Genomic DNA, 107,782 nt, shown 5'->3' on the forward strand with positions numbered 1-107,782 from the left:
ACAAGCTCTTGGTTTATACCATACTTTTTATTATATTTTCCCATAGGTCAAACACCATTCCAAATGTTTTAATTATGAAAACATGGATATAAAAATCTTAGAAATACTATACACTACAATTTAGAAATATTGAATTTAATCAAATCAAGAACATACCAAATAATTCTTTCTAGAGTTTTAAACAGCCCCTTTGGCCTTCCTCAACATTAAAATGGCAAAAAATACCAACACAATTCCTAAATTTTTTGAAGAAGGAAGCAATGTCATACAAAAAAAAGTACAATGTTCTTGCTTTCAACTTCAAATGACATATAGCAAAATTTGGGATGAAAGAATTTCGTTTGGTCATTGGATTAAAATGGAACAAAGTTTCAGAGTTAAATCTAGAAGAAAGAGAAAAATGGTTTGAAAAATGCTCCTTTTCGTGACGATGACTTATAACTAGGAGAGATATAAAGAAAACTTTCAAAGCATTACACAATGAAAAGACTCATTAAAAGGAAAATTAGTTAATCTCTATATCTTACAATCCTTTCTAATTTCCAATCAATAACATAATCACATCAATCTCCAACATCAAGACATATTTAATCATAAAACTACTAATGGAGAAGACTATCCTACATCCTAACGTATCAATTCTTCAAGAAAGCTTCATACAATGACTATGATGTTGTATACCTTCAAGGATTTCTCCTAGGTTTAGTTTATTGGGCTTTTGAGACAATGGAAACTGAATTTGCAATTTCAATCCAAGAATCATTTATGAATTTGGAGTCAATAGTTAAAGTTAACGGTTTCCATTTGTCCTGAATTTTTCGTTTTGTGAGTGAAAATCCACATTTTTTTTCTTTCAATAGAAAAAGCAAAGTTTTCGGTTTTTAGTTTTAGATATTGTGTGTTGTAAGATACTATCTATCTAAGAGAGAGCCAATCCAATATTTTGTATCATTTTGGCGGCATGGCCGAGCAGTAAGGCGGGGGACTGCAAATCCCTTTTCCCCAGTTCAAATTTCTGTTTTGCTGATATTGCTATAACTTTATCATTTTTTTTAGTAGAAGAAAAGCCAGTTCAAAGTTCTAAGCATTGTTGGGGTTCTCTAAAACGTTATAAATCCTTGCGTATAGGTTTTGTTTCCAGAACTTAGTAGAGTAATGAAAAATAATTGTTAAATCTTGAGATGATAGCCCTTAATTAAGTAAAGACTTCTACTTTCTTCTTTATCTTGCTTTTCAATCTAAAAGAAAAAGGATTCCAAAGTCTGAAATAAGAGAGCTGGAGGCGCGCTTTCGTCAGTCTCATCCGACCTTTGATCTCTTTGTATTTGCAATACATGAAATTCGAAGACATTAACTAAAACTTTCCAATTTAAATGTTGGGTTTGGAAGAAAGCTAGGAATTTAAAAGCGAACAATCATGATATGGGAGTGTTTGGAGTCAAGTGACTAGAGGACTCTATAGATAGACAATGATAGAAAATGTTGCAATTAAATTTACTTACATCATCATATGACAATGATAGAAAGAGTGGTGTAAATTTATTTGCATCTTCATATTAAAAAAATGTTTAACAATAGAAATCTATCATTGTCTATCAATATTATTGCTACTTTTTTACTAATTATCTAACATCATTTTAATTGTAGTTTTGTATGACACACTAAATTTAACAGAAAAATAATCTCACACAATTTAATTTTGAAATAATTTCAAAGAGATTGAGGCGCATTAGAAAAAAAAAGAACAGATAGAGATACAAAAAAGAAAAAAGAGAAAGAAATGGAAACAAACGTAGTAATAATACAAACAAACAAAATCTTGAATAAAAGAAGTGAAATAAGAAAAGTAAGAAAAAATAGAAGCAGAGCAAATTTTGTTACGACGAGGCCTAAAAGAAATAAAAATAATGTTAAAAGGCCACGGAGAAATAAAAAAATGTTTACATTGGTTATGAGAAGCTTGAATGTTAGGCTACCATAAAAGGATCTTCCACAAGAAAGAAAAAGACTATTGACGAGTTGTGGAAAAATATAAACCACCTACTTGTAGCCTTAGACTTCTTGAAGAAGATGAAGAAGTTCATACAATGGTCGCCTATGCAACAACATATTGCTCTATGGTTAGTGTCTAATTCATTATCGATTGCTTTATTTTTTTAAAATTGTTTAAGTTCAAAATAAACAACAATTATGTTTTTTTGTGTGTAGAGAATTGTGGTCCACAATAAACCTATAGGATAGACAAAGATAGTCTACTATACTTGTATATGTAAGATGCATAATCCTAGACAACTATATGATGCTTTTTTTTAAAAAAAAAATCTTACTTTATATGCTTGCAGATAGATGAAGACAAACAAGACGATATCCGAATTACAGATTTAAAGACACCAAAAACATAAGTGTTGACCCAGGTTTGATTTCTTTTGTACATAATTGGTTGCACGATCGTTTACATATTTTGCACGATTTTTTATATTTTCTTACACGTTCGTTTAGACATTGCGTTACATTATCGTTTACATTTTGTTACATGATCATTTGTGCAACATTTTTTTAGTTCTTATTTTCAGATAGATGAATATCAAACTGATAAGAAGAAGATAATGAAACATCAAATGAAAGTGTTGAATTGGAAGATATGAGAATAGAAAACAAATCAAAGCCAAAAGCGATATGTAAATATTGTAATAGTTCACTATCTTTGTCTATCGTCTGAGAAAAAATAAACAACTATCATTGTCTATTGTTCATTGTTCTTCTTATTAATTCCAATATTTTATTGCAGCAAAACCATTGAAGAAAACAAAATAGAAAAAGATGATGAGAAGGTGAAAGGGAAGAAAAATCAAGAAGACATAGGTAGTGAGAGTGAAGAAATTCTATTTACAATAAAAGAAGACAAAAGGGAAAACTAGTTGTTGATAATGATGAAACAGAAGAAAATATTGAGAGTGATAGTGAAGAAGATGTAGAAGAAGAAAAAGAAACAAAAGGAAACAAAATAAAACTAAAAGGAAAGCAAAAGGAAAAAAAAAAAGGAAAAACTAAAGGTTTCTGACCTAGGAGACGACAGAGCAGAAAACAAGAAGTAACCAACAAGAAGGAACAAAGGGGAATTTCAACTCAAGAATTCTTTAACTCTGTTCCATTCTTTAACTTACACATTTCTCAATGGTTGTAGAATTAATTTATACTATTTGTAAAGCTTCAGTTTGTAAATTTTAACTTTTGAACATTTCTTTGGTTTAAACTTTAGTAATTTGTAAGTTTCTTTCTACTCTAGTGTGAGACCCATATCCGAAAAAGGGAGTCATGTTAAAAAGAAGCATTGAAGAAAGGAATGATCCTTCTAAATGGAAAGGAATGATCATTCTAACAATAAATTTTAAGGTGAAGAAGCTTGTGTTTTAAGGAAAGACGACGCGAGGAAAAGTATCTACGTCTAAGAGTTATTGTGATGAAGCAGACATTTTGATTGAGGAAGTCAGGTGTTTTGCATAGCAGCAGGGGATGAAGGTTAGCAAGAAGAAGTGACTGTTTGTTGTTTATCGCAAAGAGAAGACAGACGAGAAAGAGTTGAGCATTCCAAGAAGATAAGTTTAGAGTTCCAAGGAAGGAGTCTAATCCCGAGTTTAGCATTCCAAGAAAGATAAGTTTCAAGTTCTAAGGAAAGTAATTAATCTTGAATTGACTATTGGTGATGTGTCAATTTTAATTGGTTGCATGACTCGACAACAAGTGAGTTGATGTGAAACCCTAAAATTTCTTAAAACTTTGGAATTTGTTAACCTTAGTCAAGAACAAGAGAAAATGAAATTTATAGAAAAAAGAAGGTGAAAATACTTGAAATTTAGGTTTACATTTGAGAAAAAGAGGAAAGTTAGAAAATTTGGCCAAGTGTAAAAAAGTTTTGGTATTGGGTGTTTAGAGGTTATGTAGATGGCAAAGGAAAACCAAAAAACCTCTAAAAGAGTGTCATTGGGCGGCAAAGTGAGGCTTGAGAACCTCTAAAGCTTAGGAGTTTGGTCATGCTTTAGCGTTTGGTGCAAGGGCTATGCGACCAAGTAGAGAAGATAACCTCCAAAGACAAGGCTAGGCATGAAGATTGCTAGGCGAGATGACATTCAAAGAGGTTATCTATGCGTTTGGAGAAAGAGCTTGGTGACAAGAATAAAGGTAAGTGTGGCAAAGGAAGCCTTAGGTGTTGGTGCTAGGCAAGAAAGGTGGTTACGCGAGGAAGTCTTGACTAGGTGTTGATAGGTTAGTTGGCCGGCCAAGCTATGGGAGATGACCAAGGAAGGTTAGCTATGCGATTAAGACAACATGTGACATGTTCTAAACAAAAGATTCAAGGATAATCCAGGTGTCTTAGCATGCTAACATACATTTTTATAGTCAAGAAGGACGTGGAGGGGTTGATGAGGTGTAAATAAAAGCTTAAGAAGTGAGTCTAATCAAAGATTAAGTGCCACCTTAATCCCATGCAAGGAACTCTATAAATAATCAAACTTCAGCAAGGAGTTTCTCACAACTCACTCTTGCAAAATCACTCAAATTAGTCTTAAAAATTCAAAAATTGTATCTAGTTTGTAAGTGAGGGCTGCTGTTCAATCTAGATTCAAGAAGGTTTATGTTTTGATCAAGATTAGGCGAGAAGGTCATTTTGGAAGGAAAACTGAGCAAGATTCATTCCAAGAGGGCTACAAAACTTGTCTTTTGAAGTTTTACTCTAAAATTTTGAGGTAAAAAGTTAAAATATTTTTAAGCAACATTCTAGAAAGAAGTTTTGTCAAAAGAGTTATTAATGTTATGTTATGAATTTTTAAAGTCAGGTCATGTATTCTGGACGAAAAATGTTGTTCTAGGTTGTAAGTCAACGTCATGTATTGTAGGCGAGATGGGCTTGGTGTTTTGATCATAGAGGTTATTATGTGTTGTTGAGAGATTTGCGGCAAGGTCAGCACAACTGAGCTGCAAGGCATGTGCTCAGGTTGTGCACATGACCTTGCTTTAGAGGTTAGCACTACACGCATGATTTACGAGGAGAACAAAGTGTGCAAGGCATGCAGCCTACAGCCCACCTCAATGAGGTTAACACGCAGCAAGGCCCCAGGCCATGCGCGCGCGGCCAATAACATCCACCATGTTATTAGGTATGATGGGCTGTTTTCGAGTTGTTTTTTGTTGTTTTAACATTTTCTAGGGAAATTTAAGGGACATTTTGGATATTTTCATGTTCAAGGGATTAATTAAGGATTAAATATGAATTTTTCAGATCAAGAAAGCTTGAGAGGAATTTCACGACCAAGGCTCTATTCAAATGTAGTAAGTAATAAAATGTTTTAAATGTTATTTAGTACTAAATATGATTTCAAGCTCTACAAGCAATAGCTTGCAAGTAACACCATGATTTCTGAAGTATTTATTAAACATGCTTTCAAACTCTACAAGCAATGACTTGTGGAAAAATTTACAAACATGATTCCAAGCTATTATTCAAAGTTATGATTTACGATAAATGTCTACTAAAATGATACTTCAAGCTACGTTATGATTTCATGATCAAGGAAATAGTTCAAAACTTTCAAGAAAATATTTCAATGTTTTCAAATGTTTTTATCCATTTCCGAATATTTCATGAGACCTATTGTATATATGTGGTTAACTCCATATTGATGGTAGGGTTGACGAACCTATAGTTTATGTGCCATCATGAAGGGTATATTGTTTTGCCTTAAAGGGGGAATGTTAGCTACCCAATGACTATTCCATCTTCAGACGAAGGGGTAAATACTGGTCGTGACTATGAAGGACTTGTCTTCGAAAAACTATGCAAATGTTTTAAGATTTATGTTATGAATTGATTGTTTACTGATAAATGAATTTAAGCTTCAGTTTTGTACTAAAATGTTTATGAAAACCTATTTTATAAAATCGTTGCTCGCTAAGTCTTTCGACTTACCCTTTCAAAAATGTTTCCCTCTTTCCAAGTATAGATTATAGATCTTCGTATGCTGAACTTACTGTTGTCAGGCCAACTTGGTTTTTGTTATGTAAGGACATTGTTTTGTTTAAAGTAGTTTTGTGATTGTTTAAATGCTTATATCTTCATGTTTGTTCATTTTCCATGATACCTTTTAAAAAGATTTCATATGGGTTGCACTATGGATTTCAAGTATAATTTAAATGTTTATTTATTGAAAAACTTCCGCTATTTAAAAGTTTTGCAAGTGTTCATGTCATGTGCTAGTTGAAGTAATTTTGAAGGTGAACGACTTCAGCTGGTATCATGCAACGTCTCCGATGCAAGCAAGAAGTTGTCTGGGACAGGGTCTGATAGTTGACGTGTGTAAAAGTTATAATTTGGAACTGGTAGGTAAATAGAGGAACCAATTAAAAGAATTATTATATATAGGATTGAAGGCATCAAGAGGGATGTTGTTACTCATAAAAGTTGTCAAGAAAGTGTTAAGAGCTAAGTTGTTGCGGAAAAAGCTAGGTGAGAAGAGAAGAGAGCTAGGTGCCTTGGAAAGAAGAAAAGTAAAATGAATATTTCATGAGTGATTTTATAAATATTTGTGAATGATTTTCTTAAAGAAATGAATTTGAGTGTGTTCCATCTGATTTATGATTATTTATAACACGTTATGTATATCTACTTAAGTATTGTTGTGCTGATATGGATGTTGCTATTTGAGAAGAGAAAACTGTTGATTTATATGTGATGATTATGATGCTTGTGTATGAGCAAACAATTAATCTTATTCCTATTAAGTGAGCAGTTGTTATGTGGTGTGCACATAATGTGTAAATACGTCATGTGGATGACCTGTGTAACGAGAAAGAGGAATTGAAAAAATTCCCAAATGTTGTGGATGGAGTGAACATCACAGTAGTCTACACATGCATGATGCTGGTGAGAGTGAATTGTAATAGTCTTGACATGATGAACAATTTGTGTTCTCGGTAGAAAGAAATAAGAAGTTAATGTGTGATTTATGTGATTTGTGAAAAGAGGCACAGTGAGCCTGTATTTATGAAAGAAAAGTGGATTTATGTGTTTGTATTGGGTTCCCAAGAGGTTTTCTAAAAGCTTCACCCACTAAGTATTTGACTTATGTGTTGAGTTTCCTCTTCCCCAGGAGTTCAGGCTTGAAGCCAAGTAAAGGTGGTTAAGATGAGTCATTACAAGGGGAAGCTAATCAAGTTATCCATTTTTGGATATTTCCAAGTTATTATATTTAAAGAAGGCTGCATCCCATTTTTGTGTGAGGGATAAGCCTCCGTCCTAATTAAGATAGGTTTAAGGTAGTAATTGTACTCCTAAACACCTTGAGCGCGGAGGATAGCATCCCAGTTTGGTGAGAGTCAGGCGAGGCGTTCAAAGCCTAAGATTTACCTTTGTATTACGTGAGGAAGGAAAATGTAATTGTAAAGCATTTAGTTGAGAAATAAAAGTGAAGTTGTATTTTCTATTTCACTGTGTTGTGTTGTGTTGTGCTTATCGCTTAGAAGCTTCAGAAGTTATTTTTTCGCTGCGTTGTGTTGAGAAAGAAGTTGTTTCGCTCATTAGGCGTTTAGCGTTTGTCACGTAGTGTGATACACGTTGGATGTCTAGGTGGCATGCCTCCACTGATCACTTGGTCACAATGAGTGAGTAAGTTGGGGCAAGGCATGACATCAAGTTTGTATGACAAAGATAAAGATACTATCTTTCCATTTGACATCTAGTTTACAGACTATTTCCTATTTCAATTTTAGGCTCTCAAATAGATAGAAATAGGATACTATCTTTGTCTATTCTAGATAGATAGTTATAGCACACTATTACTATCAATCTGAAATAGACAATGATAGATCATACTGATTTTTAAGTTTAAAGTCTCAAATAGACAAAAATAGAATACTATCATTATCTATCCTTTAATATCCTACACGATTATGTAGAATGTATAACAAGATCGTTTAGATTTAATAACACGATCGTTTAGATTTAGTTAGAAGATCATTTAGATTTAGTTAGAAGATCGTTAAGATGTAATTGCAAGATCGTTTTGACTTAATTACACAGTTCACTCGAATGTAATAACACGATCGTTTAAATATATTAACATGATCATTTAGATGTTATTAGAAGAGCGTTTAGATGTAATTTTTATTTAACTACACGATTTTTTATGATATAATACAAGATCGTTTAGATCTAACAATACGATAATTTAGATTTACTTGGAAGACCATTTATATGTTATTAAAAGATCATTGAGATATAATTACATGATTGTTTTTACTTAACTACATGACCGTTTAATATATATTACAAGATCGTGTACATTATTATATGATCGTTTAGGATATTACAAGATCGTTTAGTTCTATCATTTACAAAAATGTGTTGACAGGTTAAAAAGGAGTGATTTGACAAGTTAAAAACATGTGAATTGGCCGTTTTTCCTCTTTGGTATAAATGACCTCTATCATTTATAAAAATGATAGATGAGGATTTGAACCCAAGACATCTTGTCCACGAAAACATACAGATGTCAGTTGAGCTAAGCTCATGTTGGCAATTCATACTTTCTTTACACTTTTCCTCTCAAATTTTTCGTATTTTCCTTAAACCATTCTTTTATTCTTCTACCATTTGTCTTCAATATCAAAGGTTTCTTTGTGCAACACTGATTTTTTTGTTGATTATTTATGTTTTGCCTGATTCTTTTAATATATTTATGCTTTGTTTTCATTATACTTCATGCTTTTAATATCAAAGGTTTCATTATTTATGTTTTCATTCTTTTAAAATACCTTTTTTCGTTGATTTTTATCTGCGCATGTATGCTTAATATATTTTTCATATGTGTTTACTTTATAGATTAAACAATATGTTATGACACGTAAATGATATGATAACCTAGACTAAGCCATTGTTTAGAGTTGTCTAAGTGACCATGCACATAAATGAAATGTTCTATGATAAATGATTTTAGGATGGCCGTTATTGACGAGAAATAATTTTCTGCCACCGTTTCGTGTCAAGTCCATAAGATTGACTTTATTGTTAATGAGAAACTGACCAAGGAATAGTTGGAAATATTCAACAAAACAAATTTTTGGTCTATTATTCAGTGTGGACATGGTCTTTAATGGTCAATTCATCAATCATTTCTTACTTAGGGAGATACCTAAAAGAGGGCCACATGAAATGTCCTTTTCTATTATGAGGAAGAAAGTTAATTCCACCCAAGAACAATTCAACTTCGTAACCGCTTTGTAGCCAACCAGTGTAAAAGTTGATCAAGATTATAACGGTGTGGGGCTGTGGGAGCTCATATTTGGACTAATGGTTCAGAAGGAGAAGGAAAGCATGTTAAGGAAGCCTTGAAACAACTTGATTTTACAAATGGTGAAGATGATGTGAAGGTTATCTTGGCCCTCTTTATCGAAACTGTGATGATGGGGAAGGACAAAAAATAGAGTTCGATATCAATGTTTTTGGGAGAGTTGGCGACAAAGGATTTTAAGATTATGATTGGATGCTCTTTTTCTACACTCGTATGGTCCAAAGTTTAAAAACGGTTATACGAGAAAAGAAGAATTCATACGAGTTAAAGAGAGAAAATAATCCCAAAGTAGTCCAATTTTATAACATCAAGGGCTATGTACTTGCTTTTTAGGTGATTTTTGTTTATTTATATATTTTAGATAAATGCAGACTAAACATTAAATATTAACATATTCATTTATATGTTGTAGGTGTGAGCTTATGAATTACTCTCAACTACAGGTAAGTGTACCTAACCACAAAATCAAGAAAGGAAGCAATTCCTAGGATATTGGGGTGGAGTTGTACACAAGCTCTTTCCAATCGAAAGTTGAATAACAAATTGGGCCAAAACAATAAAGTAAGTAATTATAGTTTAAAAATAATTGAGCGATCGTGTATCAATTCTACACGATCGTGCATAACGATACACAATTGTGTACAAGTAATGCATGATCGTGTATCCCTTATGCACGATCGTGTATCATGTGGTAAACGATCGTGTATCTTTTTTTTTTTTTTTATTTTTTTTTTAGTTTTAGTTTAAGCTTAAGTTTGATAAATAATGTATTAACAACTAGTTGATTATATCATTGCATATTGTCGTTGTATCTAAATTGAAGCTATCACCCAAAGAAAAATATTTTAAGGAGACCCAAATTTAAAGGGATGATAACATGGTTTGATGAGGATGAGTTAAGAGCAGATTGTAACAGCAGCGGCGTGAATAATCCTGCTAAACAATGAATGAGTCATCTGATCATGATGACTTGAATCATGTGCCATCATCCTCAGTTCTAATGCAATCTTCTTCACTTTCACCACTCTAGTCCAATCTAAATATGATTGGGGTCATTCTTCTATGCCAAAAACAATAGAAGAACAAACAATGGTTGACTAGCATGTCTTCATACCAACCACCAATAAGAGGGGTTCCAACAAGAACCAAACGGATGAGAATAAACGTGCCAAGTCCGAACACAGTTATTTGAAATTTTACAGATAACTAAAGGATAGGGTTAAGGAAGTTCGTAAGGATGTGTCAACATTAACTTCCATAGTTTGTAAGATGGACACTATCAATAAGCAGACATTGAAGCTATCCCAAATCAAGCAAATGCTTAATAGTTTAGTTCAGGTGGAGTCTGTTTTAAAGAATGTTTGTTTATTAATTATTTATAAAAATGATCGTGTATGTTAGGTAAAAATATCGTGTATGTGAGATAAGAGATTGTGTGACTTAGACTACATGATTCTTATCCCATCTAGATGATCGTTTACTTGGTATACTAGATTGTTTACTTGTATACATGAACGTTTACTAAATATTTGTTTTTTCCTTTTTCTTTGTTTATCAAAACCAGATGCAAGGAAATGATGATATCCATCATCATGATGATTCTGATGATGACAAGTTGGACAAGGATGATGACCATGACACAGACGAAGATTATCCAACCCAAACTCAAGAAGAACATGTGATAATAATTGATAATGGTCAATCTGTTCAAGGGTCACATCCTGAAGCACTTATACTTGTAGAAATACAAGCTATTACGACCTTTTAGGTAGAACAATGGAATCAAACGCACAATAATATGTCAAAATGTGTGGCTTCTATCGCAAATTCATATAGATTAAAGAATGCAACTTGCATAAGTCTCTCATGCCTGTTTACCCTATTTTTCAGTGTCTTATCACAAAATTATAAAGAAAAGAGAAAGAAAGTGAATCATAGAGGAGCGCGTGCTACACGATTAGAAGCTTGCCTAGCAACTAAATATCTCTAAGTGAGAAACCACATCAGCACGTGAGAAAGATTCACTAGCAAACCAAGATGGTAGTTGGAATCGATGTGACTTGACAAGACTTCCAGTGGCGTTGACAATAAACATCGACTAAATCAGACTAATGATGATAAAACTATAGTAGGAGCTAACATATACATAAAGAATAGATGTTTCATGCTACAAGTAGCTATATAAACTCTTCTTCTACATCAAGAAAAAGAGAGAGGTGTGGAAGCCTAATGTTTGAATGGATCAGCCCACACCCGATTTGACTGGGTCAAAACCTAGAGAGCTCCATCGGAGCCGATGGAAAAGACGCCTTCTCTAAAAGCTTATACCTTTCTCTTCGATCAATCTTGTAAGCAAAAAATTAAAGGGAGGTTAGAGAAAGAATCCACCCTTTTTGTCCCTCTAACTTGTAATATCCCTCATTATCTTTACTTCTCACTTTGGTATTTCATTGTAGTATGTTACATTCATATTGAATAGCCAGAGGCCTACATTCTTTAATACATTGCATATTTATTCGCTTTTCAATCTATCATTTTGTTATTGGTCATTCACCAAAATGTTATAAGTAGTTTGGGCTTGTGATGAGTTATTGATAAGAAGCCTAACTTATAAGGTTTATCGTATTAGTTGAGTTATACTCCATTGCTTGGCCAATGTTTGTCGACAACTACTCGGAGAGCAAGTAACAAAGATGTAGCTAATACGCACGGGAGGGAGTTTGGAGAGAAACCCCACCTCGATGATTAAACCTTCATCATTTGTGTCCTAAAAGGAGAACAAGTGTGGGTGATATGATTCTGAGAGGTTGCGACCCTTGAAAGAGAGGTAATATGAGGCTTATAAGCAACCACTTCTAGATAGTAATTGCTTGACGAAACTTTATCATTTGCATCCCAAGAGGGAAGCAAGTGTGGCGTTTCAGGCAATTAGAGGTGCTCGCCTTAATTAGAAGTTAGTCAATTGATTTCTATCGCATCTAGGCCTCTGCATGTCTTAATTACCCATTAACACGGAGACGTTCCTTTGCTTTTCCTTAAAAACAAGTTAGCTCACACACCCATCTTATCTCCCTTCTTACCATCTTTTACAGAATCTCTAGTGAGGATATTAGGTTAGTTTAAACACACATTTAGCTTCATTGACAGCTTTATACTGCCTAAACGAAGGAGTAAGCTTTATAACTAAGATTTGATATGGTTTTTCTATGTTTGACCTTGGCTTACCCATGAAACCTATCGTTTCGCTTACACTTGAACAAGCGACAGGAAAACTTTTACTCAACAAGGATTTTGTGCTTATACGAATATTAGATATACAATTAGGATTAAACAACCAATTTTTGTTTATGTTGTTGCAAGAATTTCTTCCACAAGCATCACATGCAATGCACAATTAGGATTATACCTTTGATCGTACGAACCTCAACAAGCAAGCACTAAAAGAAACATTGCATCCACATAAGGAGAAGTCGAGGGAGATTGAAGTGGATGACATTGATACGGAGTTGCTCTTAAATATAAGTGAAATGGTTGGTAAGAAGATGGTTGGTACTAAAAGTGTAGATGAACCTGTAGCTATTGTTGAAGTCTTTCATTGATCTACCAGCCACTTCCTCTTTATGAGAAACATCAAGCAAGTATCGTTAAAGATCTCACTTAGGTTAGCCATCAATTTTCATTATGTGAGGAACAACCTTCGACACTTCAGAGTAGTAACCCCCTTACTCTAGATGAAGAACCTCAACCGATATGTATATTTGAAAATTGTGTGGTTCTTTTTTATTATATGTTTGTTATATAAGATTATGTACTGTAGGAAAGCTCCAAACAACCAACACTCTTCAAGAGGAAGAGACTACAGAAATTGTCCACCATTGAGGAGAAGAAACAAAATAGAGTTAATGTTGGTGAGATATCAGTTGAGGTTAAACCAATTCATGAAGTAATGCATGTTCTAGAGGTTAAACCACTCAGACCACCTACTGGGATTGTATCAATGCCAATAGTGCCTATCTCGAAGGTCAAATTAAGAAAGGTAGATTGATATGTTCCCATATGGCCAATGGATGAAAATTTGTGGAAGACATACTTAGCATGGAGGAAAAATACAAAGACAAAGAAACGAAGAGAGGACTGTAGTTTGCTCATTCAGAAAGAAGGAATTTTTCCAAACGCTTGAAAAAAATACATGGGTCGTGAAGACGTAAGTACACTTTTCATTTCAATTTATATTGACAACTAAACTACATGATCGTGTACAATAGTTTTAATATATAATTAAACGATCGCGTACTTTAGGTTGATCTTCCAACTAAATCCAATCGACCCTGTTATCAAATTTGAACGACTGTGTTATCAAAATCTAAACTATCTCATAATATATCCTAAACGTTCGTGTAGCTAAGTCAAAACGATCTTGTAAGTACATTTAAACGATCTTCAAACTAAATTTAAACAATCATGTTATTAAATCTAAATGATCGTGTTATTAAAGTAAATGAATCTTGTAATATATCCTACACTATCATGTAGTTAAGTAAAAACGATCTTGTAAGTACATTTAAACGATCTTCAAACTAAATTTAAACGATCATGTTATTAAATCTAAATGATCGTGTTATTAAATGTAAATGAATCTTGTAATATATCCTACACTATCATGTAGTTAAGTAAAAACGATCTTGTAATTAAAACTAAATGATCTTCTAACTAAATCTAAACAATCCGGTTCTTAAATTTAAATGTTCGTGTTATTAAATCTAAACGATCTTATAATGTATCCTAAATGATTGTGTAGTTAACTCTACACGATCTCCTAACTAAATCTAAAGGATCCTGTTAGTAAATCTGAATGATCTTGTATTCATTTACTAACTCTAATGTTAAACATTTGTACATATATGTATTATAATGCAAAACAAATATCACAACTTTTGATTAATTGTTCACACTTTGCTTGCAATTAGAACATCTTGATGAACTATTAAATTCGCCTCTAAATGGAATTCTTTGTTTTCTAGGTCTTCAAGCTTGACACTTAACAATATAAGAGGTAGTGTTTTCATGACTTCATCTTCAACTCTCCAATCCAAATTAGATCCAATAGGTTGAGCACAACCATTGTATGTTGTTGATAATGTTTCTCTATAATAAAGCTCAGATACATAAGAATAGATATCTAACTTAAGCATTCATAGTATAGCAAGTGCATGTGCATATGAAAATTTTTCAACATCCTATACTCGACAACAACAAGATCCCAAGTTTAACTTCATTATAAACTGTTGATTGCCATCAATTACTTTGTATTTAGTGATTGTAATGGAATCAACCTAATATATAAGACAGGTAGAGAATTAAATTATAGAGAAAATAGGCTAAAAAAGGTATAGATAGGCATAGACATAGATTTATATGTCTGTCTTTCTCGGATAGACACATATAGCCATCTATCTGTATCTATTTGAGACAAGCATAGATATATTTTTATTTTTGTTTATCTTGGATAGATACATAGCAATCTATCTATGTATTTGAGACTGACATAGATAGATTTCTATTTCATTCTATCACGAATAAACAAAGATAGATTTCTATTTCTTTCTATCGTTCATAAAACCACTTTTGTAATACATCTCTAATTGAAGCATGGTAGCCACATGTAATTCTCTAAGATCTTTAAACACTAAGTTTACACTTTCTACAAATTTAATGTCATCATTTTGTGTTATCGTCTTCATGAATATGTCTGAGACCACTTCTCAAATCCAATTATTTTATATGATGTAAATATTTTCAGATTTTATGCTATTTTTGGGAAAAGAAAAACCCTTTCCAATAACAAGTCTTGTTTGACGATTATTTGAATTTAGATTTTTTTAAAATGCAATTAATAATCATTAATCACGTGTACGCTTCTTTTGTTTTGTTGTTCAGATCCAATTTTAAAAACTAAAAAAATAGTGATTTGAAAACCCTAATGACATGGGCAACCTTTTTAGAATAAGAATTCATAATTCTCAAGTACTAATCCTCCCAATTGGCTTTAAAAAAAAAAATCCAAATTGGTATAATAAAATTGCAATTACTAGAAAAAATGATCAATCAAATGTTCTTAGCATTCAACTTAATACAAGAATTGCAAACTTTATGAATCTCTTCAAACTAAATTTAAGAGAAATATAAAGATAGACATGACAAAGTTGTAGTTAGTCATAATCTCCCAATGAAAACTGCAATGTCACATCCTTAATATATATGATATGAAGGATTAAATGGAAAAGGTTTAAAATGGAAAAAGTTATCTATGTCACTGTTATCTATAACTTCGACGTCAATATATTGTCATTATCAATGCCCTTACATTGTTACTTTAAAGGATCATGAGATTTATTTATATTTGTTGTAATTTGAATTTTTCAAATTTACTTTGGAAATTAGTGTAATGTAAGGTGATGCATTGTAACATAAAGTTCATATTTTAATCCAACTTTATTAAATTTAATTTTGGATATGATTTTAAATTAATTTATGAGAGATAAAATATTTGAATGAATTCAAATATTAAATTAATGTAAATCGAATTCATATTAAAATTATTGGTTAGGAGAGAAATTTATATTTAAATATGATTCAAATTTTATTTAAATTAAATATAAGATATTTAATTTCGATATTAATTAATCGAAGAATTCATTAATATTTTTATTTTATTTTATTAATTTAAAATTATAAGATATTGGAGAGATATTAATTAAATATGATTTAATTAATTATTAGTTCATTAATTAGTTGATTTGAAATTTTTATTAATTTGATATTGTTTAAATTAATAGAATTTATGATTCTCTCCTACTCCCTCACGGAAAAGGAGTTATAAATATGTACAACAAAAACAGTTTTTCTTAATCAACTAAGTCGATGCTTATGTCCTCTACAAAAATAGTTTCTCTCTAAACTTTTGCTCATCCCAATTGGTTTCCACAAATCAATCTCATCCTAGATGATAGAAAGGACTCCCATTAGTGGTGTTTCAATTTGGAGTTTTTTTTTTTTTTTTTTTTTGTAGATTCAGAGACGTCAAACTACGTGAGTTTTTCATTTTTTGTATCTTTTAATTTAAAAGCATGCTTAGCCTTTTAGAATTTTGTTTCGAAATATTGTCAATATATTGGTATTTGGGGATTCCAAATTAAATTGATGAATGGTTTTGTAAAATCTTCCACTATCAAGGGCTTTATACTAAAAAATAGCATCAAAACTTAGTTTGTTGGATTTAAGATTATAGTAGTCAAAGTCACTAATAATTTTTCAATAATTACTTTATATGATATGATTACAAAGTACGAGTTTTAGAACATAAATTCAACAAGGATGAGTAGCAATTTGATTTTGAAACTCATAGTGAAAGTTTGAAATGTGCGAGATGCATGCGAGATTAAACATAAGAGCCTAATAAACTTACTAAACATGCGTAGATCACTCTGAATGGCTTAGGAGGGATAGCAATTTGATTTTGAAACTCATAGTGAACATTTGAAATGTGCGAGATGAATGCGAGATAAAACATAAGTACATAAGAGGCATACTAAACCGAAGCACTTGTACTCCTAATCATATTTGTAACACCTTGAACGTTTCCTAGTCATATATAAACGTTACATTTTTCTTTAAAGAATCTTTTAGAAATCAATGAGAGTAAAAAAAGAAAAAAAGTGGACTCCATTTTATTACTTTTAGAGTTGTATTGACACATGAGGCTCGCATCCAAATCAATAAAGCAATCTGATTGAGAGTTGAGGGTGCACAGTTCAATTACGTCTGAGAATTATGTCTTATCGTTACTGTTACGATATAGTTATCATTACAACTATCACTATTGTTACTATTACAGCTGAAATTTTCTAAATTTTGACATCTTTACTGTTATCATTACCAATAATGACACTGTTTGACGCTCGAAGGGCAGAGACGACTTTTAGAGGTAAAGGTAACAATAATAATATAGTAAAATTTACAAAAATCATAATTTTATATATATGCAATAAAAAGCAATTCAATTATGTTTGTGATACAAGCTCATTACCATTGATCCATCTATGAAATTTCATTGCGATTGTATCAATTTTCACTTACGTTTGGAAAACATGACCTAAGTCCATGATTCTCCTTCCCCATCACACATAAAAAATGGTAATAATTCTTTGAAAATCAACATCCACGTAATGATTTTTAATTAGATACATATACAGCAGATGCAACAAAAAAGAAAATTTAAACAACAAAACCAATCCAATGGTTTAGTTTGGTCCTTTTATATAAAATTGGACATCTTAGTTTACATTTGAAGAAACCCAAAAAAATATTGGTTCGGATTGGTTTTTTTATTAAAGAAACCAATCAAAACGGAATCAAACTAATGGTATATATATACCTTGAAAATAAACCCTCCATTAGATATCTTCTAGTACTTCGATAATTATCATGGTTCGTGTCTTTTTATTGTTTAAACAAACAACTAGTTATCATCGAGCATACATATTTGTTATTTAGAAAAGCAAAAAAAAAAAAAACGACTAGTTAGATTTACTTCTTAGCCTACTCAAAAACCAATAAAAGTAAACCGACTAAGTTGTGGATCCTAAGTTTTATCTAAATCTAAACCTATCAAACATCATTCAACTTGAAAAAGTATATGCTCCATAATAGAAACGTGAGTTTTTTAAAACAAACAAAGTTGGAGTTTTCACTTAACAAAACTTCCCTCAAATAGAGGAAGAACAAAACCGAAAACTAATCAAATCAAAAAGGAGAATTTCAAGTGGACAAAAAAAGAACAACATATTGTTCAAATCAGAAGCTTTTCTTTCTTCTCTCAGAATCTCAGAATCAATGGCCACAAAGATCGACGGAATCGAAGATGAAGAAATTTCAAAGCTTGAAGAAGGCATTGTCGTTTCCGCCGTTGCTCGTTTCTGTCCCTCCAATTTAGTCGTCATCATCCAAAAGGTACCACTCTTCAACTTCAATCCTCTCTGTTCTTCTGCTCTTCTGCTCATCAATCACTCGAGTGTATGAAATGCTTTTGGAGAATGCGGACATTAATTAATCAATCGACTGTGTAAAAGATTGTTTGTTTCTCTGTAAAATCTTGTAAATGAATCAATCGACATTCAATAACTTGTTTGGTACTGTATAATCTGCTTCATGAATCAATCAATCAACTCTGTATAAAACGTTTGTTTCTCTGGAAAATCTGGCTAATGTACGAATCCACTGTGTAGGATTTGCTTGTTTCTCATGAAAATCAGGCTTATGTATCAGTCGACTGGATAGAAATTGATTGTTTCCCTGGAAATTTTGGCTTATGTATCAATCGATTGTATAGAACTTGTTTGTTTACGTGGAAATTGAGAGGCATGAATATGATGAATGGAGTGTATAACATGTGTTTGGTTGTGGGGAAATTTTGTGGCAGGTAATCGCGGAGTTGATCGGGACGTACTTCGTGATCTTCGGGGGATGTGGGGCGGTGGTGGTGAACAAAATATACGGATCAGTGACATTTCCGGGAATCTGTGTGGTTTGGGGATTGATTGTAATGGTAATGGTGTATTCGGTGGGACATGTCTCTGGAGCGCATTTCAACCCTGCTGTTACTCTCACATTCGCCCTTTTTCGTCGCTTCCCCTTCTGGCAGGTCTCTCTCTTCTTCACACTTCACACTTCTTTTTCACTTTCTTTCTATTGCAAACCGATAGTGAGAACTCGAACCTCTAGGATCCATCTTTGAGAGGTACACACCATGGTTTTTAAGTTATATCACTGAGTCCGAGTAAAGAGTGGGGTTGTGAAGAAGTTAACAAAAATTAATGTTGTTTTTTAGCCTCAAGGTCTAAGAATTCCTTTATCAGAGTGGAGTCTTCTAATACACTTCTTATATGGTTACTTCCAAGAGAATTTTATTGGCAAGAGATTGGGGGTATCTTAGTTTTACCGATTTACGAATAGTTATAAACTTTGAGGAAAGAATAACTCGGGAAAAAAGGATTATGATAATCTCAGTCTTGTGATAATATGTGTTTGGGGTTAGAGTTATTATTGTTAGTGTTATGATAATGTGTTTGGGATAAGGAATATGAATTATAGTGTTATGATAATATGTGTTTGAAAGAATAATTATTATTGTAGTATTATGATAATATTAGTTTGAGGGAAGGGTTATAATTATAATTGTAGTGTTATTATAAATTGTGTTAGGAGGAAGAGTTATGAGTGTAATATTATGATAAGATGAAGTAGGAAAACTTTTAGAGTTATTTGAGTATGAAGTAGGAAAATTTGTATTGTTATTTAACCTTAATCCCAAAAATACAAACCCTTACACCCAAACAATGGTTGGGTCATAACTCCTTTCCTAATCCCCTAAATCCCCACCCCAAACACACCTCTTGAAGTTAAAATGCTATTATATTGATGTTTTTAGTGGTCTGACCCATAAACTATTTAGACCAAACAAGGATTGGAAGCCAAGAATCATACGGCTAAGTAGCTCATTATACTACACAATATACCAAAATTCTAGATATCTTCTAGTCGTTTGATATTTTGATATTAACCCCCAAACTAAAGCTTTTGTTAAACTCACGTCCTTCCTCCACTCTCAAATTAGGTAATACAAACCTTAGTACTAAAAATATAAAAGTAACTTAAGTTAACGCACTCAAAACTTAGAGTGTTTCTTACTAAGATTATTTGAAACCAAAGTCAAATTTCTTTTACAGTGCTTCAAGTTCATCACTTCCTTCGACTCTCATGATGTAGGACAATCACTCTTATAATATTTTGTTATTTAAGGATCTCAAATTGAAAAAGTCGAAAGAATTCATAATGTTTACGATGTTTACATGATATAGAAGTTAGCATGATGATTTTGTGATTGGAATCCAATTCTTAAATATGGTATTAGAATTTCAAGCCTAATTGAGCATTCCGTACAAAATAAATACATCTTTGTTTACGGTCAATCAATTTTATAATAAAATATCATAATTATCTAGTCCAGACGGTTTGGTTGTTCATTGATTCAAGTGGAACATTAATTGTTTTGAACATGTAGACAGTTGGGTTCCCATTGTATATGTTTAACCCCTATTGAATGGACTAAGAAACAGACTAGTCGGAGCACAAAACAAAAACATGGTCTCCTACAATATTTCAGTAGAATTGGTAACCTAACAGAATGATAATGAGATATATGTGTAATGAAATGGTTTGCGTAGGTACCAATATACACAGGAGCTCAACTAATGGGGTCCCTTCTCGCAAGCTGCACATTGGATCTAATGTTTGAAGTGACCCCAGAAGCCTTCTTTGGGACAGTGCCCGTTGGATCCAATGTTCAATCTTTGGTTATTGAAATTATCATCACATTTCTCTTGATGTTTGTCATCTCTGGCGTCTCCACTGATAACAGAGCCGTATGTCATCTAAACGCCACTTAAGATTTTTTTTTTTTGTGTTTATCTAAACTTTTAAATGATTGGGCATGCTGTGAAAATAGTGAGCAACTCCTAAAAAAACTCCCCATGTACATGTCATCTTGATAATTGATACACTGAAACACGCTTGATACAATTGATCTTTCCTACACTAAAAACTGTTCAAAATATATATGAATACGTATTACATATTTTAAATATCTTAATTCTTAAATTGTCATCCACATTTACCATATAAACAGTAGTAAACATCTTTTTTTATTTTAACAGGTAGGAGAATTAGGTGGAGTTATGGTTGGAATGACCATTCTCTTGAATGTTTTCGTCGCCGGGTAACTCTACATTACATTTTACCAATTTTAGTTTATGTCTTTTGAGAAATATAAATAACTAAAAAAGAAATTATCATAAATAGCAAAAAGAAAAAAAAAAATGAAACTCTTTATAAAATATAGTAAAAGAATACTCAAATACAATTTAATGGATTTGCTGTTGTAGGTAAATAGTTTCAATTTACTTGCTATATTTCAAATTTTTTCAAAATTAAAATACAAAAAAAATTTAAAAATTAATCTTAAATTATAATTCAATTTAGGACAATAATACATATTTTCATGTAGCCTAGGTCGAAAAAAAAAAAAAACTTGCCATCTGGATATAAATTAAGATGTTATTTTTAAAAAAACTAAAATTAAAATATTATTTTAACGTTTTTTTGGAACATTTTAAAATATAGTAAAATAAATTATGAATGATACAAAATCTCTATATATTGTAAATATTTGGTGAAATATGTTATTTATTATAATTTTTCTAATATTTTTTAAAGTTGATTCAATTTTAAAAAGAAAATAAAAACAAATATTTATAGAAATGGAAATTAGATTGGGTAAAAGTTAAGAGTACATAAACAGAAACGAAAGTAGAGGTAATCAAAATGTAGGATATGCATAGACCAAAATGATAGTTAAACATAATTTGAAATAATTAATGGTAGGCCGATTTCGGGAGCTTCTATGAATCCAGCTAGGAGCCTTGGACCAGCAATAGTGAAACGGCAGTTTAAAGGATTATGGGTTTACATGTTAGGACCCTTGATCGGAGCGGTCGCCGGCGGATTTGTCTATAACCTCATGAGATACACAGACAAGTCGTTACGGGAGATCACCAGAAGCACCTCATTCCTCACCGGCACCCACAAATCATAACCGCCCGCCCGATATTTAAAAAAGCTTGTGAACCAGTAGTATTCTTTAATCATTCATTTATGTATATAATTTGTTCTCTCCATCAATTGTCTTTCTTTTAGAATTTTTTTACCATTTACCCAAACCGTTAATTATTTGATCATATGATGCTTATTTACTGACTTTTTTTTTTTTTTTGTCGTTAAATTATTGGATTCTTTCTGATCGATTAATCTAATACATGTTCATCTTCACCGCTGGAGCCATTGAAAAAAAATAAGTCATGATTAGTTACTTAACGATTTAAGTTAATGCTCAAGCTAATAACGACTGAAGAAACAACATACGAAAAGACTAGTACTTTAGTAACCCAGTTCTATGTAATCACCTAAACTTAACTCGATTGAAAATATCATTTATAAAGATTAAAGATGATCACAAGTAGATAACTTATCAATAATCAATTATCTTGAATTATATGACTTTTACAAGATAAACGTTTAGGCTTTCTCTAAACCGCTTGATGTGTGAACAAGGGAATTCGATCTAGGCTCCCCTAGATCATATGCTTCATGTTTCACCCTTACATCACAATGTCTCGGCTCCTTTTGTGAGAGACTTCTCAGAATAATCTTCAATGTTAGGCTCCCCTAACTTACACAAATCTTCTCAAACAAGTACTTCACTATTACAGTAATAGGATATTCAACATAACACACCACACGAACAGAGTACTTCGTAAAAAGCTTTCTCAATACATAATTTGTTACACTCACACTTTTCTCCTCCACAAACAAAAATATACCACATGAGACACACAAATCCTTAAGTATTAGGTCAAAACAACCAAATCAACTTCTTGTATTTATTAATAAATATTAACTATAAATTTATTAATAAATATTAATTATATATTTATTAATAAATATTAATTATATATTTATTAATAAATATTAACCAACTTGAAAGAATATATATATATAGTAACAACCACAACCAACCGTATATCTTATCTAAATAAATATTAACACTAAAGAATTTATGTTTCAATTTTGCCTTTAATAAAATAAGTCAACCAAAATATGTAACAATTTTTTCCTTTGGCTATTTTTTTAAGGCAAAACAAACAAATCGTTGAGAACCCAGATTAACACAAACCATACAACAATCCAATGGGCTTTGACAATTTTTACGACGAGAACAACCCGAATAAGCAAGAGCAACCTGATAGCCATAACCACATTTATCTCATTCATTCTTCTCCTTTGGTTTGTCTTACAAAAATAGCCAAAATCATCAACAAACAAAACCAGAATCAATGAGCCAATGTCAAGCCAACCAAAAGACAAATCAACTCAAAATCACCAATCACAGTTCAACCAAAGACTCTCCCTTACTTCCTAACAAATAAAGCTACAAAGGAGGTACAGAAGACCAAACTTAAGGAGATGCAATAAATATTTGAAGATCATGCAGTACGGAATCAACAATAGAATGTCGATTGGGCAAACCATGAATAACATTATTCAATGCCTGAATAGAAACACTGAGAGGGCGTGATTCCTCAGCAAGAACCTGCGTGATCGAGGACACCAAAACAGAGGGCAACAAGGCAATGGCACAATTGAAGCAGAATACTGAGAGCCACCCTAAGAATGATGAAAATTAGATGACAAATCAAGAACATGAGAGCCTTGAAATAGAAGGTAGCTCAACGATATAATTTTAGGCTTCGAACCAGCAATATCAGCAACATTAAAAATAGAGGATAATTGGGACAACATAAAACCACACAACAACTAAGGAAAACAAATCATAATATTATTGTCAAAGGAATCAACATGACGTAAAACATGTTTAAACACAAAGTCAGCCACATCAACCACAAAGCCAATACCAACCAAGTAAATCAATTGAGCAAGGGTAGTAGAAATGGTAGAGGCAAGAGTAGATGAGTACTAATTAGCAATGTCAATCTTATGCAAAATGGCATACTTTACACTCAAAGATGGAGAAGATAATTGAGCATCAGGAGGCCAAGAGTGCACACTCCCCTTGACAGTTCTAAGGCCAGTTGCTTAGAAGAAGGAGAAACAAGAGTAAAATCATTTGGCAAAGTAACACCCAAAAAACGATTAATGAGAAGAGGTTGAAATGTTAAAGCAAACACCACACACGTGAACTTTTTGGAACTCGTCAGCACTAGGATCATTCTCTTCAACAGGAAGATTCACAGTAAATTCTCTAATTAAATGGGGCAGAAAGGGCCAACCTCAGTAACAGTCTTCAACAGCTCAACTTTTGTGAATAAGCTTAATAACAAGAGTGCGAGAATGATGTTTGTCTGAGATGAAGCTCATTAACGTCTCAATTACTCCAAAATCAGAAGGCTTACCCGTAAAATCAACATTAGCCAAACAATCAATAAAAGCAACATTAACAATAATGTCATCACACATTACATGAAGCTCGTCAAATATCTTGTTTGTAAAAGAAAGCTTGACCCATTGTGGTTTTCCTAGATAAAGAAAAATTTAGTTGCTATAAGGCATTTTTGCATTTTTTAAAAGAGGGCACAAACTCATACTACTTAAAGATTTTGCAACCAAGTTTAAAAACATAGGAGTCCATAAGTAACAATTGTCATAAGATCGTGCATCTGTCATAATGAGAGTCTTATAACTATCAGTCACTAGACATCTGCCTTTTAAGAAATTAACATTAAAACCTTGATCACACGATTGATTGATGCTAATCAAATTTGCTGATAATCCCTTTACAAGTCTGACGTCTTTTAGAATTGGTAAGCCTGATTGACTTATGTTTTCTTTGCCAAGAACTTCTCCTTTAAATCCATCGCCAAAAGTAACATGACCAACGTTACATTCCTTGAAACACCCACTATCAAAATATCAGTCTTTTAAGCTCGAAGCATATACAGTGGTAAATGCCATATTACATGTGTCGAGATTTTCTCTTCTTTTCACGCTCCACTCTATCTTAGAATATGTACAATAAAATTTTTTCCTATTGATATTTTCATAATATTTTCTATTAGAATAATCATGCAATTAATAACAAAATGGTTGTAAATGACCAGACCTTCAGCAAAAATTACATATCCATCTTCTTGAAGGCTTTTGAGTAGTCCTGTGATGAAAAGAATTAACTCTTGAGAAAGCTTCTTTTTCTTCACTTTTGTCTTTGCTATCTGAAGCACGAACAAACACAGTTAAAGATTTGTCGAAACTAGAACCCCAAATCATTTTTATCACTTCTAGGCTTTCCATCATTTAATAAATTATCCAGACTTTTAGTCTCGGAGATGAGCATTTTGACAGATTTTAGAAGGAACTCAAATTCCGGACGAACATCCTTCAATTCCATTTTAAGCATAGAAATCATGGTCATAAGACGATAGTTTTCATCAATTAGAACCTGAGTCCTCTTTTTCTGTTGTTTCAAAACATCTTGATTTTCTTTCCATTTCAATAATAATAGATCATAATAACTGGGCCTAACAAGATTAGTCCTTCCATCATCTTCAACACAATTTACAAACACTTGTGAATGACTAACTTATTGTTATTGGTCTGTATTCATGGACACAAAAATATATCTACAATAAGAAAAGTTCAATTGAAAGTCTTGGAGTGTACACAGTTAACTAATATTCATTAATGTGGTTAATGGGTTTAGTCAAATAATCTAATAGTTTATGATCTATAGGTCCATTAGGCCTCATTCCTAGTTAATAAAGAGTATAATGAGATTTATATATATTGGTTACAATTTGAAATGTTTAAATTTACTTTAAGAATTAATATAATGTATGGTAATACACTGTTATAAAGTTTATATTTTAATTAAACTCTATTATATAAATTTAATTGTGTATATACTTCAAAACTAATTTATGAGAATAAAATATTTGAATGAATTTAAATATTAATTTTATGTGAATTAGATTCATATTAAAACCATATGTTAAATTTTAATGTGTATATATACACATTAAAACTATAAGTTATGAAAAAAATTATATTTAAATATGATTCAAATTTCAATTAAATTAAGTATAAAATATTTAAGGCTAATTTTCATAAATAAAATAAAGTGGCAAAATATTTACAGGCATAGAACAATTTAAGAAAAGTCCATTTAGTCTGATTATTTTTTCAGAATTCCATATTTGTCCTGACTGGTTTATAACAATTTTTTAATTTTTATTCTTCCTGTTCTTCGTGAATTTTCATTGTCTTTCTTATCCTCTTATGCACTTATTTTTCTTCTTTATATCGTCGTTTTCTTTTCTTTTGCAATTTTTCTTTTATTTTCTTTTCAAATCATTATTTGGTTCAAGATCGTATACCAAATATACAATATTTTTTTTAAAAAAAATGAAATTGTTATTTGGTTGTTTAGATCGTGTGACAAAATATAAAAGATCGTGAAAAAAAATCGTAGGGATATTAGATAGTAAAATCTAAATGATCGTGTATAGCCAAATTTAAACACCAAAGATTCTTACAAAAAAATCGTTTAGATTTGGCTTTCCAAATTTAAACTACAAAAATAACCAAATTTAAAACATCATATATCAAAAAATCTTTTTTAAAAGAATCATTTAACTATTCAAATTTATTAAATAAATAAAATGTTTATATAATATATACAAATATAAACTACAAAACCACCAAATGTAGCATCAACCCCAACATCTTCTTCCTCCAACGTTCCTTTATTCATTAGCTATTGTCAACAAGTATTATTGCTACACCTCCAAAATCAATTCTGACAACCACTTTCACATGCCCAACTTTAACAACTACTTTCAAATCAATTACTAGGTATCATTATGATTTAGTTCACAATAAAAGTGTATTTTCCCTCCCTCACAATGCAATTAAATTTGGTCATTTATTAACTTATGCTATTTGCCATTTTTGAGGTAGCATCAATTAATTAAAATGAAGTTATTTATTATATCTCAAATAAAATTGGAACAAGAACACGTGACCCAATTTAAAATTTGAATTGTTTGAGTGAGATTTGTTTTTGAAAGATATAGAGAAAAAGACCTAAACTATCCATCATCTTTTACAAATGCCATAATTTTTCAATTATTATCTAAATTAGAAAATCGTGTTATTTTTAGACAATTTTAACATTAATTTAATTATTTAAAAATAAATTATATCTGTAAATTTTAAATATTTTTTAAATATTTTCAAAAATCTTAAAGAATTTTTTCTTTAATTATAAACCACCTAATTTATTCCATTGTAACTTCCTTCATTATTATATCACATATATATTTATATACTTGTTTATCATTTAGATATGGTATAAATTATATCTTTATAGACAGTTATATGGTAATAATTATTTTCAATTTAAATCATAAACCAAAATCATTTTTTCATTTCATCATCAACAAATTGCTCCCTTTTTTTTTTCGATTCCTATAGAAAAATAAATTTGTTCTTTCTTCTTCGGTTCTGATTTGGTGATTTTGAATTTGTTAGTATTCTTTTTTTCAGTCATTCTTCATTTCATGTAATGTTAATTCCGTTTTCTAGCATATAGTTTTTTTCTGAATAAATTTGTTATTTCTACTTCAATTCATCTTCTTGTCATGTTCGGTATACACATATTATAGGATATGTGTTCTATATTTATTTTTTTTACACATATGGTACTGTATCTTATGAAGTAAATTTTTGTGTTCTATAACATATATACTCATGTATATATTGGATAATACGTTCACTGTTTTTTGTAGTTCAATAATTTTTAATACTTAATTTATATACCTTTGCATACACATACTATGTAACGGTTTTGTATTTTTTTTAATCATTACATATATACTACTCCATAATACATATATATTATGTGATTTGTTATATATATATATACTATGTCATTATATAATATTGCTTACAGATATAAATCACTTCATATATACAATAAGACATACATAGTAACATACAGTAACCTAAAATATTTTCACTTCAGTCACATTCTTTGTTTTTTTGTTTATCATATAGTAACATTATGTTGTTAGTCATATAAACATTTGTATCTTAAATATGTTGTAAACTACGTGTAATAAACTACATATTCCTTAATAATTAGTATTTAAAATATATATTTATATAGTAAATACTACTAAAGCAATAGAATACACATTCTCAATGTAGCTATAATATGCAGTTAAAATATCATATATACATATTTTCACTTCATATAATTATATACTTTCTATTTGTTATATATTTTTTTAAATGAACAATAAATACTATAATATGTCCGTAAAATATAATACGTATGTTATGTTATTTAGTGTGTATATATATATCACTTTTTGTTGTATTACAACATAAATATTTAGTGACATAGTTATAATATTTTTTGGTTGGAAGGCTAAAAAAACATATTGTTTGTTCTTTTTCAACCAATATATGTTTTTTGATTTATGCTTTTCGATCATATTTTTTAATTTTGGTTGTTTATCATATCTTTCGGTCATGTTCTTAATATTTTGTTTAGTTGCGGCATGTTTCGATCATCGTATTCATATTTCTGTTTAGTAAAGTTTTTGTCAACAATATATACATTTATATATCATGAAGTGATCTATCAGATATATACATCTTATTCATATTTATGTTTTGTGATTTGTTACATATATACTACTACATATGTTCAATAATACATAACCTATAGTTGAATTTCATTATATATCACTGCATACACAGATGATGTTATCAATATACATCTATATATATACAATAACATTAATTTAGTGACACAAATGGTTCAGCTTTTTTTTCTTTCATGTTTTGTATCATTTTCTTTATTTTTTCCCTATTTGATTAGTATTTTCTTTGATTTCTTATATATATTCTACTGTATAATATATTTATGTTATATGATTTGTTACATATATACTACTGCATATATTCAATAATATAGAAATTGAAGTTGACATCCTCCTACCGAATGTAAAACGTTCAGTTGGTCGACCAAATAATATTATAATTCATTCTAAAATAAAGTTTTAAATGTGGTCGTGTGGACATGTTGGCCATAATCAAAAGAGATGCAAGTTTTCTTTATTGAACTAGTTTTTCTTTATTGTTATTATACTTTTAGTATGTTGATTCAGATTTGAAATATTCATAATCCAGTTTTTAATATAGTTATTTTGTTTCCATAAATTTTCATCTGGTGTACTAATCAAAGTTTTTCAATTTATTATATTTAATATACTACCATTCATACATAATCACTATTGTTTCAAACATAACTTATTATTTATTACATATAATATGAATATTTAAAATAAAATACATAAACCAATTTAATAAATTAATAGCATAACCTTTCATTCAGACAATATATAGTGTATTATTTCATATATACTATTCATAAACGAATTTAACATTCAACCATTTTTATACAATTTCCTTGATTTTCAATTCTTTCATCAAAGTCCCTACATCGCAAACATATTCAGTTTTCCTCAACATTACATATACCAGAGAACAACTAAGGTTTTAATGACATATATTATATATACTCATAATCATTTTTTCTCATGAATATTTATGTAAACACAAACAACTTTCATACATAATTAATATTGTTTCAAACATAACGTATTATTTACTACATAAAACATGAATATTTAAATAAAATACACAAACAAATTGATATAAAATCATTTCATTCATAAAATAGGTGGAATATATGAAAAATAATGCAAAACAAAAAAAAGAATATATGAATTTTTTTTGAACAAAATCATAAAAAACTAATAATAATTAAGAGACAAATTTTATTATAATATTACCATAATAGAATTAATCGTTTGACATATTTACATAAGATATCTAATAAATGCAAATATTAATTATGGTCCACTTTTCGTTTTTCTTTTTTTCTTTTTTTAATATATTATTAATAATAAATATAGGTAAATTGGTCATTTGAGTCTTATATTTGTGTAAAGTATTAGTCAATTTATGACATTTCTGAAAACTTTGGAAAATTTCGATCAATCTTGTAATATGATATATCATTTTAGGTCATCTTAGTTAAAAACCCTTTGTTTTTTTATTTAACCCTCTATAAAACCGCTAATTACATCTAACGCCTTTATACTCTACACTCAATTTTCACTTTTTGTCTACACAATTACCCCTTTGTTTTCTTACACAAATGTTCATTTGATCCTAAAGGCAATTACTACATTTAAGCCCTAAAAATTATTAGACAAGAAAATATTTTGTTTCCTTTATTTTCTCTATTTTCTCTCTCCTTTCCTCAATTCTTCACCAACTCTAATCACATCCTCTTCATGAAATCATGAAGATGCCACAAAAGTTTTCTTATCTTTTATTTTTGTGTAATGAAACTATATATACAACCTTTTCTTCAATAAACTTAAATTATGCACTTCTTCCATGTATTTCAATAATCAAATGTATCTATACATGTATTTGTAAATAGATATTAACGATGTTTAATTGAATTTGTCTTTACTTACTAACTTAATGTTTTATATCTCTTAGTAACTTAAACTTAACTAAATATATTGATAGATGAATTACATATATACTATCCGTACTAATGGTATGACAAAAGAAAATCCAAGTGGCTACCACCACATATTATATATCACAATGAAGTATACATGAGGTTTTGCTGGAATTTGAAAAATGGAAGAACAAATTCCTGAATATGGAGAAAAGTGAGTAAAATAATTAATATAAATATACGTAACAAGTTGGTGTAAAAATGAGAACATGGATAAGGGGGAAATGTAATATTAAAACAAATAAAATAAATGTTTTTCATAAATATAACAAATTGACTTGACGAAATGTTTTGGTCTTGTAACAAAATAAAAAAGCTCATGAAACTGGTCATTTTTTAACATAGTATAGATTTGCCATTCATTTTTATCGTCTTTCTTTTCTTCCTCTTTCATGGTTTTTTTCATCATTCCATCGTTTTTTTTTATCTTTTCTTTAAATTGTTATTTGATTTAAGATCGTGTAACAAATATAAAAGATCTATTTTTTAATTTTTTTTCAAACTGTTATTTGGTTGTTCAAAAAATTATATTGGATAGACAAATCTAATCGTATACCAAATCTAAACGATCATTTTTCAAATCTAAACGAGTACAAAAAAAATCATTAAGATTTGACAACCCAAATTTGAAATGATCATAATGATCGTGTACAAAAAATAAATTATGAAAAAAATAGTTTAGATTTAGATTTGATCTTTTAGATTTGGAAAACCTAATCTAAACAATCGAAAGAAGAGCCAAATCCAAACGTTTTCCAAATAATAAATGATTGTTTTCCAAATGTATTATGTGCTAGATGCAAATTAATTAGGGCACATTTAAAATTTTTCACTGTGAGCATGTGTGCTTTTTCTTTTTTCGAAATTGTTTTATACGTGTAAATTAATATTTTGTCGATTTGATATAATTTATTTTGAAAATTTTGGTGATTTGATATAATTTATTTTGAAAAGACCCCTAAAGTAGTGAGATTATAAAAATTCAAAAATTTTATATTTTTCACTTTCTCAACTTTCTCCAAAATTCATGAACGTGTACCTATTTTTATCCTACCATTATTTTTTTAAAAAAATAATATTAGTAATAATGGCTAAACTTTTATTTATTTTTGAAAAAAATGTAAAAATAAAAATTTAGTAATAACATAATATCTTATAATATCTAATTTTCATTATTTTAAGAAATAAAAATAAATCAATTTATTTTAAATAAAATATTTAATATCACATTTATCTTATTTGTTCTACTTTACGAAAAAATAAATGAATTTGTTTTAAATAAAACTTTAAAATAAAAGTATTTTGATATCCATTTAATTTGTTTTAAATAAAACTTTAAAATAAAAGTATTTTGATATCCATTTAATGTATTAATTTATTTTCACAAAATCACAAAATATCTCATTCAATTTGTTTTAGGAAAATGAAAATTTATTTTATTAATATAATATCAACTAATTTGTGACTCCGAACTATAAATTGATGAGAGTTTCTTAAGAAAAATTTCTTACGAAAAAATATTTAGAGAAAAGTTTTTTTTCTACAGAGAATCTCTGCCAATTGGAATAAAAGTTTATACAAAAGTATTTTTTTACGTTACGTTAGTATCTTTTACTTTTTTCTTTTTTTATTCCTCTTTAACAAATCAAATCTCGTTAATATATAAGATCGTTTTTTTTTTCTTTCTTTTACTTTTATTGTTGTTTTTTTAAAAAATAAAATCTTAGTCTTTTTTCTTCTCTCTAAAAGATAGAGAAAAAGAAAAAGAAAAAGACAAAATCTTTTTTAACTTTGATCTTTACTCTTTTTTTCTTTAAAAATATATAAAAAAAAAAAAGATGGTTATGCACTTTCTTATGTCTTATTTTACTTATTATTATTAATATATCTCTTATTTGTTATTAACATTTTTTATATTTCTATCTTTTTACTTCTATTTTGTTTCTTTTTAACTTTTTTTTTATTATTACTATTACTTTTATATATACATATTTATAAAAAACTTATTACTAATTCCTTTTGTATCATTACTTTTTTTATATAATAATAATAATTATTATTATTATTATGATTATGGGTGGCGGCAACAACTTGTCGCCACACCTCTATTTTTTTTTTATTAAAAATCTTTTCTATCTTCTTTCCTTTTTTATATTATTATTTATTTGATATATTTTCGTTGTTTATTGTTTCTATTTTTTTTTATTTTAACTTATTTTCCTTGTATAAAATTATTATTACGTAGTATTAAACTTATGAATATTATTTTTTACACCTTGCAATGTTTCCACCATATTTTATATCACATTTATATTTACTTTTTATCATTCTAAAAAAAATCCGACGATGAAATTAAAAATATCTGGAAGTCAGTTATTTCTAAATTCTTGAGGTGAAGGAATCGGTTATTTGGGAGTTCAAGGATTCCCAATATTTTTCAAAAATAAAATCTTATCTTACTTGCTTAATTCATTGTTTGATATATTGGATTCCATTGTGCATTATTTTCTACTAACCTAATTTTGAAATCTTTCTTAATTTTTTTTTTTAACCGTTTATAAATTTTTACTTTAAAACTATCGTTTTAAATTTTTTTAAAAAAACTTTAAAATATAAATCTATATTTCATAAGTTTTTCCTAATCAACTTTTTTTAATAACTCGCTTCTATTTCGCTAAAAAAATTCCTAGGATGGAATCTAGGACATTTGTGAGTCTGATTTCCTAGAATTCTTAAGGTGAGGGATCAATATTTTTGGGAGTCCGAGATTTGATTCCAAGAAAAAATGAATTTAATCAACGTTTTAAAAAAAAATCTTTATTCAAAGATTAGCCTAGGAATATAGATTTTGAGAAATTGTAATAATTTCACATTTTCTTAAAGTGATAAACTTTCCTTAAATTATGAGATCATTACTTCAGATATTGGAGTAACGAGGAGTGAAATAAAACATTATTTTAAAAATAAATTAAAAAATATTTTCAATTCAATATTTGAAATTTGGCCACCGTTTGTCTAAATGGGTGTCGTGGGTGTTAATATCTTCCCCACACACAAATGACTCCCGAACTCAACTCAATTTTTTCGCAGACCATTTTTTTAATTGTTTACTTTATTTTGGTGTCCAATCACACCGTAAAAAAGATTGGTGTGCGACTCCTATTTTCTTTTAGAACTAGCACTTTTGAGGACGTCGGCCGCTCCGCATGGTCTCGGACATGTGGCGATAGTGTGTATGATATGTACTTCCAAAATCTACCAAATGCCACTATTTATAGGCAATTTGACAAATTTGAAATAAAATACATGACATTTTAAAGACTTTTGGCAATGGATGGAGTTGGAGGTAGAGGAGAGTGACACTTCATGAACACTAAGCATGTACAATGGACATCTATATGAATAATATTTATAATACAAATATGAATTAATTACATCGAGAGAATAACTCGTGGATCAGGTTCAAGACTTTTGGAACTAGTGGACCAGGTCTATGTCTTATTAATTATAACTTGCGGTGGGGGATTTGAATCCAAAACCTATTGTGTTCGAGAACATATATATGAACATATATATGTTAGTTAAACTCAGGTAGGTTATTATATTCTTTTTTTATGTATAGAGAAATTATAATAATTATTACTAAAGAAAGACCAAACACAAAAGGTAAGAAAGTTGGTACAAAGAGTCCTTAATTATGACAAGTTTAAAATTAGTGGGCTATTCACAAATGGACAAAATTAGCGATTTTTATTTTATATTTCAAAAATAGACAAAATTAGCCATTTTATTTTATATTTTAAAACTAGCATAGTTTTAGAAAATTCGTAATTTTGTTTTTTTCTCAAGATCAATATCAATCAAGATCTACTGTGAGATTCTTCATAAATTTCAAAAAGCTCTTTGAAGGAAATTTCTTAGTTTCTCTCGATGGAGTGCATCACTGAGATAGTGCATTTTTTTTTATTAAGAATTTGAAGTTTATTAAACATTTCTTAGGCCAAATTTGCCATGAGAGCTTCCCAGTTGAAAACATAAGCATTTAGGTTAACTATTCTTAGACCATCATGACCCCGAGATGCACCGAGTTGAAAAACAGAAGCAATTATGTCAATGATTTCGTGTCAAAGTTGCTCCGAGATGGTCCTGAGATGTCCTTGAGAAAAACACAAGCTAAAATGAAAACTAAAAACTAAGACCTAAACACTTTTTAGTCATTTTTTGGAAAATATCTTAAGCCATAAATTAAAGAAGATGACCATCGTGGAAACTCCTCCGTTGGGTTTAGTCATTTCTTAGTCAATATATATATATATATAGAAGAAAATTATTGAAAATTTTCTTCAACAATCTCAGTTCAACTTCAATGCTTCTTCCTATAATGATAGACTATGTCTAAGGTTTGAAAGATTTTTTGTGCGTTGAACATTGGTCTATCATATCACAAAGATTGTTGGTTAACTTGTTTGATGAAGACACCATAAAGCCTTCATTAAAGCTAACACAAATATACCGTGGATTAGTTTCAAGTCCCATTTTTAGACATAGAAAAAAGAATATTGTGGAATTTCTTGAATAAGAGCTCCCCTCATGACTTCCTCTAGTCGCATGCAAAATGACATCGTCAAACGACCTTGTAAAGTGTCGAACAATCTCTATTTCTTTAAGATTATTCTTGTTGATGCTAAGGAACAAAAGTTTGTAAGCAAAAATTATTATAACATCTAAAGTCTGTAGTTGCTTATTTATCTTTATTTTCAATCTTTTAGTAAAAACGCATTCTCTGGGTGGCGCACTTGATCGGGAGAGACCGATAAATTTCTTTCAAAGAGTTTTTTTTTTTTAAATTTGGAAAGAATGTCGTGATCGATCGAGATTGATCAAATAAAAATAAAATTAAGAGTTTTATAAAACCGTGCTATTTTTAAAATATAAAACGAAACAAAGTGCTATTTCTCCAAATTTGGCAAATAAAAGATCTTGGAGAAGCGACCAACCAACTGAGAGAGATGTTCGTTCTTCCCAATTGTACAATTCATTATTCGTTCAGTCGAACTGATGGACTGAATTTTTGACTTTCCCCTTCGATTCTTCTCTCAGAACTAAAACCCAATTCAGATCAATCTAACCCTAAATTCTCTCTCTTCCTCCATTTCCCAATTCGAAACATTTTTTATTTCTATGGCTGATCCTTCCGAAGGCTTGGGTTCAGAATCGGCGGCAATTGGAATCGACTCCACCACCAAGGACGACCTTTGCATGGAGATCGACCCACCTTTCCGCGAGAATTTGGCCACTGCTGATGACTGGAGGAAAGCCCTGAACAAGGTTGTTCCTGCCGTCATTGTGTTGCGCACCACCGCCTGTCGGGCATTCGACACTGAATCGGCTGGTGCGAGCTATGCTACTGGATTCGTTGTTGATAAGCGCCGTGGGATTATCCTCACCAATCGTCATGTTGTTAAGCCAGGTATTGTTGGACCTTCATTTCTGTTGCCTTATTTTTCTTACTTGTGCAATTGCTGAATGGAGTGAAGTTCAATTCTCCTATCTCGATATTGTTTAGCTCTGAAATTCGTTGGGATTAACGTGTAATGGGTTTCAGAAGGTAAATTAAGTCTTCAACTGTCTGATGGGATTTCATTTGGGGTGTTTTATATTTAATTCTTGTTCATCTGGTATTAGAATTCAAGTTATTTCGTATTTTGTTTAAGTGAAACCTGGTTAGTTTGATGAACCAAAGTTTCTTTTTCTTTTTTGATGAAAAATCTGGGAGTAAAAATAAAGAATACAAAAGAGTTAACAAAAATCACAAACCAAAAAGTGGGAGCATAAACACAACGACTAACGACCCAACAAGTTGAGAAAGAGCTCAAATCCAAGAGAATAAGACGAAGGGATAATTAAGAAAGTTTTTAGAGATAGATACCTAGAAAGACACATTAAACTTGGCAAGTGCCCACACCACTTTCCTAGATTTTACATTCCTCTAAAATCTAGTCTAATATTCCATTAAGAAAGAAGAAAGACTAGCATGCCAGAGAGTATATCCTTTATCGTGAAAGGGTGGAGCGAAATAGAGCCTTCTCGATCATGTGCCAAAAATCCTTGTTACTAGCCAAGCGATGCGATATGTCTCCAAGATGATATTTCCAAATTGTTACGCCATGTCCCAAGATCACTTCTTGCGATCAAATGGAGACATGAGTCACATTACTGTCTAGACACTCAACGCATATATCCCCGCGAGATAGCATGCTAAACGCCTAGTAAGCGGAATTAACTCAACTTTCCAATCTTAACACAACTTGAATCTTTAGCTTTTATTGCCTAGTTTAAACTTAAATCCTTAACTTATTAAGCGATATGAATATTCACAACGTAACATAACAACAAACTTCTCTTTATTAACTTAATAACATGCGTTCTATAATTCTTTCTCATCTACAAAGAACTATAAGAAAAAGGCTTCCAACACTTAGTGCAACTTTCCCAACTTTCAACTTCTGGCTAACGCCTCAATGTGTAGCAGCTCACCTTACCCTTCTTTAACTTGGCCTCAACGCCTTGTCACCTGAGGAAGGGAAACTTAACACATAAGTCAAATACTTAGTGAGTGATAAATTTAGAAAACCTTTTGGGGAATACAATTCAATCTCTTAAATTCATTTTCATTTGCATAAATAGGCCTCAACGCCTCATTTCAATAAACCATATAAATCATTCATTAGTCCTACTTATTCCTTTCCACCAAGAACATGAACCATGTCCATGCATAAACTTGGGATTCATTTCACCAGCATCCCTTGGGAACTCCAGATTCATTTCTCGTTGCTTATGCTATTAATTCAAATGCATTTGGCCAACTTCTCAATGCCTTGTGGTCTACAACACCACCATGGTTTCTTTTACTCATTATGTTGCACATAATAGCTAGCTTATTGATAGGAATAGGGCTAATGGTTTACTCGCATACAAACATCACAATCATCACATAGAAATTTTAGTTTAGAAACTTTCTTTTCAATAAACAACATCAACATCAATATCATTACAATACACATTAAACATAAATACAACATGAGACTCATAATGAACGCTTTCAAAACACTTATTTCTTTTAGAAAACCACTCACTAAAATACTTAGCCTTAGTTTCCTTCCTTTCTAAACGACTACTCCGAATCCCTTCTTCTCGCCTAATGCTTCCTTAGCAAGCAACACAATAGTTAGGAAATTCTCAGAATAACAACTCTCTTTAGATCCTTCAATCCTATTGATACCAATCTTAAATTAGATAGTCATCCTTTAGCTTCTCTTAGCTCGCCAGCTCCTACTTAACACTTTAGACGTGTCGGTTTACTTAGCTTCTCAAACCTTGCTTAAGTTTAACTCAACACGTAAACGGCTGTCTAATCAAGGTTAGAAATTTCCTTGAAATACTTAACTTTAAATGACTACTTTCTTCTCGCGTTAAACATCAAAACGCCTAACTTTTTGTGTTGAACACATACTTCTTTATCGCATTGCTCGACTTCAATGCAAACTTCCAAAACGCCTAAGTCTTCAAAACGCCTTCTTCACACTTATTTCAAAATGACCCTTCTATTCCAGACATGGGTCTCACACAAATTGAGGGAGAAACTGGCATTTTCAAAGGATATGATTGAAATCTTCAGATGCTTACCTCTTCCTATAAAGGAAAAACAAAACTGCAGACGTCTTTCTACAAAGAATACACCTTTGTGACCTCAAGAAGGGAGAAGAATATATTGGAATATGAAACTTCAGACATTATTCTATTGTTGAAGTTTTGATTGCTATACAGAAAATCTTTGTTTGGATGATAAATGGTCTCATAGATGATATGTGAGAGGGGAGGAAAGTTAAGCCCTGTGTCAGAGAAGATTTCAGAAAAAAATTTCAACTGGCTGTACGTGAATTAATGTTATCTTTGTTGAAATGAGAGACAATTTACCCTAAAAAGATCCAAGAAATAAATCTGAGGATGCTGGTAGCGTACACAAATTTTATATTGTTCCATGTCTTTGTGGTCCTTTGCTTCATGATCTCTTCTTGGAACATAACAGAAGAATTTTTGAAGATAAAATCACCCCTTCAGTGTTTTTATGGGATATGTACAACTTTATGCTTCTTGGTGGTGTCACTATTTCAATGATCTATTTGTAACTATCCTCTTGGATTGGAACCCTTTATGTGTGGGTAGTTCTCTTGAGTGGGGATTCTCTCTTCTCCCAGCCCTTAGACTGCATGGATCTTGAAACAGAGACACATCCCTCTCGTTTCTTATATATAAAAAATGTTCAATGTCACTTATGGTTGCATGAATCTTGTAAATTTGACCATTTAATGTTGTTTATTTATTTATTTTTGCACTCTTTGGTTTCAGGACCTGTAGTGGCAGAGGCTATGTTTGTCAATAGGGAAGAAGTTCCTGTACGGCCTATATACAGAGATCCGGTAAGTCTTCTGTGATTTGAAGTGCTTGCAATTCTGGTTCATGCATGTGGCTTTTCGTCGATCAATTTGGTTTACTTCTGAAGCTTTTGTGATGGAATCGTGGGAAAAGGCTGCAGGAAGTTTAGACTTTTGTTAAGAAAAAACTATTTGTTCAAGAACTAGTATAAATCTATGCGGATGAATTCCAAGGAAAGTCAAAACTTTTGGATAATATTTTAAAAACCAAGTTTGTTGGATTTGTTATGTTGTCTAAATTTTAAACTTTATGTTCACGAGTGTCTGACACATGATCATCAAACTCAAGTTTTGTTAAATAGTGTCAGCTCATGTTCAACAAATATTTAAGTGTTGAAGTATTTGATGGATGTCGGACATAGACATGAAAATGTATCTGTCTGTGCTTCATAGCAATGAAGGATGAGTTTTCAACATTTTCTTTCATCAATTTGAATAAAAGTGGCGCCGTGTATACCAACATTTTCGTCTTTCGTTTTTTTTTTCTAGATGAAAAGTCAAAGAGCTACTTATCTGTTCTGGTTCTTTGAAATGCTAATCCAAATAGCTACCAGTCTTAACAAGTTCAAAAATTCTTCCAAAGTGAAACTCCTCAATATAAACAAACATAGAACAATTGAGTGAGAACATCTGAAGAGCCCAACCAAATTGGAAACTGTTGGCATTAAGTGAGATATCAAAAACTCACAGAAAGAGAAGAAAGGAGAAACAACACCTAAAACTACAACAACCGTTGGTAGATTCACTAAGGGGTGTTTGGCAACCAACAAATTATTAAGGGGAGTTGAGTTGAGTTGGTATACTTTACAAACTCAATGTTTGGCCCACCAACTTTAAATGTTGGTCGGGTTGAGTTGGCTATTTTACCAACTTAACTCAACTCACCCCAAAGTCTTTCCAGTTCTTTATTCCTCCAATGTTTCTAATAGCTCCACTTATTGACCATTGTCGGCAACTACCTCTACCACACTTTGGTAACATACTCCAACAACCACCTTTGATGACCAATTTCGACAACCACATTCGCATAAGCAACTCCAACGACATACTTCGACTTCCACCTTTGACCAACTTTGACAACCAATTCTGGGCTCTGCCAACCACTCTGATGACAATTTATTGCAACTAACTCCAACGACTACCTTTGCACAAGCAACTTTGGCGAATTATTCTAACTTCTACTTGTGCAACCAACTCTGGGCTTTGCCAATCACCTTCGACGACTACCTTTCTACAAGCAACTTTGGTGACATATTCGGAATTCCACTTTCGCGCGGCTAACTTCGATGGCTAACTCCAGCCTCTGCCAACCACTTTTGACGAAAACCACCTTGGTTGATGAAACTTCAATGACCACCACCTCTAATAACCAACACTAACGTTCACTCAGGGGATTAACTCTGGTGATGCTATGTCTAATGAAACCCTTAATGCCAACCCTAGTTTTATGCATGCTCAACTCATACGTTCTACAAAACATTAAAGTATAAATAATAGTATTTTGTCTACGTCAAATGCAATATTTGTATGTAGAGAAGGGTGATTATAATAAAAAAAGACTCTGCAACTTTCTTAACTTTTTTGCTTTTCACTTATGACTTTTATTTTTAAGTTCATATAAAAGTGGTTACTAAAAGAAAGACTGTACTAGAAAATGTACTCTTTTTTCCTTTCTTTTATAATAAATTAGATATTGCATTGATGTGGTTTCATCATCTTCTTTTAGATTACATATGTACCTTAAGTCAAGGATTAGGGGACGCACCAGAGCATCTCAACGGGCATCTCAACTAGGTTGACACTCCTTTAACGTCCTCATCATGTCCATACAATACTAGTAGAATATAAGATTCAATAATAAAGTACATTAGGGTAATAGATAGGAGAAAAAGGCAGATAAGAGCTTAATGTACTGATTTGGAGATAAAACACAAATCCAAATAACTTTAAAGGTAAAAGCCGACCAATTCAAACAAAAATCCTGAATAGAGTATGCTCTAAACTCCTTGTTTAGCGTGCACCAAGCGGCTGCATTTCTTTATGCAATGTCCATTCGACCTGACCAAACCATGAAATTCTTACTCCACCATTTCACTTATCAATGAATAATAAATCAACTTAACTCTTTTTTGAAAGGCAAACAAGTTTTGATTGAGTTCTTACTCCACCATTTCTCTTATCAATGAAATTGTCTCTCTTCCAAAAGGGGAAAAAAATCTAAGCTTTTCATTTGTACTGAAATCCTTTCTTTTTAAGGACCTTATCGTGAAAGTTCCAATCCACATGATCATAAACCTTCTCAAACTCAAAGATACCTCCTATTTTTTACCTCTATAATCCTTGATAGCATTGTTAGCAATGAGAACCTGAACTAAGATTTGTTTCCCCCCAATGAAGGTAATCTGAGCCTTAAAGATTGGCGACAGGAGAACCTTTTTCAGTCTTTTAGCCAACACTTAAGATATAATCATATGCACACTCATAACTAGACTGATGGACTTAAAATCCCAACCCTATTCATTTTTCCATTTTGGTAATGAGATGAACAAAAATTTCATTTAGAAAACTTTCCAAGATGTCCCTGTTGAAGAACTCTCTAAAATCCCACTCAAAACCATCCTTAATGTTCTCCTATTTATCCTAGAAAAAGGTCAAAGAGAGTCCATAAGGATCAAGGGGCTTGTTCCTATCAAAGTGAACAACTGCATTCTTGATTTCTGCCAACAAAAAAAGGGAGTCCAACTCAGTCTGCCCACTCTAATAGGACATTTGTCACACCATTCTAGATCTTCAACAAAGAGTTTGAGAACCACATCCAGGGCATAGAGGGCCTAGGCAAAAAGATGGAATCTCCTCCTCGACCTCCTTCTCCTCCCTATCTTTTTCCCCTCTATCGTTCTCCAAGGAACCAATGAAGTTCTTGTTTTCTATACCATTCGCCAATCTATGGAAGTAAGTAGAATTGCAGTTCTTGTTCTTATCCCTCTCACTTTAGCTGATATTCTCTATACTTGCTACTTTGCAATGAACAAGATTGTCGAATTGTAGTTATCAAAACCGTTTTCTGCCTTAGATGCTGCCACCAGACAGTCCCTAATCCAAGCAACTGTTACTAGGTCCAACTCCAATCTCTCAGTCCCAAACCTTTAACCCACCACTCTCTTCTAACTACACCACACCTTTCTCCCACACACCATTTCGTCGATGTCCACCATCTTCACGCTTCCCTTTACTGGTTACATTTTTGGAAAGGGGGAGGGCATTTTCCTTATTGAAAAAAATGAAAATACAGTGTATACCAACTTGGACGAAGTAGTTTTCTTTCAGACTTCTTCTCAAGCATATTTAACCTATTACAAGAAGGTGCCTAGAACCCCCCTCCCTCCCTCCACTCATTTTTCGAATAGTCATTGGTACTTGTTTCTATTTAAAAGTTATGATACCCTAAACCCTTCTGAATATAGTTTTAAAAGTTTGGTGGAAGGGTCTTTTTTGTGATATGACTCCAGACATTATTATAGAGACTTAACTTATTTTTTACTCTGTTTTGCAGTTTTATAGCTTTCTTTTCTTTCAATGGTGAGATGGAAGAGAACACTAACAATTTGTTGCACATCACTATCATCATTATTAGGTTCATGACTTTGGCTTCTTTCGCTATGACCCTGGTGCAATTCAATTTCTTAATTATGAGGAGATTCCCCTGGCTCCCGAGGCTGCCTGTGTTGGACTTGAGATTAGGGTTGTTGGTAATGATAGTGGGGAGAAGGTACAGTCACATTGTTTTTCCCTCTTCCCTAAAAAAAAAAAAAAAAAAAGAAAAGAAAGGAAAAAAAGAAAGTTTTGTTTTAGTCCCATTTTATCTTTCTTATTGCTAAACTATGCTGAAGTGATTTTCTCGCATATGTTCCAAATAAAAATTCAATTCTTCATTATTTAGTATGCAATCTTTGTATTATTTTGAGAGGTTAAATGTGACAGTGGACTTATTAGATTACTTCACTCAAGTTGGCATTTTTGGTGCTCCTATCATGTGCAAATACCAATTTATAGATTCAAACCCAGTAGGGTTAGGAGTTCTTATGCACGGACAAATTTGTGATAAGATCCAAGCATCTTGAAATATATATATATATTTTGATAAGAAACAGTTGATTAGCATTCTCTTAATTTTTTTTTCGCCATAAAAGTATCTTTTGGGTAAAAAATGTTGAAATATAAAAGATAACAAAATTAAAATATAGTGCTAAGTATTTAAGATACTTCAAAACTCCTCCTTCTTGAGCATACTAACTCAATCCATAGTCTAATTAAACAATTGCGCTCCTATCATTATCTGCACCAATAAAGTACACATCTTATCTCTAAAGTCTGTGTGCATTTGTCTGTTTTTTTTTGGATAATAAATGGAGGGAATATTAGAATGACCAAAAAGGCCACAAAGAACAACCTGGGGCCGGGTAGAGAAAACCTCCTCCTAATAAGCTATATACATTGAGGGCCTTCCAATCATTTAGGATTAGAAGAAAGTTGTGATTATAAAAGAGGATAGTTTCAAACCTACCGAGAAACTTAACCTTAGCCTTGCAGTATTTTGTAATATAAATGTTGTTGGAACGGGGCCTTGGCTTGGGAGGTCTCAATAACAAAAATATGCACTTCTAGCTAAATGGGGTTTGAGATTTATGGAGGAAGAAGATTCATTTAGGTACCCAACCTAACAATGAAATACTCAAGAACACAGGAAGAACTCAAGAACACAGGAAGAACTCAAGAACAATCAAATATGACAATATATGAAAATATATTGAAATGCAAGCTATGATATCACAAGAACAAGTAACCCCTAGCCTTTCGAGAGGGCTTGACTTTCACCAAATTCCCACTCAAGGAATTTACTACAGAACTCTTTATTTCTTGCTCTCCACAGCCCACCCAAAGCCTCTATTTATAACGAAAACCCTAACCACCTTATTAACTAATTACTAATATGCCCCTTCTAATAACAATACTAATATTCTCCTAATAATCCCATTTAAACTCTAACTAGGTCCCTTACAGATCTCTTTATGAAGACAAGTCATAAGAAGCATTCATGGTAAAGAACCTTTTAATTGGCACACCATTGGAAAATTTGGAAATAGTTTGAGAAGTCCTTGGATCAATATTTCAAGAGCTTGGAGAAAGATGGAAGCCTTGGCTTTCTCCAAGCTTGGAAATGGTACTAGAATTGCCTTTTGGACTAACTTGTGGGTCGAATGCCAACGGAGGTTTTGAATTTTAGAACTTCTTTAAATCATTTAAAAAATTCTTCCTGCTATTCAGTTGTTCTCTGACTTACCCGTTAAATTATTTGGTTGCATCGCTTATGTTCATAATCCCAATCCTATCATGCTAAACTTAACCTTCAGGCTGTTAAAATGCATTCTTGTAGGCTGTCTCCCATAAGAAGGCCTGAAAATGTTTTGACCCCTTGACCAAACAGTATTTTGAGAGTATGAATGTATCTTTTTTTATTTTTTTGGAAAATCAACCTTTTTAGCCAAAATTCTCTCTAGGGGGAGCCACTTAACCTTGAAGATAATTTTTGGGACACCACACTAAACCAAACATCATTGATTCCTATTTGATGTCAAGTATGGAGAGTTCTTCTTCAGGGGGAGAAACATTATAGACTGACTTGACAAGTAAAAAACCTGAACTACGGGTTTATACTATAAGAGACTTGACTCAAAGGAATTGAGAACAGGCAGTTGATCTATCATATAACCAATCTAATACCCTAATAAGTGATTCTGAAGATCCAGGTAATGTACATTCTCCTTTTACTTCTTCTAATTCTCCCACTTCTTCTTCTTATAATTCCTTGCCTGATGTTTCTAATCTTGATATTCCAATTGCCCATAGGAAAGGAAATGTGTCAAATATCCCATTATAAACTTTCTTATGATAAATTGTTTGACAGTCATAAAGCCTTCACATCCAAAATAACCAACCTGTTTGTTCCAAGGAATATACATGCGGCATTAAATGATTTGAATTGGAAATTAGCAGTGATGGAAGAGATGAATCACTGAAACAAAATTGCCCATGGGACATAGTTGAACTACCAAAAGAAAAGAAAACAGTTGGATACAAGTTGGTGTTCATGGTAAAATGTAAAGTTGATGGCAGTATTGAAAGGTACAAGGCCAGATTGGTTCCTAAGGGGCTTGCTCAAATCTATGGAGTTGATTATCAAGAAACATTGGCTCTAGTTGCTAAAATCAATTCTATTAGAATTTTGTTGTCTGTCGCAATTAATTTTGATTGACCTCTTTATCAACGGGATGTTAAGAATGCTTTTCTCATTGGAGAAATGGAAGAAGCGCTATTTATGGACTTGTCACCTAGTTTTGAGGTAGATCTCGAGATTAACAAAGTGTGCAAGTTAAAGAAATCACTATACCGTTTTAAATAGTCTCCTACAGCCTGGTTTGAACGCTTTGAAAAAGTAGTCACAAGCTATGGATTTAGTCAATGTCAAGCCGATCATACGATGTTGTACAAACATACATGAAATGACAAGGTTGTTGGTTTGATAGTTTGTGTTGATGATATCATTCTTAAAGGCAGTGATGAGACGTAACTAACTTTTGTGAAGAAAAAGTTAGCACATCATTTCCAAATCAAAGACCTAGGAACTTTAAAGTACTTCCTAGGCATGGAGTTTGCCAGGTCCAAAAGTGGCATTCTTTTCAACCAAAGTAAGTATGTTCTTGATTTGCTAAAAGAGAGGTTTACCTGAGTGTAAGGTAGTAGAAACTTCCGTTGAGCAGAATCTGAAATTGGAAGCTTCAACTAAGAATGAAATAAAGAAAAGAAAAAAGTACCGGAAACTTGTGGGGAGACTCATGTATCTTTCTCACACACGTCTTGATGTCGCTTTTGTAGTTAATATGGTAAGTTAGTTCATGCATGCACCTGGCCCTCTCACTTTGATGCAATTTATAGAATCCTAAGATATTTGAAAGGTACTTCAGGAAAAGGCTTATTGTTTCAAAGAAATGACCATCTCAATGTTGAAGTATATACTGATGCTGATTTGACAGGTAGCACGACTTATAGAATATCCACTTCTGGATACTGCTCCTTTAGTTGAGGAAACCTTGTTACTTGGCAAAGTGAAAAACAAAGTGTGATTGCAAGAAGTAGAGCAGAAGCGGAATTTAGAGCTTTAGTCCATGATATTTGTGAGGGTATATGGATAAGAAGATTGTTGGAAGAATTGAGATTTACTCAAACAATGCCCATGCACATTTTCTGTGATAACGAGGCAGCAATTTCCATTGCCCACAATCCGGTCCTTCATGACAGGACAAAACATATTGAAGTCGATAAATACTTTATAAAGAAAAAGATCGATGTGGGAGTAATATGCATACGTATCTTCTAAAAACAAAATAAATTGCAAATGTGTTAACTAAAACCCTTCCAAAGTGGCAATTCAAAAAATTGATTGACAAGCTGGCCATGACTGATTTCTTCAAACTAGCTTAAGGGAGAGTGTTGATTATTTCCTTTCTTGTATTATATTTTATTGTATTATAATTGCCAAATTTATTTTTTCCTTCTATGTAATGGGTTGTTCTTCTATTTAAGACAACCCTTCTCTCTTTGTGAAATATACAAGAAATATATTATTTTGGCATGGACTCTTTTGTAGGTACACATGATCTGTAAATATCATAGGTTCATATTAACCAACATATTACAGAAAAAGAGAGTGGTAGATAGAGGGAGAAACTACCAGAACCATTACATCCATAATGATTCTTTATTCTTAATAGTTAATTATGTTTTAAGCTTTTAATTTAACATATCATTATTTCTGAACTTCATTTATATCCATAATGATCCTTAATGAATTCCCATTGCAAGATAATTCCATTTTTTTGTGTGTTTTTGCCAATTGAGTCTCAATAATTTTACAGGTTTCTATCTTAGCCGGTACCCTTGCTCGGCTGGATCGGGAGGCTCCTCACTATAAGAAGTATGTTGTGCACATCTAATTGTAGTTTTCATAAATTACTTTTTCCAGGCTGTTATATTCACTTCAAATGTTGACATCAAATATATTATCCTGGTATTATTATACATCTTTATTTTTTATTTTATGTTATGAATTTGTAGTAGATCAATCACTTCTATTTTAGATTTTGATAGGAATATAAAAAAAATTAACATAAACTCAAGCCATATAAAAAATATATTTACAATTTTAGACATTTTTAATCTTATTTTGTTAATGTAATATTTTTTCCCTAAAAAGATGGGATTTTTAGACTTATTATGGGGAATTAAGTTTCTGGGTTTACTATTTGGTGCATTATTTATAATTTTCTTTGAAAAATAACAATATTAATTTGTTCAATGTAGAAAGTTAGATTTCTTATTAAAAAACAGTGTGTATGTTAATAGGCCTTTATATTTATATCTTTTTCTGCTCCTTTGCCCCATATAATGTCTGGAATATGAACACTAGGCTCTTCAATGACAAACAAAAGATCTTTGACATCTAGCCCCATATGTATGCAAGTGATTGATGTTTTTTTTTTTGTAACTCTTTTGATGTATGGGTTTTTTCGCTTCCCTGGTCCTTTGGCACGTTCTCCTTATGAGCCAATTAAAGTTTTTGTTTCTTATAAGAAAGAAGTGAAATCTGGAATAGAAGTAGCTCCTGTTCATTTTCCTCTTACGTTCTATTGTTCTTTTTGAAATCTGAAAGAAGCTTTTTTTCTCTTTTCCTTTTCCTTTTTCTCCCCGGATAAATTCATTATTAGCATGATGCTATTTCAATTTTGGACCCAAGTTTATCCTATTTTTTTATAGTTTTTCTGTTTGTTGTCTGACCTCTAGCCTGCTCTTTGTCAGATCTATTAAATATTTTTTCGTTCTAGTAGCATGACAATTGTTTTTATGCTTGTTGCAGAGATGGATATAATGATTTCAACACATTCTACATGCAAGTGAGTGATTTAACATTTTGTACGTCAATAAATCTTTTTCGTCTTTTATTAGAACCGATTAGAAGATTGCCCCTATGGTTAAAGCTTGTGCAAGTTTTCTTCCCAGATTTTGAAGATTGGTTTTCTGAAGTATGTTTAGTTGGTTTAGAAGTTTATCCTTCGCTATTTTGCCTTCTAGTAAGGCTTTTATCTAAGGTTCAGGCGAGTCAATCATGTTTTGATTTCACTTCCAAGCTTCATGTTTTATTTCATTAGTTTAGTGGAAAAGTCTTGTTTCCGTTTAGAAAAAACAATTTCCAAGCCTCAAAGCTCTATTTCTTTTGAGGTTCAAGTTTTGCCCTCTGCTGGATGTCTCTTCAGTTGGATAACCTTCTTTTGAAACAGAGACAAGCCTCTTTATTGATAATAAATGAGACTAATGCTCAAATTACAAGAGTATTATACTAAGAGAAGAATAAGAAAGAAGGGAAAGCAAAGTTCTTGTTTCCGTTCCAAAAAAAAAAAAAAAAAAAGAGAAGAATAAGAAAAGACAAAAATCATCCAAATAAACTAAACAATGATGAACCCGGGCAATACAAAAGGGAAAGCGACCAACAAACGATCACAAAGAAGAAACAACGAAAGAACCAAAGACACAAAGAGTTGAGACATTAGTAAAGAGCTTTATACAAAGAAAATATAAACACTTTGATGAAAAGCTCGGCCCACACCTTCTTCTCATTTTGTGGACGGCCAAAAACTTCAGAGTGACTGCTTTTCGGCTTGATCTGTGCTGAAAACCATGCTGAATAATCATGCTTGGATGTGAAGCTTTCCAACATTTTCAGAAACGTTTGCCATCCCTTTTTTTCCTTGCTCTATAGAATATGTATGAATGATCTTCCTCCTGTTCTGGGCCATAAGTTGCAACTTAAAACCAACCCTTTCTCCACTCTGAACTTTGAGGCTTCAGTTATGCCATTTTCGGCTCATTCTTTCTTGTAAAAGTACTGCTTTTCTGATTGTTGACATAGATCTTCAATAGCCACTTGGAACCAGCAGAGTTGGGAGCTTCATAAAGGTAGTGTTTTTTTTGCTTCCACATCTTCAACTTGGAATAACTCATTCTCGGACCAAATACTGTAGGGAGAGTCCATAATTCTGCATCTTTCCACCTCCATTTCTAACTTACTCGCCGGAAAATTGAAATCTAAGAGAGTCAGAAGGGGAAGAGGACGGGGGAGAGAGGGGAGAGAGGGGAGAGAGGAGAGGAAACAGAGAGCTTACCTTTCTTACCCAAACAAAATAGTATCTTGAGACTAGATTTCTGTTAGAAGTTCGTTACAAGTGAGCCCAAGGGAACATTTTTCTTAGGGGTCGGATATATTTCAAGTTTAGTGGTGGTATAGTTATCTTTTGGCTAGTCTTCTAAGAGCGGCTGTATTTGAGAGAGGAGGGGTGCTCTGGTTGAATAGCTTTTCCTATTGGATTTTTGTTGTTAAGCTAAACCTCTTTTATTTTCAAAGGACTGGTCAATTAGAACCCATTTATTTATTTTGAAAAGGAAACTGAGATTTTCATTGATATATTGAAATGGAATAGCGATAATGAGACAACGAGACAAAAAAAAAAACCCAACCCAAAGATGCCAGAGTAAGGATACAAAAGCGACTAACCCAAAGGTGAACAAACTAAAATAGAAAATCGAAAATGCAACCTAGCAAGCAGACAACCACTAACAAATACAACCACCAGAATAGCAATCAAAATACGAAACAATACATTGAAACAAAATTTCATCTCTATAAACTGCCGACGGAATGATTGAACAAGGCCAGAGAGAATTCATGATCTAAACTTCAAGGATCCAAATGTCTTGCTGAAAAATGAACAGCTTCAAAGTAAAATCAAATCACAATCTTTAACAAGGGATCTTAATAAATGACCTGGAAATAAATGTATTGCATGAGAAAGAATAGGAGGATGATTAGGTGTATGGCTGATTCTAACCTATTTAAGTTATCCAAAATACTAAAGTCCCATTCGTTTCGGGTTTGGTTTCTTCTCATCGTGATATTTTTTAAAAAAAGTTTTTCGCCCTGTGGCAGTACAATCTTGTTACTTGGTTGGTCAAAGATTTTGGTGTTCCTTAGTTGTAGGCTTTTTGCCTTATTTGACTTGTAATCATCATCAACTGTTATGTTTTTCTTATTTGTTTTGGAAAAGAAAACATAACTTTTCAATGAAATGATGAATTTTGTATTTTGGAGCATTTGTCTCTTTCATCGTAACAATGAACAGTATTTGTTTCCGTTAAAAAAAATCATTTTAATTGTAAATTTCTTGTAACTCTCCAAGTTTCATACTCCTCTTCTCAAATATTGTAGGGTAAGGCGGGTTGTCTAATGAGATTAGTTAACGTGCGTGTAAACTTGCTTACTCACAAATATAAAAAAGATTCTCTTCGCGGGACAAAAGTTTTATTAAAATGAACTTCAAACAATAGAACAAAAACAAATGATAATGGGGTTGGCCTAGTAGTTAATGAAAGACATAGGTTTGCTAAAGGGCTAAGAAGGGATGCATTCAATCCATGGTGACTACCCGCATAGGATTTAATATCTAGGAGTTTTATAGATGCTCAAATGATGTAGGGTTAGATGGATTGTACTGTGAGATTAGTTGACGTGGTGTAAGCTGGCTCGAAAACTCATTGATATTAAAAGAAAAACAATAGAACAATAACAACTCAATGAAGAACCTAAAGTACAATAAACTCTCAAAGACCAACCTAAAGACAATAAAGATGACAAAACTCGCTCAATGGAGCAAGAGCTTCTCTACAAGCAAAGGGAAAAAGGCCAACTTCAACTTCATCCTCACAACTGCCCAATCACTCCAAAGTTATTTGACCGTTTGAAAGATGCAACTTAATGATTAAGAAATTTGATTTCCATCACATGCATCTTTCCAAAAAGTTTCTTTCATTTGATGCTTCAACCATTGATGTGTTTTTGGATTAAGGTTGTTGGCCTTATTGGATAGTTTTTATTCTTTAATCAGTCTTGTATCGTCATATTGGTTTTGTGCTTATACCGTATATACATGTCTATTTTCTGAGGATGCCAACTTATGTGTTTTAAGTTTTAGAATGATTCATGCTCTGTCTAATCTCCTAAGGCATCTTTATTTTTCAGGCTGCATCTGGAACTAAAGGTGGTTCAAGTGGTTCCCCAGTAATTGATTGGCAAGGCAGGGCAGTGGCATTGAATGCTGGAAGCAAGTCCTCAAGTGCGTCAGCATTTTTCTTACCTTTGGAAAGAGTATGTCCTTTATATATTGGCGGCACAGATGGTGTGCAGCTTTTCGGGTGTGGGTTTTTTCCTTAGGACTAAGGATACATTGAAATACATTTTTTGTTGCAGGTTGTTAGAGCGTTGAAATTTCTTCAGATGGGTAGAGATTGTTATGATCATAAATGGGAAGCAGTTTCCATTCCCCGTGGTACGCTTCAGGTTTGTTGTTGAAATAATTCTTATAAAATTTAAATACAAAGATTTTCATCCTCTGCCTACCTTTTTTTGAAAAGGAAACAGTCTCATATCAGTTTATTAATATCCAATTAGACAAAAGCTCATAGCACAAAAGGATTATATAGTGAGCAATTATCGCAAAACCAAACAAGGAATAGGAGGGGCGCCCAGGCATAGTTGACACTCCCATATCACTCTCATCACCTCCAACAAAATAAAGGACCAAACAACAAATAAATAGAGACCAATTGGGGCTAAACACAGCCAATACAAACCAATGAGAAACATCTTAAAGTTTGCTTAGAAGCTTTTTTAGCTTTCCTCTCTCAAGTACTTATGGTTTTGATGGCTTGGTGTTGTTGAATTGCACGTATCAAATTGTTTTTCTGAAAAATAAAATATATCACTATTAAATTCTACCATTTCGGTAGTTTCTACCATCCAAACTTCTTCCACCGAAGGCTCAGCTGACTGCAAATTGGTCTAGAGTTGGGCTCTGTAGGAGGCTTCTGCAATCCATGATTGGCTGAACTTAGTGAAGCCCACAAATGTCTGTTATCTAATATCATATTATCATGAACTCGGGATGTATTAACACCATTTGATGTAATTCATCACCAATTCAATCCAACCAATTCAACCCAAAAGTTTAAGCTTTATTTAAGCTAGTAGGTGAAGGTAAATTTAGTTATTTATCACAACCCTCCCTCCCCCTTTTGGACTTGAAATACTTGAAAAGCCCAAAAATGAATTTTAATTGGGGAGAAAACAATAAGGAAGGAGCTTGAACCCAGGACATTCTGAAGCAACCTGCTCTAAAGCCATCTCAAATCACCAATTCAACTCAAAAGCTTAAGCTAGTGAGTGAAGGTAAATTTAACTATGCAACACAACAGTAATGAAGTTAAATATATTTATTAGTAAACTGAAATCTGCTTGGTTACAACTTACAAGAGAGAGCTAATACTTATACTAGTTTAGTCGAATTAACAGCTAACTATCTAATTAAAAAGACCAAGTGGCTAGAGAAGCCTATATATAACGACCAAATATCCACCTACTAGCTTTTAGTGCTAGTTTGTAATTTTGTATCAATTAAAGAGAAAGGCCCAATAAACCCCTACGCCAGATATATCCTTGAAAGAATAGATATGAATCCTTCAACTGTGAATTCATTTCAATATCAGCAAAGTTGTGTTTATCATACTCCCCATTCCCCTGTACATAATTCATGTATCTGAAATCTTTCTCCAAGAATGGGCCACGTCGTACTGTATGCCTGATTTTAATCAAATATGTAATGACTTCTTATAAGTATTGTCTGCTTTGACTATGATTTTATTGTGGGGTGTAATTTGTCTCTCACTGGGGATCTTGGTGTGACCTTATTATATTAATACTTGCTATGCAGGTGAAAGACATTGATTTTACATTATGTTCACAAATTCACATTTTGAAATCATCGTCATCATCATCAGTGTCATCTTCATTTTTTTCCCTATTACAGGCAACCTTTCTACACAAAGGATTTGATGAGATACGCAGGCTTGGCCTCCGAAGTGAAACAGAGCAGGTTTAATTCATGGTCAAACTACTCTTTCTTTTCCAGAATTATTTGAAAAACAAATTAAAGCTTTACCGTTGTTTGCATGACTCTTTGTTTAGATGGTTCGCGTGGCTTCTCCACCCGGTGAAACAGGAATGCTAGTTGTAGACTCTGTGGTAATAATATTTACTTTGTCTTGTACTTTCAAGTTACAATTAGACTTTATATTATTATAATGATATTTGAATGATTTTGGGGTTTTTCAGATCCCCTCCTTTGGTGTTTTTTTTTTTTTTTGAAATGGAAACAAGCCTCTTCATTGATATAATGAAATGAGACTAATGCTCAAATTACAAGAGAAATATACAAAGAGCTTGAATCTCTAAGGGACAAAGAAATCGAGAACCAAATACACGGACAAATATAATGAGGCCCAAAAGCTTAACAAACCCGAACAAGGCAGAAAAACAACCAAAACCACGACTGAAAAGATTCAAGACAAGTGAAATGTTGGGAAAGGAAACAAAAGTGCGCCAAAAAAACCATAACCATGAAAGAAGTAATCTTAGAAAAGCTTGAAGAAGATGCATCTCAAGAGGACGAAACGAAAGAGCTGAACTATCTCAGATCCAACCAAAGAACATCTGATTCATAAAATGTTCAAAGACTACACAAGATGACAAACTGCTACCATGACTTCTGATGCACAACTGAGGCACCAAACTTGAGGAGAAAACTTCTAAGGCTCGGATGAAGATGCAGGCTATTTGACGGGGCATCTTGTTGAAAAACCCCTAAAGCATAACCCTTCACTGCTTACACTCGTGCAGAAAGTCCATGAAGCCTTTGGAGGACGCAAAATCCGTTGGGAATAACCAACTGAACACTAGACTGCAATCAGCTACAAGATATTTTAAGATGATCTGGGATTCCAATGGGCTGCACTGATGGTGGGAAAACCGGACACTTTTCATCAACCTTCGATTCATCTTCCAACTCTTCATCAATCTGAAACAAACATTTCGATTCTAAGGGCTCCATTTGCAACTGCCCCTCATTTCCATCTGTCTTTTTGAAGTGTTCATACTCTTCACTACTCACGCTGAATGGAGAATTGAAAATTGTCTCGCTCTTCTTTTTGGACAGCATGACAGGAGTATGAGTTGGAGTACCTCTCAGGAATTTCACCTTTGAATTAGGCATTGAGAAGCTATAGTATTCAAAGTGTTGAAGACGAGAGGATTGAGAATCTGACCTATTAGCTTGAGAGGGAGTTTGGATTTTAGAACAATTATTTTCTAAAACATCAGGATTCTGCTCAGGGAACAACTTCTCCTTGATGAGTCTCAATTTAGTTACTTCCTTTGGTCCTTTTCTTCTAACAAAATACTTTGGGAAAGACTTGAATAAATGAGAGTATTTCCTCACTTTTGGTTGGTGCTGGTCCTTTTTTTACAGGTATCCCTGCCCAAGGAAAAAAAAACGAAGAATAAGAATTTGAGAGGAAAGAGGACTATTTGAGCGTTTACCGGACAAGGTCTTGCTTGATTTTGTATCATCAAATGATGGAGGAACTAACAGATGTGAATAAACTTGTGGCAACGTTCTGCTGTTGGAGCAGCTTGAAGCGTTTGTAAGAGGGCCTTATGACTGATGGGCTGCCTTTGATGAAAATTCAAAAAGATTGGGCAGTTTGTTATTTTTTTGTTTACAGCAAAGTTAATTCTGAACTTCTTATTGGGCACTGAAAAAAACTTAGCTGTCGGTTCATTAAACTCATGAGTGGCTCTCGGAATTTCAATGGGCCAGGTGGTGCGGCCGGATTTTTCTCCTCTCATTAATTGCACTTCTTCATCTTCCACAACTTTGCACCCTCCTGATTTTGAACGGCCATCTGAATTACTTAATGGCTTAGTAAATATTGGCAAACTACCTTTAATGGAGTTAACAATTGCCGGAGATTGACAAGACTGCTCCCTGGAATCAGAAACTTCCTTGGACTTCCGGTGAGGTCTGTATCTATAGCTCAACCTTCTTATTGGTGGGGACAAAAGCATTCCTTTGAAGATTCAGGTTGAACCTTGAGGGGAGAAGGAAATCAAACTTATAATTTAATGTCTTTTTTGGAATAAAAAGAACCTCTTTGTTAATAAATGAGACTAATGCTCAAAGTACAAGAGTAATATACTATGAGCAATAAGGAGAAAAATGACTAAAAGGACAATAAAAACAGCAATATAAACAAGCCAAATAACTCAAACAAAAAAGGAGAAAGAATAACCAAGCAAAATATTGTTCTTTCAATAAGAAGCAAATTTGTGTGGAAGAATTGCAAACTAAACGCATTGAAAAGAAAGTAGATGGAACACGAAAATGATCTTGAGCCCGAGAAGACTTGCTAACAATTTTCAATCCAATAAATTGCAAAGTAACATTAAATTCTTTGAAGTAAGAAACCATTCTTGCGCTTGATGAGAGAAGATATAATGAACAAACAAACTCAACTGAAGTGCTGAAAACTAACTTATGATGCCCATAATAAGCTACGAGATGAGAGAAGAGGGAAAGCCAAGAGAACAACAACCATCCTTGATAAGATGAAAACCAGGAACTGCTAAATTTTTAATTGTTCAATCAGTTGGAAAATATTCTTGAGCCTAAACTTCTTCAATGAATCTAGGGGGAGAACTAGTTCTGAATTAAATCTAACTTAAAATTTAATGTATCATGAGCAATTTCTTCATCAAGCATAACCTGATTTAATCGAACCGTATCTATAGGATTGAAAATTCATATATGAAAAGATCTCCATGAACCTTGCTGGGGGGAATGATTGATGAAATATCACCAAAATTTAAAAATATGTTACCCCTTTGATCATCTATTATTTCAATGGTTGCAGGGATAAATCTGCATAGATTTTCCTTCACTTGAATTTTAGCTTCTGAGACATTAAGGAAATTAATGGTTTCAGTTGCAACGTTTTCTGATCCCCCAAAATGAGCTCCAATTGCTTCCATCCTCCATAACCCTTCCTCCCCATCCTCCAAACAGGTTGTCTGGTCTTCTTTGTTTTTACCAAATCAACATAGCTTTCCTTCCTCCCCTCATGTGACTGCCTTGTCGGGATTTTTTGAGGATGAAGCTTGGGAAAAGTACCAAGATTTATACTCATGACTCAAATTGAAATTCTCCAACATTGTGCTAAATAATTTCCAACCCTGTTTATCTGCACCTAAGGGGACATGAATAAAAGATCTTCCACCACATATGAGACCAAACACGGCATCTTAATCTCCAGCCTTTTTCAGTTCTGAATTTAGAAACTTCTACCCTTCCTTTTTCAATTTTTCTTTTTTATAAAAATAAGAATCTTCTGGTCTTCAATTCATTTCTGAAATGACTTTCAAGAAAACAAATAAGCTGTGAGTTCAAAATTGGTAGGATTTTGTTGGCATTGATGTCTTCCACCCTGGGAAATACCATTCTCGTGCCAAATGTAAAAAAAACAGGTTGTCTATTTTTCATCTTTCAACATGTATTTCTAACTTTGAATTAGGATAAACGGGAGACTGAAAATTTGTCAGAATAATGAACCGTCTTGAGCTTGCCAGAGAAATTCGGTGAACGGTCAGAGTGCAGCCGTCACCGGAGGGCTAGTGCTGGTAGTCTAGGATGCAGTCGTCGTGGAACTACTGGAAAGAGAGAGACAACCGAAGAGGGAGGAGAGAGGAGAGGTGAGAGAGAACAGAGTGAACTTAGCTTTTTTGAATTCTCAGATTCAAACACAATCTTTTCTTCCTTGGATGGTTTCTTTTTTGATACCCTTTTTTCACTCTGAATGGGAGAGTAAATTGTTTCTTTTCATTAATCAATCAAAATTTTGTTTCTTGTTAGAAAAGAAGGGAAAAAAGAAAAAAAAGAAAAGAAAGAGAGCTCTCTTGTGTATTCATCCTGTAGTGAATAGTTTTTCTTTCAGAAGGTAAACTTTATATTAACCTACAACTTATTTTGTCAATGTTGCAGGTGCCAGGTGGCCCTGCCCATAAACTTTTGGAGCCAGGTGATGTGCTTGTTCGCATGAATGGAGAAGTAAGGAGAATTTTTAATCTGTAATTATTCATTCCTTCGTTCTATACCTATGTAGTTTCTTAGTTTTAACGACAATGTCCATGGTTTAGCTTTTCTGTCATTTTGTTTGTGGCGAGGACAAAAATGCAATACGTTGGTTTCATTTTCTTCAATCATCATGACCCGGAAAATGAGAAACATTGTTCTTTCAATTGTTTTGGTTTTAGTTTTCCTAGATTCCCTGTTCAGTCTGCCCATATAAATTATCTTTTATAATGATTTTTTTATTGAAAAATGGTACAGGTAATTACGCAGTTTCTGAAAATGGAGACTCTAGTTGATGACACTGTGAAACAGACAATTGATTTGCAAGTTGAAAGGGGTGGGGCGTCATTTACAGTACACCTAGTGGTGAGATGTTATCACTTCACAATGTGGAACTTGTCCTTGTTTTGTATTTTGTATTTTGAGTATCAGTCTCTTTTTTCCCTTCCATGAAAAGAGTCGTTTCCTTTTCCAAAAAAGAAACATTTGCCTATCAGTTAGGTTCAGTCAAAGAGCTTTTGGGTTGGATACTTTGTGGACATATTTTCAAAATGTTACAAGTGCTTTTACTAATTAGGAACACTTCTCAGATTTATTTATTATTTGTTTTTTTAGAATGTAACAAATCTTTTCATTGAAAAAATGAGAATAGGCTGGTGCTCAAAGATGCAATAACCTTCAAGAGAGGAGAGAAACAAAGCAAAACAAAGGTAGACAATACTATTGTGATAGCGATACAAAGAAAAGAAAACTCCAAAAAAGAAAAACTTTAATAATCTATCAAACCGGCGCCCAATAAGTAACTTCTCAGAAGATGCTGAACCACATCTTTGTTTAATTGCTTTTGGACTGAGCACTTAATTAGTATTTCCTCGTAAAGCATTTATACGAACATTTTTGTTAAAGAAACAATTTTGTGAACACTTATGCGAATATTTATAAACATTTAAAAATACTATCCTAAAATATAATTCAATTGGGTCTTTGATTCCGACTTTAAGAAGAAAGTTTTGCAGCTACTAATTGGCACCAATCTAAAAGAGAAATCAAGATTTGTGTGGATAAATGCTATAAGGGCCCTACTTTTAGAAATTTGGTTTGATTTGAGCGAAATCAAATAATATTCCAAAACAAAGAATCAAATTGAATGAATCGTCTGGAGGTTGTTAAATCAATGCTTTCTCATGGTGCTCCTTAGCTAAAGCGTTTGAAGTATAACTCAGTTCAAGACATTAGCCTTAATTGGCAGGCGTTCTTACATGATTTAGTTTGTAGTCTTATTTGTTTGGGGTATTTTGTTGTATTGTCAGATTCTTTAATATCGTTGTTTTGTTGTTCGGTAGTTTGTTTTCTTTGGTGTTTATTTTGCTTTTAGATGTATTGCTCGAATTGTATTCACATGGATTTGATTTTACTTTTCAGTCAAAGTTGGGATGTGATGAGGATGCTATGGGGTGTCAACCTAGTTGAGATGTCCAAGTGCACTTGCTGATCTCATAGGCGTTGATCTTGTCTCTTCACTGTACTCAAATACTACTTTGTCTATTCATTTTCTTCATGAAGAGGCTTGTTTCCTTTTAAAAACAACAGTTTCTCAAAGTTGGCCTTGACATGGGCCCAATATTTGAGTAGAAATTCTGGCGTACTAAGGCTAGGTGCTTATTCTTGCCCAACAATTTTAGAGCAGTTCTAATTTCCTCCTGCTTAAATCTGGCGGTTAAGAAGGTATTCTGATTTTGATCAACCAAGGGCCACTCAAATTAAGAGGAATAACTTTGATGCCCAGTAGCTTGGTGCATAAGGAACTGTAGAAACCCAAGATTAGTTCCTCAATTTCCTTGAGCGATCATGTAGGTGTTCCTTGATCATCAATCAGCTCTAAGATCGAATTTCTTCTCTTCTTTGCTGCTAAGAAACGATGGAAAAATCTGGAATTTTCATCTCCCAATTGAAGCCAATTAAGCTTTCTTTTTTGCCGTAGGTTTCTCTCATCTATTCGATCAAAGAGATAACAGTTCTGCTTTCAAAGAGATTCTCAAATCCATTTCCAAGCTGAAACTATCAGAGTTTTCTGCTTCAAGATCACATTTTTCTATTATCTGTAGCAAAGCTTCTTCATTGCTTTTCTTTTTCTTCTCAAAGTCAGCATTTCATAACTTCAACGCAGCCTTAACTCTTCTCAGTTTATTGAATATAACAAAACCCGCTCAGCCTTCTCTTCAATAATTATTGACCTTTCAATTCTATGACAGGTCTCTTTGATATTCAACCAACTACTACAAAATCTAAATGGAGGGGGACCCCACTTAGAGGATCCTGCTTCAAGCAAAATGGAGAAATGATCAGAAACAGTTCATGTTTGACGGGCAGTTCTAGTATTTGCAAATAAATCATCCCAAGTATTGGAAATTAAGAATCTATCAAAGAGCGAACATGATATAGCATTTCCTTCTCGTGACCAACTAAAGCGACCATTGCTTGGTGGAATTTCCATTAATTTTACTGCTGCAATGAAGTTATTAAACTTCCTCATACCCCTTGTTACTCTCCCAACCGGGAATCTTTCCTGAATTCATCTGGTGATGTTAAAGTCTCTGCCAACACCAAGGATCTTCACAATACTCCGACAGTGATTGCAATTCTGCCCATATAAACTTTCGTTCTCTAAAATCAGTGGGACAGTGTACGTTTGTAATCCAATGCACTTTCTTACAAATAGTCAAACATTTGACGGTTAAAGAGTAGCCACCTTTCAGCACCTCAGTAACTGTGATTTTGCTTTCATCCCACATAGAGAGAATTCCTCCAGATTTCCCAAAAGCTTCAACAAAGGCCCATCTTATGCCTCTTGAACTCCATAACTATTTGATGAAAGCTGAAAGTCTTAGAAGCCTGTGGATCAATATTTCTAGGCAGCTTCGATGATCATTGGCTTAACAGCTGTGGGAGCTTCTCTGACCTTTCCTTTGCTGTGTTACTCTTCACCGAAGTTTGATATGAATGCTCCCCTGAAGCTGGAGCAACCTTGGACTTTCGATGAGTCGTTGGTGATTGCTGTGGCTGAAACTTGTCCTTTCCGAAGGGAGCAAAAGAAATCCTGTTCAAGTTCAGATTGTACCTCGAAGGGAGAAGAAATTTGGACTTAAGTTTAGTGGATCACAGTCTATTTCTTCATCTTTCATTACTTGATTTTCATTTAACACAAATGATATCTATTGGGTTTGGAAAATTATAAATGAATAAATCTACTCGTATCTTGCTGGGGGATCGATTGATAATATATCTCCAAAATTTAAATAAATGTTTCTCCTTCATCAGTAATTTCAATGGTTGCAGGAATGAATCCACATAAATTCTTTCACTTGATTTTAGGTTTTGAAATATTAAGGAAATTTAGAGTTCAAGCTGCAATGTTTTCTAATCCCCCAAAGTGATCTCCGAATTGCTTCAAATGTTTGCCCGTGCCAATAATTGAGTGGGAAATTTTTTATTGATATCCATCCTCTATCTCTTCGAATATAGTGGTCTGCTATGGTTACATTTGATTTATTTTTCAAACTTTAAATGGATGGTGCCAAACTTTTGCCATTTGCCTGGGTTCTCAATATACTCATTCAAAGTTTTGCGATCCATTTCAATCTGAGCATTTTCTGCAAATAAGGGATTACTGATAACATTTAAATCGAAATAGAGTTGTAATATTTCAGTGATCTCTAACCAATTATCAAATTAGAAGAGCCATGATACCACCTAATGATTGTCGAAATCAGCTTTAAACACTTCAGAAGTTGTTTTTTCCTTGTTTCGGTTTTAGGCTGTTTTTTCCCTTAGTCCTCTTTGCTCTTAGTATAACTCTCTTCTACGTTGAGCATTAGCCTTACTTATTATTATGGATAAAGAGGTTTGTTTCCATTACAAAAGAAAGTTCAGTATTTTTGATAACCCAGTGTTTGCTTGTGCTCTGTTTCTTGGGAGCTAAAACAAAGTGTTGGCTATGATTCTTGGGTTTCACCTTATCGACATAACTTTCCTTCAATACTTTATGAGACTGATTCTGATTCTTTTTAAAGTTGTTTGAGGACAAAATTTGTTAAGAGTACTAAGTTTTGTACTCATGATTTGATTTGAGTCCACCCAACAACTTGTCGAATGATTTCCATCTCTGCTTATCTTCACCTAAGGGAAGATGAATGAATGATCTACCACCAGTATGAGGCCAAACAATGCATCTCAATACCCAACCATTTTTAGTTCTGAAAACTTCAACCCTTTCGTTTTCAACTTTTTCATTCTTACAGAAGTAAGAATCATCTAATCTTCAGTTTATTTCTGAAATGGCTTCATGAAACCAAATAAGCTGTGAATTCAATATTGGTAGGATTATGCTGGCTTTGACATCTTCCACTTGGAAAACTTCATTCTTGTGCCAAATGCAGAAAACAAGTTATCTATTTTACAGCTTTCAACTTCCATCTCTAACTTCGAATTCATACAAAAAGGTAGACTTTGTTCGCTGGAAAAACTGAGGAGGATGGTCTGACTTAGCGCTCGCCGATGATCTTAGGAGGATTGTTTGGAAAGCAGTTGTTGTTGGTGTTCTGAGGGAGATGATCTGGAAGGCAATCGTCGTACTGCTATGGCTACGGGAAATAGAGAAAGAACCGAAGAGGGTTGCGGAGAACGGAGAGAACTTACCTTGTGGTCATCCCAATCTATGATGGTTTCCTCGTAATTTTACTAAAACATGAATATGTAGAGCAGTGGGAAAGGTTATAGGATGGGATTGGAAGGCTGTTTGTATGTAGTTTCTTTTGGGTGGGGGCTCTCTCATCCACCAGCCCTTAGCTTATTGCTCTTTTGCTTTTCTGAATATATTCTATCTCTAAAAAATATTTGTTTCTTATTAAATTTTTTTTTATGTAATATCACTCAGTCTGCTTGCTTCTTCTGTTTGGTAGATGAAATAAAGATAGCAAACATTGTAAAAAATTGGTTGAAAACCTGTTCCATGGAAGTGTGCAACGGACATGGATAAGCGAATGAAATGATACTCTTGCATGACTGTTTTATTCGTGAATGTTCACCTTGACATGCTTCATCCATTTGTGTTTTGTGGGATTATGTTACTAAAGTATTTTCATGTCGTTTTTTCTCAATGTGGTATTGAACTTGATCGGCTTATGATGTGAACTTTAGGTACAGGATCTACATTCCATAACTCCTGACTACTTTTTAGAAGTAGGCGGTGCAGTGATACATCCTCTTTCATACCAGCAGGTGGGTGGAAACTACAGTTTTTTTATGTTGCAAAAAGTGTCTATTCACATTCTATTGTTGACTTTCCATTGATGCCTTGGACATTTTATAGTTTTCATTATTTACTTGCATGGTCAGTATATTAAAGCTAATGTTTGCTTCATAATTTTCCTGCCTGTGTCGACTGTTTCCCTATGGCCACCTTTTAAGTCAAATTTCATCTCCTCCACGTGGAGTTTGTATCCTTTGAGGAATCTTCTCTTTTAATTATTCAATGAAAAATGTTTTTTAATTAAAAAATATTGTAAAAATAAAAAAACATGTGACATTTTCTCAGGAAGTAATCAACTGCCCCCCATTTCCTTGTAAAAGTTTTAGCTTGGTTATTGCTTTCATACTCAATATGGGAGCTATAACATGTATCACTTTTTTAATCAATTTTTTGTCAAGTAATCGTCTGCACGACCTTGTGCGTACTAAATCCATGCTTAACTATCTTCTTGGGTCGCTCTTGATCATTTTCTTTTAATGATTATGCCTTTTGAATAGCACCATAACTTAGTTTTTAAAAACAAGCGCAGTCAACTATTTTCTTGTTTTGAGACAGCTCATTTTGAAAGTCTCTCTTTGGTGTTCCTAGACAATCCTTTGGTGTGTTTTCTCTTCATGATATAAGTTTGAATTGGGCTGCCTTCTAATTCTAATTTATTTTTCACATTTTTCTTTTATCATCCGTATTTTCTTTACTGCTTTCTCTCTCTCTCTCTCTCTCTCTCTCTCTCTCTTTTTTCCTTTGTAGAGCTTGTAATCTTTTGAACATTAGTCTCTTTTTAATTATTTTATTTTATTATTTAATACTTCTTATTTCTTTCAAACAACACCATAACTTAGTTTAGCTTTTCATCAATGCAGGCCAGAAACTTTCGTTTTAAATGTGGTCTTGTCTATGTTACGGAACCAGGGTATGTTTATAGTGATCTTATGTTGGTTCTTATGTTATTTTTAGTAGAATACTCTCTCTCTTAGTCACAGCCATGTGCAGTTTAGATTATTATTAGTTAGTTGGTCCTGGACATCTTCATGACCATACCACATTTATATCAATTATCAATTTTTAGGTTCGACTAGGCTTGGAGTGAGGAGATTTTTAGGGACGTTAGAGTTAAGCAAGGGGGTTTCTTGACTTAAAAGGCTGAGTTTGTAGAGATTGTCAGAAAGGAGGGGTGGGTGAGTCATGAGTGTAACTCAATCTATTTGAATAGTCACAAGAAGAAACAAGAACTTCTTCAGCTCCATTGAGAAGAAGACCGAGGGCTATTAACTGAGGACCAAGAGCTTGAGGTTGAGGTTCTTTCATTACTTCTCCACTTTGTTTGGTCTGTCTAGTTGGACCTCATCTGTTCGTGGAGGGGTGAATTGTTGTTCTGTCTCTCTAGGATTGAATCACGCTATGTATGTGATAGACCACCAATATTATATCAGAGTATAGTAGGAGAGGAAATAAGAAATAACACGTGAGGGTGAGGCACGTGTGAGTGAAGGGAAGGGTAGCAATATAAATAAGTTTGTAAAAGGACGGGAGAGTCAGTTTTGAAGTTTTTGAGTTTCAAAATCTTTTTCTGTTATTCCTTGAGAGAGAGGGAAACAGGAGATTGTTTTTCTGTTATTTCAATCAATAATATAGAATTACTATTTCCATCTACGGGTTCCATCAAATTGGTATCAGAGACATGCGATTCTGAGCAAGGAAAACAAAGATGGTGCAAACAAGAATGGAGGATAAAATGGAAGCATACGATCAAGAAATTCAAGGAATCAAGAAAGAGATCGGAAAATTACCAGCGATAGAGAAGACGCTGAACGATTTGGCGAAAGGAATGGAGAGGCAGAATCAAATGATGGTGCGATTCATGGAGTCGGCCCGCCCAGGAGAGATCGACGATGAACGAAAAGATTACCGAATTGTCGATGCGGAGTACTTTGATGAAGAATAACGGTGAAGGCAAAGGATCTTCCGTTCGTGAAAATGAACCGAAGAATGAGGAGAAGAAAGCGAAATGAAGATGCTAACTGTGATCGCAACAAGTTCAAGAAAGTGGAGATGCCAATCTTCAATGGAGACGATCTGGATTCGTGGTTATATTTGGCCGAAAAGGTACTTTCAAATCCATAAGCTTACTGAACTTCGAAAAAATGACTGTGGCAACGATTAACTTCGAAGGACCCGTGCTGAATTGGTATCGATCTCAAGAAGAACGAGACAAATTTATTGATTGGGCAAATTTAAAGGAAAGAGTGTTAGTCCGATTTCGATCAACGAGGGAAGGCTCATTATACGGCCGATTCCTGCGCATAACAACAGACAACCACAGTGGAAGAATACCGAAATTTGTTTGATAAATTGGTAGCACCCCTATCTGATCTGCCCGAGAAAGTGGTAGAAGAGACATTCATGTCGGGATTGAAATCATGGATACAGGCTGAGATGGATTTCTGTGAACCTAAAGGGTTATCACAGATGATGAGAATCGCACAGAAAGTAGAAAACAGAGAAGATATTAGAAGAGAAGCAAATCACCCTGGCTATTCGGGAGAGAAGTTGAGTAATACTGGAAGTGGAAACAAAGACAGTACGATTGGGAATTCTGGAGATAATAAGGGAAATTGGAACTGGCCGAATGAGAACGATCACGTTGAGAGGAGCGTCTGGTGAAGAAGTACGAAAAGCAGGTCCAACAAAAAGGCTGTCTGATGCCGAGTTTCAATCGCGAAAAGAGAAGGGGCTATGTTTTCGTTGCAATGAGAAATATTCTCACGATCATAAGTGTAAAACTAAAGAACAAAGAGAGTTGCATATGCTTGTAGTGATGGGGGAGAATGAGGAATATGAAATCATCGAAGAAGAGGATATAGAACAGAAAGTATTGAATGCGGTTGAAGTTGTCCAGGAAGAGCAAACTGTGGTGGAATTGTCGATAAATTCGGTAGTAGGATTATCTAATCCGGGAACTATGAAGGTGAAGGGAAAATTACAAGGAAGGGAAATCATTGTATTAATAGATTGCGGAGCCACACATAACTTCATTTCAGAAAGCTTAGTTGAGGAGTTGCAGATAAACACGAAAAGTACTACAAATTATGGAGTCATATTAGGCTCTGGGACTGCTATAAAAGGGAAGAGAGTTTGTGAAGCCATTGAGATGATGTTGGGGAAATGGAGAGTGGTTGATGACTTCTTGCCGTTGGAGTTAGGAGGGGTGGATGCAATATTAGGAATGCAATGGTTATACTCTCTCGGTATAACCGAGGTAGATTGGAAGAACTTAATTTTGACTTTCACACACCACGAAGAGAAGGTGGTTATGAGGGGAGATCCAAGCCTAACAAAGGCAAGAGTTAGTTTAAAAATTCTTATGAAATCATGGGGTGAAGATGATCAGAGATTTTTAGTAGAATGTAGAGCGTTGGAAAGGAGGGAGTCTTTAGAAGAGGAGGATTCATTTGATGAAGTTTTGACTGTAGAAGAGTCGGTGACAGTGGTATTGAAAAGTTTCGAGGATGTCTTTGATTGGCCCGAAACTTTACCTCCACGAAGAGTGATAGAGCACCAAATTCACCTTAAAAAGGGAACTGATCCGGTGAATGTACGACCTTATCGGTATGCATATCAACAGAAGACAGAAATGGAGAGATTGGTGGAGGAAATGCTGGCATCAGGAGTAATAAGGCCGAGTACGAGCCCTTATTCCAGTCCCGTATTATTGGTGAGAAAAAAAGATGGAAGCTGGCGCTTTTGTGTAGATTACAGGGCTCTAAATAATGTAACCGTACCTGATAAGTTTCCAATCCCAGTGATTGAGTTGTTTGATGAGTTGAATGGAGCCACAATTTTCACGAAGATTGATCTTAAATCAGGGTACCATCAAATTAGGATGACCAATGCGCCATCCACTTTCCAATCGTTGATGAACACTATATTTCAGACCGTACCTTCGAAAATTCGTCTTAGTGTTTTTTGATGATATCTTGATCTATAGTAAGGGGTTGAAAGATCACTTGAATCATTTGAGAGCAATATTGGTAGTACTGAGGAAGAATGAACTGTATGCAAATAAGAAGAAATGCACCTTTGCTCAGTCTTGAGTAGATTACTTGAGACATATTATTTCGGGAGATGGAGTTGAAGTGGATCCTGAAAAGATCAGGGCTATAAAGGAGTGGCCACTTCTGGCTAACGTGAGGGAAGTAAGAGGATTTCTTGGGCTGACTGGATACTATCGCAAGTTTGTCCAGAATTATGGGACAATTGCGGCTCCTTTGACGCAATTATTGAAGATAGGAGGGTTTAAGTGGACAGAAGAAGTTCAAGAAGCGTTCAATAGGCTGAAACAAGCCATGATGATGCTTCCGGTATTGACTCTGCCTGATTTTAATGTGTCTTTTGAAATAGAAACCGATGCTTCTGGATATGGATTGGGGGCTGTATTAGTACATAACAAACGTCCAATTGCATATTATAGCCATACATTGACATTAAGGGATAGGGTGAAACCTGTATATGAAAGGGAGCTAATGGCAGTAGTAATGGCGGTGCAAAGATGGCGTCCGTACTTGTTGGGAAAGAAGTTTCTAGTCAAGACTGATCAACGGTCCTTAAAGTTTCTTTGGAACAGAGGGTGATACAACCTCAGTATGAAAAGTGGATATCCAAACTTCTTGGATACTCATTCGAAGTGGTTTATAAACCAGGATTGGAGAACAAGGCCACAGATGCATTATCTAGAGTGCTAGCAACAATACATTTGAATCAATTAACAACTTCCAAGGTGATCGATATCGAAGTAATCAAAGCAGAAGTAGAGCGAGATGAGAAGTTGAAGAATGTTATGAATAAATTAAGTGAGACAGAAGAGTTGGAAGAGGGTAAATATTCGATGAAACAAGGCATGCTGATGTATAAAGGTCGGATGGAGTTATCTAAAACATCCAGATTAATTCCAACGATCTTACACACTTATCATGATTCGGTTTTCGGAGGTCACTCGGGGTTCTTGCGGACATATAAGAGGATGGCTGCAGAGTTACATTGGGGAGGAATGAAGAAGGAAGTGAAGAAATATTGCGAGGAGTGCATGATTTGTCAAAGAAATAAGACTTTGGCACTTTCACCAGCTGGACTGTTAACACCTTTAGAGGTGCCGAATCGAGTGTGGGAGGATATTTCAATGGATTTTGTGGAAGGGTTACCTAAAGCAGCAGGATATGAAGTATTATTTGTAGTGGTTGATCGATTCAGTATGTATGGGCATTTCATCCCTATGAAACATCCATATACAACAAATATGGTATCTGAAGTATTTGTGAAGGAGATCGTACGATTACATGGATATCCCAAATCCATTGTCTCGGATAGAGACAAGGTATTCTTGAGTCACTTTTGTAGAGAATTATTTTGATTGGCAGGAACAAGGTTGAACCACAGTAAGGCTTATCATCCACAAACGGATGGTCAAACGGAGGTTGTTAAACCGTGGAGTAGAGACGTTCTTGCGTTGCTTTTGTGGGGAAAAGCCAAAAGAATGGGTTAAGTGGATTCCTTGGGCGGAATATTGGTATAATACTACATATCAGCGTGCAATAGGAGTCACACTGTTTCAGGCTGTGTATGGGTGTTTGCCACCTCCTTTGGTATACTATGGGGAGAGAGACACCACTAACTCCACATTAGATGAACAGTTGAAGGAAAGAGATGTGGTCTTAGGAGCTTTACGGGAACATTTGAGAGTTGCACAGGACAAAATGAAGAAGTATGCATATATGAAGAGAAGAGAAGTTCATTACCAAGTTGGAGATTTGATATTGTTGAAGATAAGACCATATCGGCAAGTGACTGTCAAAAGAAAAAGAAATGAAAAGCTCTCTCCTAAATTCTTTGGGCCGTACAGAGTGATAGCTAAAATTGGTTCGGTAGCTTACAAGCTAGAACTACCAGCAAATTCTACCATACACCCGGTATTTCATGTATCTCAGTTAAAGAAAGTAATGGGAGAGCACGAGGAGGACGGGAATGATGTTCCATGTTTAACTGAAAATCATGAATGGAGAGATATTCCAGAAGAGGTTTATGGATATGTGAAAAACAAAGCGGGAAGTTGGGATGTGTTGGTGCAGTGGAAGGGTCTTCCACAACATGAGGCTACTTGGGAGTTATATGAGGATTTGAAACAGCGGTTTCCAGATTTTCACCTTGAGGATAAGGTGAATTTGGAGAAGGAGAGTAATGATAGACCACCAATATTATATCAGTACAGTAGGAGAGGAAATAAGAAATAACACGTGAGGGTGAGGCATGTGTGAGTGAAGGGAAGGGTAGCAATATAAATAAGTTTGTAAAAGGGCGGGAGAGTCAGTTTTGAAGTTTTTGAGTTTCAGAATCTTTTCTGTTATTCCTTGAGAGAGAGGGAAACAGGAGATTGTTTTTCTGTTATTTCAATCAATAATATAAAATTACTATTTCCATCTACGGGTTCCATCAGTATGTCCTTTTCTAGGAAGTTAAAAGAGCGGTTTTTGAATTGAATAGAACCCTATAGACCTGACCTTGGGTTCTGACAGTTTTTCTTTGGCCTTTTCTAAGACAATTGGGAGTGTTTTAGGACTTGTGAATTCTAAGGGGTGGCATTTTTTCTTTAAAATGATTCATGTGTATTAATATAATTAGATTATTCTTAGGTGATATTATTCTGGAGATATTATTTGATATTGTTTCCTTAAGTGTATTTCTCTATGTTTATATATAGGCTTGTATCTCTACTAAATAATGAATGAAAATATAGATTAATTCCATAAAATCAACTTGGTATCAGAGCTATAGGGTTTTAGCCTCCTTGTATTCTAGCCGTCACATCCCCATTCGTCTGCCTCCGTTGATTCGTCGATGGAGGCAGGAGCCATACCCATCGGTAATCAATACAAATCATACCTTCAAGTAGTTCGCTTTGCCGCATAGATCAAAATCCTTGTCTCTGATTCTGCCGCCGCCACCGCCACTACTCCTTCCGATGCAACTGCCGCCACCACGCTCTTCCATCCATACAGTTCGCCGCACTCTCGCGCCCACATCCGTGTCTCCGTTCATCCTCGCTCAGATCTACCTATTCACACATTGCAACCACCGATTTGTCTGCGCATCTTCATTCGTGTCTCCGAGTTCCAGATTCGTGTCTTATTTTGCCTTCTGCCCAGATCTATCGATCCTGTCCGTCTTCGAACCATACTATTCCAGATCAGACCGACCCGCTACCGCCGCCCCTTGTTCGTACCAGATGACTCCTTTCAGTTGAAAATTCCCAATCCTGACGAAGAAGGTGAATCTTTGTTTAGATCCACGATCCATCGCTGCACCCCACTCAGACAACGACGCACAGGTTCGGCTCCTTTTGCTCGCTGTTCGTGAAGCTCGCCGCCATGAAACCCATCTTTTCTGTTTGCGAAGAACGCCGCAATGCCCTCTATCTGCTCAACCTCTTAGCTCTGTTCAGTTTTCGCTTTGTTCACCCCAGATTACCTGTTCAGCCGGATTTCGACTTGCTCTAGTTTAGTTTGTTCGGTTCCATTCTGATCCTACGAAACGCTCTTGCTCAATTCAGACCCCGTTTTCGTCCCGCTTTGATCATACTTTGCTTCAATTTTGCTCTTTCATTTTGCCCTCGGAGTTCTTCTTTCGTCCTTCCTAGGTTTTGTTATAGATCTCTATACGAGGATTTATATTTCTATCCCAGAAGTTCTTCGTGGGTTTGTTTTAGCCTAGAAGTTCTTTGTGTGTTTGTTCTTCGGGTTTTTTATTTTATTCTAGATATATTGTTTCTTTTTTTAGTTCTTAGCAAACTCAAGTTTGTGATTTGAACCTTGAGTTTGAGGGAGGGTATTAATATAATTAGATTATTCTTAGGTGATATTATTCTGGAGATTTCCTTAAGTGTATTTCTCTATGGTTATATATAGGCTTGTATCCCTACTAAATAATGAATGAAAATATAGATTAATTCCATAAAATCAACAATGTGTTTGTCCAATCTCAAAGAAGCATAAGGCCACCGAAGTTGAGGACTTTAAACCCATTAGTCTTACTACCAATGTGCATAGAATTACCTCATAGGATTTGGTCGTTCTCCTGTCTATGCTCTCTAGTAATCAAGGGACTTTTTTAGCAGACAAAAAAAATCTTTGATCAAGCCCCGCCATTGAGTATTATAGGTCCTTATTGAAAGCAAGAGGAGATCATTTTCAGGATTGATTTTGATAAAGCCTACGACCACGTGGATTGATGGTTTGGTGAGTTGGGAGGATTGTAGGTCCTTATCAAAAGCAATAAATCATTTTCAAGATTGATTTTGAGAAAGCCTATGACCGTGTGGATTAACGGTTTGGTGAGTTGGGAGGTGGCCTCTACCCCCTTCGGGTTGAGGGGTTTTAGGTATTGGTAGTTTATGACGATTAACATAACCTTGTTGGATAAATGAAATAGGCTATTCTATTATGAAATTGATACCTGGCTCAACATTATTGTTATCAAGCACGGCCCCATCCCTTTGAGTGGACTGATGAGAGATTAAAAGACACTTCCACCCCATCCCTTTGAGTGGACTGATGAGAGATTAAAAGATATGATGGAACTTCCCATTTGTTTTTTTCCCTCTCATTTTATCCATAACGTGGTGGGAGTGGGTGGGATGCTTATTTTTGGGAAGGATAACAGGAACTTTGTACAGAAATCGTTAATACCATCTTATCCTTCTATTTTCCATCTTTTTCCCCTCCCTTCTTCAATACTCTTGTACTACCCTTTGTTAACTATTAGACATTTGCTTATCTAAAGTAAATAGCTAAATAAAATTGCACACTTTAATTAAACTATATGACCCATATTAAGAAGAAAGATAAAATAAAGTGCCATATGATTTTACGACTTACATATTTTAACAAAATTGTACGATAGTACATGGTGTTTTTAGAGATCTTGTTTTTGAAATTTTGTTAAATTTTGTGGGATTTTATATTTTAACTAAAATTTTGATTATTTAGAAAATTGGTGTGTAAGCTAAGAATTGGAAAATTAAGAGAAATATGATAGTGTAGATGAAACAATGAGGATCTCTATATATAGTTCTTTTTTAACTTAAGAAAACTTCAAACGAATCGATCACCATAAAAACCATAAAAACGACAATAACGATAAAATAGGACATAAGAGTTTTCATATTGGATGTATTTGTGTCTGACACGTGTTCGGCATTGACTCTCCCCTTAAAATGGAGTGTTTAGTTCAAATGCCTTGGCTCTTTTATCCTCGCTATCCTCTTTTCTTCTGTTGACATAAAGGATGACATCTCGCTCAATAACTAAGAGGTCATGGGTTCAATCCATGGAGGCCACCCACCCAAGAATTATTTCCAGTGAGATTAATTGAGGTGCACGTAAGTTGACCCATGATCTAATGACACCCAACAAGGAATGCTGCTCTTTAAGTTAGGAATATAATGATTATTCCATTCAAGATCTATGTTTATCCTGGGCTGTCTTCCCTCAAGTTTTATGATTAATCTGCTGCTGATCCTTATGCACCTTCCACTTTCCCAAGATATGCCGGTTTGCTGGTTTTGGAAAACCAGTCTTCTGTTTTTGGTTGATTGCTTGTATTATTTTTTTCTTCAGTTTTACTTTTACTATTTTGGCTGTTTTGCACTGCTGCAATTGCTGTATTTGGACTTCTTATGGTCTTTGGATTTTCTTTGGGATAAGATGTTGGTACTATGGTGGTGTCAGGCTTGTTGAGATGTACGGATTGTTGAGATGTACGGATGCGCCTTCTGATCCACTCCTCTCCCTACTCTTTTTAGGCTTCTTTATTATTCTCACTGTATAATTCTCTTGTACTTTGAGTTTTACATTAATAAAGAAGCTTGTCTCTGTTTAAAAAAAAACTCATGAATATATATATATAAATCCTCTTTTCTCCTAGGCCCTAGAGAGTTGATGCCTTTGGTCTCCTTGTTCGTCCAAAGACTTGCTGTGTAGCTTTTCTTCTCTTGTTTAGCCCACCCTGCTTCGGTGAGTGATTCTATTTTCAGTTTAGAAGGTAAAGATTCCCATGAAGTTGGAGTTCGTTGTGTGGTAGGAGTCACGTCCGGGCATCTAAACTAGGTTGACACCCCTTAGTGTCCTCACATATCCGTACAAGCAATCCATAATAAAATTAAGACCGAGGGCTAAACACACTGCCCAAAAAGAACAAGTGCAATCTGCTACAACATAACACCAAAACTGATCAAACAATGGTAAACATTTCATTGCAGCCGAGACTAACAAAAACAAACTGATGAAGAATTGCAACCAAACCCACACTAAAACAGCGCAAAAACCCTTCACAGAGCCTTGGACGAATGTACAAACAGGAATATTGTTGAAGTGATTGGCATCATCTAACAATCTTGGAAGATAAAAGCCTGCCATTTCGAGCATAGATCTTGAATGGAGTAGTTTTCGAAATCCTTGTTTAAAATGCACCGAGAGGTAGCATTTCGTCGTGTTGTTTCAAAGTTGTCTAACCAATCTGTTTCTTTGTCGTGGAATACCCTCTGATTTCTTTGAAACTGAAATCAAACCACAATTCTGCAAGTAGAGCCTTGGCCATGTTGACTTGAAATTGTCTAGGGCCCTTCTTTAAAAAAGAACCCATTAGAATCTGCTGAACATTTATGCTAAAAGTATCTCCATACACGCAAGTAACATTGAAGAAGAACCTTCACCAACAATTGGCTGAGTAAGTGCAGGCAAAGAACAAATGCTGTAATTCTTCCCCTTCCTTCTTGCACAGAGGACATATTGATGGTGATAGGCAGCTAGATGGAAATTTTCTTTGCATTACATATGAGCAGTTTAAGAGCCGAAAATCATAATCCATAGGACATCGTTTACTCTCCTGGGGATTTTAGTCTTCCATAGGGCTTTATAAAGAATTTTATCCAATGGGGATGAAGGAGATAAGTGGGCTGTAAGGCGTTTCACTAAAAATTTGCTGGTTGATTGTAAGGACCAATTTCTTTTATCAAAATTTTCCAAGACCCTCTAAGCTGAAATTTTTTGGAACGAAGATGAAAATTTTCTTTTCTGCATTACATATGAGCAACCTGTGGGCTGTTTTTTTTTTTTTTTTCGAAATGGAGACAAAAACTTCTTTATTAATAAGAACTCTAAGTACAAGAGATTTATACAAAGAGAACGATAAAGAAGAAATAGAAAGAGGATCAGGAGACACACTCGGACATCTCAACTAGGTTGACACCACCATAGTGCCAATCATCATATCCCGAAAAAGTAAACATCAAAGCAGAACAAAACCAACAGAGAAGCAAACTAATAACAATCAGCCTATTACAAGGGTTCAGAAATAACAGTAAAATATGAACAGAAAATTCAGAAAGAACCCAATAATACAATACAATCTCGAAATAAAAATTAAACAAGGTCAAGACTTCAAATCTTCAAAACTTCGGTCAGAAAAAACTGCAATGCAGAGAAAATGAACCAGCAACGGTTAGGCTTGATTAAGAAAGGCAATATTTGGGCTGTTTTTTTTTTGTATTTCTGTATATTGTTAACCTTCATAAATATATCACAGGTTTTATCGCGTACAATTTAACTCATTTGAAAGTTTCTTATTTGAATTATTTCATTATTTAAAAGGTAAACTTTCTATGTTGCAGATATATGTTGTTCAGAGCTGGAGTTCCTCGTCATGCTATCATCAAGAAGTTTGCTGGTGAAGAAATTTCAAGAGTTGAGGATCTAGTCTCAGTGTTATCTAAGCTGTCTAGGGGTACTCGGGTTCCATTGGAATATATAAGCTATACAGATCGTCACCGAAGGAAGGTATTTGGTGGCATTATTAGATGGATAATAGATATACCATTGCTTCTTGTTTACCTGTAGTCTGAACGAAATTTTACTTTGCATCTTTAATGGAATTTGAACATGGAAAAATGTTTAATACTTTTCATATAAGTCATAAGAAACAATTTTATTGATGTATAAAGTGAAGAAGAAGATGGTAAATTTTTTTTTGGGGACAAGAAACAACTGTTTGAAGGTTCTAATTTGTAATTATAAGGCTCTGTATGTTGTTGCGTGTTCATTGATTAGTTTTTATATTCTAATTTCACTTTTCCTTCATTAAGTTAATATCTAAAAAAACATTTGTTCTCTTACGCATTAGTGCATACTCTTCTCCTGGAATGCTCATCAGTTTGTTATCTTATTTGGTACCTGCAGTCTGTCCTAGTCACTGTTGATCATCATGAATGGTATGCCCCTCCTCAAATATATGTTCGCAATGATACAACTGGTTTGTGGATAGCCAAGCCTGCTATTCAACCTCACCTTCGTATGGAGTCTTCTCCAATGACTAATGTGGGAGAAGGTTATATGAATCCAACAGATGTACTCAGTGATGATTCTTCTCATTTAAGACATATGCATCCAGTGAACAACCTTGAAATAATTGATGGCGTGGTTAGTATGGAAACCAATTTTGAACATGGGTCAGAAGAGGCACGTTCTCAAGATAGATCTGATGCTGGAACTAAGAAACGTAGAGTAGAAGATGATCGATTAACCGATGGAAATGTTGCTGACAGTTCTTTTCATGAAACTCAAGAAACCATCTTGGAGGATGCCACTGCTATGCAAACTGCAAATATACGGGATTATCAAGGTGGAACCGTAGCAGTAGTTGCAGCCAATGCTTCATTTCCTGAACGTATTATAGAGCCCACTCTTGTGATGTTTGAGGTAATAAATTCTTTTTTTGAATGAAGAAATGATATTCGTGTTGCCATACATCACTGAACGCAAGGTAGTATTGCTATATTTGTGTGTAATTTATTAAGCATTCTCCTTATGGCCCTCATTTTCTTTGAAGTGCTGTTTTCTCTTCTTCTTATTCAAGTAGAGTAATTTTGGAAAAGTAGGCAAATTTCTTCTCTTCAACTTAATGTACTCCCATGGATTTCCAGCACTAACGTGCTAACGAGGGACAATTTATTCTGTACTTTACAACTCCTTCCCATCACTATTTTTATGAATGAAATCAATCCTAGTACCAAAATTCACTGTTGTCATCAAGGGAACAGCCAGAACAAAGGAGAAAATGTTGAGAACCCAACACGTTCCTTTTGAAACTTATTGGTGTCTGCTGATTATATTATTATTCACTATCCCTTATCTTTTTTCTCATTTTTTTCCCCTTGCTTTGTGGAAGTAGCTATTCTTGATGTTATTTTCTAATGTTTTCATCACTCCAAGGGAGTGTGTTGAATGCAAGAAAATAATTTAAAACCATTAACTAATAACGTGGCTTCTCTATTGTTAATCGTTACAGAAAGAACAACATTTATTTGTTTCAATTTTGTTTTTTTCGATACGGAGACAAACTTCTTTTATTAATAGTATGAGATCAGTGTTATTTGTTTCAATGTTATTACAACCAAGGTTGGCGGTGATGATATCACCGATCAACTCAAAAGCTTAAACCGATGGGTTGTAGTAAATTTAATTATATTAAACACTTTAACTTTAACTTGTGGACTTGAAAATTTATAAAAGACCCAACAAGTGGAAATCACTATTAATTGGGGATGAAATGATATTGTAAGAGTTTGAACGCAAGATCTCATGTTAAATCACTGATTGACCCAAAAGCTTAAGCTTCTGAGTTGTGGTAATTTTATTATATAAACCTAACAGTTATAAATTTGCCTTTTTCTTTATTTTTTTATCACCTTGCAGGTTCATGTGCCACCATCATGTATGCTTGATGGTGTTCATTCGCAACACTTTTTTGGGACAGGTGTTATAATATACCACTCTCACAACATGGGACTAGTTGCTGTTGACAAGAATACTGTTGCAATATCAGCTTGTGATATCATGCTATCTTTTGCTGCCTTTCCCATTGAGATTCCAGGGGAGGTAAATCTTTTGTGGGTCTGGATGACAATTATGCCAACCTTGAGTGACTGCAAATTTTTTTGACTTCTTTTCTTGCAGGTGGTCTTCTTGCATCCAGTTCACAACTATGCTCTTGTTGCATATGATCCCTCTTCTCTTGGATCTGTTGGTGCCGCGGCAGTGCAGGCTGCAAAATTACTTCCTGGTAGGGTTTCTTTTCTTTGATTTCCTAATGTTATTAAGAAGTTAATTGACGTCTGATAATTTTCCTATATGCAAAATTAAACTATGTTATACTTTCTTTTTAAATGGGGACAAGCTTCTTTGTTTATTATTAATAAAAGAGACTTAAGCTCAAAGTAAAAGAGTGTTATACTAAGATCAAGAGAAGAAAAAAAATTCAGTCTACAGCTACAACAAAAACTTAGGCAACAAAGGAGATGACAAGCTAAACAACAAATTCAAAACTAAAGAAATCAAGCTAAACAGAACCATAACTGTGGAAATCTAAACACAAAACATAATGAAAAATTTTCCTCATAAAGAACCCATTCGAATCTAAAATCTTGCAAGAAGATGCGACTGGCCTTTGTTATATTTTTTATGGCTTTATCTATAAAAGATGGAAATCATAAGGTTTGAGAGAATCAAAATAATCTATTCCATTAACTGAAGAAGATATATACACAATCGTACAAGCGTACAAGACTAGCCTAACTAGAAGAAGGTTGAAAAATAGTAAAGGACAATATGACAAAGATATTTACCATTTGAAAAAGAGGAAGAAGAGAAAGCACAAGTTATATGTGGAAAACCCTAGTACAGGGAGAAAAAACCATGATAGAAGCCTTTCTTATTGTTTTCTAATAATCAAAAGAGTACAAGAGGGAAGAATGTATATAAGCTATAGTAAGCCCTAACAAAAAGGGAAATAAAACTAGGGTACTACAAATTACGCACATACTCTTGGCTTAAACACTCCACTAGCCTCTAATTTTCAACACTCCCCAACAAGTTGGACTGTAGATGTCAATTAGATCCAACTTGCTAACACAATAGTCAAAGCTCTACTGTAATAACTCTTTGGTGAGGACAAAACAATTTGTTGACTGAAAGGAATGTACAAGATACAAATACCGTCATTCTCAAGTTTCTCCTTTTATAGAATGTCTGTCTAACTCCACTTGTTTTGTTCTTTCATGTTGAACTGAGTTATTGGCTATGCTTATAGCAACATTATTGTCACAAAAGAGCTTCATAGATAACTCATAGTTCTGGTGAAAATCAGACAATTTTCTATAGCCAGATCTTTCACAAATTATCAAACTCATAGCTATGTATTCGACTTCAGCACTACTACTAGTGACAGCATCCAACTTCTTACTCCTCCAAGTAATAAGATTACCCCACACAAAGGTACAATATCCCGAAGTGGAATTTTCGTCAGTAACTGATCTTACCCAATCAGAGTTGGTATATGCCTCAATACATTTTTTGTCAGTTTTCCGAAACATCAGACCTTTACTTGGAGTAGTTTACAAGTATCTTAGAATGCGATTCGATACAGAAAAAGTCATTGATGAAAGTGGAAGACGAGCTATGACAGTTACTTCTGCTGCAAGAACTAAAGGGATTGCTTTTTTTTTTCCTTAGCAACTTCTGAAACTGATCATGAAACCATCGAACTTAGTACGGATAGGATCGATGCGGCTGTCCTTTCCACGGAAAGGGGAAAAGAGCGAAGTTGCAAGACCGTATCAAGATCAAGAGGTATGTGTTCTTCGTAGGGTGCATAAATAAATTGACTACCAGTACTGACTGCATAGGAGATATCTGGTCTTGGGTGGGATAGATAAATCAACTTTCCCACTAAACCATGATACTTTTCTCTGTCAACATGCACTTTGTCACCGGGATTTTCCAATTTTGCATTGAATTTCATGGGTGTATCAGCAGGTCTGCATCCAGTCATACTTATTTCCTTTTAACAGGTCAAGAATATATTTCCTTTGTGAAACAGAGATCCCTTCCCTTGATTGTCCCACCTCCATCCCAAGAATTACTTTAGATTCCTTAGGTCTTTGATTTCAAACTCGTCACCCATCTTCTTTAAGCCTGACAATTTGAACAGTATCATCTGCCGACAAGATAATATCATCGACATACACAATCAACACAACAATATTTTCAGATCAGACCTTTTTTTGTAAACAGTGTGTAATCAAAATGTCCTTGAGAGAAGCCTTTGAGATTTAACAAAGGTGGTAAATTTGTTGAACCATCCCTAGGAGATTGTTTCAAACCATAAAGAGATTTTCAAAGCTTACAAACTTGATGGTTAAACTGAACTTTAAAGCCTGGTGGAGGACTCGTTTACACTTCTTCCAAATCACCATTTAGGAAATCATTTTTTACATCAAGTTGATAGAGAGACCACTTTTTATTGACTGCAACAGACAAAAGAACCCTGACTGTGTTTACTTTGCCACAGGAGAAATTGTCTATGAATAATCTACCCCATAAATTTGAGTGAACCCTTTTGCAACAAGCCTAGCCTTGTGCTTGTCTAATGTCCTATCTGATTTGTACCTCAAAGTGAACACCCATTTGAATCCCACTGTTTTTGCCCTTCCGGAAGAGTGCAAAGATTTTGTCTTATCCTTCTCAAGTGCTCCCATCTCTTCCATGACAGTTGTCTTCCACATAGGACTTTCCATAACTTCATGGATGTTCTTTGGTATTGTTGTAGTGTTGAGACTTGCAGTAGACACTCTGAACTTGGGTAATAGTAAGACATGTAGTTACACATAAAGTGCTTTGTATAGGACCTAGTACCTTCTCAAGGAAATGGCATGTCAAGAGAGGGATCATAGCTCTCTAGCTTGTCTGAGTCATCTGGGCTAGTCTCACGCACCTGTGTGTTTGTTAGAGTTTCATCACTCCTGGCAATCCTGCTCTCTTCTAGAACTATCATATTAGTATTATCCTCAACCACATCAACAATAACATCCTCAATACACAAATTATTATTAAGTTCAGCCGTACCTTGAGCTTGTGTTGGTTCATATTCATGGACTGGTGCTGGCAAAGTCCATAAAACTAAAAGAGACTAATGCTCGGATTACAATGAAACTAAAATAAGAATGGAAATGCAGAGAATACAAAATAAGCATCTGGAAGTGTGGAACAATAAAGCTAATCAAAGAAATTTAAAGTATTGCAAGCACCAAGAGGAACACCAAGAGAGAACACTCTTGGACAGTCCAGTTTTGGTGTTTTAGTTATTGGATTAGGCTTTTTGATTTGGTTTTATTTTCCCTTGTGTTGTAGAGGTCTACCATTTCCCCCACTTGTATGATTTTAGTTTGTATGGATATGACGAGGATACTAAGGGAGTGTCAACCTAGTTGACATGTCTCGATACGCTAAGGGAGGTCTACCTTGGTTCTTATGCTCATTGTATATTCTTCTTGGACTTCAAGCTTTTGTGTCATTCTTAATATTAACAAGAGAGACTCGTTTCCTTTTCAAAAGAAAAAACACTAGGAGTAAGCAACAAATCCTTGCAACTTCGTGAAGCTCTAGTGATGTGAAAGCAAGCAAGCCTTTAACTACATTTGATCAAATGAGATTTGATTTGAGGCTTGAATGACGAGCCGATTAGGATTTGAGCAACATAATCTTTGAAGGAATTACCAAACACCCACTGCATATAGAGAGCAACTTCTTCCAACAAGTCATAGAGAAACTGCAGCCAAAGAATAAGATTAAGCTCCCCACTTGCAGCATGATAAAGAGGACAATTGATGGTGATAAATAATATAGTGGAAACTTCCTTTTAAGAGTTGAGGCACAGTTCAGTGTTCCAAAAATCAATGACCAGATAAGAATATTACTTCTTTTGAACTAAGGATCTTCTACAAACGCTTAAAAACTTGAAAGCAGGAAAACTTGATGGATATAATCTAATTACTTCCAGAGGCTTCTAACTTCCAACTCCGAGAACCAACACTATTCTCCACTTTCTTCTCCAATAAAGCATGAAGAAGCTGCTCAAGATCCAGAATTTCAACCTCTTTCAATAGTCTACTGGACGAAATCTCCCATGACAAAATCATACTATCCCAATGACCAAAAGACCCATTTGGTAATGAAGCCTGTTTTGGTTCAATCAGTTGGAAAACGTTCATGAGCCCATCTTAAAATATTGAAGACTCCACTAATGCATCAAGGGCCTTTCACAGTATCTATGAATTTAATATGTTCGGGCTATAGAAATCTTCTTTCTTTGTAATTACAAGGAATTTAAATATTTAGAATCCAGCAAGAGCACTTGCTTTTGTTGTTGTTCGAGCAAAATATGAAATAACTCCTTACTACATTTTATACCATAGAACTCAATATATGCCATACATGAAAATCCTAAAGAGAGACTAGGAAATTACGATAAAGGACAAAAGACTAATAAGCTCCCATAATTACATATATACTAACACTCCCCTCGAAGCTGGAACATATATATTAATCATGCCCAACATGTCACATAGGTATTCAAACTCCATTCAAAACTTTTGTAAAGATATCTCCTAATTGTTCTCGTGTCTTCACATATCCGGTAGACACTAGACCTTGTTGTATTTTCTTCAGAACAAAATGACGATCAATTTCAATGTGTTTATTACGCTCATGAAATATTGGGTTAGATGCAATATGGAGACAGCTTGATTGTCACACCACGACTTAGTCGGCGTTGTAGTATTAAAACCCAACTCATTCCAAAGTTGATGGCACGTATCCTCAAAGAATATTTTTTTTAAATGGAGACAAGTTTCTTTATTAATATAAAATATAATAAAACTCAAAGTACAACAGAGTTGGATATATAGACAAGTAGAGAAGCCTAGAAAGGGGAGGGATCAGGAGGCGCACCTGGACATTTTAACTAGGTTGACACCCCATAGCGCCATCACCATATCCTATAGAACAGCCAAGAAACATATAAATCCAAAAAAGCCAGAAACAAAAAAGCCAGAGAAGGCAAATTGAAACAGAACATTAAGAAGTTCCAAAAAAAACAAAGGCCCATGGATAATAACTCCTATACCTAACAATCAGAATAAGAGGTCTTCCACAAAGAAGAAAGCAGGAAGCTTGCAAGTCTTGAGCTTCTGAAAAATGCAGAGAGATCAGCACCCATTAACTTGTTTGAGAGATAAAAACCAGTATTTGCTTAACCACAAGAAAACGTATCCCCAAAGTATTTGTATCCTAATTTGTTAGAAACTGACGTATCAATGGTGTTTTCTCCTTAAGTCCTTGGCTCCTTGCTTGAAGACATCACCAGCAAAAAAGGCCTTCTACTGGCACAGTTCCACAACGGCTTTTTGGCTGCTCCCTACCCAAAGAAAACTAAGTTTTTTTTTTTTTTTTCTGTGGGAACTATCTCATAGAGCTGTTCTTACTCACGATAAGCTACATTGCTGCCTAGTTCCATAGAGTTTTCGATATCCTGGTGCTCCCAATTCTCTATCTTCAATGGGCTGTGGCCCTCCATTGATGTTGTTAGTCTTCTTTTTCATACTTTGTAGGCCACCTGTTAAAGGGAGGAAAAGGCTTTTGTGGGTCCATGTTGTTAGAGCATTGTTGTTAGTAGTTTGGTTGGAGAGAAACAATTGGTCCTTCAATGACAAAGCTCAAGCTTTTGGTTTGTCCTTTGATCATGTCATTTTCATAACGCTTTTGGTTTGTCCTTTGATCATGTCATTTTCATAACTCTATCTTTGGTATTAATTATCCACGTTTTTTTATTTTTATAGCTTTGATTCTCTTTCGTCCAATTCGAAGTGTTTGTCTTTTGTTTAATTTTATTTTTATCGTGTAAGAAACTCTTTACTTCTCCTCAACAGAGTACTCTTTACTCTTCCTGAACAGAGCCTGCACTACGACGAGGTGATTCAGTCTATCTCGTTGGATTAAGCAGAAGTCTGCAAGCAACTTCCAGAAAATCAATTGTAACTAATCCTTGTGCTGCATTAAATATTGGATCTGCTGATTCTCCACGATATAGAGCAACTAATATGGAAGTAATTGAGCTTGACACAGGTAAATAAAGTTTTAGACATGATGGTAATCAACCATCAATTATGTTATGATGTCTGACAATGAAAATTTTATATCAGATTTTGGCAGTACATTTTCCGGAGTGCTCACTGATGAGCATGGGAGGGTCCAAGCTATCTGGGGAAGTTTTTCTACTCAGGTTATTAAGTTTTTCCTCTCAACCAAACTTTGTTGTAGATCGCAGCTTTTGTAGCTGACTGTTTGGATCACGTATGCAGTTGAAATTTGGTTGCAGCTCTTCAGAAGATCATCAGTTTGTGAGAGGTATTCCTATCTACACCATCAGCCAAGTCCTTGACAAAATTCTTTCTGGGGCAAATGGACCTCCTCTTTTAATAAATGGAGTGAAAAGGCCAATGCCTCTAGTTAGAATTTTGGAAGTGGAACTTTATCCAACACTGCTCTCAAAGGCTAGAAGTTTTGGGCTGAGCGATGAATGGGTGCAGGTATTTTTCTTGTTTGGTCAATATTTAACCTTCAAATAGTGATTTTGTTAAGGGATGCTTGGGCGCTTTTTTTGGGCCATCTTCTTTTGTTCTTAACCATCTTTAGGTTGTACATCTTCCTTTTATCTGGTACTTTTTATCTTTCTCGGCTGTGTTGCTCCCTTTCAATTGGGCATCTACTTTATTTTTAATGTCTCCCATTGTACTCTTTGATATTTAATTTATCATTACAACCCCCCCCCCCCCCCCCCCTGCGTCCAAGATGAAGATGGCCAGAGATCCTTTGTTTAAACCAAACCAAAGGTCCTTCACTATGGCATGTTTGTGGCAGGCGATGTTGTAGAATCGATTGAAGCTAGAAGCCAATGGAGCTTTGGTTCAAGTAATTGTCATTCCAAGAAGATATTGTGGCTCCCTTTCAATTTTACTAACCTTCGAGTGTGCACCCAGTTTTTTACTTTCATGTTGGATTTCCATGGACCCCATTGGGTGCGTTGGGAGAAAATTCCTGGCTTCCTTATTTGACAGTAGTAGTTCCGTTTTCGAATTTTGCATCAATTACTTTTCTGCATAAAGCTATTCCTCCTTACGGAACCTCCAAGCCCATTTAGGTAGTAAAGCATAGTTCCTTCTCTTCATGTTGTGCAAGCCAAGGACACCTTTAGAGAATTGAATGAGGACTTTCTCCCATTTCACCAAATGGAAGCCATATCTGTTTTCTTTTCAAAGAAAGTTTCTAAAAGACGTTCCAATTATTTAGCAACCCTGTTTTGCATATAAAGAGGCAAATGGTAGGATGATAGGTTGCTCAACGTTGCTTTAATTAAAGTAAGCCTGCTACTCTTAGGTATGAGTTGCTCGAAGGTCGAGAGTTTTGGCTCTACCTTTTCCACAGTTGGGGCACAAAATGCATAGGATAGGACCAAGGCTATCCATTTCGGAGAAAACAAAAGTAAGCTTTGGGCGGCAAAGTTCCCACCTTACAACCAAAGTTAGATGCAATTAATTCCAACTGATTAGGTTTCAATTTGGAGAAACTGATATATTTGTTTGTTTTGTGCTGTGACCCAATGATTCTTCAACAAGTTAGAATCATTGGAAATTTGAGGTGGTTTGGCTAATGCTAATTCTTGCCCAATATAAAAATTGTTAAATTACCAATGAACCCAAAAGCTTAGTTGATGGTTCACACTTCACGGTGTAATTATTTCAAATACTTCAATACTTCCCCCAACTTGTGGACTTGGAAATTTTTAGAAGGCCGACCAAAAAAAAGTAAATATTAATTGGGAAGGAAATGACAATAAAGAGGTTTGAACAGAGGACCTCCAACCTTCTATGATAGCGCGTTAAGTCACCAATCAACACAAACTGATAGATTTAGCTAAATTTAATTATATCAATACTTCAACAAAATCCTGTGATCAAGTTATGTGTGCTTCATATCTACTTCTGACAATAGCCAAATAAGACAATCAATAACCAAAGCAAAAAATTAGACGAGAGTAGATTAACTTGCCTTATTTCCTCGTAGAAGAATTTTTTATTTTTTGGATCTCTCATCAATAATGATGGAATAGTTTGGCTTTCTGTAACTTATTTGGTTGGTCTTATTTCTCTTGTAGTTTGGTTATTTTTTGTGCGATTTTCCTCTATGCTTGTATACTCTTTCAATTATTTTCAATGAACATCAACTTTGTTCACTAAAAGAAAAGACAAGAAATTAAGGCTATAGTCTCATTCTTAGAAATTGTTATTATATAGCTTTCTAAATCTCCCGTTCAGTGAAAGCTGCTTCCTTTAGGACATAAATGTCACTCTTTCAACAATCATCATATATCATATTATTTTAAATGTTGTGAGATCTTTTTTCTTTTCTTTTTTTTGTAATTTTTATTGTTATTCTTATTATTTGAAAAGGAAACGTAACTTCTAATTGCAAATTCGGGTGAATTTCCTCTAGAGTCTATTTCTTCTTTATCTGAGTATGAATTGAATTATGCCACTCATATTTGTTACGAAAAGACTATTGTTAATATTAACACAATTGTGATTTGTTCTAATTGTCTCTTGACTTTTATTCAAGGATCTTGTTAAGAAGGATCCAATCAGGCGGCAGGTTTTACGAGTTAAAGGTTGTTTGGCTGGATCAAAGGCTGAAAATTTACTAGAGCAAGGAGATATGGTTTTGGCGATAAATAAACAGCCAATTACATGTTTCTATGACATAGAAAATGCTTGCCAGGAACTAGACAAAAACAATAGCACGGACGGAAAACTTAACATGACTATTTTCCGGCAGGTGAGCCAAATGATATGCCTTATTTTATTCTCTTTATTTTTAAAATGTTTTTTAGGCTGGTTGTCTTGTTAGGGCGGGGAAAGAGGAATGTTGTCAAGATTAACAGTCTCTATGATATTTTACAATATTGCTCCGGTAGATGTGCTGAATATATGGTTTGTCTCCATCTTAGGGTCATGAAAATTGATCTTTCTTGTTGGGACGGATGTAAGAGATGGGAATGGCACAACCCGCATAATAAATTGGTGTGGGTGCATTGTTCAAGATCCCCATCCGGCAGTGCGTGCCCTTGGGTTTCTTCCTGAAGAAGGTCATGGGGTGTATGTAGCAAGGTACTGCTTTATTTAGCAACTTCTTGGGGGGTATTGGTTCATGGGATTAGGACTTAAGTTGGTGATATTCCCAATAATTTTGTGCGGCAACCTTGCATAAAATGAAATAATGAAAGCAATTAATTTCAAACGCCTTAGAGGTAGGTAACCCATGAAGCATGTATATGTCTGTTAGGATAACAGTTTTTGTCTGATGTGTACGGAAGTTTCGAACTTTCAACAATTGCTAGACATGTGTGAGACACTTGTTGAGCACAAAATGAGCAATGTACACTAGTGCAAATACGTAGAATTGAAGTGTTCAAACTTTTATTCATATTCATATACTTTTGAAATAACAATGTACTTGAAAAGAAAGTAGGCCAAAAATAATAAATTGTGAGGTGAAACAAAAAAAATTATTTTAAGCATCTGAATGTAAATACATTATTTCCTATTCAATACAATGTAGCATGGTCAAAAGTCGTCTTGGGTGAATAGTCCCAACATTCATGGGTTTAAAAGATTATTAGACTTTAAGTGTCTTTTTAGAGGATATTAAATCATTTTGGAAAAAAAATGACTTTTCTTCAAATTGCATGATGTTAGAAACTAGGTAGCTAATTTCTTCACCGTCTCAGAGTACTGCATATTTCATTTGCTTTCAAACAAAAAAAAATATCATATACTGAAACAAGTTTTGGACGTCAGAGACATTGATATAGTTTTAAATAATCATCTATCATGTCCTTGTCATGTCTGTTTCTTAAATTTTTAGAAATAACGTTCTCACCATGTCTATACGTATCTTTGTCTTTCGTTTTCATGCTTCTTTAGGGTAACATAACATGCAATTTTTATTACCTTCACCTTTGAACTTTGAAATTAATTTATGTTAAGTTTTTTTCAAGTTAAAACCTTCGATCATATTAATTGGATAGTATAACCCAGTCAAATTTTTATATTAATTGTCATAATGTTTTATAAGTTTTCTTAACATTGCATATTTGTTCCATGATGCTGTCATCGTCACTTCTCCAGATGGTGCCATGGTAGTCCAGTACACAGATATGGTCTTTATGCTCTTCAATGGATAGTTGAAGTGAATGGGAAGCTAACTCCTGATTTAGATACTTTTGTTAATGTGACTAAGTACGTACGTTACGTAGTTTGAATAATACATTCACCCAATATTTTTTCTCCTGTTTCTTTTTGTTGTGTTATTAAATTCTGGATCCTAGGATAATGAGCTCTCTCTATCTCTATATTAACATAATGTTTCTTTTTCCATTTTAGGTCTAAAGGCAATATGCAATTGTCTTTCTTTTTCTTTTTTTCTTTTTTCTTTTTACTTCAACCAAAAGCACAGTACTAATATAAATATTATTCAGACTTGTAAATCATGGATTTGTTCTTCTAAATCTATAATCTTCCTCACTTTTCATCCACGTGGACACATGCATCAATAACAATTATTCTCTTAACAAAAAGAAAAAAAACACCACTCTCCTTAAACGAGTCAGTCACTTATCCACTTTGTATCAAGAGGTTGATCTTACGTCAATGCTTTTAGATTTTGAACAAGAAATATGAAAAGATAGAAGAGTACAGACTCCCTAACAAAAAAAGTGTTTTATCTCCTAATTACAAATATATATATATTGAAAAAGAAAACACCCACGAAGATTTCAACAAAGCTGACAAGCCGAGCAACCAAACTATTCCTACGAAGATGCACCAAGCTGCTGCACTAAAACAACTGCGTCCTTGAGTTCTAAGAACTGTACAAACTCCTTTCCTAACTAAAATATCCTCTAATGCCTCAAATAACATTTTTATCAGAATATGGAAATGGGTAAGGAAAACTTTTCCTAGTTTTAGAGGGGATGGAATCGTCTTTGAGAGACCTTGTAGCAGTGCATTATCAATTTGTGTGTTGGGAGGAGAAATGACAATAAGCTCAACAACACATTTAGGTAGCTACCTTTATTGACCATAAACATTTCTTTAGGAATATTTTTCCCATAGAATTAGGAATATTACTATGATGATAAGAATTAGTTATATGATGAAGTTAAGCATTGATTTAGTGAGTTTGGGCTTGGGTGTGACTTGTGAGTGTGCTCAAGAGAGGAGGCTCTAAGTACCTCAAATTTTGGATGCTTAGATATATTACAATTTTATCTCTGATATGGATCTTTGTTTTACGCCCTTTGGTGACGATGCTTATGAATATATATATATATATAATTATTTTGTGCTTGGATTAGGAACTAGAACATGAGGAGTTTGTCCGTGTGAGGACGGTCCACTTGAACGGAAAGCCTCGAGTTCTAACACTGAAGCAGAATTTACACTATTGGCCTACATGGGAATTAAGATTCGACCCCAACACTGCAATGTGGCGTCGTGTGACAATTAAAGCATTGAACTCAAATAACAACATTGAACTCAAATAACCTGTGAAGAGGAGTCATAATTTTTAAATTATTGGCCGCTGCAGAGCACAAATCCTGGAGGTTGGAGATTGAAGTCAAATACTATGTGTATTACAGCTTCTCTTCCTCACAATTTTGAAGTCAGTTGAGAAAGTTATTAACGTTTTTCATCTCTCACGCAATTCCATATTCTAGTAAATAAATATCTTAATGTTTGGGGATTTTCATATTTGTATGATCGTTCATATTAATGTTTGGGGTTTTATTATTTTAAATCTTAAACTAATAATTATATCAATTTAAATTCTTCTAACTTTTGTAAATTTGGGTGTGAAGCTTATAATTTTATCAATTAAATTAATAAATTTTCATCCATGAACGAATTTAGAGTCCTTGGCAGAATTTTCTCTTAAAATCATCCCTAAATAATGCATTTACTTGTTAAATTAACATTTGAAAAAGTTTACATGTCTTGGAGAATCAATCATTGTCTAAATTGATTGTGAAGAGTTTATTTGATTCAAATTACAAAGTTGGTTATACAAAATTTGGAGAAGGAGATGCAATCATTAGTTTAGATTTTTAGTTGATGTTACTTCGGATATAAATTAATATTTTCAATCTAACATAATAATAATAAATACCTGAAAAAATAAGTTTGTTAACCACAGTTTTAAACTAAAATAAGAAAAACAGAATAATTTGGCCACTTAAAGGTGCTTTGTTCATACTGCCTACTTGTCCTTAATATTACATCATATGGCCTTTCATTGTGTTTGACTTAAGATTTATAATTTTTGAATTTTTGAATTTTTATTTTTATTAAGAAGTAGCTAATGGAGAATTAACTGTTTATATGAAATGTTTCTTTAAAAATAGATTTCAAATTAAAGAAAAAAAATGCTACATTTATGAACCTCATTTTTTAAAAAACTAATAATTAAACGGTTTCTCTTTTTCTTTCGAGTTCAACAATTATCCAGTACTATGGAAATCAAATCTCTCATCTAGAAAATGGAAGGTTATGTCATTTATTGCTAACTCAAGTTGGGTTCAGTTTTTAGGAGTCATTCCAATTTTTTCTCCATAGCTTTTTGGTTTAGTTTCCATCTAGCTTTCTATGTTTCAAAAGTTATATTTTTACTCTTGAATTTTGAAGTTAATTCCCATGTTTAATTTTTAAAACGTTACATTTTTATGTTTGAGTTTGAGTTATGTTTTCTTTCGGTTCATTGGTTTTAAACGTCATCATAAGTTCATTGGTTTTAAACATCATCATATCTTATGTTTCTACTAATTCTCACTTTTGAACAGAAACTATTTATTTTAAAAAGTTAATTAATAAGTATGAGCATTAAAAAATCAAATATAAAAGTGTAAATCTATATATATATATATTAATTAAATGGTAACTTTTTCAAACCCATTGATTGAAAGAATGAATACTCTGCTCAAAACTTAATTAGGCATCAACTAGGATTCTTTTTCCCAATGTTATTTTATGTGGTGACAAATTTTCGTGAAAAGAAGCAAAAACAAAATCGTAAGTGCATGAAAGAAAGGGTCTAATTGTGTTATTTAAAATTAGATTGTGACAGTGTCTGACATGAAAAGGCCAATTGGAAGTAATGAAATGATGGAATTGTCATTGCCAAGTTGTGCCAACTTATTAATTGATGATGTGGGTTTGCTGTTTCATATAGTTTTTATACATTAAATTTTTTTTTATCATTTACACCAAATAAATAATGTGTTACCAATGCCATATAATATCACTACCAGTCCCTCCCCCACAAATTGAATGAATGTTCATCTACATATACAGTAATTTCTTGTTGATATGAGCACATATTTTTGCTCTAAATTTTAGTCCATAGATATTTGAAACAGAACAAGATATTACAATTTGTAGTATTTAAAATAAACTCCCAATGTAATACTAACAAAATTAGCTCAATTGGTAAATAATAAATAATTGTTATAACCTTAAGGTTAAATGAGTCTAACTATGAGAAAGTTTATTCTATTCTCTTCTTACAGTAGAGTACTTCAAAAGTGTTAAATTTCGAAATGCTTTAACACCATGGGAAAGAAAATTAAGTGTTAAACGATTTCAATGTTTGTATCTCATTATAATAATAAAATTATTTTTTAAAAATATTGTAATATTGGTTGAGAAATTTTAGTTTATATTTCATTATTGTTAATTTTAAAATTAATTAAACCAAAAGAAAGTAAGTTTTAAAGTTTTGGCAATTTTTGTTTTTAAAATTGGACAAATAATTCAATCATTATACTTAATAGTGATTTGCATGAAATGGAAAGTAAATAGGTGTATGCATGAATGTATATATGTATATTAGTAATCTTCTTCTTCACACATCTTAATTTTGACACTTTTTCCATACTCTACTTTTCTCTTATTTGTTAGTGCCCATTTATTCACCATTCTTTTGCCAAACCTATCAAATGTTTTTTAAAAAATACATATAAGAAAATCACATAGAGACCTATTTTCTAACTTTTTTCTTCGGTTAAAAAAATAAATGAATTATTATTTAGCTTCTTGTTATATAGTTTTGTTTATCTATTTCCCCTTTTAACCTTTTTAAAAGAAAGTTACCGATTTAGCAACTTGGTTTTTAGTTTTTAAAAATCAAGTCTACCAACATTCATTCTAAATTTATCACTTGGTCTACCTATGCTATTGTTTTCAAAAATTAATCTTAGTTATGAATATATATTTGTATTTGTTTTTTAAATTTAACTTTTTTTTTTACTTAAGATAAAAAAGAAAATCATCAGTAAGAAATGGACAGAAAATAGAGAATTTTCTAAAAAACCAAATGATTACAAACAAAACTTGAATTTTTCTTTTTTTTTTTTTCTTTTTAGAAAAAAGAAGTTTAAGTAAGGTTTGTGCAACTCAACACTATGTGTAGAAAAAGGAAGGTATGAGTTAAATTATGTGCACACTTGATCTTTGTCCAAACACGTTTAAATATGAGCAAGAGTTAGGTACAATTGTAAGTGCAGGTAAATAAAATTATATTTCAAAAAACAGAAAAGAGTAATTAATTAGTTAAGAGAAACTATGTAATTATTATTAAAATTCTATACTAAAATAAAAGTAACTTTAATAAAGCCTACAATCTAATTCCAACATTATTCTTCTGTAAGTCTCTTTAAATTTTGTTCCATCTTTACAAATCTTCATATATATTAATGTCTCTATAAGCATCCATCAACGTCACAATACATATCAACCACAAATAAATAATTTGTAACCTTCAATATTCCTATCAACACCAAAAATATATATAACCCCAAAATTATATTGAAAGAAAATATAAATAAATTTTGTTGAAATAAAAGGTAAATAAATAGACATCTAATAATTAAGATCATATAATATATATATATATACTTATACTTTATGATGAACTAAGAGTAAATATATTTCTTTTAGTAATTAGACCAAATTCAACACATTAACTTGCTTTATATGGCTATTCATCCTTCACCACTTACTAAACCCCATTAGATGCAAAGCTCCACAGCCAATCGCCACCGCAACTGCCGCCATGCCCGGCCGCGTCCTCCTCGTGCCAGAGAAGTAATACCAACTATTATTCGCATCAATCTCGTACAAATTACCGGGAACACCCGTCGTATAAGTAAACCTTGGAGGTGGTGGTGCAGGTGATGACGTAGTATAAATAAACCTAGGAGGTGGTGGTCGAGAGGACACCGTTGGAGTACAAGGAGAAGGAGGAGGAGGAGGAGGAGGAGGGGGCGGTGGTGGCGATAGTTGTTGAATACATGGATTGGAACAAGGGCATGATCCACATTTGATCTCAGCGTCCGGATTTTGAGGATCTACCAATATCGGGGAGGAGGTTTGGGAGTTGGCGAGAAGAAGGAGGTGGGAGAGGAAAGAAAAGGAGAGTAAAATGGCGGCGTAAGGCGCCATTTTCATGTAAAGAAAAAGCTCTAAAATCGATGAGGATTGAGTTTGTGGAGAGAGAGAGAGAGAGAGAGAGTTAATGCGAAGGTGAGTGTAGGTTTTGTTATTTTGGTTGAGTTAGGTGCATGGGAATACTTTGAACAGAAGGGTATTTTGGTCCATTTGCATCTCTTCTTCTTCTTTCTTTTTTATTAATTTCGTTATAAATATATATATTGTAAAACTTTACATTATACTTTTCGTCTTTATGAGAATATTACATCACAAATATATGAGGTGATGAGTAGAGGTGTGAGGTGGAGTAATTCTGTTTTTGTAAGAAAAGGAAACTTTTATTAATTAAATTTGAAGCTTAGTATTATATGTATATTAGAATTTACTTATCATTTTGGCTATTGTTTGTATAGAGAAAAGGCTTAAACGTTAGATTAATTGTAGTTGTAGGTAGGCTTAAATATAGTGGTGTCAACAATCATAAGATGGATAATTAATAGAGGCATGATTGAATTTAAAATTGAAGAAAAAGAAAAACCTTCAATTAAAGTACTAAAATACAAAGTTTAATTGGAAAGAATATAAGATGAAATGTTCAAAGGGTATGACTTAAGAGAGACTCTTTGGAAAAGGGTTTTGGTATTTGTGTGTTTAGATAGTGAATTGCATGTGGGTGTTGTAAATGTTGGGGACCTCATCCCCACCTAATTTCCTTTTTCTTCTTCAACTTTCCCCTTCAAATCATCTCATCCATTTTTCATATACAATCATTTCAAAGATAAGAAGAGAGACGGTGTGTTTGTTTATTATGTTCAACTAATTACTTCATTTTAACAATAAATATTTAACTAATTACATACAAATAAATATAATTTAAATTGGTATATATTTTATTTTATTATTTACATTTTCATATATATAATTAAATTTTATGTTCTGCACATCTTTTCTTCAAATCATTTGTTTTTATGATTAAGGATAAATTTTAAAAATATATATTTTATATATATATATATAGATATATATCAATTAGTTTTTAAAATCATTTAAACATTCTTTCGGAACCATTTCACTTTTTTTATTTTGTTGTTTTTTAAAAAATAAATCTATTATATTGTCTCTTGTTTATTACACTAATTTATTTTGTACTTTTATTAACTAAGATTAAAATGGTTGAGTTATTAACTAAATAATTCCAAAAACAAAAAAAAGTTTTTAAAAACTAATATATTTTCAATTTATGGCTTGGTTTTGAAAATATCCTAAAATGTAACCAAAATCTTGAGAATGAATAGAACTAAAAGTGAGATTTGTAGGCTTAATTTTCAAAAACGAAAATCTTTGACTTATAATTACGTCTAAACTACCGAGATTAAACATGTCATTTAAATTACTAGTAGTTTAATATTTTAATTTCCAGTTGATTTATTACAAGAATGAAAACAGTAAAAAAAGAAAAAAGAAAGAAAGAAAGAGATTCCTCTATATAAAAAAAAATTGATATGCATTTAACTCTTTGATCAATAGCTATGAAAATGTATATTTCAACCAAAAGTGGAACAAAATCATTAGCATCAAAATTCTCCATATTGTGTTGAATATATTCCCTTTGTGTTTGGTATCAATTTATTCATCTTTTTTCTTTGTTTGGACTCTCTCTCTTCAATGTCTTAAAATTTTTAATTAATTAAGTTTCCGCCAATAATATAACACAATTGAAATGAAAGCCATTATGTTTTGATTACCGTATCTAAAATAGAATTTAAGGGGATTTTTTCCAAAAATAGAAAATATCACAATCGTATAAAACATTTTCAAAAAATGAAAAAGTTTGTAATGTGAAATAACAAAAATATTATGCTGTTAATCGACACACAACAGCACAAAAAAAAAAGATCTTATATACCAATATAAACGATCTTGTATAGACAATTATCTCTATCTATCTGAAATATTTACAACAGATTGTTTAAATATTGATACACGCAGGTCGTGCAGTGAAAAAAGAAGAATAAGAAATAAGAAAAAAATATATTTTTTGTGAAAAATATGGAAAGATGACAAAAAAAAGAATAAATTATGAAAGAGGAGATGAAAAAATTGAAGAAGACAATTGTATGATTTATGAAAAAATTAACTCAAATTAGACGAATCAGTAAACTTTTTTATTTAGTTATACAAGCAGTCAAATATTTTCAGTTTTGTTCCATATATACAAATTAACCTTTTAAGAAACAATCTATTCAATAAAAAACTAATTGTATTTCATGTTTTAATTCATTTATTTATGTTTTTTAATTTCATGTTTTAATTCATTTATTTATGTTTTCTAATTTCATGTTTTAATTCATTTATTTATATTTTTTTATTTCATGTTTTAATTCATTTATTTATGTTTTTTTTTCATGTTTTTTCATTTCTAATAAGAAAAATTGTTATAAATAGTAAAATATTGAAACTATTTATAAAATATAGAAAAAAAATTTAACATATTAATTTTGCTATATTTTATATACACTTCCAATAATATTCTATTTATAACCTATCTCTTCTTATAATATATGTATTTAGTATTAAATTTAGAAAAATATGAATTTTTATTTAATACGTTCAAAATGTGCTTCAAAATATATATTATATTATCAAGCTTAAATGCTCTAAAAACTAACATCTAACATGGTGGTTTCAAATTAAAGTGTGAGACCAATTTCTAATTTGGGTACGGAAGTAAAATTCGGTTAAGTATTAAGAAGTTTGTCGTTTGAATAAATTTGCGAAAATGATTAAACGATAAAATCTTTTACGGTTAAGTATACGTTTTTGCAATTAAGTAGGTGGTTCGCAAAAGAAGAGTGATAAGAAGAGAAAAAGTTCACATAAAGTTAAAAAGTGCAAGTTTTGAGTGTTAGACTAGAAGTATTTGGTGGTTTCGCGAGAAAAATCAAGTGTTTCGTGGAGAAGAAGTTTGCGAAGAAGCCTTGGAGTTTAAGTTCGCGATTAGAGTTCTATGCAAGTAAAAGTTGATTAGTTCACGTGGAAGGCTTCTTATAGTAAAAATATAACCATGAGATAAAGTTATTCGCGAGAAATGTTAAGTGGTTAAAGTTATTTGGGGTTTAGGTTAGGCGGAAAGTAAGGCCTGGTGAAGAAAAATGTCAAATCTAACTTGACAGCGGTTAACGTGTAAGATTAAGGATTTAAGCATGACTAGGTTGAATATTAAATTTACACGTGTGAAGTTTTAAGCAGGAGCTGACGAACTGAGAAGAGTTTTTGCATGACTAAGTTAGTTTAAGGACTCTATAAATAAGATGATGAGAGTTTTGTTAAAATGATGCTTACGAGAAGGACTTCTTTAGTTAGTTTGGTGAGTGTTTTCCCCTCAAATGAATTTATGTTAAAAAACTTTATTATGATTTCTTTTTACTGATTTGAAAGAAGAATTCAAATGAGAATGTTTCAAAACGATTTCTATGAAAAGTTATATTTTCAAGCATGATTTATAATGTTAATGCTTGATTTGATGACTATGATTTCAGTACTATGTTTCTTTGAGATGATGCTAGTTTTTATGTGCACATAAAGAGTCAAAGCCACCATGAGGTGTACGAGATATATGGTGAAAATAAGTTGGCTTATGCATTGAAATGAGCGTATAAAGTTTAGCGGTATGAGCAACAAGGACGAATATGTATGTTCTCGGATACTGTTGATACAATAGTCTAAACACGAGGTAATGAGACCAAGCGTAGAGAGAACGATTCAGGATCCTTGGCAAAATGAATTGAGTTGTTAAGCATAAAAAAATGTTTACGCGAAATAAAATAATTTTTTGGTATGTTTAAATGATTTGATATTATTTTTGCGAAATGATTATGAAAAAGTATTGCGAAAGGTTTTCATAAAACCTCACCAAGTCTTTTAGACTTAGGTTTTAAAAATCTATTTTCCAAGATAAGGCGTTTAGGCCAAGTAGAGAAGAAGGTTGAAAATTTTGCGGTAAGGTAATTCAAGGCGTTTTGAAAGTGGTTAAGCCTTGATTATTTGGTTAAAGTATTGTAATAATGTATGAAACGCATATTATTAATTAAATATACGTTTTGGTTTGTATTTATTTTGCTTGGCATTACATTGATCTCTGTTACATTTTAAGTTTTGTTAATAGTTTAAAAGGAGTTGAGAATAAGATTTTGAGATAAGAAAATTTCAAGGTTGCAACAAACTCGCATTTTATTCCTACTACTTTGGCGTTTTCGTCGCAGTATGGTTTGGGGTGTGACATGAAGTGTTTTTTCCTAAAGGAAGTCGTTTTAAAAAATTAAAAGTTTGTTTGAATTGCATTTTTAAGTGATTAAATTAAAAAATAAGTTGTTTAGAAAAAAAATATCATGTGTTTGACAATCATACGAATTTATAAAACAATATGACTTAGTATAAACACCTAAAACCAACTTTTAGAAAAGTAAATTGTATGTTTAATGGTTAATCTCTATAATTTATATGAAACAATTCAACCAACACCTTCAACTATGATCATGAACCAACATTCGACAACCATCGTTGTCATCTGTCATCGCCTAACTTTCTTTCATTGTTTTTTTGTGGCTGTTGTCTATCAACTTTTGTTTGATAATTTTTATGTGACTGTTATTGTTTTTTTTTTTTTTTTTTTGTCAATTGTTTTATGGTAACTGTTACTGGTCAACTTTTGTCAATCATTTTTCTATGATTGTTATCGGCCAACTGCCAACAACTTTTGTTTTGTGATTGCCCTCATTTGACTTCTAATGACCACCGTTGCCAACTTCTGATTAATTATCATTTTACAGTGACGGTCCTTGACCCCCTCAAACCACCCTTCTCGATGATCATTGTCGAACTTCTATCAAAATCTCCACTGACAAATTATATATATATGTGTGTGTATATATGTATATATGTAGATATATGCATATGTGTATATATACATATATATGTGTATATGTATATATGAGTATATATGTGCATATATGTGCATCCATGTATATATATAATCTTTTACTCTACTGCAAATCAAACAAATTTTTATCTAAGAACACTTTTGATAAAAAAAAAAAAGAGTTGTCAAGTACATTCAAATCTAATAAAATTGTTTTCCTTTGAAGGGGTTTTTTAGAAAATATGTTCAAAATGAAAATGTATTTTTTCGAAAATAATTTTTTCTTAAGTAATTCTAAACAGATCATAACTCATTCAAATCTAATAAGATTGTTTTAAAGGACATGAATCTAAAAAGATTTATAAAGATAGTAAAAGGTTACTTTCTATTAGTAATAGATTGCGATAGATCAAGGTAGACATCTATTTCATTGTCTATCACTAAAGTAACATGTTTGTATGAATCTATTGTTATCTATAGATAGAAAGTAAGATTTTACCATATAAGTTAGCTCATCTTGTCATATTCGAAAACATCTTTTCAAATAAAATTTATATGATAATCTGATAACAATCAATATTACTGACAGTCATATGATAATCAATATCAAACCAAAATTAGTGATAATTAAATAACAATTTCATAACAATCAAATAATAATCCAATTCAAATTTGGAAGGATAAACTATGTAAAAGTATATGATATAATAGAATTTCATATAGATGTAGATCAATGATGACAATAAATAAGGCAATCATATCTTCATATTAAAATCTATTATTAGAAATTACTAACTATGTGAAATATAAATGTAATCAGATTGCAAAATATATATAAGAAACAATGGGACAATTAGTATATTTGATAGTAATCAAATAAAAAACAATCTATATCATTAGTAATCATAGATCAATTAATATGAAATAAAAACTAGATAACAATTAAATAGAAATAAACTTTTCATACAATTAATTAATACTCATTAGCCATAAAAGTGATTATGCTCTCTTATTTTGGTTTTGGAAAGAACTCTTCTGCTCTAAATACTTAAAATTAAAGTTTGAAGTAAAATTTGTTTGTAAATCATAATTAATTTATTAAAGTGTTATGAGATTTAAAGTCATTAGGAAGGGCTGATCACTATCTATATCTCTTTCCAGCTAATGAATCCTTTTGGTCTTCTTCCTATAATTCAAGTGTTCTATATCAATTCCACAATATATATATTCCATCTTGGAATAATTATACTTTATATATAATTAATTAATAACATGGTTAAAATATAATTTTTTTATATTTTCTTTTTTTTTCTAATATTAACTTGTAAGATAAAACATCAATTATCATCTCAAAAGTCAATAATATTATTGAATCAAAAGGAGAAGAAAATTGTTTCCACGATTCTTTCTTATAGGTTTTCTGGTTTTCTATTACTAAATATTTATTCTATTAGTGAAAAATATCTAAATTAAGATAATATATTTTTGTTAGATTGAAATCTTCCATTTCTTTGGAATTGGCCGTATATTAGGATTATTATTTATTTCCTTGATTGGCGTATGTTTGTAGGTGTGCAAAGAATTAAGAAAAAGAACGATTTTTCAAAAAAAAAAGAGAAACGAGAAATAGCTCAATATTTTGTGAATCCTTCGAGTGAGTCAACACAATATGAAGAAAGATTCTCCGGTAGAGAATCAAGATTGAAAATTACTCTAGTCACCTTAATATAGTTTTTGCTGCTATATTGGTTTATTTTTCCTTTTGTTGTATCTTCCGTTCTTAACCGAGGTAACTACTCGAAGCACAAGTGTTGACAATTTTATTGTTTTCTCACTTTTGAAATATTCTTATACGATTGGACAATTGAAGACGAAGAAACTTATTTTTAGTATAAGTAATAACTTCAATGTTTTAAGTCCATCTCATACTTCATACTTTCGTATCTTTAAAATCTCTCCTTCTAATATGTTTTAATTAATTTATTAATATTAATATAAATCATAATTTAGTATCTAAAAGTTTATTCTCCATAAATTGCTTATTGAAAATTGTGGGAAGACAAAATTGGGAGCTCATCAAAGTTTAAACTAAAAATTTATAAAATGATTATTAGTAATTTTAAGGTCTAATTTGATGAAATAAAAAATAACAAGCATTATTGATCCAGATTATATATAACCAACGATAATAATTAGATAACAATGGTAACTCATCAACGTTCACAATAAAAATGATTTCAGTTTTCTCAAGTTACCATTTTAAACTTATTATAACTCAGAAAACTAAAATATAATTCTGAGAGAAAAATAGAGGAAGGGATGGAGGAAGAAAGGAATCATATACCCTTTTGAATGTAAAAGAGATGAAAGAAAAGCTGTGAGCTTTGATCCTCTTCTTTTTCTATCTAAACCGAATTATTGAAAGTCCCATACTTTTAAACCATAGGGATCCAATTCTTTTCTACTGCCTTTACTTTTTCATTCTATTTTTTATTTATTTATTCAACTTTATATTGTCTTATAAATTAAGGGACCTTTTTTCGAATGCTATTGCTCTTCCAAATTTGATTCATACAGATAAACTAACTTTAATCTTAAGATCTGTCCTACAGCGGTCCAATCTTTCACGTATATGAGTTGGAAAAAAAAACAAAATATATTGACTATTTATTTAATAGAAAAAACGTCAACAAGAATTTAGCTCAACTAGAATATCATGTGTCGTGAACTAAAGAATACATAATTTAAATTTCTCACCTTATTTTTATTTTTCTTTTAAATATCATTGATAAGAGAATATCTTTCATATTAGTTTTAAATCTTGAGGTGGATGCATGTTTTCATATTAGTTTTAAATCTTGAGGTGGATGCATGTTTTCATGAGATTGAGTAACCACGGTTAAATAAGAGAATATCTTTCACATAAAAATAAAAATAGATATTATACTTTTTAAGGATTTTTTAAAAATAGAACTGGAACAATTTTAAAAAAAGAAAAAGCTCACAAATCTACAACGTAAAATAACAAAAATACTCTGGGTTTATTCAGTCACACATGCGTGAAAAAATAATTTATTACTCTCTAAACAATTTCTTAACAAGTTTAAACGATTATTACCCTCTAAATAATTTCTTAACAAATTTAAACGATATTGTACTCATGTATCTAGTCTAAACGATCTCATAATAAATTTAAGCGATCTTCTATTCTTATACGTACTCATGTATCTAGTCTAAATGATCTCATAATAAATTTAAGCGATCTTCTATTCTTCCACTCAGCTTAAACAATCATCTACTCTTGTATCCTAGTTTAAACGATTTTGTATTTAGGCTAAATGATTTTGCAGTGATCTATCTATGTCTATCTATGTCTGTGTGAAATAGACAATCGATCATTTAGATACACAATCGTTTAGTGATCTATCTATGTCTATCTATGTCTGTGTGAAATAGACAATCGATCATTTAGATACACAATCGTTTAGATTATGATCTTGTATCAAGAAGAGAATTATTTAGATCTTGTATCAAGAAGAGAATTATTTAGATATCAAGAAGAGAAAAAGAAGATGAGAAATAGAAAAGAAAGAAGAAATTTTAAAGGACGAAAACTGATAAATATTTTTATAAATAATTGTAATATTATAAAAGAAAAATAAGTAATAATATTAAAAGAAAAGGAATAAATGGCAAAAGAAAAAGTGCAAATTGTCCTTATTCAAGGACAAACTTGAAATTTGAAAAAAAAGATTACTAGAGCAAATACTATAATTATAAAAATAAAATTTTAGAATTTAAATTAGTCCATTATAAAATTAATTGAAAAACAATTGAAGTCATATACACATAACAATATGAGATTATTGCTATAATAATCAAAACGTTTGTTTGTATAGTAGTGAAGGGATTAGGGTAAATAAAACATTATAAATTTGTTGATCTCCCCTCAAACTTTGGTAATAAACCTCGCTCAAAATCTTCCTCATCCCCCAAGTACTTTCCTACTATGAGTCTAGCAAGGATCAAACTTGCAAAAACAGCTCTTCAAAGGATCAAACTTGTTATTATTAGTTGGCTACACATAGGGTATATATATATATGAGAAGAGACATAGGGTATATTTAGCCTATTAATTTTACTCTTAAATTGAGATCCATTATTAATATACATTATTGGACTTGGGGAAAAAAAGCATGTAAAGGAACAGCATTCTTGCGTATTATCTCAAATCGGAACCGCATTAGACACCGACGGGTATACGACGGTAGCCGGATGCGCCATGATACGGCGCCCCTTGTGATGGCGGAAGCAAAAAACCAGAGCTCCCACCGGCCACTCCACCACCGCCGCCACAGCGAAAGCCAAAAACCCCAGGGTCGGCCCCACCACCTTGCATCTGCACGGATTGCTGTGGGTCCCACATTCAATGCAGATCGGAACACCGATTCCCACACCCATTCGCCGGAGCACAACGGAGCGTATAACGAGCAATAGGAGGAGTAGGAGGAGGAGGACGAATTCGCGTAATTTGGTAATTTGAGAGTCCTCAAAATTCTAGTTTATAGCGGTAAGGTTTATGGGAATTTGGGATTCTAAAGGGACACGTGGTGGTCTTACCAAGAGTTTGTAAGACACGTGTCGTGCTTCTGTTGAGTGGTACAGGTGTCTTGGTATTACTGCTGGATGTTACTTTACTTTGTTTAAGAAGACAGGCCTAACCAGTGTTTAAAATGGGCCAAAAGTAGGCCCTCTTCTTTTTTAGATTTTTCAAACGAGGCCCAATTTTCTCCCGTCTACCTGTGGAGATTTTTGGGACGGACAAAAAGAATCACAAAATAGAAGGTTAGTGTAGAATAAATGGCAAAAATATTTTTAAATACTCCTGCCTAACTAAAAAACTTAATCATAAATATAGTCATGTAATAAACTTCAAATACACTATAATAAAAAAAAAACTCCTCCAGCTACTTAAATCATATGAAAATTTTAATTTTCTCCAAAATAAAAAAAAAACTCATCATCATCAAATTTTCATTCAATGTGTGAAACAACTTCACGTAACATTGAAAATAACATTGAAGGCATCAAATCTCCACTTTGAAATTCTAGCAATTTTTTAATTTACGTTCATTGCTCCACCGAAAAACATTTTTCCGCTCCACACAAATTTACGTTCGTTCACCTAAAAGCATCACTATCATCCCTCCACTGAAAAGCATTCTTTCACTCCACATTTATTCCATTCGTTCGCTCCATAATCTCCAATCGGTTGAAGAAAGCATTATGTGAACGGTTGAAGAAGGTTTCAATCGGTTGAAGAACAAGTTCCTATTTGTTTAAATGCTATGTCTTATTCATGTGCCTCATCTTCTTCTTCAGGAAAATTTGTTCCTCCGCAAATAAAACCTAAAAAAAAAAAATATTCAAATAGTTGCAAAAATGTGATTGAGGCATCATTACAATTCTAAAATTTAAATTCAAATTCTAATTAAAAATACATATTATGTATTATTTAATAAATTATTTAAAAAAAATTTTAAAAATTGAAAATGTCTTATTTGACATTATTTTAGGGGAAACGTCTCAACTTTAAATTCAAATTGTTATTAAAAATATATATTAAGTAATTTTAATAAATTGTTTAAAATATAAACATGCTGAAAATCTTGTATATATATTTCATTATTATAAGGAAGGTTGTTGCAATCTTGTTCAGCAACAAAATAACAGATTTAGTTAACATTTACCAAATTTGAATGTTTGCAAAATACACTGTCTTCATGCTCTTTCCAATATCTTGTCTTATTTTTTTGAGTTATTCAAATACATTGTGTTTGAAATATATAGATTATTATATACCCCGGTGAATGATACTATATCTTATGACAATTTTTTTTACCTTTTTATGTGTGTCCCAAATTTGTCATCATTCATACTTGACATATACTATGTTTGAGAAATCTTTATTCTTATTGTTTGTTTTGTAACAAACCTATCTTAATGTTCGGTTTTTTGGATTGAAAAAGTATATGATTATATGAAGAAAAAAAAATATTAATATTTGAATATGTGATCATGATATAGAACGAATAGTTTATCACATTATTTAAAAGCATAAATTTCAATATAATTGTGTCAGCAATATATGTTATATAGTCTGTCAAATATTGTGGAACTAATCTGAAAAGAGTAATATTGTCATGTAGTATGTATAAATACATTATAACTCTATAGAAAATCAACACAACCAAACAGGGCTAATTTAACCAATAATTTGATCTTGTTAAATTAAGAAATAAAAAAATAAAAAAACAAAACAAATGGAACAAATTAAATATATTCACAAATGGAAGATATTCTTGAATTTTTTAAATTTGTGGAGTTGAAGATGAATAGAAAGTCTGAAGAACTAGGAAACAAATTGTACATAATTTTTTAAGAAATCAAGAGTAAGTGCAACCTAGTTTTTCGGGTGCACAAGAGACTAACAAATATATGATAAGCATGTGATATAAACTGATATTTTCTTTTATGATTTTGTGTACATGTAACTGGATGTTAAAATAAATTGTATTTGGAATGCAGGGAACAAGAGACTTTGAGGAGCACCTTGACAGAGTAGAAGAGGACAAAGAAGAAGAGAAGGAACAAAAGGATCAAGATGACGAACTGAACTTGGAATCAAGCCATCTAAAAGTGCTTAGGAAAAAGATGACGATCTTGACGACGAAGGAAAGGGAAACACAGCTGAAAATAGGAATCAAACTTTTGGAGGGTCGGATGGTGGATAAACGTAACTAAATTAAGCACATTAGAAACAATACCTACCATTCAAGGACAAGAGGGAGATGACTCACAATATAAGGAAAAGAAATAAAGAACCCAATATAAACAACATGTTCATAATGTTTAGAATACATCTTAAGTAACTAACATGTATACAAAATTGTAATGGGGGCACAGAGGATACTAAGGAAGAAATCAACATGTTGATAAGGTCAATCGACGAAAAAGTTATATATGATGAAATGAAGAAAAAAGAAGATTAGATGAAAATGGTATAGTACTGTATGTTTGGCATATGTTTGTTATAATGAACGACTATTAAATTTAAGAATTGTGGATCCAATTATAGTGTATTTGTAACTCTGCCTGCGTAAATTAGGTTAATTATGTTGTCATCAATGAGATGTATATATTTTTGTTATGAACAAATTGGACCTATTTGTTATCATCGATGACTTGTAACTTTTAAGAACTGTGTATTTGAATTCTAGAAAATTTATGGTTTGAGTACTTTATTGATCAGATAAGTAATGTGTATGTAAATTATATAGTATTTGACGTACTGAACTTACTTATGTGAATTTCAATTACGATAAAATTTTAAATTCAAAGTGTTATTAACAATATGTATTTTTGAAGGTATTTAAATTCAAAATTTTCTATAAATATTTTGAAATATAAATAATTTGAAAATATTACGAAAATGTTGAATTTATGTTTGTCATTATTTTAGGAATATGATGTAATATTTGAAGTCAAGATATTATAAAATAACAAGGTTGAAATTTTGTTAGCCATTTCCATACGTGCTATTGTATATTATCTTATAATTTTTTTAAAATAATTTAAAATATACATAATATGAAAGTGTTGAATTAATGTCTACCACTATTTTAGAGATAATGGTACTATTTGAATTTAAAATATTAAAAAATATAATGAATCATGAATAGTTAAAAACATGTATTATCTACCTAAATGGATATTAACGGATAAAAAAAAGTTAAATTTTGGAATCACAAGTTTTAAGAAAAATCTTAATATTTTTTCGATTGGTTATTTTTTAGTTTATTACGATAAAATTTGTTATTCTCATTATTATCTTAAAATTTTATTTTCGCAAAATGCTTCTCAATTATAAAAATCCCACAATCTGATAGACAATAAAAAATAAAAGTGAAATTATGAAAAAAGAATAAAAGATACCCACAGTTGAATTAAAACGTCCAACAAAAAAAATATAAATAGCAAAATGTTTTTGAATTATAAAAATTGCACAATCGGATAGAAAATAAAAAATAAAACTGTGAAATTATATAAAAAAAAATACCCTCACTTGAATTTACAAGTCCAACAATTTATAGAGTTTTAAACCATTAAAAAACACCAAAATATTCTATAACTAAATTAAATACCACTAAATTTAGAGAGTTTTGTTATTCTCATAAATATTCCATTTATCTAGGAATATTTCTTTTTCTAAGTTTGTGTTCATAAATAGTTATGGATCCTTTATCATTGTCAGTCATACTATATTTTTTAAACCATGTTGATGTGGAATATAACAAGTGTAGATAGTAGTGAATAAGAAGTTTTGAGACTAATCACAAATTGCTACATCACTTATTAAAATAATGATGAAAAGTGCAAATAATTAAATTTGAGACTAATTAAAATTGACATGTGCCCCAAATTAAAGAATTGAAAACATAAATTGGCCAATTCTAATAATGGCACATGTTTTCATCTTAACTATTGGATTAAGATAATCATTTTGGTTCAATTAAATATTATTTACTTGGACTAAGTTCAATTAAGCCTAAAAATAAGTTTAATTGAGCCCAAAAACTAAATATTACCCAAATCCATGTGATTGAGCCCAAGAGTCTGGTTCATGGACCAACCAAGCTCAAGCCTATAAAGCCCACCAGTGAACTCTATAAATAGAGAAGTTCTTATTTGAAAAAGTTGGAAATTTTTTACTCCAGAAGGTCTAGAGATAATTCTCCCAAGAGACAGAAGACTCCTTAACTCCTGAAGTCGACTAACCTCAAAGATTGAAGCTCATTTGAAGATACAAGCTTTCTTCTAAGACTCTAACTTCCCTCGAAGATTGAAGCTCCTTTGAAGATACAAACTTTCTTCCAAGACTCAAACTTCAAGAACATCACATGCTCCGCTTCCTCAAATCAAGCGTAGACATTCAGCTAACTTAAAGAACATCGCGTGCTCCGCTTCCCTAAATCAAGCATAGACGTTTAAGAAACTTCAAGAACATCACCTGCTCCGCTTCCTCCAAATCAAGCGTAAGCATCCAGTCGAGAGAGAATCAGATGATCAAATTCTAGAGATCGAACCACATCGCATCAAATCAACAAAAATACAACATCAACACTAGTTCAATACCACGAATCAAATTTCTCCAAAAATCTCGTGCGTACAGATAATATAGAAGATTCTCCTTTAGATGTTTTTTATTTTTAAAGTAACTTGGAAGACTTTTAAGTTCCTTTTGGATACAGATTGAGAGAATTGAATATGACTTCGAAATTGATAATACAAACATCATGTTAATTGAGATATGCTTATCTAATTACCCTCGACTATCTTACATATTTGGAGTGTCACACCTCATTCTAGAGTCTCTCCTCACTAAGCCCAAGATGGCGGCATGAAGTCGACCGACATCATTCTCCTTCTAACAATATCTATCGACCCTGCTTAACCTAAACTTAAAACTATCTCTTTGTAAACACACACTGTGAAAAACATCTAAAACCTAAAAATATAAAACTTCATAACATCTTTCCAATGGACAACCTGTTTAAACAAGTCTTACATAGACGTAAATGAAATTAGAATCTCAAGAACACAAAACTATAGCTTTACAAAATCAACTTAAGTAGTTCTTACTAGTCTAATACAGACACAACAACTAAGTTCAATAATAATCTTAATTGCAGACTATCATGCACAAAATAGAATGAGTCCTACTAAAAAAATCTTAAACCCAACTTCTAGCAGAGTAGTTGAATTTTTGTCAGATGTACGAACTACAATCTCTACCATTAAGGAAAATGAAATGTTGAAGGATGAGCTATAAAGCCCCATGAGTGACAACTTTTAAAAACAAAACATGCTTACTAAAACAAGTATGCAAACACTTGAAAAAAAAAATCTTTACATCACACTTTCTCTAGGCAAGTATCTTCAGCAAAGCAACTCATGGCTTATAAGCAACTAGCATGTCATTACTACGTTGTGGTAATGCATGCCCAATACCTCTAACGTCTTCCTTCCTAACTTTAACTCTATCATGTAGTAGGGAACATCTAGTTACTTCCATCGTCCTTGTCGTAGTGGGGCAAGCCCTGCACTAACAACAGTTTCGTTGTCATGGAGTGCACGCTTAACATTGACAACAAAATAATCTTCTCAGTGCACATCATATCATCAATAGTCTCAATCTCAAATCTCAATCATACATCTAATATAAATCTTAGTAATCTAAGAACATTTAATCATGCTTTTCTTTCAAGTATACTTGCTTAAATCTCAACTTAGCTTAACTTGTACTTAGCTACTAAAGCTCTTTAACTCGACGTCACTCTTGCATCATGATTGCTTACATATCTTTAACTTAGATATTTTCATAAACTCAGCATCCAAATATTTTGCTTAGAAATATTATGTTCAAAGGAACATATTCAACTTGAATGCTTTAAAACTCAGGTCATGCATGCTAATTTGTAAATCTCATTCAAACTCTTTCTAAACTTGAAATTCATGCTTTGTAAATCATTTAATTATAACTCAAGAATAATTCAAATGCTTTAACTCAAAGCATGCTATATGCAAACCTTGAACCTAAGAAATCTTAAGTCTTTTAAGGAACTCAAGAGATGAACAAAGATCAAG

General features: G+C 32.8%; 4 protein-coding genes across 6 annotated transcripts; 2 read left to right on the forward strand and 2 right to left on the reverse strand.

The window, feature by feature from the left end:
* The first annotated feature begins 18,070 nt into the window (after window positions 1-18,070).
* On the forward strand, window positions 18,071-22,204 carry LOC101215315 (probable aquaporin NIP-type). The gene is made up of 5 exons (XM_004149746.3): window positions 18,071-18,353; window positions 18,823-19,044; window positions 20,627-20,824; window positions 21,116-21,177; window positions 21,843-22,204. Exons 1-5 carry the CDS (start codon window positions 18,237-18,239, stop codon window positions 22,051-22,053), a joined length of 810 nt encoding a protein of 269 aa, XP_004149794.1. The 5' UTR covers window positions 18,071-18,236; the 3' UTR covers window positions 22,054-22,204.
* Window positions 22,205-35,621: 13,417 nt separating this feature from the next.
* On the forward strand, window positions 35,622-85,713 carry LOC116402505 (protease Do-like 7). 3 transcript variants are annotated; one of them, XM_031881865.1, is made up of 22 exons: window positions 35,624-36,109; window positions 39,049-39,119; window positions 42,769-42,903; window positions 47,108-47,166; window positions 48,106-48,142; window positions 51,319-51,444; window positions 51,547-51,636; window positions 53,162-53,227; window positions 53,320-53,376; window positions 57,227-57,292; window positions 57,575-57,682; window positions 62,513-62,593; window positions 63,485-63,534; window positions 74,338-74,503; window positions 74,903-75,421; window positions 76,418-76,600; window positions 76,679-76,784; window positions 82,511-82,681; window positions 82,759-82,838; window positions 82,918-83,145; window positions 85,232-85,447; window positions 85,620-85,713. In XM_031881865.1, exons 1-22 carry the CDS (start codon window positions 35,821-35,823, stop codon window positions 85,632-85,634), a joined length of 2,919 nt encoding a protein of 972 aa, XP_031737725.1. In that variant the 5' UTR covers window positions 35,624-35,820; the 3' UTR covers window positions 85,635-85,713. The 3 variants fall into 3 exon arrangements, with proteins under 3 accessions (XP_031737727.1, XP_031737726.1, XP_031737725.1); XM_031881867.1 differs by lacking the exons at window positions 82,759-82,838; window positions 82,918-83,145; window positions 85,232-85,447; window positions 85,620-85,713 and having other exon boundaries at window positions 35,622-36,109; window positions 82,486-82,675; XM_031881866.1 differs by lacking the exons at window positions 82,511-82,681; window positions 82,759-82,838; window positions 82,918-83,145; window positions 85,232-85,447; window positions 85,620-85,713 and adding an exon at window positions 78,233-78,381 and having other exon boundaries at window positions 35,622-36,109.
* A 5,859-nt stretch (window positions 85,714-91,572) lies between these two features.
* On the reverse strand, window positions 91,573-92,340 carry LOC105434885 (leucine-rich repeat extensin-like protein 3). The gene has a single exon (XM_011653106.2). It carries the CDS (start codon window positions 92,173-92,175, stop codon window positions 91,717-91,719), a length of 459 nt encoding a protein of 152 aa, XP_011651408.1. The 5' UTR covers window positions 92,176-92,340; the 3' UTR covers window positions 91,573-91,716.
* Window positions 92,341-101,106: 8,766 nt separating this feature from the next.
* LOC116402578 lies at window positions 101,107-101,762 on the reverse strand. Its single transcript, XM_031882088.1, has one exon. It carries the CDS (start codon window positions 101,534-101,536, stop codon window positions 101,303-101,305), a length of 234 nt encoding a protein of 77 aa, XP_031737948.1. The 5' UTR covers window positions 101,537-101,762; the 3' UTR covers window positions 101,107-101,302.
* Between the last annotated feature and the right edge of the window lie 6,020 nt (window positions 101,763-107,782).

This window comes from Cucumis sativus, chromosome 3 (assembly GCF_000004075.3).
Source record: "Cucumis sativus cultivar 9930 chromosome 3, Cucumber_9930_V3, whole genome shotgun sequence".
NCBI classification, from domain to species: domain Eukaryota; kingdom Viridiplantae; phylum Streptophyta; class Magnoliopsida; order Cucurbitales; family Cucurbitaceae; genus Cucumis; species Cucumis sativus.

What these genes read in the sequence shown, in the direction of transcription:
- LOC101215315 (XM_004149746.3), top strand. Translation starts at nt 18,237, where the DNA reads ATGGCCACAAAGATCGACGGAATCGAAGATGAAGAAATTTCAAAGCTT. An exon ending in TCTCCACTGATAACAGAGCC is followed by an intron (nt 20,825 to 21,115) that starts GTATGTCATCTA and finishes TTATTTTAACAG; the next exon opens with GTAGGAGAATTAGGTGGAGT. An exon ending in TTGAATGTTTTCGTCGCCGG is followed by an intron (nt 21,178 to 21,842) that starts GTAACTCTACAT and finishes AATTAATGGTAG; the next exon opens with GCCGATTTCGGGAGCTTCTA.
- LOC116402505 (XM_031881865.1), top strand. Translation starts at nt 35,821, where the DNA reads ATGGCTGATCCTTCCGAAGGCTTGGGTTCAGAATCGGCGGCAATTGGA. An exon ending in GTCTATGTTACGGAACCAGG is followed by an intron (nt 63,535 to 74,337) that starts GTATGTTTATAG and finishes TCTATGTTGCAG; the next exon opens with ATATATGTTGTTCAGAGCTG. An exon ending in CCATTGAGATTCCAGGGGAG is followed by an intron (nt 76,601 to 76,678) that starts GTAAATCTTTTG and finishes CTTTTCTTGCAG; the next exon opens with GTGGTCTTCTTGCATCCAGT.
- LOC105434885 (XM_011653106.2), bottom strand. Translation starts at nt 92,175, where the DNA reads ATGAAAATGGCGCCTTACGCCGCCATTTTACTCTCCTTTTCTTTCCTC.
- LOC116402578 (XM_031882088.1), bottom strand. Translation starts at nt 101,536, where the DNA reads ATGGGTGTGGGAATCGGTGTTCCGATCTGCATTGAATGTGGGACCCAC.